This window comes from Coffea eugenioides, chromosome 3 (assembly GCF_003713205.1).
Source record: "Coffea eugenioides isolate CCC68of chromosome 3, Ceug_1.0, whole genome shotgun sequence".
Taxonomy (NCBI): Eukaryota; Viridiplantae; Streptophyta; class Magnoliopsida; order Gentianales; family Rubiaceae; genus Coffea; species Coffea eugenioides.
This window is the reverse complement of record NC_040037.1, coordinates 47,232,648-47,376,826: the sequence shown is the minus strand read 5'-3', so window position 1 is coordinate 47,376,826 and position 144,179 is coordinate 47,232,648.

Genomic DNA, 144,179 nt, shown 5'->3' with positions numbered 1-144,179 from the left:
CACTTCTACCCAGGACTTTGCAATTAATCATATACGTTAACTAAAAGCAAATATTTGTTTTGAAACTATATTTTGAACATCTTTTTGTAGAATCTCTTTTGCAGATTTACAATCTATTCTAATTAAAAATTTCTTGTTATACAAATCATCTTGAAATTTGGATATACACAAAACTATTGATAAAATTTCTTTTTTAATAGTTGAATAATTCTTTTGAGGATCAGACCATGTTCCTGAATGAAATCTAACTAATTCTTCTTTTGAATTATCTATTTTTTGTTTTAATATTCCACCGTATCCTAATTCTGATGCATCAGTTTCGACTATCATGAATGCTTTAGGATGAGGTAGGCATAAACATGGTAATGATTCTATTTTTGCTTTTAAATACTTTATTTTTTGAGTATGTTCTTCTGTCCAAGGTTTTGGGTTTTTCTTTAATCTATTAAACAATATAGAACATTCTTGTCTTAATTTAGGAAAGAAATCTGCTATGTAATTTAAACATCCTAAAAATCTTTGTAATTGATTTTTATCTTTGATCTCATCTGGAAATTTAATAGCAAATTCTAAAGCTCTATTAATTGGTTTTATTGTTCCTTGATATATATTATGTCCTAAAAATCTTACTTTTGTTTGAAATAATTTCATTTTTGGTGCTGAAACAACTAATCCATTTTTCTTGACTATTTTTAAAAATATACTTAAATGTTTAAAATGTTGTTCTATTGATTCTGAAAATATTAATACATCATCTATATAGACTATACTGAATGAACTGTAAGGATTGAAAATATCATTCATTATATTTTGAAATTCTGATGGTGCATTTTTTAATCCAAATGGCATAACTTTCCATTCATAATGTCCAAAAGGTGTTGTAAATGCTGTTTTGTATCTATCTTTTGGGTTTATTATTATTTGCCAATATCCTGATTTCATATCAAACTTTGAGAATATTTTTGCATTAAATAATCTATTAAGCAAATCTTTTTTATTTGGAATAGGATATCTAATCCATTGTAAAACTTTATTTAAAGGTTTATAATTTATTACTAATCTTGGAACTCCTCGTTCTTTTTCAGCTTGATTCATTACATAAAATGCAGCACAGCTCCAAGGTGATTTTGAAGGAGTTATTAATCCTTTATCGAGTAATATTTTTATTTCCTTTTTACAAAATTCTAATAATTCAGAATTCATTTGTATTGGTCTAGCTTTTGTTGGAATATTCTTTTCATCAAAGTCTTTTTCATAGGGTAATTCTATCATATGTTGTTTTCTATCCCAAAAAGCATTAGGAATATCTGCACAAATTTCTTTTTGTAATAATTTTTCTAATTCGGATATTCTTTTTTGTATTTTGATATCATTTAATTGTTCTTCAATTTTTAAATAAGATTTTTCTTCTTTAATATAGCTTATTTGTTGTTGTACTTTGGTAATACTGTTTATTGTTTTATATATCGAAGATGTTTGTAATGTATGTAGTTCTTTTTGCTTTATTGGAGTTAAGAATTTAAAGATAACAATTTTTCCCATTATATTTACTGAAATTCCTTCATTACTTACTAAAAATGGATATATTTGAATTAAAAAGGGTGTTCCTAATATTACATCATGATGTATATTTTTTACAATTATAAAATTATGTCTAATACAATATTAGACAAATGTAATTGGGAATTGTAGTCATTGGCCTTGGAATATAGCCACGAGAGAATCATAGCTACTCCATGGGACTTGTAATATAGCCATGGTATAGATATTGCATGGAAAGGTTTCGGTCTTGGAAATTTAAACCATTGGCCCCACCAAGCTATGCATACATCTAATGTCTAGCAGTGGTGAATTGGGAAGTCCTTTGCATGGCCATCCGATACCAATTCGAAGGCCACATCAAGTTTAGTCCATTTTCTTTAGAATCCCAACGGTATTCAAATCAAATTGAAGGAAAAAAATGTCGAAACTTGTCCGTTTAAATCTTGCTTCGGTCTTCAGCAATAACGAACAAGTTTCGAGGGGGCATTTGTAGACAATGGAATTTCAATTAATTCTTAAAATTACCATTGGTCTATAAATTATTTTTGCGGCTTATTTCTATCCAATCGAGTATTGCTGTATGTCATGTACACTTGATTTGTTGTTAAATAGCCAATTATATTTTGCCACGTGTCAAGTTGGGGTGTTCCAATCAATTGAAATTGCGGGGATGTCTCCACCAACCAAATCATATCTACATGACTTGGAAATTTTTGGATAGCTATCAAAATATTTATTTCTTATTAAAGAGATAATATTTGGAGTCGTTTAGTCCATATATATTTCTTATATACTGCAACAACTTGTCCAACCAAATGGCGCCACGTCAAGTGCCCCTACAAGTTTGGCTAATCAAGGAATTATTTATTAGTATTATCTCTTTATTAATAAATATAAAATGAAAAGATAATATTTAGCTGGCACAGTTTTAATATGACTGCACGTCTTGCAAGGCAAGTAGAGTGGTATACATGTTTTCAACTTCTACCTCATACCACGGCTATAAATAGGGGTCGCTCTACTAAGTCGAGAGACACACACATTCATAGGCATCTCATACATTCAAGTATTGAAACTCCAAGCTTCAAGGGTCTTGATCCTCAAGCTTTCCAAGTCTCCCACATATCAAGACTTGAGTCTTTAAATATTTTTCAAATTCTTCGAATCTTCCATATCAAGATTTGAAGGAATCGGTGGTGGATCCAAGAACAAGCCGCGAAGCCCTTGGATTGGCATTCGAGGAGAAGAATCGAAGGAAACTCTCTACAAATTCGAGAAAATCCCAGAGATTGTACTTACATATTTTCTTAAATTTATACATTGTATATTTGTCGTGTATTTTTCTTGTCATTTTGCAGACTTGAAATATTTATCGCGTACAGTTACGATTAGATATGTGACTTCATTTAGAGTCCCGAGTCCCCCATAATTGCCTAACCAGCAATCTGGTAGACCAAGAAGACATGCAGTTGACTCCACAGCTGAAGATAATTAAAAGCACCCAGCAGAAGTTGAAGCTACAATATCTGAGATCTTTTAAAGTACTAATTATACTCAATACTACGGAATCAAAGAATTAAGCAAACAGCATTTGGAAAGATAGAAGGAAAAAATGTTAAGCTGAATCTCAAAAAGCTTGCACACACACCTGAACTTGAAGCAAATTGCCCGACTATTGTGCTGCATCAATATTGCGCAGTAGATTGCTCACTGAGGTACTCGAGGATTCCATTCCAAAATCCTTTGCAGAAAACTGCTAAGCGGCTAAGACTTAGTGAAATGATCGAGTCAACACTATAAGTCTAGAGACATGGAAACCTTTATGGTAGGAACGTTTTGACCGTGCCTATGGTAGGAAGGCCTCCAGAGAGCGACACGTGTTGGAGTTGGATGGAGTGCAAATGGAGACGTTAAGCTGTGGGAAGAGCGCGTGGAGAGTAAACGTTAATTTGTTGTCCGCGGCTGCAAGTTAAAAAGCACACGTTCGGACATCTGTTTCCCAATGTAGTAGGTTGGGGCAGGACAGGGTAATTGCAGGTCAGAACCACTGGCATTTATGCATTTGCAAATCTACCCGTTACCAAGGGAAAATTGCTGCCAAGGCCTTCGACAAAAAAATGTGCGTAAATAAGGTACCGAAGTTTTAACAAATAATAAATGTAAATCTCACACGTGTGGGGGATAATAAAGTGGAAGAAGGAAAAGCGGAGCAGAGGTATTCGTAGTAGTTCCGCGGCAACGCGAAACTACAAGGGGATTGAAGCCTTCATTATACTAGTATTTTGACCCGTGCATATTTCAAATCAAAATAATATTTTATATATTTATATATTGTGGTACAAAATAATAAATATATATATAGACTAAAAATTTGAAAGAAGCGTATGCTTAATATCTCCAAAAAAAATTTAATGTATAATGATTTACATGATAAAAGAATTGTTAATGCATGTAAGGAGAGAGTTAGGTTGGGTAGTAAGGTGAGAAGAGTTTTCTAAAAAAAAGTCAATTTATTAATATCCGACAAAATATATTATGTTATACCAATATATCAAAGCTTATAATGTAAAAAAATAAATTATAACCAATTTATTTTCTTCCATTTTTAGAAAAAAAATATTTCTCCTATCTTGTGCCCCTAAAATTGTTGGCTGTATTTGTGAGAACCCGAAAATTTTCTTATTTTATCGAATGTTATTAGGTTATTTAAATATTTATTCACCTGTTTTCTCAGAATAATTTATTTCAATCATTTTAAATCCATTCATATGGAACAATGTCTTCCTTATGCTTTGAAAACGTCCCGTTAGCAAATTTAATTTTCGGAGGTTCGTTTAAATGAGGAATAATGAGTACGCGTGTTTCGAAACGATATTCTATCCGAGAGTGCAACTATCTTGGAGAATTAAGAAGGATTAATAGTAGATTAAGAAAAGTTAATTGAGAGATTAGATGTGAGTATGTTAAAATTTAAGTTTACCGTGCGCGCGTCGAAAGTTTTCTGAAAGACGCACTGGTAAAAATTAACTGGTGATTTGAGAAATTAATACTATACTCATGTGAGGACTCATGTTTTATTTCTAAAATAGTTATTTTCATGATTATTTACCCAAGTATTGGTTAGTTATACTAGCGTTACAAGAATTCTTTAGAAATTTCGCTTTATTGCGCACAAATCGGAAGTACGCGTTTTCGCACGCGCGATTATTTGAGGGATATTAGACCCTTATTTTTAGACTATTAAGAGTGAATAATAATAGTATGAATGGAAGTGCACTAAAGGTTTAGTGTACAAGTGAAACAAACCCGAAAGAAAACGAGCACGAAACGCGCGCGTGCGCGCACTATTCCTAGTTGACTTTGGAGCATTGTTGGCCATACATTCTTAAGCTTCCTCAAGAAGCTTTTGCAGCTGTAACAACTCTCTCTTTCTCACTCAAACACCCATGCATCACTTTGGAGCAGAATACCAAAAATTTTCTCCATTTCACCTCACTTTCTTGCACCAAATTACCTCAAATTCACACTACGCCTTGCAAATAACTTGGAGGTCATCTTAGGCTAATATAGACACCAAATTTTTAATGTTATTTTAATTTAATTTTATTTTTATTGATAATTATTATCTATTTTTATTTTATTAATCTCATGATTTTTGTTTTTAGATATCTTTTTAGCATTTTAGATACCAAATTTTTAATTTAGTTTTATTTATTATTATTATTATTTTTATTGATTAAATAATAATTATGATTCACTTTTGCTTATTAGTCTCTTAATCTTTATTTTAAGACATGTTTAGCATTAAAATTTATCGGAAAAAGAAAATTGTCCACAAAATTATGCTTTAATTTTTTTTAGAATCAATTTATGAAAATTTGTTGTTTGTTTACCTAAAATTAAGTGAAAATTAGGAAAATAAAAAAAATGCTGAAGCCACGCGCGCGTGCACTGCATGGCTTCGGATAGTACAGAAGCAAAATTGCAGAGGCTATTTTTGGCCTCCCATTCCATTCATTTTCTTTTTTTCCAACCATATGCCACCTCAGTCCTTGAGATTTATCAAGAAACATCTAGAGCAAAATGGATCTAAGGGCTCCAAAATTTTAGCAAAAAAATCTAACTATCATCCTAACCTTGGGTACGAGGGTTTAGGGGGTAGCGAAGGAAAGAAACAAAAAGAAAAAGAGCAACGCCGCCAGAAAAAAAAGGGACGGCTATAGAGAGAATAGGGGACGAGAAAAAAGGATGATCTTTTGGGGAGAGAAAAAACAGGGAGCCTGGTCTGAGAGCAAAGGGAAAAGGAAAGGAACAGAGCAAAGGAAAAACAACGGAAACTAAAAAGGGAAGCAAGAGAGGTTGAGGGGCTATGGGTTTTGGAAGCTAGAGGCGGATAAGAAAAAAGAAACAGAGAGGGAATTGGGTCGGATGAAAAAGAAAAGAAACGAACAAAAAAAAACAAGAGAAGGTCTTGAGGGCTGAGGGACAAAAGAAAACAGAGGAAAAGAGGGGCGGCGGACAAGGAACCTACGGGCAAGAAAAAACGAGAGAGAGCTAGAGGGAGACGGCCAAGCAAGAAAGGTAAAAACAGAGCAAAAGAAAACTGGGCAGAGGAAGGAAGAACAAAAAGTGGGAAAAATCTGGGGAAATAAGAAAAACTAGCTACGGAGAATCAGAGAGAAAACGAGGAAAAAAGGAAAAAACAGAGGAGAAAGGCAATGGAAAAATCAGAGAAAAATAGAGGAGAAAAGGGCAGCGGACAAAAGGAAAAAGGGGCTAAGGGCGGCTAAGAGGAAAAAAACCAGAAAGCAAAAGAACCAGGAAGAGGATAGCTTCGGTAAAGCGAAGGAGAAGTAAAAAAAAAAAAAAATAGAGCAAGCAAAAAGGGAGCATTTGAAGAAGAATTGTGGGCAAGAAATTGAGGAAGACAGCAGCGGAGATTTCTAACTCACCGAGCCGCCACCACCTCACCGCCAATCCATCACCATCGCCTGCAAATTTCACCAAGCAAACGCTGTAAGCCGTCTGCCCTCTTTGAATTTCAGTTTTCCATTTTAGTATAAACATTGGAAAATCTCAAAGCATGTCTGCCGTGCACTTGTTCAGTGCCAATTTCATGTTGATTGCTCACGATTTTAGATTGTATGCTTTGTATATTGATTGGACTGGAATCTCTTATGTTTTGACAAATTTTTGGGGCTAATTACAGTTTCAATTAAGCAAGAATTGCTGAAATTATCTATGCCCGTTAGTTGTTTGACAAAATGCCCGACTGAAAATTATGCCTGAAGGGTGATTGGCTTGTGTCTTGTATGTGAGGAAAATGGATATTCGGTCAGTTCAATACATGTCTGAGTACGATAGTTGGTTTCCAGGGTAGAAATGAAGGTTTTTTTTTAATTTTGATGTGTTTTCTTTGCTCACTTTTTCTGTCTTTTTCTTTTCCTTTGAGTCCGAATTACATATTGAGATTGGGAGAGAGGAAGCTTGTGCGAGTTCTAGGAATGGCTAGAGTTGAAGTTGAACTTTCTGTTGTTTTCTATTTGCAAAGAAGAACGAAACAGCAACTGATAATTTGCCCGTTTGGAGAAGATGATTGTTTGTGTAGTTTGTAATTTCAGTCCCGTGATTTCCCATTTCTTTGTAATTTGTCCCCAAAGTTTTTAGAACTTCATAATTCGACCCCAAAACCTTTATAATTCATTCAATTAGGTCCCTATTTTTGTTACACTGGAACCCCTTAATCTTCCTCCTTGTTCTGATAAGACCCGGAAATTGGAAAAGTGAACTTGTTTCCCCCTTTTAGATTTTAATCATCTTTTAATATGCATAAGTAGTCTTTTAGCTAGATTAATTCTTGTTTTTAGATCATAATTGTGGTTTAATAATTTTATTTGATTTTGTCATGTTGGGTTTTAGTGAAATAGGTGATTTGGGTTAAGAGGTTATTTTTTGACTTGGGTTTAAGGGAGTGGGTTTAACTTTTTTATTTGGGTTTCTGGCTTGGGCTTAGGAAGATAAAGTCCAACACTTTTGGTTAGGTTTTAGGGTTGAGCTTTGACTAATTTGGTTGGGTTTTAATTGATAAAAAGTGGGTTGACCCACTTCATTCCCTTGGACTTCAGATCGGGCCAAGTGGTCTTGGCCCAAAGGAAAGGTCTGAAAATGGCCCAATGGCTTGATCCATTAAGAAACCAGAAAACAAATTTGCAAATCAGTCACTGTATTTCTAAATAATTATGCTATGGCCCTAAGAACTTTAGATTTCTTTCACTTGGGTCCTTAATTTAATTGCAAATAGGTTCCTAAACTTTATTTTTCTTTAATTTTGACCCCATGTTTTTGTGATAATTATAATTTGATTCCCAAAACTTTGTTAATTTTTACAATTAAGTCCTTGTTTGTTTTAATTTCTTAAATGTAGGTTGTTTAAATGATTTAACTGATTTAATTTATGATTGTTTTGTTAATTAAAGTGATGCCTTGACCTTTTCTTTGTTTTTGGAGGGTAAATAAGTAATTCCATTTTCTTAGGGTACCAATTCAAGGGAGGTATACTCTATCCCTTATTTTGACTTTATTTGATACTATGTGCTTCTATGTGATTTTATGTGTACAATTGTATGATTTTTGAATGTTTTCTTTTATTTTTGTTTATTTATTTATTTAGTCATTTATTTATTTTAATTTTTGCGTATTTATTTTAATTTTTACGTATTTATTTTAATTTAAATTTTGATTATTGGAAAGGCATTTAAATGCCAAGTTGTAATAGTTATGGGGTTGAAGATCTGTATTTAGATAGAATATGTAATAGTTAGGGATTTATTTATTTATTTTATTTCTTTCCCCCCTAGATTGTAGTTAGGGCCCTAAGTATAATAGTTAGGGATTTATTTGCTTTATTTTGCCTTTTGTGATTTGCATGCTTACGTGCTATGTGTTATCGCTTTCTTAGGGTTTTGCATCTAGATATTATGCCTATGTGTTATGTATCATATGTGATTTATGTGTTTATGTGCTTTTATTATGTTTTATATGATTATAATGAATGCATGACGTCACAACACTAGTCCAACGCTAGTTGTGGTCTTTTTTTGCCGTCACCACACTAGTCCATCGTTAGTCGTGGCCCATTTTCTAATTTCACACTAGTCCAACGACCTTTTCTCTCGATTCTCCACTAGTCCAATGCTAGTAGGAACTTATAGATATAGGGTTAGTTCAATGCTAGACCCTTAGGGAGCCTTTCGAGCGTTAGATCATGAGTGTGTGATAAAGTCACTTCATCTCATGCATGTTTTTCACTTTTTAGGGTTTTTATCATGTTTGCATGTTCCCCTTATACATGTACATCCTTTATGCCCTATTTTCTTCTATTTATATCTCCTATTCCGTATTTCTCCTTATATGTATATTTCTTACCTTTTTGCATGAGACATGACATTAGATTTTCATTTCATGTAGGGAAAATTAAAAATTAGGTTAGATCATTTGTTTGATTAAATTAGAAAAAAATTCCTTAAATATGGAATATGAACGAGTTTGGCTTTTTAGTCTTAGCACGCTCGTATTCCCTCTATTAAAGAAAAAATTGAGTTACGAACATTAGTCCCCCGTATCCGACATGATGCATTCCTTTTAGGGTCATGTATATTTGTATTTATATAATTATTTTATTCCTTTTCTTTTTGTATTATTCGTGACCTCTTCGAAAAGTATTTGTTGGGCATCACAATTAATGTGATTGGCACTAATTGAGCTTTGAAGAGAAATTTCGACCATTGATACCCTCCTAACTCTAGGGTTTGCATTCATGTAGATATCATCCAAATGTGATAAATTTTAAGGGTAAAATAAGAAAATCTTTGACTAAATCACGCAACTAGCCTTGACTAGGTTGAGAGGGTGCCTTGGACTTTGTTCTTGCCTTTCCTCTTATCAAATGTGACTTCCGAACACTTTCTCTGATTTTCGTAGACTTAGGAGTCTTTTATGAGGGTTTTTCATAATTTTATTTAAAAATTTATTTTTAGGTAATTTGGTATATCTTAATTCAATATCAAGTGGTGACTTTCATTTTTATTCAAAACTCTTTTAAACTATTATTTTGGGTCAAATTGTCACATTTTCAAGTTCCATTTAGACTCATTTTCTTTATTTTCTAAAAATTTAAAAAACTTATTTTTCACTAAAAAATAATCCAAAATTCATTTTTCTTAACTAAAATTACTTTTCTTTATTTTTCGAAAAATGAGGCGCGACAGTTAGGAGGAGAGCTTCATTCTCAAGGTTTCTTGGAATTAAGAAGGATCGAAAATTTCTGGTCTTAACATCTAAGGAAATATATGATCATCTACTCTTCAAATCTTAGCTTTCGTAGGTTAAATTGCACTTAGAAACTTGTAGTTTCATGTGGGTAATCTTGGATTGTTGTAGATCTTGTGAGTGGGCTTTATGAAATCTCACAATGGACTTGATGAACTGATATGATGATATTGGGTGTTGTTTATGTTGAATTAATGGTTAAACTATTGATTATAAATTGAAAAGTGGAAAAACAACTCAAAGGAAACAAAAGGAAGAAAAGTGTTGGTTCTGTCTCTGCTTTGCCGCATCTGTTGGTGCAAATTTGTGTTTCAATCGACTTGATTTTGATGTAGATATGTTGTATAGGTTGTGTGGAAAGTTTCTACTAAAAATCACTTGATTTGATTGGGCAAAAGTTTGAGATTTCGAAATTTCTTTACAACTGGAAAATATGTGCAGAGTTGTTCTGGCAGCGATTTTCAAATGATTATAACTCTTTTCTCTGATGTCAAAATCGAGTGTTGTTTGTTGCTTTGGAGCATTGTTGGCCACACATTCTTAAGCTTCTTCAAGTAGCTTTTGCAGCTGCAACAAATATTTCTTTCTCACTTAAGCAGCCGTGCATCACTTTGGAGAAGAAGACCAAAAATTTTCTCCATTTCACCTCAGAGAAGAGGATCGAAAATTTCTGGTCTTAACATCTAAGGAGGTATTTGATTATCCACTCTTCAAATTTTAGCTTTCATAGGTTAAATTGCACTTAGAAACTTGTAACTTCATGTGGGTAGCCTTGGATCGTTGTATATCTTGTGAGTGGGCTCTATAAAATTCCACAATGGACTTGAAGAACTGATGTGATGATCTTGGGTGTTGTTTATGTTGAATTAATGGTTAAACTAGTGATTATAAGTTAAAAAGTGGAAAGAAAACTCAAAGAAAATAAAAGGAAGAAAAGTGCCGGTTTTGCCCTTGTTTTGCCGCACCTGTTGGTGCAAATTTTTGTGGTCCAATTGACTTGATTTTGATATAGATATGTTGTATAGGTTGTGTGAAAAGTTTTCATCAAAAATCACTTGATTTAGTTGGCCAAAAGGTGAGATTTCGAAATTTCTTTACAATTGGAAAACGTGTCCAGAGTTGTTCTGGCAGCGATTTTCAAATAACTATGACTCTTTGTTTCGACGTCAAAATCGAGTATTGTTTGTGGAATTAAAAACTAGACACTTTCAGTTTTTCAACGGAATAAAATGCATCCCTTGATTCCACTTGAGTGAACCGTACCAGCCTTTCAAAGTCATCTGTCCTGTTTCTTGGTTGTGTTAGAGAACCTGTTAAGTGCTGCGAATTTTTGCTTGAATTTGGGCTAGTTATGGACAGAATTTCAAAACGATTCCTTCTGAGAAATTGTGGCCTTATGAATGTAGTTTCCAACGCCATTAATAACGCTCAATTCCAAGTTGAATTGAGTGAGTTATGGCTAAATTACAGACCTGCATCATTGCTTGAAAACCCTAAAATTTGGGCTGATCAATGGCTAGTCTTGATTAGGACTTGTTATTTTGAAACTCTTGGTGTTAATCACCTATCAAACACATTTTGGATGTTTCTTAGACATTGTCTTGGTGTTAATCACCTATCAAACACAAATGAACCATGTTTGAGATGTCGTTCAAAGGAAAATTGAAGTATAAGGGAGATTTGCCTTAGAAATTCTTGAAAATTTAGTGACTTTGTTAATTGATTTTCCGTATGAATTTTTGCATAAAATATGACAGAGGAATAGCACTTATATGGTAGTATAATACTGCTAAATTTGATGCCATTTCGAGTCCATTTCGATGCCCAATCAAAGCCTCAAAGTTCATATTTTAAATCTGAAAAATCCTTGTTCAGTGATGAAATTTTAGTAACTTTGAACCGCTATATTGTGGTGCCCAAAACTCTGATTCTAGTTTCGCTTGTTGTGTTTCAAACTTTAATTGTAACTCTAATTGGGTTTTAAATTTGAGATGCTAATTCACATTGTGTGAATTTTGTCGAATTTTTAAAGTTGGCCCAAAATCAACCCCAAAACTGTCTTGATAGCCAAAATAGCTACTTGAAGGCAAAATTCGAATGTCTTCCATTTTGAATCATGAAAAAGTGTCTTCTAAGAACTTGTAATACTTTGGAAGTAGTTTCCAACGGTACCAAGTTTTTTAATTTTGGACTTACAGAGAGTGAGATACGATTTTTCAAAGTTTGCTTGTCAAATCTGAAAATTTCAAACTTAAGGAAATGGAGTTTTTAGAACTCTTCATTTTCTTTCGATATCGCTGGATCGTTTTATGCTTGATCTTAAAGATGAAAATCAGATTTCTCTTGTATTTTTATGACCCCTCTTTGAGTCTTGATTTACGAGTAATTAAGGCCGATTTTTGTGATATTTTCTTAGCGTACAATCTTATTCGATAATTAGGGGTTTTAAAAGATAGTGCGTAATAATTTATTATTAATTGTTCAGGCATTCAAGAGAACCTTCAAGAGGATCCTATGGTGGACGCCTGAACCCTTGAGTGGACATTGCCCACTTGTTTCTTTTGTGATTGGTGAGTGTCAAGTGTGTAGAATACATGATACGTGTTAATTGCTATTGATATCGAATATTTTGAAAATGCTGAGTCGAGTGTGTATTTTATCGCACTCGTTCTCATTTAAGTAAAGTGTACTTGAATTATTTGACATGAAATACTTGAATTGCTTGAAGTGACTTGTTAAGTGAATTAAGTGAAGTGTTTAAGTTATTATTTATCTTATGGCTGCATAAGTCGATTGGAGTGAATCTTCTCGACTCTTAATGAAAATCGTAAAGGACGTCCAACTCTCACTGACCAACCTTGGACTCGAACCAGTTGGAGCTCGGTCGGGCCCCTTGGTGAACCATGAGAAAACGTAAACTTGACCTAGTGAGAGGTCTTGCTTGACATACTCGGGACAGTATTGTCTAAATCAAATGACAGGCGGACCCGGTGTAGGGGTATGTAATGGTGAACGGGGACATGATAAGTGAAGTTCTACGGACTATAATCTACCCGATTGACGGAGTGTCAACTCGTGGAAGTTCATGATCATGCAAGTGAAAAGTAGCTCCTGAGAGCTCTCATATCCTTGAATTGTTTCTGTTTACTTTTCTAGCTTGTATTGTTATTCACTTGAATATTAATGTTTCTCTCGTTAAATGAGATAGTTACTTGAACAACGTGCTTGCATGTGTGTTTCTTGACCTCACGAGCAATTGCTCACCTCCGTAGATTTGTTTTCCTTAATAGGAATGGACATGAAGTAAAATTCGGAGAAACCTTTGGATGTACTTTTGTATTAGGGTTTCAAATGCAATGGACTAGACTTTTGGCTCTTGTATATTTTGAGAATTGATGTATCTTTTGGGAATCTGATGTAAGAGTTGGATAATTGATTTATTTTGAACTCGTGGTTTAAGCCTTGGATATTCGTTTATGGAAGCGACTTTCTTTATTTGGCTTGTAGTAATTGTTAAGTATCGTTAAGCGTGAATCGAATGGTCTTGAGTCCTGGTGAGAGTTGGGCAGGCATCCCGCGGATATCTTTTGGTTCGCCTTAGGGAGAAGTAGGGGCGTCACAACATTTAGATTAGCATTTTTCATAAGCTTTAATATATTTTTTAAAACAAAATTATCTGTAATATGTGTTTTTAGAGTTATCAAAATTATTAAAAATTACCATCATTTTTCTCTTCTCTTATAGCTAGTTAGTCATCAGATACCTCTTGCGACTTTCATATCTTCTATCATGGTATCACACTCTCTACTTTTTTTTTTTTATCTCCGTTATATCCTTACAATCCCCTTTTTCATTCTCTCCCTTCTCCACCCGTTCTTGTAATTCATATTTCTTTTTCAACCTTTTCTGCTACTTTTCAACGTCTTACTATTTTTTTCTCTCGCTCCTCCCTCTATAACTAACCTCTAAATTCATATCCATACGACCCAATATATTTAACTTTACGTATCATAATGAAAATATACAATTAAAAATTAATTATAATGGTTGCAATTAGTAGTATCTAAAAATGGAAATGAGAAACTGATAATATATATAATATCCTCAAGTACTACAATCAATATATATATATAGTTTAACATAGTGTCTTCATATTTACATATGAAGACAGCAATAATAATACATAAACTAATTAATCATACCAAAAGTTATCCTTAGTGTTTGGATTTTGCATTCTTATTCAAATCTATTATCAAATTTGGGCAAGATATATACCAATTAAGTAGTATTTTAGGGTTGAATGTTTTATATCTTTGTCTTAAACTATAATATTACTTTTTTTAAAGTATCATTAATCTTTATCAAAAATGAATATTGGAAGAAAAGTTTCTACGTTAAAAGGCTAGTCGTACTTTGTTTTTTATTTAGTGATTTCATAATTTGGATTTCATGAATGGTATCATTCTTAATTTTTTAAATCCACGACATTATTTCCTTTTTGTTTTCTATTTAATTTTGCCATTTTACTTAGGATTACTAAGTTTAAAGATAAAATATTATCATTTAGTTTTTTTCTTTTACTAAGTTTGGCAATATTTTCTTTTTATTTACCCTCCCACTAATTAACTTTAAACTAAATTCCTATATAAGCGGAGCCACTATTTTTTTAAATTAGAAAGGCATGGGAGCCAGTTCTTATTTAAGAAAATGTTATTTGCACTCAATTTTTTATTATTTGCAATTCCACCATTTGTTTTATCATATAGTCTAATTAATGAAAATTATATGATCAAAATGATTATTGAAGTGTGAATAACAAAAATGGAGTGTAAATAATCTTACTTATTTAAATTAATAAGAAAAGCATGAAAAGATGTTATATTTGTTATCTCTTGTTATGGTCTTATAAAAGTTTTAATTGTTGTAGAATCATAAATAACGCAAGGCAATCGGCGTATTCCCCTCAAGATCTCTGTCTTCATGTGGAGGCTCCTGAACGGCTGGCTCCCTTTTCCGGATAAACTACAGCAATTAGGTCTTCATTTGCCTTCCAAATGCTCCTTTTGCTTAAATTCGGAGAACTTACAACACTGCTACACTGCTCAATAGGTTTGGGGTCATTTTGAGCACACCCTAGGACTTAGGAGTGTGGCGGACTCACTTATGGAGAAATTGCAAGGGTGGTGGATCCATGATTCGGGGGGCTCACCGAGGGCAGTCTTGTCCCATCTCCTACCAATCCTGATTTGTTGGGAACTCTGGAAGGCCAGGAATCAGGTGATTTTCGACAGTGTAATAGTACGGCCGAGCCATATTTGCCGCCAGGTTGTTTGTCTCCTCAACGGTATTAGAGAGGCCTACCCCCTTGCCTTGCCAACTTCGGAGGGCGATGCCTGGAGCCGATTGGGTTTACCCCCATCCATTAGACGGCCACCACCGGAAAAATGGGTTTCCTTGGTTTGGTCCTTGCCCTCATTCCCCTACAGCAAATTGAATGTTGATGGATCGTCCCTTGGAAACCCTGGGCACTCGGGAGGAGGAGGCATAGTTAGAGATCATCATGGCTAAGTACAGGGCGCGTTCTCCGTCTACTATGACTTCTGCACGAATATGGAAGCAGAAACCAGAGCCCTCCTGGAGGGACTTCAATATTGCCTCTCCCTTGGCCTGGTCAAAGTGATTTTGCATATGGACTCAGAACAGCTTCTCAAGGTGATGCTGCCAGGTGCCTCTACACCTTGAAAACTTGATACTCATATTCGTCGGATACACCATCTATTGACCCATGCAGACTTTATACTAGAGCACAGCTACAGGGAGACAAACTCAGTGGCAGATGCACTTGCGAAGCGGGCAGCAACTACACGACAGTCGGAGACCTATGGCGCCACTACCCTTCCAAAGCAAGTTAGAGGGCTTACCAAGTTAGATGCATGCCAGTATCCTTATTTTCGTCGGGTGCTCCGGAGTTAGCCGCCTCATCTCACTCACGCTAGGAAGAGAATCGAGCGAACAGCTCGCCCGCTCTAGTGCACCTCCAGAACACAACGTGTAAACGTATCTCATGTACTTCTTATCCTTTTTTATCAATAAAACCAAGCGATTTTAAAAAAAATGTGAAGAGTAAATGTGAAAGTTGAGGGGAATATATTTTATAAATTAAATTAAATATAAAATGCTAGATAAGTGGAATTGATAGTGGGAAGATACGTGGAGGTTTGTTGCTAAAAATCCCTTCTCAAATTTATATAGATATAGATTTGTATACATAAGCGAAAGTATGTTTTTATACATAAATAGTGATTTTTACTTATAACATAGTAAATTTGATTAATGACAAAAACATGCTAATTTATGTTAAAAATATTCTATTATGCTTAAAATGTATTATACCAATAATACTAAAATGTATTATTAATAATTTAAACTGAGTACCTTAATTAGTAAGTACTGTTAATGTACTTGTATACATACTTAGTGGTATGTGAATAAATAAGTATTTTTGGAATGTTGAGGGAAATAATTTTATTTCTTTTGCAATAAAAAAAAGTAAGCTAAAATCTTTTTTCCCAGAGCACCAAAATAGTCGGTCTAAAAGGGAAAGAAATATCTGAATATCATTGTTTAAAGTACTAATTAAAATAGATGTAAAATGTTCGTTAAAAGAAGGTACCTAGACATATAATAAAGGAAAACCATAAAGAGTAGGTCATTTACGGGAAAAGTTATCATTCATAAAAATAGCAGCTCTTCACGATTTTCTTACCAGTCGTCCAACGTACGAGGAAAGTGGCAGAAAGTGAAATAGTATGTTTTTGATTTATACATAATTAATTACTTTTTTTTTGCATTTAAAAAAAATTAATGAAAATCTTTTAGCAGAAAGCGCATAAGTGAAAAGGAATGGTGTAAAAGGGAAAGGAATAGCAGATACGTACATTACTTGTAGTTCGCGTTCGAAGGAATACAGTGGTGGTTCTGAAATGTACACCGAAAAGTATGTAAACAAAACGGAACCGATTCTTCATTATTTCAGTATGACCGAATTTGTGATTGTGTTTTAACTGTTATCCATTGGTATCCTAAAGTATCATTTTTTCATCAAATATCGCCTCTTTAACACCCATTTTTTCATAAACAAATTTATTTATCGGATAAAATACATAAAAACCCGTTTTCCAATAAAACACTAGCTCTTTATGACTTTCCTTCATTATAAGAATAGAGTACTAATTTTCCCATAAACAAATTTATTTGTCGGATAAAATGAAATTAAACCCGTTTTTTAATAAAAAATCAACTCTTTATGGCTTTCCTCCATGAATTATCCATTTTACCATTTTTTGATAAGCTAATTTATTAGTTGGATAAAATCTAAATAAAATTAGGTTGAATGGCAAATTACCCTTTACGATACAATGGAAAACATGAAAGTAACCTATAGCAAGTTTAAACTCCGTTTCCACTACAAAGATATGCAAGATATTGTTTTTGCAAACTCAAAACACCTAATTTATAAAGTCAAAAGGAACCTTTACAACCGTTATACAAAGCAACTTATTCATTCTAAATTTTTAGCATCCATTTGATTACCTATTGGACGTGTCAACGTCAATAGGATAATATATATTTTCTAGTACACGAGACATAATAAGAATTAAACTTGTATTAATGTAGCCCTAAGAAAATTAGAGAAATAGCGTAACAATTAATACAATAATAAGAATGTCAGATTTGGTATCACAAAATTAGTATAGTCTGGAATTTTATTTTCGTCTGCAGATAGTTCACGAATATAAGATTCAGCCACTAAAAAGAATGACATGCATATGTAATCTAAAAGTAAATATAAAATAAATGTAGTTACATTTTGTTATCGGGTATTCGGGTCCATAGTGTAAGCTGGAGTTCAATAAAGCAATGCCAAAGTTGAAACTTACTTCAGACGCCATCGGTAACAAGTAGGGGTCACAAAATAATTGGTACAAAGGAAAGATCCGGAGCAGAGAGCGACACGAGCAAAACCTTTACAGTAAATGGAGGGAAAATGAAATGAAGCTATGCAAATGGCGGGAAAAGCGATGACACCTGGCAAGGTCCTACACCGTCCTTGCCAAAAACGCGTGGTAGGGGATCGGTTTGTTGAAAAAAAAGCATTGACGTAAGCTGACCAAGGCTGTGTGATCAGGACTGTACAGTCCATTTACACCGTACTGGACTTCATCCCTGAAATCGGAGACACAACAGCGGAATTGTGGTTGCAGAGGTCGTCTGGCAGCCTTAGTAAGCATGTAAGTATTTAAACTTTTTAGAATACTTGCTTGTATACTTTCAATTTTCACCCATGTGCATATGCTTACCATAATCGGTGTATATAGTTTTAGTAAATGCTACTACAATAATCAATGCTGAACACCATAAATGAGGGGAATTTACAGCCACCACTTTTGCCTGTCTTGAGCACAAAAAAGATATGCATTAATCGTGTAGGTAGAACTATTTATCTGCGCCTTCTTACTTGCCTAACTTTTTGTCTGGTGAGAAGCGGACACAGTTTTTGAAAATGGTCAAAAGTTAGCGGCAACTACTTTTTTGTTTGTTGGTAGCACAGGTCCAAGGGTGGGCCACCAATAAATTGTTATTTTTTTATTAGTCCAGATAGGTAGCGAAGAACAACATTTTCAATTATGCATACCCGACGACAAAATTAGGAGATAGTACATGTGTATATATATAGCCACACACACCTATATATATGTATACATTATATATTGGTTCGAAAGCAACACTTAGACCAGCAAAACTGGTTTGAGGCTACATCAGTAAGTTAGCAAGACAACCCATAAACCCACAATTTTGTGGTAGGGTTCTTGTTTTGGGGGTTCCTGTGTAGGGGATGAAATGTTTATGCATCTGGAGACGTTATGTTCATTAGAGCATATTTTTTCAATTGCGGCTTGCATCTCATGGATCTTATCCGGCTATGCAACCGTAAAACACAGGGACGACGAAGATGGGAGTATGGATTCGAAGTGCTGCTGTCCCTTTACTCCAGTTCATCCACAACTCCATTACCGTGCATAGAGGGGGCAAATTGCGTAGGGACTATCGCAGGTGGCGCTAGGGTGTCAACGGATCTTACCTATCGTTGAGGTGTAGTCCAATGGGAGGAATATCTAACTATCGCAATTGTCTGTCCTCACAAGTCGAAGGTAGTGCAAGGTTGGCACTGCAGGTGAGTTAAGTAGGTATATAGCGCCCAGTGTTTGCAGTTTATGCATATGTTTTGCAAGCTACCATGCATCTCCACTTTGTATTTAATAACTGCATAAACCATGGATTCTTGCAGGGATGCAGGTTGATTAGTCCAACGAATTTGATGAATGTGAAGAAAATGATCGATTCGCTGACAACGGACCAAAGACAAGTTGTAGGTGGCTGTGGTTTCATTGGCATTCTTGAACTTATGTCATTTACGCTGGATCCAGAAATGTTATCATGGATTATTAACAGTTTTAACACCGAAAGTGGTTGTGTGAATGTCGACGGCCACTTTGTGCCAGTCAGCACATCAGATGTTGCGGCATGTTTTGGTTTCCCTCAAGGCAGCAGGACGTAATCAATGGTTTACGTAGCACAGAGATTAGTGTAGCGGTTGAAGATGAGCTCCACATCCCAGTTAAAGAAGGATGTATTGTGTACAGCGAAGTGCATCGAAGCCCTCAGAATCTTAAAAATTACGGCACAGAATTTAGGGTTAAATTCTTTACTCTTTTGATGTACAACCTGCTGTGCCCTAGGAAAAGTGACGGTTTCTATAGGGAGTTTGCGTCGTTTGTTGCGCGGGTAGGGGAATTAGCGGAGTACGGCTGGAGCAAATTTGTATTTGATAAGCTCATGTTCGGGATAAGGACAGCACAAGCTTTAGCAGTGCGTGAGGTGTCTGGATGCGCAACACTTCTTGTGGTGAGTTGTACGACTTATGTCGTCGTAATTAACCATATTGCAGCATAATAATTGGCGAGTAACGATTGCAGCTGATACGTGCATGTTTGTAGATAATGTGCTTTTAGCGATTTGGCTTAGGAGATGATCGTTTGCAGTCTAAAGTTGTTGTGGAATTCCATGGATTAGCCACTGGCTAAAATTGATTTGGGCATGACAAGGTTGAAGTCTGTTGGCGGCTTTGGTGGACATACGAATTACCCGATAAGTAGAGGCTATGTTTGTGTGGGTGGGTAAATAGTTTGTGAAGTGCTGGTTTTAAGTTACACAACTCTTTTCTTAATCTACCATGTTGCGAGGGATTGATTCGTTCCCTGGCAGGTAAAACTGACCATGAAGACACAGGCGGAGCGTCAAGAATATTTAGCTCCTATTCAGCCTCCTCTGTCGGTTGACCGTAGGCTCACTCTTCTTGAGAATAGCAACAATGAGTTGAAAGCGCACCTAATAGTTGTAAGGGAAACGATGAGTAGCATGGGGCGGTCGTTAGATTTAGTGAGAGAAGCATTGGTGAGAGGGGATGAAAGGGATTGTGTAGCAGAAGGTGACACTACGATTAGGTGTCGATGCAAATGTGATGTGCACCTCCTCCCATCAAAGGATGCCGACATCAGTCGAGGGTGTGCCAACCGCGTTGCCAATCTGGCAAAATTGAAGGCCACTTTCGTCGTTTGGTGGCGGGTACCAGCTTCAGTATGCAGATGTGCAGGACTCTGGACATAGGCTGAACCCTGTTCATGTGCAGGACTTGAAGCTCGACGACTCAACCCATTTGCCACAGCAGCCACATGGTTTCTCCCTGCAGTTGTGCAAGTACGCATAAGGCATTTTTTGTGCTGTGTTTGCATAAGTTAAGTTATACAGACGCCAGTTATTAAACATATGCATGAACATGTTTTGGGTGTACTTAAGGAGAAAGTTCAAGGTCCTCTTCAACTTCCTGCATACCTAAGCGTTCGTTGCCTAACACATTTGTTTGCAGAGTCAATTGTGCGTCTTATGTTGTGCACATGCAGTTCGACGTTCCACCTAGTCAACCTTCAAGTATATGTAATAAGCATGTGTCACCATCTAGTCTACTTTGAATCATACATGAACAGCATATCCATTAAGTTTACGTAAGGCATGTCCACAGTGTACCAAATGGAATGTTTCTGCCTATTTTCGTTAACTGATATTTTCTTCCGCTGAATAGCACCTGGTATTGTCAACCAATGTGGCTGCCGAAACATTGCATACAGACTACCTAACAGAGACATCGTTTGGCGGACCTGTGTATGCCTGCAGCATGGTATGGCGTACAAATGGCATAGACATTTGTTCTCTCTGTTGGATGGTTCTCGAGTTACAGCAGACTTGGTACTTTCACATATGATTGTCTGTATGGTATAATCATATAAGCATTGTTTCTTGCGTTCGTGGCTTACAGATTTGTGTCCTAATGAACCATCGTTGTGAGCACTGGTTTCTCTGCATTGTAGACTTGACTGAGGAGAAAGTACTTATATACGACAGTTTGCCTGATGAAGAATAAAATACTGGCCGTGAGGCAATTATAAGATTAGTGGTCAGTTTGTCAGTACTCATCCACTTACCCATCTCAAAATAGTATTATTTGACATTAACATGTACCTCTTTACTTATAAGCCATCCGATACGGGCCTACTTTTGTCCTCCACGATAAGTCCAACCTTTGCCCTTTCTCCCGCTCACCCTAACTAATGTAATCTATATATATGTTTAATTATAAGCCAGCAAATAACATCGTAATCATTTGTGCTTGCTTTCTCTCCATGTTACTGCACATAATTCACGAGGCTCTGTTGTTCGGTTTTGGACCACGGTACAAGCACAACATATGGCACTTAACCATTGAAAGGGGATCGTGGTGTCCCCGCCAAATCAACACGTTACGACTCTAACCTTATACTTCATATGGTTTCGCAGTCCAACCTCCCTAACCCATTGCTGCATTTGTTTCAGGTTTGACTGCGGACTATACGTCATGAAGTTCATGGAGCACATTAATGAGTTTCGCCCGGAATTGAATCTTGAGGTTTGACACAACAACTGCGCGTTATACAACGTTCACATCCGTTGCCTTTAAAAACATTAACGCACTATTTATGTGACCGCAGTTGATGTCCAGCTAGGAGCGGTTCAAGATAGCCGATAACATGTTCCTCTCCAAATGCAATGCAACAATGAGGGCGGTGGTACTACAAGGCGTGCTGGGGTTCGATCATCTTCTTCGTGTTGCACTTTCTGAGCCACCAATATGAATGCCAAGATTTTGGTTAACCTCACACTGCATGTAGGGGGAACAATAATTTAATGCAACTTATATGTTATTGGCAGTGGGTGAACAATATTTTGGGATGCAATGTCTTCAAGTGGTTGTTGTGCGAGTGGTATCAGCGCAAAACAAATGAACAAGCAATGTACGTATGTAATCGGCAGGCTTTTTGTGTTGCCTGTAATATTAGTGATTGTAATGTTGCCTAAACTTGAATCTAATTATAATTTAAATTATATTATTAATTATTTGTAAGTTTTTTTGTAATTGTATTATTGTTATCTGACAATAAGTTTTAACTGTTATGCGTTGGTATCCTACATTTATGAAAAGTAAATGGGTGGATTATACATTTAACGTCAATTAAATATATAAAAGTAAATCAGCAATAAAGAGCGGGTGGTTTGTTCATATGTTGGAGGAGTGCCATAAAGAGCTGGTATGTTATGGTAAATTGGGCACTTCATGCAGCAAAGCTGTAAATTGGTAGCATTTGTATAAAGAATAAATGGAAAACGGGTATAATAGTAAAATTGGGCATTTGATCTGCTTTTATCTGATAAATTATTAATCGTACGGTTCCCTGCATAATTATTAACAAAATTTATGGAAAAACAGGTATAACATGTTAAACCCACATATTCGCCATTTACTCTGATTTTATCTGATGAATAATTTATTAATGGGTAAAAGGCATAAAGAGCTGGTGTTCTATTAGAGAAAGGAGTTTTTTTTTAATATATCCGAATGCCTAGAATTTGTTTTTGGCTCGGAAATGGGTAATATTTTGTTGTAATGGAGGAAAGCCGTTAAGACCTAGTGTTTTATTGAAAAACGGGTTTGATTTTTATTTTTATTCGATAAACAAATTTGTTCATTGCCTACCGAATGGTTACTCTTTAGTTGTAATGGCGGAAAGCCGTAAATAGCTGTTGTTCATTGGAAAACCGGTTTGATTTTTAATATATTCTAAAAACAAATATGTTTTTCGCCTCCAAAATGGGTCCTAATTTCCTATAACGGAGAAAAGCCATAAGGAGCTGCTGTTTTATTGGAAAACACCAATTGTTTTAATTTTATGCCATAAGTAAATCTGTTTTTTCCTGAAAAATGGGTACTGTTTTGTTGTAATGGAGGAAAGCAGTAAAGAGTAGGTGCTTTATTGGAAAACACCATTTTTTTCCCTAAAAACAAATTTGTTTTTCACCTCCAAAATGGGTACTATTTTGCTTTAATAGAGGATACGCTTAAAGAACTGGTGTTTCATTGAAAAATATTTTAGATTTTTAAATTTTACCCGATAAATAAATCTGTTTGTTCCTCCAAAATGGGTACACTTTTGTTGTAATGGGGGAAAGCCATAAATTTGCTGGTGTTTTATTGGTAAGCGGGTTTGATTTTTATTGTATCCGCAAAACAAAGTTGTTTTTCGCCTCCAAAATCGTACTATTTTGCTATAATGGAGGAAACCCATAAAGGTTCAGTGTGTTATTGGAAAACACCATTTGTTTTTAATTTTACCCGATAAATAAATGTGCTGTTTCCTCCAAATAGGTACACTTTTGTTGTAATGGAGGAAAGCCATACATTTGATGGTGCTTTATTGGTAATCCGGTTTGAAATTTGTTTATGCAATAAATAAATTTCTTTTTCGGCTCCGAAATGGGTACTTTTTTGCTATAATGGAGGAACCCATAAAGAGCTGATTTTTTTGTTGGAAAACATAATTTTAAAAAATTTTTGCGATAAATAAATTTGTTTTTTCCTCCAAAATACAGAACGCTTTGGTTGTAATGGAGGGAAGGCATAAAGAGCTGGTGCTTTATTGCAAAACGAGTTTGATTTTGATTTTAGGCAAAAAAACAAATATGTTTTTCGCCTCGAAAATGGGTACTCTTTTGTTGTAATAGAGGAAAGCCATGAACAGCTGTGTTCTATTGGAAAACACCATTTTTTTGTAACTTTATCCAATAAGTAAATATGTTTTTTCCTCCAAAATGGGTACAGTGTTGTTATAATGGATGAAAGGCATAAAGAGTCGGTGCTTTATTGCAAAACACCAATACGTTTTTTTTCATAAACATATTTGTTTTTTGCCTCCAAAATGGGTACACTTTTGCTATATTAGACGATATCCATAAAGAGCTAGTATTTTATTGGAAATCACCATTTTCTTAAATTGTATCCGATAAATAAATCTGCTTTTTCGTTCGAAATGGTACACTTTTGTTGTAATGGAGGAAAGGCAGAAAGACCTGGTACTCTATTGCAAAACATGTTTGCTTTTTATGTTATTTGGATTCAAAAATTAGTTTTTCGCCTCCAAAATGGGTACTTTTTTGTTATATTAGAAGACAGCCATAAAGACCCGGTGTTTTATTGAAAAACACCATTTTGTTGTAATTTAATCCGATAAGTAAATATGTTTTTTCCTAAAAAATGGGTACACTTTTGTTGTAATGGCGGGAAGGCATAAAGAGCTGGTGCTTTATTACAAAACATGTTTGCTTTTTATTTTATCCGGATTGAAAAATTTGTTTTACGCCTAGAAAATGGGTACTCTTTTGTTGTAATGGATAAAAGCCATAAAGAGCTGGTGTTTTCCAGATAAAAGCCATAAAGAACTGGTGTTTCATTGGAAAACACCAGCTCATAATTTTATCCGATAGGTAAATATGTTTTTTCCTCGAAAATGGGTACACTTTTGTTGTAATGGAGGAAAGGCATAAAGAGCTGGTGATTTATTGGAAAATGTGTTTGATTTTTATTTTATCCGGATTACAAAATTTGTTTTTCGCCTCGAAAATGGGTACCTTGTCCTGTTGTAATGGAAGGAAGCTATAAAGAGTTGGCGTTTTATTGCAAAACACCATATTATTGAAATTTTATCCAATAAGTAATTATGTTTTTTCCTCCAAAAATGGGTACACTTTTGTTGTAATGGAGAAAAGCCATAAAGAGCTGGTGGTTTATTGGAAAATCCTATTTTTTTGTAATTTTATCGGATACGTAAATATGTTTTTTCCTCCAAAATGGGTACTCTTTTATTGTAATGGAGGAAAGCTATAAACAGCGAAATCACCATTTTTTTTGTAATTGAGGATAAGCGAATATGTTTTTTCCTCCAAAATGTGTACACTTTTGTTGTAATGAAGGAAAGCCATAAAGGACTGCTGCTTTATTGGAAAACCCCATTTTTTTGTAATAGAAGATAAGTAAATATGTTTTTTCTCTCAAAATGGGTACACTTTTGTTGTAATGGAGGAATGTTATAAAAAGCTGGTGCTTTATTGGGAAACCCCATGTTTTTGTAATTTTATCCGATAAGTGAATATGTTTTTTTCTCCAAAATGGGTACTGTTTTGGTCAAATAGAGAATAGCCATAAAGAGTTCGTGTTTTATTGGAGAGCACCATTATTTAAATTTGATCCCATAAATAAATCCATTTTTACCTCTAAAATGGGTACACTGTTGTTGTAATGGACGAAAGACATAAAGAGCTGATGCTTTATTGCAAACCGTGTTTGATTTTTATTTTATCCGTACAACAAAATTTGTTTTTCGCCTCGAAAAAAGGTACTCTTTTGTTGTAATAGAGGAAAGCCAGAAACTTAGTGTTTTATTGGAAAACACCTTTTTTTTGGTAATTCTATCCGATAAGTAAATATGTTTTTTCTCCAAAATGGGTACACTTTTATTGTAATGGAGGAAGCCATAAAAAGCTGGTGTTTTATTGGAAAACGTGTTAGATTTTAATTTTATCTAGATTACAAAGTTTGTTTTTCGCCTTGAAAATAGGTACTCTTTTGTTGTAATACAGGGAAGCCATAAAGAGTTGGCGTTTTATTGCAAAACACCAACTTTTTTTGAAATCTTATCCGATAACTAATTATGTTTTTTCCTCCGAAATGGGTACTCTTTTGTTGTAATGAAGGAAAGCCAGAAAGAGATGGTGTTGTATTGGAAAAAACCATTTTTTTGTAATTTTATCCGATAAGTAAATAGGTTTTTTCGTCTCAAAATGGGTACACTTTTGTTGTAATGGAGGAAAAACCATAAAGAGTTGATGCTTTATTGAAAAACCCCATGTTTTTGTAATTTTATCCGATACGTAAATATATTTTTTCCTCCAAAATGGGTACTTTTTGGTTGTAATGGACGAAAGCTAGAAAGGGATGGTGTTGTATTGGAAAACACCTTTTTTTTGTAATTTTATCCGATAAGTAAATATGTTTTTTCCTCTCAAAATGGGTACACTTTTGTTGTAATGGAGGAAAACCATAAAGAGGTGGTTCTTTATTGGAAAACCCCATGTTTTTGTAATTTTATCCGATACGTAAATCTGTTTTTTTTCTCCAAAATGGGTACTCTTTTGTTGTAATGGACGAAAGTCATAAAGAGCTGGTATTTTATTGGCAAACACCATTTTTTTATAATTTTATCCGATAAGCAAATATGGTTTTTCCTCCAAAATGGGTATACTTTTGTTGTAATGGAGGAAAGTCATAAAGAGCTGGTGCTTTATTGCAAAACACTTTTGTTTTCCAAACCACAAATTTGTTTTTCGCCTCCAAAATGGGAACTGTTTTGCTATAATATAGGATAGCCATAAAGAGCTGGTGTGTTATCGGATAACACCATTCTTTTAAATTTTATCCGATAAATAAATCCATTTTTCACTCCAAAATTTTTAGACTTTTTGGAGTAATAGAGGAAAGGCATAAAGAGGTGGTTCTTTATTGCAAAGCGGTTTGATTTTTATTTTATCCGGATTAAAAAATTTGTTTCTCGCCTCGAAAATGGGTACTCTTTTGTTGCAATGGACGACAGCCATAAAGAGTCGGTGTTTTATCGGAAAACACCATAACCCATAAATTTTACCCGATAAATAAATCTATTTTTTTCTCCAAAATAGGAACACTTGTGTTGTAATGGGGGAAAGCCATAAATTTGTTGGTGCTATATTGAAAAATGGGTTTGATTTTTATTTTTTTCGATAAAAATATATGTGTTTCGCCTCCAAAACAGGTACTATTTTGGTGTAATGGAGGAAACCCATAAAAAGCTGATGTTTTATTGCAATACACAATTTTGATTAATTGTATTTGATAAATAAATCTATTTTTTCCTCCAAAATGGCCACTCTTTTCTTATAATGGAGGAAAGACCCAAAGAGCTGCTGTTTTATTCGAAAATGGGCTTTTTTAGATTTATTTTATCCATCAATAAATCTGTTTTTGACTAAAAAATGGGTACACTTTTGTTATAATGGAGAAAACCATAAAGAACTGGTTTTGTTGATGTGAAAACCAGGGGCAAAATATTTCATTTTCTCGGATTAGTAGATTTTATTTACCGAAAGTGGATACTTTTTTGCTTATGATGAAAGAAAGCCATAAAGACCTGGTTTGTTACGGGAAGGTGATGCAAGCTAGAAAGTGACAACGATTTGTTTTATGAAATTATCCCACAAATAATTTTGAAGTTGAATTTTAATTAGTTTGACAGTTGTATAACCGTCGTTAAATTTATAATATCCCATGCCTAATCTTCAAAATCATCTCCACCCAAGCACACTCCAAACCCCTCCGTCTCTCTCCCTTCCTTCTCCAATGCAAATACCATCTCTTTATGGGTTTCCTGTATCGAATAAAACATACCAGCATTTTATGGTCATGATTTTGTACAAGCAGATCATTAACATTTTTTCGGATATCGTTTGTCTACTAAATATGCCGTGGCAAAGGTTGAAGATGACTTGATACTTTCAATGTTTTCATACTTCAATCCGTCATGATAAGGTGAAAATCAAACGTGTAGAGGAAATGGTGTATGACATGCAGACCAACAAATTCCATATTTTTATCAGGCCTGGTGGGACAAACAAAGTATATTCGGTTGAGTGTAGAATATGGTGCTTTGGACGTGGCAAACAAGAGCTGGCTTCATATGAATTTAGTCATTGTTTTGTTCTAATTCAACCTTACAGTGAATAATAGAAATAAATTGGGTGTTTTATTATAAAAATTTGTGGGTCACATTGAATGGAAACACAAGCCAACTCCAATACCACCATCAGTGCTGCTCTACAACATTTATCAATTACACCGTCACAGTTCTGTCTACAAAGTTAGGAGACTTTAACTGTTCAAAACGAGTATATGTGGGGAGGAATCATAGATTACAGCCTCCAATTTCAAGATTTGTATACTCTGTTCATTAATAAACCGAGCGATTCGCCTTTGCAAAGGAAAGCAGAACTAAGGGCACATCAGGAACTTCCCTTCAAGTTTCACCAGTTCCAACACGAATGTAATAATACTGATTGCTTTCTTCATGCAAGACTACCTTCCAGCCTGAACTCACAAGCACAAACAACAACTTGTTCATCAGAAGTTGAAGCAGCAGTTACCTGTTCCGTTAAACCATTTGCATTATGAGCAGTATGTGCGGCTGCTGTGCAGATCCCTACCATAACATCTGCCAAATTCTGTTGCAGTAATCCGTCAACAGAGGTGTATTTTGTACTGCAAGTTGTCCAAACTTGTCACCAGCAGGGACATTCCCATCTCTGACTCCAATATCTTCACTTCGTCTGCCAGCATGTAATTGTTCCTATCCAATGACATATTAAACCAATGGATTAGCTTAAGCAATAGAGTTCATATAGACTTCCATTTGTCAACAGGTTCTACACGCTCAGTTTGGAGGGATCTATCCAACAGAAGCAGTAGATGTACAGATGGGGTGAGTGGCATTCACGATTGTCGTAGGGAAGAAAAGGTGCTAACAAACAAAAAGAATATGCTGACACGAAAAACTTACAACATTTCAACTTATAAGGCTGGAGTAAAACAATTGTGGCCGAAACACATAAGTAATAAAAGGCACAATCGTAAAAGCTATAGGGGACAATTGAAACATAGACAAACATTTTGGAATAAACTCAAGAGCCACAACATCAGCCTGCAATCTTGGGGTGAGTACGACGGAGTGTTCAAAAAAGCACAATGTATCAAAATGCAGACGCGACCATGTGTTTTACACTGGGTTTTGAGCTTTTTCTGTCTATAACCTCAAACCAATAAATACATAACCGACAACTAACTTGCGATCTAAGAAGGAAATTTCCTTTCTCTTCTGCAGCCTTCCATTTTTTTTGTACCATCTGCATTCGGAAACTTCCATATGTAAACAATATCCAACTTGACCATTTGTATACCATTCATAAATGGACTCAGCCAAAGCAGTTTCTAAACAAGGCAGACCTAAGGGAAGAAAGTAGTACCACAATCTGCCACTATAAGTTCCCGCACCAAGCGTCTGAGTAAAGCACAGCAGTGTTGCTTGTCTCAGCCTTCACAACAAAGCTTCTCTGCTGTCCCATATGTTTGGTGAAGCATCCTCATAATGATAGGTCTACATCCTGCTCTTCCTCTTGCTTTCACATTTTTCTTTTTGGCTTGCTCTGTGCAGAAGACAATTTTTTTTTAAAATATGCAGAGTATGCTGTAGTTTTGGAAACATATTCATTAACATGTACCTACTGTATACCTCAGGAGTATATCTCTTTGAGGCTTCCCGTTTTCGCTTCAATTCCTATGGTGGATTAACCAAGCCAAGCTTGGAAACAACATCACTGTAAGAGTTCCAATCATCACTGCCTTCTGTTATGGGTGATTGGCCAAAAGTGTTTTGTTTGATGAATTCTTGTACATTATCTGCATCGGCCAATTTCTTCAAGTACTGTACAAAAGTTCCTTCAGGATCTGTAAATATATGTTTTCAGGGTAGTTGAACAATCTCAGGTTACTTCAATAATAGAAATTACAAAACCAACAAAAATGCTTCGGACCTAAATAATTGTCTTGTACAGTCGAAGATGTATAACTGGTGGGGAAGATGGCATTGTACGGCTAAACAATTCACAAATGAAAAAAGTTAGAGCATCATCTAAATGGGAATTCAACACTATATCACACAGAGAAAATTGAGTTGGTACGCTTACAGAATTAAGGAATGATTTATACGGAGAATCGTCAACTAATATTGTGTTAGAGGTATTGTATGACTTATAATCTTTCCAAACATTTTTTAGTTCCTTGAACATAATCTTTTTCTCCTGATTTTTCCTAAGTTTGGTTTCTGTGACAATGCAACGAGATTGATCCTGCAAAATACAGTAGTACCCCAATTGCACATTACCACAAATGATCCTAAGCGACTGACTCTGAAAGGCGTAATAAATACAAAAGAAGCCTCACCCAGACAAAGATCAGTTTATGTTCAAAACTTTGTTTCATTTGTGTTGATACACTTTCCAACACTGGTTCAATATTACACCTGGAAAAAAATGACATATGAAGTGTTTTTAAATAAAAAGAAGCCATAACGTATGAATCAGTAAATCTGGAATATACATTGACATATACCTTAGCTTTGATGACCAAACTGCCACCACAAAATATGAGAAACAGGCTTGCAAAAATTCAAAGCAATGTGGTCTGAAGTTAAAGTCACGATTTCTGGTCCTCCTAGATAATGAATTGGCCATAAGCACTCCATTCAAATCCAGAATTAGAAGCTTCTTATTGGAATCCTTATTAGAAGGGCCCTGAGGTATGCTTGAACAGAGTCCTGTACTTTCCGCTGATAAAAAATAATTACACAAAGCATTAGATGACTTGGATGTACTGGCTATGAAATTTAATATGGCCCGGACATGTAAAATCAAACAAGAAAATCTAGAAAGTGCAAGAAAAATGGATGGATAGTGGAAACACTAAATTTGCAAAGCGACGCCCATTCAATGTTAAGGTTTGGAAGACTACAAAATAAATTTCCTGTCTCCTTGGTCAGCAACAGATGCATTGCAACGGAGGCGCATACAGTTTTTTCCCCAGCTTTACACAACTAGTTTTGGTACCAATAATGTCATTTAAAAATGAATTTCAAATGACATTTACCATTAACATTCACCAGTAAATTAGAACACAGAGATATAATGTACCTTGTCCTGCCTCCACTTGCTCTACATCATTGCTACCAACTTCCTGCAAATCTTATTTGCCATCAGCCTCCTTTGCCTGTTTATTTTCTTTCACAAAAGCAGCATAATTGATGGGGTTTGCCAATTTTCCCAATGCAATCTCCCAGGCAATAAAATGTCTAGCAATGACAACATCAAGCTGTACATACACATGTAAGTATTTAGATGCAATATAGTTAGTCTGCTAGACGGAAATCATTCATCTGTGCACTTACTGGTTTCGGTCGACACCCCATTTCCTAACATTGCATGAACTTCAAAGTGAAAACTCCACAACTTGCCGCATCTGTCTGTTTTAGTTTGTGATTTACAAGGAAAAATGTCCAGGGTCCGTCCTTAAAAAATTCCAGCAAAATACATTCCTACAAAAGTAACAAACACCCTGCCATTATAAATCTTACATTATTTCTTATTAACATAAGCTACAAGTTTGCGGGATACGCACCACAGATTGCATTATACCCTGGTAGAATGTGTTTACATTGTCCATAGAATCAACTATGTAGACTTCATTTTTCTTGACATGTGCAATCATGAGAAACCAATGTTTGGAATAAATTATAAGGAAAAAAATCTGCACATATCACACAAATAAGCAAAACAACAATTTGTTAAAAGCTATGCAATATTAGGCTGATCAGCCATGAAAGTAATATTTCCACCGGTGCTGTTCAGTGGGACAAAGCAATGAGAGGGAAAAAATGCGTATACCTTTTCAGGATATTTCATAGTTTGCTGATTGGTTTCATCAACAAAAGCCTTTTTGGTTGTAAGAGATATGCATGGATAATCTAACACGCATTTCAGCTGCAATGAAGTGCATGACAAGCAAGAGTTAGCTATAAATTTTGCAAGCCACAAAAAAGTAAATAAAAAGTATTAGAATGTACCCAAAACAAAGGATTGAAGAAAAAATATTGCTGGTACTCTCTTTGGAGTAAATGAAGGTACTGTGTCATAACCTTAAGACAATGGAACAAACGCACAGTTTCAGTAAAATGGCAATAAAGGAAATTGAAGAAGGAGCCATTCAATGTTGAAAAGAATGCAAAACTTAACTTTGTCATTAAGACATTGCTCATGATGCATCACCTGCTCCAATTCTTCTTTTTCAACATCAAAAATATGTTGCTTATCTAGTACACTGACACAGCTATAGACAATGAAGTTGATGAGCATAAAAATAAGATGAAAGTGACATATTTTAACTGATTAAAGGAACTAGACTTCAACTTACATGTTAGGCATGAATTCTCTAAGATGAAAAGCTATAGCTTCTTTCACATCCTCCTTTGCTACTCCAGATCCTTGTGGATGCCACTGCTCGATAAAAAAATTAGTACATATACAAAGTAGTGAAGGAAACATAAGGAACATCTCTTACATCTTTTAGAAACGACAATGTCTCAAATCTGGTCCCTTTCAGCTCCAAGGCACCAACCTTTTTAAAAATTTCTTTCACCTTATTTTTAACTTACGAATAAAGGAATTAGGTTATGCACTGTGGTTACTTGACATAAATAAACAATAAGATGACAAAAGAGTTTACGTTAACATACATTTCCCCCAACTCTGGTTTGTTGTGAAAGTATAACAACATCATCAAGCTCTTCTTTGTCTTCCCGAACCGGCAGCTTCTCAGCCACAACACACTTTCCCATCTCATCCAATTCGTTAACAACTTAAATTTTCTTATTCTGTGACCCAGTCTCTCCAATGACAGTATCAACGGGTTTAAATTTCTTCCACACCCAACCCTAGTTTTCAGTTCTGACTGTCAGTTTCTTGAAGTACGAAACTCCCATTTTATGACCGTAAAAGTTTTTGTCAATATGTTCACTATAAAAGGGAACGTTAAAGTGCCTAAAGATCCTGGTCAAAATATACCGAATGGGAGATGGGTTTTCTTATTCTCCCTGCTCCTAATCTTCTTAATTTTGTTGAAGATGGTGGCAATCATCAATTTGGCAATGTTCAAGGATTTTTTCTTCAACAAATGCCACAAAATTGTTCTTTCTTCTGCACTAACGGAAGTGATACTTCTAGCTTTGGGAACAATGTCATGAGTGATTATGAGATGTAGAAGCCTTGGCATAACTTTCATATCAGGCGCATAAAACTTTGGTTTTGTACCCGTTTGACACCTATTGTTGTCATTAGTTTGCAGAATTTCTCCAAGAAACTCTGTCTCATTATACCCCGCCGCAACAACCTTATCAACATTCTTGGCACTAATCATTTTATAATCAACAGTATAGCCACCGTCAACCAGACTAAACTCTGCAAATAGAACCTCAGTAGACAGCTTAATATGTACATTCCTAACCTGTGAACGCACTACTGACTTGTCGTTATTTACACTAGAATTCGCATAGAATTCTCTAACCAGGCCATCAAAACACTTATCATTACTGGACAGCAAATTCATCCAATTTTGGGCATCAAAAAATTCCCTAATATCAATGCACTCGGAGGCCAGTGCTTCTACATCAACCGACATGCCTGGACAGACCGGAAGATTCAAACAAGACTCCATAATAGCGCCAATCTCAGCTTCAAATAGGATGTGAATTGTTCAGTAATATCAAGCAGCACAAAACCACAACACGATTGAAAAGGGATTTTGTGACAGCCACCTTCCCCTAAGCGAACCAAAGAGTTCGGCGGACCGCCTGCCCAACTCTCGCCAGGACTCAGTCAGTCACTCCAAGAAAAGAAGATAAAACCCCAAGAACGATCGTAACAACAATTTCAAATTTAAAACGTAAACTTATATACATTCCTATCTCAAAGAAATACAACTCAAAAAATACAAAGGTTCTCAATACTTTATACATCCAGCCCTTGCCAAGCGCTAGGGCGAGAGCCATTACAAACCAAATTGAAAAGAACTAGACTCCGCTAGTCTATACAGCTCTCTCGTCCTTGCTCGCATCCCCTGTTAAGGAAAACAAAACTAACGGGATGAGTTGAAAGCTCAGTGAGGTTCCAAACACATAACAAACAATAAACTCAATGCATTAACCATAGATAACCAATCATTTAGGAAACATTTACAATATAAAGCGATAATAACACATTTATTAAAAGAATACGTGCTCACTAGGAGCCATTCGTTCATTCGTTCTCCTTTCATTTCCTTATTCCTCCAATCATTTGAAAATGCATTTTTGTAAGTAAAACCCCTCGTTCACATTGCACTCGTTCATTCATTTCATTCACCCCTTCCTGGACGTTAGCCAGGCTCCACCAGATTTCAAGGTAATACTCGAGTATACCAAACGTTCACCCAGAGTGACCAAATCGCCCGACCAAATCCGCTTCTGGCTCGAGTCGATCGGTAACGAAGGGCAGGGCCCAGTTCAGCCAAAAGGCTTACATTCATGCACATATAATCATTCATTCATTGAAAATTTCACAATCATTTAGGTCGAGTGCGATAAAGTACACACTCGCCTAGAAAACTCATTTTGGCAATCATTGAGACCGTTTAACACATTATCAAATATTCACAATAAGCCATGTAGTCAAGGAAAATATAACAAATAAGGAACACTTACCTATTTATGCAAAATAACGTCCAAAATATCCCTTCGGATATTACTCTCAGTCACCGATGAAATCTAAGATTAAACGAGAGAGAATATTACAGTTCATCTAGCAAAACAATTAAGTGAAATCGAAGAAACCCGACTAATTACGAGTAAAACGTATAAAGATGACTTTTAAGTGAAAAGAGGGTATTTGGATCTGTGGATGGAAATAACTAGGGTTTCATAAACCAAACGCAAAATTAAACTCTAAAGGGTTATAAAATTTCCAATGGAAAACACTTGGACCAAAGACAATTAGTATACAAATAGATAGGCTAAGGAAATATTCTTTCTGAATCATTTATGTGACTCAAAACCAACTTATAATCAAGTAAACATTATATACAAATGTCGTGATGAAAATCACGTGAGAAAGAGGACAAAATACCTTAATTTCATGTTTAAAACCTCACTTGAAAGTAGTTTCTCGTAGCCGAGAAAACCCTAATTCATACCTCTTTATTTTGGGAAGGAGTAAGTAAACATTTAGAGTTTCAAATTGAAGAGGTATCACGTTTTAAAATGGTAAAACGGTCATGATATTCACAAAGCAGAAATATAGGAGTTCAAATAGAAAGTAGCTTCTTGAATACCCTTCGAGAGCACCAATGTAGTTTTCCATGAAATACGCCCAACTTGACACAAAACACATTTCCAAAACCACTTTAACTCACTCACATTACAAGAAAATAAACGAACGGCATTTACCCTTAACTTCTTTACTTTCTGTCCTACAATCAAACACCAACTCACATTCCAAACAACCACAATTTCACATACACATCATAGGCGATAAAATACACCTTTCGGCATAACAACCACAACTGAAGCTACACTTATCGGATTGAAACGAATCTTATGGTGTTTCAAAGCCAAAACATATACCTATATTTCTTATGAAGACCTCCAAAGCCAACTCATGCATCTTCATGGTCAAAAATAGAAATCTCCACGAAAATAGAAAGCTGTCCGCGGAACAGGGCTCATGGCCAGTCAAGGATATTTCAATCATTTCACATGCTACAGTGCTCTGATTGAGTTGAAACTTTACAGGTAGCTAGCTAACTCAATTACCAACAACTTTCATATTTTGAGGAAAGGCTGATTCGGCCTCCTTCAAGAAAGAACAGAACCGGGCAGAACAGGGTAAGATGAAAATCCTAAAACTGAAATTTAACATAACTCTAACTCAACCCATGAAATCTTCCACAAAACAACATCTATAACAACTATAAGCCACTAATTAGCAATTGATTGAAGTAAAGAGGAAGTTCTTGGTAACATACCTTGGAAACTCAAGGAAAAATGGTAGCTTAAACTTTCCTCCTCCAAAACAACTCCACCAAAACCTTTAAGCTTCCCAGTTGAGCACTTGTATGGTGTAGTTTGTGATTTGGGTGGTTGAAACTCAAGATTTGAGCAAGAATTGAGGCTAGAAAATGAAGAAATTTCCTCTTTTGTTTTGCTCCTCAAATGGGTCGGCCAAGACCAAGAAAAATGGAAGAAAATTGGGTCAAAAATTGGTTTTTAGTAAAGGTGAAAGTTAGGTCAAAATCCACCTTCCAATGGGTTTGTAACACTTGGCACTTTGAATGTTTAATGCTTATCTTCTCACTCCCAATGATTAGTCTATCTAGCTAACCTCTAGTCATCTCCTAGCACCTTGTAACATAATAACACTTAGCACAAAAATCACTTAATCACCAAAATTTTATCGCACTAGCGGGTCCCACGTCTATAACGCACTTCAAATTTAACGTGGACTAACTTGTATCAAGAAAATGACTTGAAAACTATTTTTACTTATAAAAATGTATAGGGAATTAACATAATAAAGGAAGATATAGAAATGTAGGCAAAGAATTAAAATAATGCCTAAAAAAAAAGTGAAAATTTTCGGGTTCTCACAGATTTGCTGTCCGCTGGCCTCCAAAAACCGTCAGAAACTGGTGAAAAACTCGTAAGGGAGGAAAACTTAAACTCCGTATTTGAGAGTCTCTTCAACATTTCAAAGCGGGCCTTTGTATAGTTTAAACAAAGTGAAACAGTCTGTGTAAACCAAACAGTTGCTTCCTAAACTGCAAAATGTAACGGCCTTTCTCGGGTTTGGATGGGATTCAAACCCGATTCACTCTTCTGCTCTCTTCTTTTGTAAATTTTGAGAAATACACCGTTTCGAATGGATGGGAAAAATACGTAGTTTGGAATAAAATGTTATTGGGAAGCCATAAAGAGCAGGCTTTATATTGAAAAATGGGTTAAGTTTATTTTATCCTACAAAGAATTTGGATTTTGGGAAAATTCCTATGTCTTCACAAAAAAATGGGAGCGAGCGATAAAGAGCTGGATTTGTACGGGACAATTGACAGAGAGAGAGAGAGAGAGAGAGAGAGAGAGATATTTTTCCCCCATCCCATAAATAAATTTATTTATGGCAAAATGGGTTTTATTTTCTTGTAATGGACGAATGCAACGAAGAGGTGGTGATTCAAAATGGAACATATATTAATCTTATTTGATCCGATACATAAAATTGTTTATGCGAACTTGGATGTTCGTTGGTGTTGTAACGGGGGAAAGTCATAAACAGCTGGTCTTTAACACTTTTGTTTGGATGGGAAAATTTGTCAAGGGAATAACCTTGATGAGTTAAAACAGTTGTTCCTGCTTTGAGGGTGGAAAACAAGCAAACAACACCAAAAACCATAGCCAATTATCAATCATAAACCGTTTATGAAGCTACCATCAGCAAAAACACAAATGCCCTGCGAATTAAAGATTGCACAAGAGGGACTTTATGTTCCCCCACAAACCAACCCCAACGCTTGAAAGAAATCCGCAACATCGCGTTAATTGAATTCTAGATTCATTTCAGCTATAGTACATCAGACATAAATTCACAATTTTTCCAACCAATATACAAAAGCTAAGTGCATACAATTGAAGTTATTGATAAAGTGAGCAATTAAGCCTGTGTAATTTTCTGAAGTACATAAGACACCTAGCACAATCCTATCATGTACAGATATTAAGACTAGAACCGAGCAATGACAACCCTAATGAGAACATGAAGATTTGGATTCCCTTGAAATTCAAGGAAATTTAATTGATGGTTGATGGTGCAATCGGGTTCAAAAATCATTGAAGATTTGTCATGTTTATTTTTTATTATTTATTTAAGTAAGTTTCCAGCAATACTTGTTAGTTAGTCTTGAGTTATTAAGGGAAATAAAGGCTAAAGTCATGTTGACCATAGTTAAGCCAATTGAGTCAGTTAGTTTCCTATTCTAATTGAATTAGAGTTTTAGGAAAGTAGTTAATTGCTTCCAAATTTATTTAGGAAGTTGTGTCAAGTCAAATTAAGAAGCTTGTATTGTTTCCAATTTAGATTAGGGTTTTGAGTCTTGTAAGGCTATAAATAGCCAACTTTATTTAACTATTCAGGGAGAGATTGGAGATGAATAAAAATTGAGAGTTTTCTCTTTCTTGTTCCTTTGGGAGCGTTCCTTGATACAAAGTGAGTTGTATCTCCTTTGTTCAAGTTTTGGCTTATAAATTCAAGATCACGTTGAATTGTGGCGCCATTCTACCAACACCTTTGGTTCCTAATCCGTTAGTTTGTGGGTTGAGATAATATCAAGATTGTTCGCAATCTCGGGGATTAGAGAGGTCGTAAGGTTTTTCCATCTTTGTATCCATAACCTGATCAAGATAGATCCTTCCGCTGCCTGATCGATTCGGTTCTTCAAGACAGGTTCTTGTTGGGTCGAGTTCGCATCAAACCCAAGAGTAAACGATATCCAAGAGCTAGATGATCAACTAAATAAGTTGATTTAACCCAAAGAAAAATAATTACTTCGTAATATGAAACCACAAAACGACAATACTTGTCACCACTGAAGGTTAAAACCTCAACAAGCACCTAAGCAGCAGTATCAACTATCGTTCACACCACTTGCATTAAGTTCACCTTGACACATAGTACCACTCTGGCCCCATCTGGCCAATTACAGGAAACTAGAGAAGGGCAAAAGGTACACATTGTTTAAAAGTAGAGGATAGTGAAAGACTTGTAGCCTACATCTTTGGAGGCAAGTTCTATAAATGTCCACACTTTGTAAGAAATTGTAAACATTCAGTTATTCTATAATTTTTGTATTTGCCATTGTTGTATTAGTGAGCGTAACAACTAAATTAGCAATATTTTCTTCCACTTCTTTTGGGAGGGTTAACGGTATTTTTGATTGATCTTATCTTGATTTATAAGCCATAAAGAAGTTAAATGTAGCATCCTGTACAGGGTCTTTATTAACTTTACCCTCTAAAACCACCCTCTACCACTCAGTTTTAAAAACAACAAAATGCTACATATTTTTCTGTGTACCATACCCATGATTTTAATCCACTTAGTAATTGGTCCATCAATTACGGAATTAAACTTTCTGAAAAAATGTAAGGGTTGATAACTCTTGTTTGATATCCAACAGTCAATTTAATGTCATGCATACTATGGCCAAAAGGGTCTGTAAAAGTCCCCAAAGAATATCAAATCTACATCCACCATACATGTTAATTTCTGAGTGTGTAAACCCAAATCACCGACACAAAATAATTACCAAAAAATAACTCTAAATCACACAAAAGTAAACAAAAGCAAGTTTTCAACAAAGTTCATAAAAATGTGTCTACAGAATAATGAATAATACCTTAAGATACTTAAGCTTCAGGTTTTGCATAGACGACCCGAACGTGAAGGCTGAAGCACGCGCCACCAGCCACCAGTTAAACGAAAATGAAAACTATCCAAATTAAATCACACCTGAATGAAATTGTAGCAAATTAAAGCTGGTGGCGGAACTTAAGAGAAGAGCGGAAAATCCGGCGGGAGGGGGGGAGGTTTACCAAGGCAACACTGGCGGTGGCGGAGTAGGGGCCAGGATGGGATTCAAAGGTTTTCCGTTTCACTTTTCTGATTTCAATTTTTTTAAAAATTTTTTAACCACAAAACCTTTTTTGTTGGAGGGCTAAAACACGTAGTTAGACGGACATAAATGTTGTTGGGAAGCCATAAAGAGCAGGCTTTGTATTGGAAATTGGGTTTAGTTTTTTTAATCCTGTAAATAAACTATTTTTTGGGGAAATGGGTAAAGCGTAATAAATAATGGAAGATAGGCATTACGACCAGGCTTTTTATGAGACCTTAGATAGGGAAAACGGTTTTTTTTCTCCCAACAAATACATTTATTTATGGGACAATGCGTACTCAGTTCTTATAACGGAGGAAAGGTATAAAGAGTTGGTGTTTTATTGGAAAATGGTTAAATGTATCCAATAAATTAATTTTTAGTTAAGGACAACGGGTATTGTGTTCTTGTAATGGAGGAAAGCCATAAAGAGCTGGTCTTTGTATTGGAAAACGAGTTTAATAAAGAAATTTATCCCATAAAGTAAGTTGGGGCAGAAAGGAAAATGGGTACTCTGTTCTTATAATGGAGGAAAGGCATAAAGAGCTGGTCTTTTATTGGAATACGGGTTTAATTCAATTGTATCCGAAAATCTATATCTATATGTATTGTAGAGTGGATTTTTAGGAGAGACCCTGTCAATGGCTTCCAAACTTTTCATTCTTTTTTCTAAATTTTTGTATTTATTTTAATACATACAAAGTAATGGGTTATAACTAACCCTATCACTAGTCAAATCTAAAATTTAAAACTTTCAAACTATCTACTTCATAAACCGTTTATAGTTTGTTACTTATACTTTAAATCCTTTTTACTCCTCAATTAAAGACAAATGCTCATTCGTATGCTATTTTAATACAATTTTACAATTGATTTTTTTCCCTTTACGATGGCCGGACATCCATGTGCAGTGACCAAAAAATTTTCCCTTTCTTAATGAACGTAAGTTGGCCAATTTATTTATTTATTAAAAATGAATGAGACTGTTTCAGATCCAACAAAAAAAAAAAAAAGAAACAAACCCAGGTTCCTCCATTGTTATGATTTTTTTCACCATTATTCTACGAAATTTGCTGAATTGAGTTCTTTAGGGCAAAGAATGAGATGTGTGACCAGTCCATTTTTTTTTTAAATTTGCATGACCTGCCTATTGTTCGCAAAAAATAAAATTTTTAAAAAGTATACAAAAATTAGGGGAGATAATGTTAGGAACACTTCTAGCGTGGTTTTGCGCCTGTCCAATACCATGAAAGAATATAATAAGCCATTATCAATTATTATACGCAAGGTAGAATTTGGAAGCACACAACATTATCAAGAAACAGCAGAACCAATTAGGACTAGATTTTGACCCCAAAAAAATTAGGACTAGATGCCACTGGCACGTTGACGTAACTTGCAATGCCAATTAGGACTATTTAGGGTTTTTGTTTTGCAAGGAATTAGGACACTGTAAAGCTTATTTAGGCAAACTTTACCTCATTGGTGATTTAAGTGTACTATCAAGTTATTGAGTATACTACAAATCCTATAATTATACTCACATTTTCCCCACATTTTTCCTATATTTCCCACTCTAATTAAAGAGTCCTCCTTTTTAAGAAATGTTTATCTCTTAACTAATCTTATAATCCCTCCTAAAAATCTTATAATCATGCTCACGTTTTCCTTGCATTTTCCTCACTTTCCCACTCCAATTAAGAGTCTTCCAATTTAACAATTTCACTCCAATTAAAAATCCTCCAAAACATAGCATCCTCATTCAACTTTCTTGCGTGCTCACTCCAATTAATAGAACTTTCTTGCATTTTTCCCGAGAACTTATTATCTTCTTTAACTTTTTTATGGTATCCATCTTAACCCTTAACCTAATTTCACTATGAAACATGCCCGCCTACAAGCATTTCAACGAAACCATAGAATTTCAAACTCACAAGATTACAAAGGAGGAAACATGTTCTATAAGCTATGCAAAAATTGTGGACAACTATGTAAAGGTCATTTTTAAAAAACAATGTGTATGCATTGTAATGACGTGGCCGATACTGTTGTTAGGTAATTAATTTCATGTACCTTTAATTTCAACATATAGTATATAACATTTTATTTGTCAAACAGGTATAATGTTAATATACAAATCAGAGATTCCAGTGGTAACATGCATCTTAATCTGCAAGATAGACATGCACGACTCGTATTTGGTTGTAATACTTCTTATCTCAAAGAATTACAAAGGAAGGTAGAATTTCTTGGTATATATATTTATACACTAATTTTGAATTTTGTACGTAATTAATTCTCAAGAAAATGGTGATAGGTTATTCAACTAACGAATCAATTCATGCAAAGTTCGTGCATTTTCATTTGTAGTATGCACTCCACAAAATTTAACAGAATTATTTAAATCACCAATTTTGATTTTCGTACTAAAAATTGATTGGTGTGAAGAGTGTTCGTACATTCGTGCAAGATTATCAAATCGAATGCATAATATTTGTAAGTATTTTATTTTAACAACATTCAATTACATCCATTTTTATTCATATATCATTCATTTTCTAATATAAATTTCTATTATTGTTTCAGGATCTATCTTCCGAAAAGAGGTAGTTCTTGAATGATATACATATTCTATCATATTTTAAATTATTGTTAGATACATATTACATTTTAATTTTATTGGTACAATTTTTTAACCTTTTTCTATTCACTCTTTTATTTTTATTTTTTTCAATAATGTCAGCACCGTGCGTAGCACGGGTATTCATACTAGGTTAATCTGTATATATATGATAATTGGGTACTCTGTTCTTATAATGGAGGAAAGCCAAATAGAGCCGTTGTTTGATGCCAAACCGCCATTTTTTTTGACAATTGAATTTTTTTTTACCGCAAATGGGTACACTTTCTTCTTATATTGGAGGCAGCCCATATAGAGCTTGTGTTTTATCAAAAGCGAGTTTATTTTATTTTTTGAAAAAAAAAATTAGTTTATGGGAAAATGGGTACTGTGTTCTTATGAAGGAGGAAAGCCATGCATAGCTGGTGTTTTACAGTGAAGCGTGAAAGAACTATCTATTGATCCGATAAATACAATTTTTTTTTTTGGGAAAATGGGTGCGCAGTCCTTATATTGGAGGAAAGGCATACAGAACTCGTGTTTTATCATAACACTCTACTGCTATATTATGCATTCAATTCCCGATAAATTTATTTTTTTATGGAAAATGGGAACTCTGTTCTTATAACAGAGGAAAGCCATAAACAGCTGATTTTATGGAAGTATTTTGGGAATTTTTAAGAACTTAAAGATTTATTTCAGATATTTTATAATGAATTTGAACTTCCACTGCCACCCTCCTTCTCCTGTCTCTCCCACTCTCTCTGTCTGCAATGGTCTGTCTCTCTCTGTCTATTTCTTTCCATTCTTTCTTCCTCTTTCACGTTGCTCTCTTCTCCCTGTCCCTTCTCCCTTTTATTTAGTCCATCTCCACATTTCTTCTGCCTGCGACCACCCATCACCCATTGCCACTGCCACTCCCACCCCAATTGCTACCCTCTCCCGCTATCTCTTTCTTTGTCTCTATCTTCCTCTCTCTCTTTCTCTCTCTATCTCTCTCTCTTTGTCTCTCTCTCCTCGTTCTTTCTTCATCTTTCCCTCTCATCTTTTCCCTCCCATTTCTTCCCCCTCCAACAAGCACCCCAGCCACTACGCACCGCCACCGCCACCCTCTCTCTTTCTCTTTCGCGCTATTTCTGTCTTCAATTCTTCCCCTCCTTTCTTCGATTTTATCCCTCTGCGGTCTTCTCCATCTCCTTGCTCCCCTTTCTTCTCCGTCCCACCACCACCCGTCGTCCGATCTCTCGCTGTCTCTGTTTCTCTGTCTCTCTTGCCCTGTCTCTCTCTCTCCATCTCATTTCGTCCTCTTTCCGTCTCCTCTCTTCTTTCTCTCTTTCCTCCCCTTTCTTGTCTTTTTCACCACCACCGTCGCCACCATACACCGGCACAGCCACAACCTTGTCCTTTCTCTTTTTCTCTCCCTCTTGTATCCATACTCCCGTTGACGAAGTAAATATAACATCATGGCCGAACGCTTGGCTTTGGGCAACATCTCTACACTTGTGCAAAGGAAGTCCAATTGCCAAGCTACATTTGAGGGCTTCAGCCACTGTTTTTGTGATGTTTTGTTAATTTGAAATATGAAGTCGATAAGTGGTTAGTCTGGTGTACAATTTCTTCCCATGGACAAATGCATAATAAACCCGATGTCATGGGTTCAGTCCGTATGTGCACAGCTCATTAAACGTCTTGTCGACACATTTTGGGAGATTGGGAAGACCAGGTGCAGAACTCTTCGATGCAACCGATTTTAGCCGTGCCTATGTTAACGTCACTGCATTTAACACATGAGGGGGTGGTTCCACCGGCCCTCCCTCAAAATTCGTACATCTTCATTGTTAGTTCAACTTGGGCGGCACAGGCCCTGTAGACACCAAATTTTTTATTTTTAACTTTATTTGTTTAATTAATTTAATTTTGCTTTATTTGTTTCAATTCTAGGGTTTTTTATTTTTATTTTGTTCTAGTTCATTTTATTATCTATTTATTTTTGTATTCATATTAAATTGCAAAAAAAAAAGGAAAATCATCAATCAAACACAAAAAAAAAAAAACCACAAAAATCAAAAAAAAATGTTAGCATTTTTGTTTTTATCCTTTTATTCCTAGTTTTAATCATTTCATTCGATTTTATTTAAATTGTTATTTTTGTTTATTTTGTTTTATTTCCATTTTATTAATTAACTGAGTTATTGCAAAGAAAAGAAAATTAGAAAAGGAAAGGAAAAAACAAAAATCATGTACAGGAAAAGAAAAAGGAGAGAAAGAGAGCTGGTTCCACTCATTTTATTTCTTGCTCAAATTTCTGGACACCTGACCATCCGACTCATCAAGAAATATCAGTACAAAAAGCCATCTAATAGCTTAATAATCACCGAAAAAGGCAGCAAAACATGCACCATTGATCCTAGGTTCTAGGGATATTCGGTGCCTATAAAAGCAAGAGAAAGAGGTTGGCGGCTGAGGGGAGAGTCTGGACGGCTGAGGAAAGGAAACAGAGAAGGGTTCTTAAGGACGGCTGAGTGATAGGAGGGAAAAAAAATCTGGGGAGGTGATGGCTAGGTTGGAGATAGAGAAAGAGTTGGGGGGGTTTGAAAGAAAGGCTGAGGGAGGTCAGAGAGAAAAGAGTGACGGCGGGGAGATTGGAGAGGAAGGAGCGGCAAAAGAAAAACCTGGGGGCGGCTGATAAGTGCGAGAGAAAACCCACCGGAAGGAAAAAAGAAAAGCCCGCAAGCGGGTTTTGGGCAGATTTAGTAGGCTAGAAGGAGAGGATCGGAGAGATAGAAAACATCAGAGGAAAAAGAAAAAGCTGAGGGTTTTTGGTGGGGGGAGCAGGGTGAAGTAAAAAGGCGGGCGGCTAGGAAAAACTTCAAGGAAGCTGCGGGGAATGAGGAGAGCTTGAGAGGCTGACGGCTGGAAAAACGCTCGGAGAAAGTCTGGAACAAGGAGGTTTTCTGGGCAGAGAAAAAGGACAACCAGATGGGCTGAACTGGAAGAACAGAAACAAGGAAGGAAAAGGGAAACGAACGAAAGCAAAGAAAGGGCTACCATTTTGGGGGAGACCAGAAAGCAAGAGGCAAGGGTTTCGGAGCTGAGGAAGAGAAGGGAAAAGGTAGCTTTTTTTTTCTTTACCTTGCACGTAACATTGAATTGCATCAGAAAATTTGAAATCTTGATTACCATGTTACATCGGCTTTCATCCTTTTGTGTTGTTTTTCATTTGCAAATCTGTTGGAAAAGGACCCGAACTATGGCTGGATGTTATATGAGTTCGAACTGGATTTTGGTAGTAGGAGTTTAGATTCATACGGGATTTCACTTGCCGAATATACGATCTTGTGTGGTCACCGATTCACATGATTTTTCAATCTGTTTCTGGTTACCTTCTTTGTACTATCCTTGTTTCCTCGATTGTATCTGCTAGCGCTAAGCCATCATGTTTGGTTCATGCGATAAAGGGATGAAGATTATGTGAGTTCTGGCTGATAAAAATGATAGGTTCGATTCAAGTTTCATATGAATAAAAACACATGGGGGGGGCCACAAAATTTCATAGCAGAATGTACGTTGCAGCAATGGTCGTTTCAGCTGTTTTGGTTGTTGGGGTTCTTGATTTGCTCAGAGTTGGTGTTTTGTTTGTCGTCTAATTGATGTATCATGTCCGTACCTGCTGCGAGTTCCTCCTTTTATACATTTGCTGCATTTCATTCGCTGACTGCACTTGTGAGCTTGTTGAGAGGAAGTAAATGTTTTTTTTGAGCACAAGCTGAATCTTCTCGCACTTATTTTCGGTTGTCAAAGTTGACAGATTTTTGTTTGAGTTTCTTCACACGCAAACACATTTAGGTAAATAACCAAAGTTTGTTTTGCTGAAGTCCCAACCATTAGGAAGAGTTGCATTAACCCAGATTTTGCAGAAGGTCGCATGACTGAGTTCCTTTCACTCTCCCGTGATTTCCTTTTTCTTTTGTTGGGTTTTAGCTTGCACTTTTCCTCTCATCATACTTGAGATGAGTGGTGTCTTGTGTTTACTTTTGTTGATCAAGACTTGATGACTGTTAGTGCTGTATTTGGCTCGTGAATGTTGCATGCTGCAGTGAACGGAAACCAGAAGGGAGAAAGCTACCAGAGCTTCATGATCCTATCCTGAGTTTCCTCTTGCATGTTTAGATGTTAAGTTACAATGGGCTTAGTCTCAGATTAAGACTTTGATGTTTGGCTGAAAAAGATTTTGCTCAAAATTGTATTTGAGGTTGAAATCCGCGTGCGAAAATGAAAGCCGCGGTTATGTTTTTGGGTTGCAGAAAGCTTTCATCAAATGTATCAATCTTCTTTTGGTTGCAGAAATATTTCGTGGTGTCTGCATGCTTTGCATGAAAAGATTTTCCAGAAATTGCATTCTAAACCCTTAACTTGTGTTTAATGCTGCTATGACCCAATCAATTGAATAATCTCCTCAATTTGGTCCTTGGTAGTTTTAATTTTACAACTTCATTGCTTGTTTGTTTCAATTAATTACTATGCTTTGTTTCAATTGCACTTGAGTCATGACTTTAGGGGCTTTATGATCAAGTGAGCTTTGTTTTGCACATTTCTTTTAATTTTTCTTAATTAAAGTGGTACCTTGACCTTTTTATTGTTTTGAAGTCATTTTTCCTTCATTTGATTACCATCGCGAGGGAGGTATAACTTCTTTTACCTTTTTTGTCTCTCCTCTATGTGATCCAACGTGCTAAATGAGAATTGCATGTCTACTTTGCTTTCCTTGCCTTTCTTTAATTCCTTTAATTTATTTCATTTACTTTTGCTTTTATTAAGTTATTCTTTTATGGGGTATGTGTACACCTCTTGGCTTGTAATAGATAGGGCTTGGAGAGCATTTTTTTCACTTTTCCCCTTCCCCATTTGTTTTAGTTAGCCAATGTAATAGGTTCATTAGTGTGATTTGCATGTTTACGTGCTACGTGTTACTTGTTTTCTTAGGGTCTTGCATCTAGATACCATGCTTATGTGTTATGTGCAATATATGATTTATGTGTTTATTTGCTTTATTAGCCTTTACATGATTTATTTGGTTTGTAATGAATGTGTGACGTCACCGTGGCTAGTCCAACGCTGGTCATGGTCTTTCCCCTCGAGCTCTCGCAAGTCCAATGCTTGTGAGAGAGCGCTAGTAAAGGGCTAGTCCAATGCTAGACCCAATAGGTTGTCCCCTCTCGTTAGTGCATACTTGCATGTTTCACTACATTTCATACATTTTTCTTAGTTTTCTAGCATTTGGCATGCTCCTCCAATCCTTTCCCCTTCATTTTAGATTTTTGCATCCTCATGCTAGTTATAGGGTACATTTGCTTGAGAGTCCCCTTTCGATAAGGGAAACGAGCGAGTGTGGCTACAAAATAGCCTTAGCACGCTAGTTCTTCCTTCTAATCAAAGGGAAAATTAAAGTCGTGAAATTAGGAGTCATTCCCGTACCCGACTTGATGCATACCTCTAGGTTCATGCACTCTCATTCTTATCATATCACTCCCTCACTCTTTTATCCACATTTTCTCACAACTTATATTTTTCTCAATCCACATGCCATGTTTGCACATTTTCTTCTTTTATCGTTTATTTTCTACCTCACAAATTACACCCAATTGCACTTATATGTATCTACTATTATATTTTCATCCACTAGCACACAAACACCTTCATTTTCTTACATTTGCACACATTGCACTTTTCTTACATTTGCACACATTGCACATTTCTTACATTTGCACACATTGCACCTTTCTTACATTTGCACACTTGCACTCATATTTGGGTCTTCGTTTGCATTACCCGTGACCTCTATGAGAGTTTCCTTATTGGCCATCACAACTCATGTAATTGGGACCAAAAAAGCCTCATAAGAGACATTTTAGATTTAGGATTACATTTTTTTTCGCATCTATTAGTCGTATCCAACATGCAACACATATTTTGGGTAGAAGAAATTAGGAAAAGAGGGGCTAAGTCACGCAACTAGCTTTGGCTAGGGTAAGGGAGTGCCTTAGGCTTTGCCTTTGCCTTCTCCCTTATCAAATGTGACCCCCGATCCCTTTCTTTGGTTACGTAGACCTAAAAATTCTTTAAAAAGGGTTTTGTTTACTTTTCTTTCCAAAAAATCACTTTTTGGGTGACTTGGTACACCATAATTCTATACCAAGTGGCGACTCCATTTTTCATTCAAAAACCCTTTTTAAACTATACTTTGTTTGGCCAAATCGTCGCATTTTTCAAGTTCCACGGCCTCTTATTTTCATTTTCACCCACGTTCACATACATATCTCACACACTAACTTTCACACCTTCAAAAAGTGGGGCGCGACAGGCCCCTTTCAAATAAACTTGTACAATCTTGTTCCGCTTACATGCAACCAATAGAGGTGTGAACCAAGATGGCAGTTGCATAGTGACTGAGTTGTCAAAACAAATGAAACTGAAAAATGTTTAGGTCGCACATGAAGGTTACACCTGAACGTTTATCCTGTTAAACATTAATTCGATGAAACCAGACTACAAACCGCATGAATTCTTAGCAATGAATTGCAAATGTAGGATGCATATACTTCGACTTCGAACATTACAGCTGACCCAGCAGAAACAGTAGTACACAAGTATATTTAGGTTCGCAGATCAGTACACAACAACGGACCTATTCCTGTCCACCGCCAACACGTAGTTTACGGTGCACATTCAAATACAAAAGCAACTGCCAATTCAGTATACCCACAAGAACATGCTTCACCAATCAGCAATGTCGGTCGATGATGGTACAAAGGCATCAGCAAGTACAGCTGGTGGTTGATCAACCTACCCAACATGGCCACAAAATATGTAAATTACCCCTTATCGAACACAATTACAGAATGCAAACACATTTGCCCACTGCATGGGCACATATTGAAAAAATATTTTAATGTGGACGAATACCTGATACGAGCAAGGGCGTGGTGAATGCAGGATGTATCCAAAAAACCTATCCACACTGCTCGATCCACCCTAATCTAATCTAATTGAATTATTGTCAGTCAGTTAAAAAATGCCTTGGCATGCGACACAAACAACTCATTGTGCAGTAAACTAACATGCCAATGCACGCTTCTATAGTAATTACCGATTCCATTGGCTTCTCTTGCCGTACGCCATCCGCTCTTGCCACATCCATGTCCTGCAACCACAAATACCTTAACCATATGAGCACATGCACTCGCATACGGGTACATAGGGTTTTAGGCTAATATTTAAAGGACACAATGTCTTGTTTTTCAAATATCTTACTGGTGTCATTTAGTGCCACAAAACTATACAAATTATGCTAACACCAATTTTTGTGATTTTATGTTAATTTCAGCAGTTTACTTAAAACATAATCAGAATAAGCCAAAATCTTGTCATCTATATTACCATTGAAGCAGAAGATGTAAGTATTAGTTAGGGGGCATGAACTTGGGTTTTGTGTACGAAGAACTTATCAGCAAATGTAGCGAGAGATGTATTCAGAACATAGTCGATATGTTGCCCATAAAATCCATTTGAACCTGAATCTGTACAACGGGCTCCATTGGTCGCTGGTGCTCCAGTTTTTCATGCACAGTGATTCGTCCAGTGGGTGTCGTCCCCGTATTGCTTAGTTGTGATTGAGCAGTGTAACTACTGTTTCCATGACGAACATCGTTATCTGTGGCTCTGCGCTTTTATGACGTGTTTGGCCCACTTCCTCTTCCCCTACATTAGTAACAAAACAAATCGGACTAAACTCTACACTCATCCTTTTGTGTTCCATAGCAAGTAACATATGTTATGTATGCCTATTTATGTATGCACAGTTCGAGTGTGTACTGAAATGCATTATACATGAGATGTTCCAGTAATAAGTCACAGATATTGTTGCTTGTCTCGGTTTCCCTCGATGCAGGACTTGTGCTGCAATCAATTCGGGGTCCTTAACCCAATCCCTTCGACCCACTGTTTCATTGGTCCCCTGGACAACTATACAGCCCTCACCTTTGGGCCTCTTCAATTCCAGCTGTTTAGATCAAACTGACTCGTTCTGGAACACTTCCAATGCATTTTTGAATCCGTCCGACGTCTTGCACACATGCCTACATATATCATTTGCTGCCGAAACCAGTGTAAAATATCTGGCCATCTCTGTGAGGTGTGTGCTGCTTGTTTGGGCCGTCTCGTCACTTATTACCCCTTCCTTTACCTGTCGAGTCCACCTCTTCATGATGCAGTTTGGAGGGATCCTTTTCAGTTCCTCGAATAGCATTGCACGAAACATGTGACAACAAGGCAGTCTATGTGTTTCCATTTTCAAGCAGGAGCACTTCATATGCCCGTGGACCTGTTATAGACGACAACATAATACGAGTAATTGTACGAATGCTTCATGAAGTGGATAGCGGTGATTCCATCATTTGTGCCATTAATCCTATAAAATAGCCCCTGCTTCTTCATTTTCTCCTGTACCACAACGAATGTGGACCTTGTAAAGACTTCACTAGCATGTTTTTTCAGTGCCTGTAAATGTGTCGCTCCCACAAGGGTACTGTGCTCTGTCACAGTCCTTTGACGCCTCTCTTCATGTCGCAAATAGGTCACGGCCAAGTCATATGTTTGAAGGTACTCAAAAGCTTCAATTTCGGGGTCAGATGTAATTTTAAAACTTGATGCATTTTCTCACACTGTTGGGTGCTCCGCAGCCCCCCAAAAACGTTACCTCTGAGGAAAGCCATAGCCCGCAGCTCTCTCTTCCGGTACATCTTGTTAACCCATTCGTTATTTTCAAGCCCAAAACGTCTCACAACCTTTGCTCACCTCGTTTCAAAATTTAATGCTATATAATTCATAAATATGCAGGTCTTGAATGCCTGCATGAACTCTTTCTCCCTTACATTTGTGGCCGCATTCATTTCCAAATGGAAGTTACAAAGTCTATGCTTAGCTGTCGGCATTAATTTTTTAATGCACTTTCGCATTGATTTGTCCCCATCTGTCACAACTGCTATCGGTTTCCTCTCATGCATTGCTTCTAAGAATGTACTTATAACCCAATCGTATCACTCATCTCTTTCACGAACAATAAAAGCACACGCAAAGATACATGTGGAGTAGTGATTGTTAACCCCACACAACACAACCAATGAAAATTTGTGTTGGTTCGTATTATACGTGTTATCGAACACTTGCACATCACCAAAACATCTATAGTCGTCTCTACACACTGAATCAGCCCAAAGCAGGCGATTCAGACGGCCATGTCCATCTACAGAATTTTTGAAAAATAAATTCGGATCACCTCGTTGCTTGCCTGACAAGAATGCAATTGCCGAATCGTTGTCCCCATGACCAACTGCTACTTGCCTCTGCTGATTTAGGGCATTGAACATATCAGTTTCATGGAATCCCAAGTTGTGGTATCCTCCAGCCTGTACAACTAGTAGTCTTATAATGTGACTTGTTCTTATGCCTGCTTGTTGCATAACTACTGCCTATTGTAGGTCCGACTTCCCAACCTTTCTATGAGATCTCATGAAACTCACACTTTCAAGGATGCACAAACGATGGCAATGTGCACTAACAAATTCTACAACAACGTACTTCTCTTTCTTCTCATCTAATCGAATCTTCAAACATGCTTGACGGTTCACTCTTGTTACTACCTTTGGTTCCCTTATTCGATCGCCTCTATTCAGGTGCTTTTTAAGTCTTTCGCCTTCCTTATTACAAAGCCATGACATCACTCGGACAATCCCTTTCTTATATTTTTCTCTTGCACCCTTTTCGCACTCCAAAAATGGTTGCTCCTGCGTACATCATATAGAATGATTCTGTCTCTTTAGTACGTTCAAACTCCACGCTACCTACATCTATATCATCAATACCTTCAAATGTAGCGTTTAGATTTCCCCCGTCTTCACCAACATTCTCCCCTACAGCCCCCTGCACGGTTATCCCTTCTGTTCTGAAATACGTTGTTGAATTCCCATTTTTTAATTTGTTACCACTGTCTTCAACTTCGGCATACGCGGCAACATACTATCTGCTCGATGGTTCTCCTTCCACCATTTCCATTCACAATCCGAACGTTATCTACCATTGAAACATACTGTATACCATGTTGCCATTGTCTCTGAGATTTATGCGGGGCTTTCCATGATACTTTTCCCTACGACATTCGAAAACCAATCTTCCCCAGGCATGTAACGCAAACTATCAAAGCGGTTGCCCAGCTGTCTAAGCTCATACCGAACATGATCTCACCAAGTTATAATGCCACGTTTATGCAATAGCCCTTAACTAACACAGTTTTAGATTTGAAGCTTGCAAATCTGAAACGGTACTATTCAATGTTTGGCATTGGAAAAATATATCAGCCCTCGCTACTACTATATCCTTCTGGAAAAGCCGACAAGGTCAAACACAGAACCGAGGCTGTCACGAGGCTGAATCTTTCTGCCATTAGCCACACATTATTATGTCTTAGCTTACACATCATAGTAACAAATCTACTGCTATTTGCATAAAGTACACAAAGTGATAATCATCTCAAAGCACATGATGTGTCAATTATCACAAGAATTTAATAGACAAATCACTTGGCAGTTGAATATGTTCGTTCTACCTTGTTAGACAACTAAGAAACCAATAAATAGAGCCATCATGTGAGGGGGTGCAGCCATGTTTTATTGCTAATTGTGCTATGCGGGCATAATGAACCTTGTTCCTTTCTAAATTGTCTCCACCAAACTTTGGAATTTAACACCACGAATGCAAGATGCAAAATGAGCTTGCTAACCTAAAATAAACAACACAGGTAATCATTCAGTGCCATTATAGGTTACGAACGTTATCTGATCGATACAATGTTATTAAAGATAAATGCCATTACATGATAATCCCCTCAAAATGCCCAAAAAATTCCCTCTCTGACAATCAATATAGGTTAAAGAAAACATAGGTTCATACTTACACCCTTAGTTTTCCATTTGCATGATGAGAAATTAAAGATTTACGAATACGGTTTCTGAATTGGCAATCTCCACTACTGCCTTCCCTCCAAACAACCCGTGACGAAGAGGGGATTGAACCATACGACTGAGTGATGGCAAATAAGCTTACAAACCTAACATAATGAATAAAGTTATTCATTAGACATCATAATAGGTGACGAACAATTTTCTGATGTACACAATGTTATTATAGCTAAATGTGAGGAAATGATAATCCCGTCACAGTGGGGTGAAGATTCCCTGTCTGATAATCAATGTAGGTTACACAAAAGACGGGTTCATCCTTACACTCTTCTTCTTGCATTTTTCATGATGAGATCTGACACAGACCATAAACGAACATAACCGGAATCCCAACATAAATACTTACCAATACGCTTTTTGAATTGATGCTCTCAACTGCTGCTTTCCCTCCAAAGAACCCGCGACGGACAGGGGAATATGACACACTTCCAATAACACGTTCTATGCACAACGCTTACATTCACATTTCCGCAAAATTAATTACAAAGCAAATCTCCAGCACAAACGACAAACAGCCAACGAAGCTTAGTTGCACATTTGAACAACACAATTGCTTATGAACACTGGAGTCTCGCTGTACCTCGGCTGACTTTGTTGGAGATTCACAACAAATGACGGTCAAGTGACACCCAAATTTTTTTTTTCCGGTTCAGCCATGTTTTGGGGTTACACTAACACTTAACAAGTTAAAGAGCCCACAACCCTACACCTTTACTCCGGCATTTGTTTTTCACATCAATTGTGGCGCTTGTTTTTTCGCCTCTCCGTTCTTCGACATTTTTTTTACAACTAAATCACTCATGCGCTGTCATTGTTAACAAATTCTTTCTTCTTTATTTTATTTGAAGTATAAAATACGGTTTCTCAATTGACACTGACACTTATACGAATACAGTTTCTCAATTGACATTCACCGCTGCTGCCTTCCTTCCAAGGAAGCCGTGACGGACGGGGGAATATGACGCACTTCCAATAACACATTTTCTGCACAACGCTTACATTCACATTTCTGCAAAATTAATTACAGAGCAAATCTTCAGCACAAATGAGAAAAAACCAATGAACCTTAGTTGCACAGTTGAAGAAGACAATTGATTATGAGCAATAGAGTGTCACTGTACCTCGGCTGACTTTGTTGCAGATTCACAACAAATGACGATGAAGCGATACACAATTTTCTTGTCCTGGTTCAGTCTTGTTTTGAGGTTAGACTGACACTTAACAAGTTAAACAGCCCACAGCCCTATATCTTTACTTTGGCATTTGTTTTCCAAATCAGTTGAGGCGCTTCTTTTTTCGCCTCTCCTTTCTTCGAAATTTTTTATTCACTAAATCACTCCTGCGGTATCATTCTTACCACATTGTTTCTTCTTTATTTTATTTCAAGTACATATTTACCTGTTTTACTATTATTCACTAAAAAACTTTTACCAGAACTCCCACAATTTTCTAACCTGTTCACAAGTCATATACAGGTTAACCCGTTAAACTTGTCATTATTATTATAAATGTAAACAACTTAGGAACAATTTTATTCTACCCAAACACGGTATAATTACATAAGCTGTAATAGCATGGACCCACAATTAAATCAAATATTTATTTTCATAAATATTTAACTCATATCCCATAAATAAATACACTTATTTTTTAAATATATTTTGTTATATTTAAAAAAGAAGGTGAATAACTTTCATTAAATTTTTTACCCTTTGAATTTTTTTCCTACAAATAATTCGAATTCATTTTCATGTTTGAATAATATATGTTTTTCTATCTCTCAAAAATAATATATTGTTATTTTTTCAAAAATAATTAGGTACAAAAGTAAACAAAGATTTCATACCTCAAATGGGAAAACATCATATTACTCCATACATAATCAATGAATTACATTAACAAATATAACGAAATTTTATGGACATTTTATTCTGAATTATTTACTTTATGTTAAATGCATAAATATTTGCAAATATAATTCAACAGCCGTTACACAAATATTTTTACGAAAGGAAAGCTAGCATGTTTACTTCAACTAACATTAGGTTTTTATTCATTGATACTAAATATTAGTAGTAACATGGTAAATTTTATTGACAATTAACACTTACTGATTTTGCAATACATGTACAGTTTTACGTTCAAAACTGTTCTCAAACTAATATTATGAAGTTTATATTAATTAATGATAAGAGGTTTTATTAGTCATTAAGGCTGCAAGTACCTTATGGGGATAAGTACTCGTACTATACCTATATAATAATCGATTATAGATATTAATTAACTCGAAAATGGGTACTCTGTTCTTATAATGGAGGAAAGCCATAAAGAACTGATTTTTTTTTATTGAAAAACGGGTTTAATTTTATTCTATCTGACAAATAAATTTGTTTATGGGAAAATGGATACTCTATTCTTAAAATAGAGGAAAATCATAAAGAGCTAATGTTTTATTGGAAAACGGGTTTTTATGTATTTTATCCAATAAATAAATTTGTTTATGAAAAAATAGGTGTTAAAGAGGTGGTATTTGATGGAAAAATGATACTTTCGAATACCAATGGATAACAGTTAAAACACAATCATACATTTGATATTTTAAACAATGAAGAATCAGTTCCGTTTCGATTAGGTATTTTTCGGGGTATTTTTCAAAAAGGCCACTGTAGTCCTTCGAACGTGAACTACAAGTACTGTACGTATCTGCTATTCCTTTCCCTTCTAGACCATTCCTTTTGACTTATGTGCTTTCTGATACAAGATTTTGATTAACTTTTTGTAAATGCAAAAAAAAATTATGAAATATGTATAAATCAAAAAATTACTATTTTAATTATTGCCATTTTGCTCATACGTTGGACGACTGGTAAGAAAATCGTGAAGAGCTGCTATTTTTATGAATGATAACTTTTCCCGTAAATGGCTTGCTTTTTATGGCTTTCCTTTATCATATGTCAAGGTACCTTTTTTTAAAGACCATTTTACATCTATTTTAATTAGTACTTTAAACAATGATATTCAGATGTTTCTTTCCCTTTTCGACCGACTATTTTGGTGCTCTGGGAAAAAAGATTTTAGCTTACTTTTTTATTTACTACAAAAGAAAAAAATTATTTCCCTATACATTCCAAAAATACTTATTTATTCACATACCACTACGTATGTATACAAGTATATTAACAGTACTTACTAAGTAAGGTACTCAGTTTAAATTACCAATAATACATTTTAGTATTATTTCAATTAACACTAAAATGTATTATTGGTATAAGTTTTTTAAGCATAATACAATTTTTTTGACATAAATTATCATGTTTTTGTCATTAATCAAATTTACTATGTTATAAGTAAAAATCGCTATTCATGTATAAAAACATACTTTTACTTATGTAGATAAATATAATGAAGGCTTCAATCCCCTTGTAGTTTCGCGTTGTCGCGGAACTACTACGGATACCTCTGCTCCGCTTTTCCTTCTTTCACGTTATTATCCCTCACACGTGTGAGATTTACATTTATTATTTGTTAAAACTTCGATACCTTCTTTACGCACATTTTTTTGTCGAAGGCCTTGGCAGCAATTTTCCCTTGGTAACAGGTAGATTTGCAAATGCATAAATGCTAGTGGTTCCGACCTGCAATTACCCTGCCCTGCCCCAACCTACTACATTAGGAAACGAATGTCCGAACGTGTGCTTTTTAGCTTGCAGCCGCGGACAACAAATTAACGTTTGCTCTCCACGTGCTCTTCTCACAGCTTAACGTCTCCGTTTGCACTCCATCCAACTCCAACACGTGTCGCTCTCTAGAGGCCTTCCTACCATAGGCATGGTCAAAGCGTTCCTACCATAAAGGTTTCCCTAGAGACATTAAGGGTCCAGCATCAACCACTTTGATTAAAAAAAAGAAAAAAGTACTGGTAGGCCGAAATGTGCCACACAGAGTGCAATAGGACATTTTGGATAGTGAATTACTTGTCCTTTTTAATTTATTGATATCATCAATATATATTTTAATTTGTCTCATATATCTTACATCAAAAAAAATGTTATAATATTTTTTAAAAAAATTATTTCAAATAATTTACTATCCAAACACAATATTTTCATTCTTTTGGTGGATATGTCTTAGCTTACATATATGGAAAAACTAAGTGCTTCTACTCCTACATTGAGCCCTGTAGCTACATTTGAGGAGGGGGCTACTATAAAAAATGTCTCTTGCCAATAACGCCTTCCAAAATTTGAGCCTTTGTTCAGATAGAAAACCACTCTCAAGGGCATTGTGGTCTATTTACTCAAAATTACTACTTTGTCTCATAATAAACAACAGGTTCTTAAAACAATTTGTCACTGTTGGGGCCTATTTCTGACTTTTTGCGTTCAATCATTCTCCTCTTCCTTTCTCTCTCTGCTTTTTGTTCCTTTTCTTTCTACTTCAAATGAACAAAAGTACCAGTTCAATTGCTGCAACACTTGGTCAAGAATTTGACGTTTCCCTAAATTACGCCTGTCCTTTTGATTCACACATGTACTCGATCTCATCTTTCACTCATGAAAAATATATTTGCAGATTCCATTGTATCGATTTTCAGCTTTGTTTTTTCTTCACCATTTCTCTAGGTTTTGCTTTTTGTTCCTCTATTTTATCACATGAAAGTGAGAGCACTTAACCTGCTCTTGTACATTTTGCTCTTCCCATGTGTTGTTCATACTTTGAAAGAGTAAATTGTGGAATTTTTTTGGAGATTAGGTTTATTGCTCCTTCACAGAGTCATTTATTTTTTGCCCAAAATTATGGCTTCCCATCCGATTTTTCACTTCCATACTCTTTACCGCATCCCAACCATGGGATTGTTGCACAAAGGGTCAACTTGAAGTATGATTTCTACCCTATTGTGTTCATGATGGTTAATAGCATTGTTAGGGATTTAGGTTTGTCCTTCTGTTATCCTTTTCGTTGGGCGGTTGGGAAATTATCAAAAATGATAGAAAACTCACTAAAAACTCATAAAGTTTGTGTCTGTATACATTAGGAACAAGTACTGCACACAAAAAACTTCACAGTTCTTCCACATCAACTCTTCCTGCTAAGGTAATTATTCCTTTTCTTTGTCTAATTTTTTCCCCTATGAGTATTAAACAGATTGGATAATCTGTATACTTTTTATTTTGGTTGGCAAATTTCTTCAGGGATTTAATTGCACTTTGAAAGAATTGGTGTAAAAGAGCTTCTTATTTAGGGCCCACAGATTTCCATTAAGCAGTTGCTTCAATTTTAGGTCACTCTTTTCTGTTCCTTCACTATATGCTTCAAAGAATTATTGAAGATGCAAAGATTTTTTTGCCTAAAAAACTCATTCCATGTAATGCATTTTTGAATGGTGATCTTATTGAAGATGTCTATATGAAATCTCCACCAAGCTACTCTCATCCACCATATAAGGTTTGTAAACTTCGTCAAGCACTTTTTGGTCTTAAGCAAGCTCCCTGAGCTTAGTTCTCTAAATTCAGCTCTACAATTTGTTAATTTGGGTTCAATCCCAGTCTTTATGACAGCACTATTTCAAAATTCCACTAAGTACGGTATGATTTTTGTCCTTTTATATGTTGATGATATGATTGTTACTAGCGATGATACTAATGGCATCAATGAATTGAAAACTTTTTTTCATCAACATTTTTAACTGAAGGATTTGGGATTCTTGAGTTATTTTTTGGGACTTAAGGTTTCCTCCAACTCAAATGGTTAGTTTTTGATTCGGGCAAAATACGCCTTTGATATTCTTGATCGAGCAAGTCTAACTGATAGGTAAGTTGCTTCTACTCCTATAGAAGCTCATACACACTTTACTCCCCATGATGGATCTCCTCTTTCTGATCCTATTCTTTATCGACAATTAGTTGGAAGTCTTGTCTATCTCATGTAACTAGACTGGACATTGCATTTGTATTCATACTATTAGTTAGCTCATGGTTGCTCTGCGAACCACTCATTTCACTTCTGTTGTGTGTATCCTATGACATATTAATGGCACTCCATTCCATGGTCTTTATTTTCTTTCATCTACTAAACTTGAGTTGCAGGCCTATTTTGGAGTACTGAGGCTGAATATCATGCACTTACTAATACTACTTAGGAGCTTATTTAGCTTCGTTGGTTACTTGAGGATATGGGAATTTCACATTCATCTGCTATTGTACTGTATTATGACAATCAGAGTGCTATTCATATTGCTTATAATGATATATTTCATGAGTGCACCAAACATATTGAGAATGATTGTCACTTTGTCTATCAACATGTTGTTGCACCTGAGTTTTTGTCAAATTTTCTTCTGGAAAATCTTTGACAGACTGTCCCACATGTTATTCAGGCGTGCGTTTGCTATTGGAAATCTTCATTCCAAGAAATGAGATTTCTTGTTTTGCCAAAATCATTTTCTTTTCAAAAATCATAATACCACATTGCTTAACAATAGAATGGAAATCATTAAGCAATTTGAAGTGGTCTTCTCAAGTATTACCAACTATCAGAGTGGCCAGCATCCTCCAAGGTATTTCCAATCAACAACAGCCATCTCCTTAGCCTTCAATGATCAAGGGACTTTTATGAAGCGATTTTGGATTCTCTTCTAGCCATGCATCATTGCCTCGTTTAAAGGAAATAATAAGAAACTTAAGCTGCCATGAGAAATTGGGAACACTCAAACTTTATAGATAAAATTGAGATACAACACTCGATGCTCCTTCAATCTGATGAAGTTCATCTCTTTATAACACAAAGTTTGACCCTTCAAAGGAGTCAAAAGACACTTAATCTTTTTGAAAGGTCACATGACCTTTGGGATAATAAAACAAACATAATAACTTGACTCTTCATTAAAGTAAATTCCAAACAAACATAATGGCAAACATCTTTAAACATAATGGCAGACAGCTTTTCTGATGGGTCCCGTGTTTAAACATACCAATCTTCATCTGGAGTATCAGAGGGTGTGGTGTCTGGATCCGTTATGTTTCAATTCAATCCAATCTTCATGTGCTCTTGTATTTTTTCTTCTATTTTCAATGCTTTTCCATTCAGGTCGGGACTTGTATGAAGATAAGGATGGTCCAGCTTTTGTTTCTTGTTGGGATGATCCCGTTTCATATGGGTCCTGAGAATATTGCATAATAGAAGAATTCATTTTATCAGTCCATTTTTTCTTGGCCTTTTGGATTTGAGTCCAGTAAGGATGACTGTTCTGAAACTTCCATGAGCCATAAGGTCCTGGCCAAATTTCAGGAGGAATGCATCTGTTTTCCTGGAGTATATATCTTTGAGTTTCCCCATACTCAATTTCTTGATCTAAAATGGTATAAGGATTTTCCTTATAATAATTGCACCAGGAAGGGCTTGGATCTGGTTATTAATCAAATGACGGGGACGGTAAAAATGAAAGACAATGTGATTGGGATTGAATGAGAATAATTCTGACCAGAAGGTTAATGGTTTAAACCATTGAAGAAAGATTTTAAGATTTTGGGTCAGAGGTCTATTGAAGAAAGGGTTTTGGAATTCCATTAAAATATGATATTGATGGCATAAGCACCAAAAATACCATAACAGTTCTTTTGGAAATTCAGTTGAATTGGCTATGAAGATTTGACAAAATGGGTATTCAGGATTAGTACCAAAGGAGCTTAAAATTGAACTACCAAATGAACTAAAAAGTTCAAGTTCATGGATATCAGGGGGTTCATTTTGAACAGGTGTGAACATTAAACAAGTAGGGGTTTCAGAGCTTGGATTTAGAGAAGAGATTTTAACTGGTTCTTTTCTTGAGAAGAAGTCAGCAATAATATTTTTCTTTCCTTTAATATGTTTAACATCAAAGGAATATTGAGAAAACCATACTGACCATCGAAATAACTGAGGATGAGGGATGGTTTTTTGTTTGAAGTGCAGCATTTTAGGAAATGATCCCATATCCATTTCAACCAAGAATTTACGAGAAATGAGAAAGACCAAGAATTTTTTAATTCCATTTCTTACTACAAGAATCTCCTTGAAAGTGGAGTGGTAATGTTGTTATGAAACTTTGAACTTTCCACTTGCAAATCCACAACAATGTCTGATTCCCTGTTCATCTTCTTCGAGTAGTACAGCTCCCCAATATTTGTCACTAGCATCAGTTTGGAGTATCTTTTTGTCATCTGCTAGAATATGTAAAGTAAGAAGGCTCAAAAGAGCTTCCTTGAGCATTTTGATTGCTTGGGTTTGAGAAGATCCCCAAGAAGAGGGAATCTTTTTTAGCATTTTAGTCAAGGGACTAATTTGCTTTGAGATGTTGGGAATGAATTCAAGGACATAGTTGACGACACCAAGAAATTGTTGCACATGAGTTTTTGTCAAATTTTCTTTTGGGAAATGTTTGACAGACGGTCCCACATGTTGTTCAGGCGTGCATTTGCCATTGGAAATCTTCATTCCAAGAAATGAGATTTCTTGTTTTACCAAAATCATTTTCTTTTAAGAAATCATAATACCATATTGCTTAACAATAGAATGGAAATCATTAAGCAATTTGAAGTGGTCCTCCTAAGTATTACTGAAAAGAAGAATATCATCAATATAGATCAAGGCTGAATGTAAGATAGGCTGGAAGATTTTGATCATGGCTTTTTGAAACAAAGAGAGTGCTGTTTTAAGACCAAAAGGCATGACCTTCCACTGAAAATGATAGTTTGGAATACAAAATCCAGTTTTATGCCTATTATCAGGATGAATTCCCAATTGCCAGAATCCATATTTCAAATCAAATTTGGAAAATCATTTTGCTTTGGATTCATTTCTGAATGACTAACTTTTGTGGGATTAATATCCTCATTCTTTTTGAATGGAAGTCGGATGTAAAAATCAGAATTTTCCCACAGAGGATGATCATACTTTTGTAAAAACTCTTGATGATTGGAAGCACAAGACTCTCGAATAATTTTACTTTGAAAATCTTTGAGTTGGTCTTCCATCAAAAGGATTTCTTTTTCTTGAATCAGATACAGCTTTGGGACATCAATATAAGGTTTAAAAATTTTTTTGGATTTTATCCCGTGGCTTGTAGCAAGATATTTATCATTTCGACAAACATCAAATCCAAGTAAAAGATCCTTACAAACAAAACTTGCTCCCAGAAATTGTGAAGTTATACAGCAATCTGGAAGTAGTTTGAGAGTAATGACAATTTTTGTGATGAAATCAGTATAGAAAAGATTCCCATCTGCTCCTCTAAATTCATGAGTATATGGAGTCCAATACTCATCTGGTAAAACATCCTTTTTCATAATAGAGAGAGCAGCACCAGTATCAAAATTTGCAATGAGAGGAATAGGTTGGGAATACTTATCCAAAAGGATATGAACAAATGCTTGTGGATAAGTCTTTTTCATACTATAGTCAGGCTTTGTTGATGCATAGTAAGAATTTCATTTGGAACATGTAAAGCCAAAAGAGTAGAATCAGTTGCTTCCTCTTGTTCAGAAAATTCAGATTCTAAGTCAAAAATAGGAAAATAAAGTTCATCCTAAATTTCAGAAATAAAATGTACTCCCTTTTGATTTTGAGGACAGTTTTTTGCAAAATGTCCTGCCTTTCCATAAATAAAACATTTATTCCCCTTTTTTCCTCTGAATTGTTTGCCTTTCCTTTTGAAATGTCTCCATTTCTTTCTGAAAGGTCTTCTCAGGAAATTTTTATAGGTTTTGGTGAAGCTTTTGAACCTTTTAACCTTTCTTCTTCTTTTAAAAGGTGAACAAGCTTGGCATTTTCCTTTTGTCACATGCTCAGGCTTCTTACAGGCTTGATCTAAGCAAGCATCTCCTTTGAGATACTCACGAATAACCTTTTTTTGTTGCAATGGTCATCAAGGGATAATAGAACTGCTTGCTTAATTTGTCCTGTAGACAGATTCAAAATAGATCCATATTTATTATGGATATACATTTCTGCACCATCTGCCAATGACTTAGGAAGTGAACTGATGAAAGCTTATTTGAGATTTATATCTGCACCAAGAGCAAAGAATAATTTAGTCATCTTCTTAAAATGTTTATTTAGATCTTTTCAATCATAAGATAAACATTTCATTTGAAAAAATTCTTTTCTCTGTGTTTCTCTGCTTTCTTTGACATCACCAATAAACATTAAATGAAAGATGTTTATATTTTCAGCAAAATTTTGGCGGGTCAAGAAATACAACTTGTCATGTTCCCCTAGACTGGTTCACCAATCTTTGAGAATTCCTGCAAAATGGGCAATGAACACAGATAAGATCTCAAAATGAGATTCTTTTGTTAAATTCTAGACAATCATCCAAGCATGAAACTCTTGGAATTTTGATTCCTATTGTTCAAAAGGAATATTATCAATTGTAAAAATTTGTACTCCCTTTATTTTAGGAAAATTTGTTCTTTGTGGTCTGGATGCTCCTGAAGTTTCTCCTTCTTCACTTGTTTCATCTGGATGTACCACTTCAGCTTCAGTTGCGATATTTATAACAGGGATTTTTCCATCAGTAGATTTTTGGTCTAAAGAAGAATCATCTTCAAAAGAATCTTCTTTGTCGGATGTTTCTTCCGATGTTAAACTATCATCTGATGAATTTTCTTTGGTTGATTCAGAGGAATCAGACATCTGAGAATATGTTGAAATATATGGAACTGAATCTGTATGTAAATCTTTAAGCATTGATGACAGAGGATTATCATAGATCTTCGTATCATCATTTGCCTTCCTTTCCTATTCAAGAGATAAAGTAGGATTAGTATGTACAAAATACATTAATGAAGTATCAGGTTCCTGTACAACTTCTTTTGCTTTTCTTTTTCTCTTTTTTTCTCTCTTCTTCAACTCTTTTTTGTTTTGCTTCAGCCTTCCTTTTTTCTTTTTCTTCTTCCTTTTGCTTTTGTTTGTTTTTACAACATTCTAGCAAAACCTGTTCAATGTCAAAAGGTTTAGGAGTTTGTGGTTGTGGCTGATCAGGGAAAAATACTGAAGGATTAGGAGTAGTTACTCTACCAAAATAAAAAGGTGTTGGCTAGTTTCTAAGTGTAGTGGCTCCAAAACCTGGACTTACCTTTGGAGTTGGTTCCATTAGTCCAATGTCAAATTTAGGAACTTCTCCAGTGGTTCTTAAAGTAGCAATTTGGTTCTGAATAAATTGAGTTTCTTTTTCTTTATTCAAAACAAAATTAGCTAGAGAAGACGAGTTAGAAGGTAATTCATACTTGAGTCCTTCAAGTCTTCTTTCAAGAACTTCAATCATATGTGATACCTGTGAGTTCTGAGTTTTGACAATTGTATCCATATGATCTACCTTTCCTCTTACTTCTGTGACATTCTGATGGATAGAAGTGAGAGTTGCATTCTGAACCAAGGAGTTTTCTGTGTGCCAATTAAGAACATCTACAGTAGGATCTGTTCCTATAGTTTCTCCTATTGGAAGAACAACAGGGGCGGCATTTTGGATTTTTGGGGTATGCTTAGAACCATTTTTGACAAATGATTCTAATTTAGGGAAATCTTCTTCTCTAAACATAAAACAATTATCCACTTGTTTTAGAGAAGAATCAGGCTTTTGATATAAACATTTGGATGTCTGGTTTGGTTTGGGTTTCCATTCCTACTGAACTTTATGGGTTTGTTTCTTCGCCGCTTTTTCCAAGATATCAAGACATTTTTGATAGTATGGATGAAGAGGTTGAGTTTGATCATTTTTTGGTTTCTGGTAAACCCACGAGGAAGGAATTTGGTAACCATCAAAAGAGCTTCTAGCTGACATGAAATTGTCAGTATCGGGATCTCAAGGTTTAGGGTCTGGTTTACAAGGTCGAGGTTCAAGAGGTTCAGGGTCCACAGGATTAGGTTTTCTTCTTCTGGATGGTTGTGGATCTGGTGTTCCATATGTATGCTCCTACCAACAATCATCGCACTTTGTACATACATCAAAATAGATGTGGCCTGAAATTGGATCCTGAAAATGATAAACTGCTTCTCCCTCTCGGGTAAAATGGGAAATAATATCCTGGAGAAAACTTTTATCACAGTTATCATCATATCGACCCCATAATTTTCCTTCCTAACTTGGTAGTTCCATTGAGACTTGTGCAAGCATAATAGAAAGATTAGTCTTCGAAGATTTCAAATGGGAATGATCAAAAGAAATACATGTTCTTCCTTCTTTTGTATGAGTGATCCTTGAAAGAGAAGATTCAAGGGGCTCATTAGCTTGAGTATGAAGGGATTCATAATCAGTTATCCAACTATCTGGTAATAATTGGACAAGATTTGATTTTGAGATTTGTCGGGGGACATGGGTGCAACATGCAGAGTTCTTCTCATCAACTTAGATGAGAAGAGCATTTTCACCACGACGGATTGCCAAATCTAAAGCGTGATTTTGGACACAATAAACCATCTGGTAATGGAGAGTTGCTGCAATTGCATCTGAAACTTGATCTGCACCGACAATTTGTACCTGTAGCTTTAAAGCATCTAAAAGATGGGGATCTGCTAAAAACATATTAAAATTAGGAAAAAGGGTCACAAAAACAGTTCCAGCATTAAGAGTTGTTTCCACAGTTGCTATACAAGCATGCTGGTATTTGGTGAATCTGGTATCAAGTAGGGCTACTCGAGCTACCATGGGAAGTCCTTTCTTGCCATGAAAAGATAGGGATATTCTGATTGCTCCATAATGTATATGGGTGTACCCTTGTTCTTTCCATTGAGATCGGAAATCATTTGGGATGTGGAGAGTTATAAACTGCTTCTTTTTTGTGGCAAGAATTGGATGTTGATCCACCTTTGAAGCTTGGATGTGTTCTTTCACTCCTTTAGGATGATGCTTAATCAAAGATTTGATTATTCGCATAGGAGAGAAAGATTGCTTCCCAAAAACAGTATAAGGGTTAATCACAGGCTGAGAGGTAGGATTAACCACCTCTGGTTCAATGGAAACTTCATACAAATAATCTAATTTATCACTATTAGTTTTATTTAAAACAAGACTATTAGAAGAACTAGGAACTTTAGTAGTAAGAGACATAGTAAAACAGATATGCACACTAATTTTTTGGGCTTTTCTTTGAGAGTTTATTAAGAGTAATTCTAGAAATTCGAACGTACAAAAGATTACCAACTATCAGAGTGGCCAGCATCCTCTAAGGTATTCCCGATCAACAACAGCCATCTCCTCGGCCTTCAACGATCAAGGGACTTTTATGAAGTGATTTTGGATTCTCTTCTAGCCATGTATCATTGTCTCGTTTAAAGGAAATAATAAGAAACTTAAGCTGCCATGAGAAATTGGGAACACTCGAACTTTATAGATAAAACTGAGATACAACACTCGATGCTTCTTCAATCTGATGAAGTTCATCTCTTTATAACACAAAGTTTGACCCTTCAAAGGAGTCAAAAGACACTTAATCTTTTTGAAAGGTCACATGACCTTTGGGATAATAAAACAAACATAGTAACTTGACTCTTGATTAAAGTGAATTCCAAACAAACATAATGGCAAACATCTTTAAACATAATGGCAGACAGCTTTTCTGATGGGTCCCGTGATTTAAACATACCAATCTTCATCTGGAGTATCAGAGGGAGTGGTGTCTGGATCCGTTATGTTTCAATTCAATCCAATCTTTATGTGCTCTTTTATTTTTTCTTCTATTTTCAATGCTTTTCCATTCAGGTCGGGACTTGTATGAAGATAAGGATGGTCCAGCTTTTGTTTCTTGTTGGGATGATCCCGTTTCGTATGGGTCCTGAGAATATTGCATAACAGAAGAATTCATTTTATCAGTTCATTTTTTCTTGGCCTTTTGGATTTGAGTCCAGTAAGGATGACTGTTCTAAAACTTCCATGAGCCATAAGGTCCTGGCCAAATTTCAGGAGGAATGCATCTATTTTCCTGGAATATATATCTCTGAGCTTCTCCATACTCAATTTCTTGATCTAAAATGGTATAAGGATTTTTCTTATAAATAACTGCACTAGGAAGGGCTTGGATCTGGTTATTAATCAAATGACAGGGACGGTATAAATGGAAGATAATATGATTGGGATTGGATGAGAATAATTCTGACCAGAAGTTTAATGGTTTAAACCATTGAAGAAAGATTTTAAGATTTTGGGTCAGAGGACTATTGAAGAAAGGGTTTTGGAATTCCATTAAAATATGATATTGATGGCATAAGCACCAAAAATACCATAACAGTTCTTTTGGAAATTCAGTTGGATTGGCTATGAAGATTTGACAAAATGGGTATTCAGAATTAGTACCAAAGGGACTTAAAATTGAACCACCAAATGAACTAAAAAGTTCAAGTTCATAATGGTTTCTGATTCTGACAATATTTTCTTTTTCCCATGGGTATGGAATTTCATGGATATCAGGGGGTTCATTTTGAACAGGTGTAAACATTAAACAAGTAGGGGTTTCAGAGCTTGGATTTAGAGAAGAGATTTGAATTGGTTCTTTTCTTGAGAAGAAGTCAGCAACAATATTTTTCTTTCCTTTAATATGTTTAACATCAAAGGAATATCGAGAAAACCATGCTGACCATCGAAGTAACTGAGGATGAGGGATGGTTTTTTGTTTGAAGTGCAGCATTTTAGGAAATGATCCCATATCCATTTCAACCAAGAATTTATGAGAAATGAGAAAGACAGAGAATTTTTTAATTCCATTTCTTACTGCAAGAATCTCCTTGAAAGTGGAGAGGTAATGTTGTTCTGAAACTTTGAACTTTCCACTTGCAAATCCACAACAATGTTGGTTCCCTGTTCATCTTCTTTGAGTAGTACAGCTCCCCAATATTTGTCACTAGCATCGGTTTGGAGTATCTTTTTGCCATCTGCTGGAATATGTAAAGTAGGAAGGCTTAAAAGAGCTTCCTTGAGCTTTTTGATTGCTTGGGTCTGAGAAGATCCCCAAGGAGGGGGAATCTTTTTTAGCATTTTAGTCAAGGGGCTAATTTGCTTTGAGATGTTGGGAATGAATTCCCGGACATAGTTGACGACACCAAGAAGTTGTTGCACCTAAGTTTTTGTCAAATTTTCTTCTGGGAAATCTTTGACAAACGGTCCCACATGTTGTTCAGGCGTGCATTTGCCATTAGAAATCTTCATTCCAAGAAATGAGATTTCTTGTTTTGCCAAAATCATTTTCTTTTCAGAAATCATAATACAATATTAATTAACAATAGAATGGAAATCATTAAGCAAATTTGAAGTGGTTTTCCCAAGTATTACTGAAAAGAAGAATATCATCAATATAGATCAAGGCTAAATGTAAGATAGGCTAGAAGATTTTGATCATGGCTTTTTGAAACAAAGAGTGTGCCGTTTTAAGACCAAAAGGCATGACCTTCCACTGAAAATGATGGTTTGGAATACAAAAACCAGTTTTATGCCTATCATCAGGATGAATTCCCAACTGCTAGAATCAAAATTTCAAATCAAATTTGGAAAACCATTTTGCTTTAGATATCTAGGCAAAAAGTGTAAATCTATTGGGAATTGGAAATTTATCATCAAGAAGGAAAAGATTTAGAGACTAGTAGTTAATTACCAATCTCATCTTACCTCTTTGTTCAGATCTCTTGTTGACATAGAATGCTTGGCATGCCCATTGAGAATCAGACACCTCAATGAGACCAAATTTCAGAAGCTCTGTGCATTCTTGTTCTGCAAGCTTAGTATCATCAGGATTCATTCCTGAATGACTAGCTTTTGTGGGATTGATATCCTCATTCTGTTTGAAAGGAAGTCGGATGTAAAAATCAGAATTTTTCCACAGAGGATGATCACACTTTTGTAAAAACTCATGATGATTGGAAGCACAAGACTCTCGAATAATTTTACTTTGAAAATCTTTGAGTTGGTCTTCCATCAAAGGGATTTTTTTTTCTTGAATCAGATACAGCTTTGGGACATCAATATAAGGTTTAAAAAAAATTTTGGATTTTATCCCGCGGCCTGTAACAAGATATTTATCGTTTCGATAAACATCAAATCCAAGTAAAAGATCCTTACAAACAAAACTTGCTCCCAAAGTTTGTGAAGTTATACAGCAATCTGGATGTAGTTTGAGAGTAATGGCAATTTTTGTGATGAAATCAGTATAGAAAAGATTCCCATCTGCTCCTCTAAATTCATGAGTATATGGAGTCCAATACTCATCTGGTAAAACATCCTTTTTCATAATAGAGAGAGCAGCTCCAGTATCAAAAATTGCAATGAGAGAAATAGCTTGGGAATACTTATCCAAAAGGATATGAACAAGTTCTTGTGGATAAGTCTTTTTCTTACTATGGTCGGGCTTTGTTGATGCCATAGTAAGAATTTCATCTGGAACCTGCAAAGCCAAAAGAGTAGAATCAGTTGCTTCCTCTTGTTCAGAAAATTCAGATTCTAAGTCAGAAATAGGAAAATAAAGTTCATCCTGAATTTCAGAAATAAAATCTACTCCCTTTTGATTTTGAGGACAGTTTTTTGCAAAATGTCCTGGCTTTCCATAAATAAAAATTTATTCCCCTTTTTTCCTCTGAATTGTTTGCCTTTCCTTTTGAAACGTCTCCATTTCTTTTTGAAAGGTCTTCTCAGGAAATTCTTATAGGTTTTGGTGAAGCTTTTGAACCTTTTAAGCTTTCTTCTTCTTTTAAAAAGTGAACAAGCTTGGCATTTTCCTTTTGTCACAAGCTCAGGTTTCTTACAGGCTTGATCTAAGCAAACATCTCCTTTGAGATACTCACAAATAACCTTTCTTTTGTTGCAATGGTCATCAAGGGCCAATAGTACTGCTTGCTTAATTTGTCTTGTAGACAGATTCAAAACAGATCCATATTTATTATGGATATACATTTCTGCACCATCTGCCAATAACTTAGGAAGTGAACTGATGAAAGCTTATTTGAGATTTATATCTGCACCAAGAGCAAAGAATAATTTAGTCATCTTCTTAAAATGTTTATTTAGATCTTTTCGATCATAAGATAAACATTTCATTTGAAAATAATTCTTTTCTCTTTCTTTCTCTGTTTTCTTTGACATCACCAATAAACATCAATTGAAGGATGTTTATATTTTCAGTAAAATCTTGGCGGGTCAAGAAATACAACTTGTCCTGTTCTCCTAGACTGGTCCACCAATCTTTGAGAATTCCTGCAAAATGGGCAGTGAACACAGATAAGATCTCAAAATGAGATTCTTCTGTTAAATTCTAGACAATCATCCAAGCATGAAACTCTTGGAATTTTGATTCCCATTGGTCAGAAGGAATATTATCAATTGTAAAAATTTGTACTCCCTTTGTTTTAGGAAAATCTGTTCTTTGTGGTCTGGATGCTCCTGATGTGACGGCCCCATCTCCTCCTAGGGCATACCCTAGAAATTAGTGGCCCACTTGCTTGACTCTCGCCAGGACTCACTCACTTACATTAACTTCAGAGATAACATGACCATTGAACAACTAAACATTCACTCTTAAGTATAACTCCAATCCGCTTGAAACATAAATTTGTCTAATAAAAGAAACAAAACACATGTTCTAAACATCCATTCTTAATATCACACCAAACTCAAAACAAAAGATTCAATCATCTCAAAATACAAAAGAAACCATGACTACAATATATACACACAGTAACGGATCTTCCCAAAATAACACTCTAATTCAATCCAACACTCTTCAATCTCCAACTCCTGTAAGGAAAACAAAGCTAAAAGGTTGAGTTAAAGCTCAGTGAGGTTTCACACAAGCAACAATTAATTAAACACTTAAACAAGTAGCAAAATTAAACAATTAAGGAAACACTTCACTGAATGGATTAGAAAACACTTAACTGAACAATCACTTTTAAAAGGATACGGTGCTCACATTAGAGCCACTTCAATGCACTACACACTCCATCGAACTCCTCCTTATAACCTCCAAAACAATAAACACTTCCTTCACTTAGATGGCCATATCAATATCAGTAATCTGCCACTCCGTGTTAATACTTGAGCATACCAATACACTTACCCAAAGCTACCGTCCTATCTGACCAAGCCCGTTTTGCTGGCTCGAATAGTCCGTTGAACAAAGGGCTTTAGGGCCCAGTTCAGCCGGTGTGGTAAAGTACACACACGGCTTACAATCATGCACACTTACAATAACACTTGATCAATTCTCAGCCTTCAACCTCAAACTAAGTCGAGTGCAATAAAGTACACTCCCGACTTAGAAGGCGAGGGACAATTGAAAACACTTCATAATAAAGCACTGGCATAATCACTTAACTAACACAGACAATTTAAGCACACAAATGTGAAAACACTTACCGTTAAAGGTCGATTAAGCTTCGCTTTCTGGGTTAAATCCTTGATCACTCTCAATTCCTGAGGTAAAATACAACTACAATCATTCATGTATACTTAATGTGAATTCTAATAAGTTTATTTAGAGCTTTAGGATTCTCTAAACATAGTTCAACTAATCTAAGCAGTCTAGTCCTCTTAAAACTCCTATTTGATTCACACTATTAAGATTAGGGATTTTATGTGCAGCCCCAAAAATTAGTTCTAAAGTGTAAGGAAAGAAGTTTTAAGCGTTAAAATCTCACCAATTTAAGGTTTAAATCACTAGAAACCAATTTCCTTAGCTTATTAAACAAGATGTGAAATTCCAGCAATTCATTCTTACATTTCTCTTCGAGATTTATCAATTTTATCAACTCAAACAGGGGAGATACACATGTACTCCAAATTTAAGGTCTTGTGAGGTGTTTAAACTAAGGTTAAACTATTTTCAACCCAAATTTAAAGATTAAGGCTAGTGAATTTTTCATTTCTTTCCTTTTTAAGCTAAACCGGATTCTAGTTTGTATATACTTCCAATTTGTTCCACTACACTAGCCCCTCAAGTTTTAAGTTCTTTAAAACGTTCATGAGGACAAGGTCAAGATGTTATAAGCTGTTTTATGCATATAATTACAACAAGTTATCTTAGAATTTCCGAAAACATCATGGAAGACTCAACTCTTCACTGTTTCGGCCAGCAAGCAAAATTTCCAGCAATATCACTTCAAAATTTTCAACAAGGTTTCCATCTTTGGCTTGCTTAATCACCAATCACACAACATACATTCTATCCAACATGAAATAAAACAAATAACATGTAATTCCAGCATGTTATTCCACCAAGAAGTCACAATAATTCTGTCATCAGCTAACTATATCATTCGGCAATATAGCAGTTTAATATACGGTAATTCCTCCATAATTTCCTCAGTTTAAACTCTAACTCAGCATGCAAAACATGATTCTCAAGCTACAGAGTAGCCTTAACCAGTCCACATAAAGTTTACAGTTAAAACTTCAAAAGAAATGCTAAACAGAGGTCTAACTCTCTCTCTCGGCCAAGCTGTGACTGTTTCGGGCAGCAATCAACTTTTAAACAAGAAACTTCTCCATTAACTTCTTTATTACATATTCAAATCCAACATGCATGCTAAGACTAAAATATTATGTGTGAGGACTCGAAAATTTTCTGAATTTCTAGGCCTTATTTTCTTTCTTTGTACCCGTTTTCTACATTTTTGTTATTATGTTAACTTTAGAGATGTTTTTATAAGTTAATACAGTTTTTAACTTATTTTTTCTAGTATAAGTTAGTTCATGAGATATTTGAAGTGTATATTGGACGTGGGACCCGCTAGTGCATTAAGTAAGAGAAATTTCGGCCAATTAGGTTAAGTATTATATATTGGGAGTAATTTACAAGGTGTTGAGAGATAATTAGAGGTCACCTAGATGGATTAGTATTAGAGAGACAAAGGGATAGTTATAAACCAAAAAGGTGACAAGTGTCACTTTGTGATTAAAGGTTGGACTTTGACTAATTTCTTTCACCTTTACTAAACATGAATTTTGACCAATTTCATCTTCATTTTTCTTTCTCTTGGCCGAACAACATAGAGAGAAAAGAGAGAAAATCCCTTAACTTTTGCCTTCTATTCTCTTGCTTAATCTCTTGATCCAACCATTTAAACTTCAAATTACTCCATAAAAACCCCTAACTAAGTAGTATTGAGGTAGTTAGTGGAGTTGTTTTGGAAGAAAGAGACCTAAGCTACTACCTTTTGGAAGGTATCAAGGTATGGTGTGTAAAGATTCATTGTTTGTTTCCAATAATGGCTAATTCATGATTTGTGGTGGTTAGTTATGTGATTTTATGGAAGATTTTATGGATTAGAGTGAAGTTAGCTAAATTTCTGATTTTTGTGAGAATTTTTCTGTTTTCCTATGATGGATATGGTTGGCTTGAATTTATGGCTCTAAATGGTGTTAAATAGACCTCTTGTGCGTTAATTGCGGTTATTTGCGAAAATTTCAGTTTTGTGCGGAAATTTCAGCTTTAGGGTTCCAATTTTCCCTGTTCTGTCTGGTTTTATTTGAGCATGTTAGAGGCGGAATCAGGTTTAGGTTAAAACATGAAAGTTGTAGAAAATAATGTTAACTAGCTGTCTGAAAAATTTCAGCTCAATCGGAGTAGCGTATTTTGTGAAATGACAAAATTGGCCCTGCTGCCCTGGTTCTGTTAAAAATGATAATCAGCCTCTGTAATTGGTTAGTTTGACCAGGAATATTACCGAATTGGTTGTCTATATCTTCTTAAGAATTATAGCCTTGTATCTTAGCTTTCAAATGGCTTTGGAATTACCTGAATCGGAGTTGTGTGTGCTGAGATATGATTGAATGAATCAGGACTGCTAGTTGAATATCATAGTGAGCTTCAAACTGGAAAATCTAGGGATGTTTTGGTAACTTTGACCTAGTTAGGGTGAGAATTGGACTAAATAGTCTTCATCAAATTTATAGCCTTCTGTCTTAGCTTTGAAACGGTATAACTTGCACTTCAATCCAATAAGCGTAGTTTTGGTTATGTCCGATACGCTAAGTAGCGGCGAATCTGCCTTTTTGGTTTCTTAGCTTAAAGCTCATTTCCGGTCATTTTCCTAGCTAAATCTTGTACTTGAATGACTTTGAGCCTATTGAACGGCTGTTGTGATGAATTTATATTGTGTATAACTTTGGGATTGATTGAAGAAAATAATGAAGCCATAAGTGGCTGGAAAATAGGTAAATACAAAGGGCGTGCTGCCCAAATTTACACTCGAGAATTAGGTAACGATTTGAGAGCGAATACCATATGAACCATCTAGAATATTTGCATTTTCTTTTATCGAGATATATAAGTTCGAATCTAGCCGAAACTTGTACACTTGAAAAAATGAAATTTACGACTAATAGAAATACGTTTTCTTCATTTCTTCGACTCAAGTGGATATTTCAAAGTTTTACGAGCGAGCATAAGTTTTTCAAATATTTTACTCATGTCCTTTGGTTTAAATGTACTCTTTTCACTTCCAAAATCATATGTCCAAAATACTAGTAGTATTTTAATTGTATTCGATTCACCTAACTTTTGCTAGAGGAACTGTAATATTTTCTCTTGATTAACCTTAGGGTTCATCGGTGATTGAAAGTGTTACCCGAAAAGATATTCTGGACGTTATTTCGCCTTAATAGGTGAGTGTACCACTCCCCTGAATTGTTGTTTAATTGGTTCATCTGTACTTGAAATGTGTGACATGGATAACTACTCGTTCTCTTGCCTGTACTGAATGAACTGGAATCTCTTACCTGTACTTGTTATGAATTTGAACTTGTTACTTGCACTTGTTATGAGATCGTTTGGAGGTGTGTCCAATGATCTTCCTGTTAAACTTGAGCTCAACCTCATGGGGAGTTAATTAAATCGAGCCAGCAAGGGCTTGGTCGAGGTAATTGACAATCCATGGGTGCCTGTTCTTGGGGAATCTTTGGGTATTGAGACTCTTGATTCTGATGTACTCGAGTATTACCATTCCTGTTACTGTTCGGCGTTCGGGCCCGGTAAGAGGCATGTTTGGTGAACGGGATTTTGGCGTAAGAGGGGTCTACATACATGAGTGTGTTATTAAACGTTGACGGAGAGTCAACGAGGCTGGATCAAGTATTGCAACGAGGATTTGGCTCCTGAGGGCCACCTGTATCCTTTAAATTGTGGTGTTCGTTTATTTCTCTTACTTGATGTGTATATGTGCCTTAAAAGTGTTTTCTCATGATTCCTACTGTTATACTTTTGGTACCTCATTGAGCTTCTAGCTCACCCCGTTTCGTTATCCTTGTTTTCCTTACAGGGAACCAATTTTGGAACTGTGATTTTGAAGCCTGAGATGAGCTAGTTTAGATGTTTTGTATAGCTCCTCCATAGTTAGAAAACCCTAAGTGTTGGTTTAGATCCAACCTCTCTTTTGAAGTGTAAATTTGAAACCCTACTTGTGTAACCATGGTTGGTAACGTGTGTAGGATCTTATCCTGTAAATGTCTAATTTCAATGTTTATATGATTTGTCGGTGTTTGGCTAGATTTCGGACAGGTTTGGATTTCAAACGACAAAAGAAAAAAAATTTGGCGGGAAAGGACAGGGGGGAATCCGGCCAGAACTTGGCCGGATTGTTGGCCGGATTGCCTTGGAAATTTTTGAAATCCGGCAGATGCCCTCTGCCTCCAATCCGGTCTGGAATCCGGCCAGATTCCGGCCGGATTGTGACTTGGCCGACACTATTCATGTGCAGCTCTGATTTTTGTTTCTCTGTTTCGCGACTTTTGATTCGTTTGAGCGTGCTGTTATTTTCCAGAACGTTTGAGATTGTGTTTAACTGCCTTGTTAGTCCTGGCGAGAGTTGGGCAGGCAGTCCGCTGACCCCTTTGGTTCGCCTTAAGGGAAGGTGGGGCTGTCACATTATGCAAGGTATTAAGCTTCAACATAGGAATTTGGAACCCAAAATCTGTCAAGAAATCTGGAAAATTTCCTTACCTCTTCTCTCGGCTAGATAGACAGAAACTACCAGCCAATTCTTGCAAAGTTTTCACTCAAGCTATCAACTCTACTCTAGTTGCTCAGGTAAGTCAAGGAAATAACATGTAGTTTGAGCTTCTAGCAGAAAATTACTCCATACTTTCGGTTAATAAGCTGCATCTTCAGTTTCTTTCTCTAGGGTGAATCTGGAAAAATTCCAGTAGGTTTCTTCCTACGGTCTCAACCCAAATTTCCAACTTTTCCCCAAGTTTCTTCAACTAAATCTCTTATAGTACCTGAGATAACCATATTGCATGCATTTCTTACATTAGTTTCCATTTTACAATGATAACAGGCTGTAACTCAAGTGATTTACTCTCGGTTCCTACAACTTCAGTCGAGCAGTAGTTTTTATCCTAAACCAGAACATTTCCTCAATCAAAACTTATTTTCGTTGCTAAAACTTAACATGCAGCTTATATATTCATTTATACCAGATAAGTAAGCAAGAGATTATTGAAGTTTCTTACCTTTTTTCCTCCAAAAGCTCGATAATTACAGATTGCTCTCCTCTCTCGGCTCTGGTTCCTCCAACTCTTCCACCCGCTATCCTTTTTCCCTCACTGATGTAGCTGATACTTGAAGTTGCAGACTGGTTTCTCCTCTTATCACTTACTTAGCTCTGGGCTTTGGTGTTTGAGAGGAAGAAATGGTTTGATGCCCCGTTTTCTCTCTCGGTTATGTTTTGTAGAGATTGAATGAAAGAAAAGAAAGACAAAACTACCTAGTTTCCTTTGCTTTCGGTCACCGCCCAATGTTTTGTTTGTTTCCTCAGCCACCACTTAGTTTAATTGGGAGATAGTTTCTCCTAGTTTTATCTCGGATGCCGAGTGGACCTAGCAAATGCTGGCAGCTAATTCTCTGTGACAGCTAACATAGCAGCTGTTAGTCACCGCCTCATGCTTTAGAAATTAATTTCCCTAAGTCCCATTCGGTTGTCCAGAAACTATTCGTTTAGTTTTTAAGGTTGAATTGGTCCTTTGAATTTAACTTATTTGCTTACTAAGGGCTGTAGATTCATTATTTCATGCTTTGTCTCCTAACTTTATTTGTTCTAATTTGTATATTCCTATAAGAAAATTTACACCATTCTAGGATATTTCTAAATTCTCAATTTTTATAAAAATTCAATTAGGCATTTAATTTAACCACTTATTCGTTATATGTAATATTTCTAATATCAAAGTAAATAAAATAAAATAAATACAAAGCATACACATAATTTTCTTGAGTTCTCACATCCTTCCCCCCTTAAGAAAATTTCGTCCTCGAAATTCGTATCAGTAATCATAAAAAGTTCCGGGTATTCGTTTCGCATTTTATTCTCCAATTCCTATGTTGTTTTTTTTTCCATTCCATGTTGCTCCCGTAGGACTTTGACTAAAGGAATTTATTTATTCTTCAATTCCTATCTTTGAAATAACATGCCCCAGAAACGATATTTTCTCCATTCGAAATTCACACTTAGTAATTTGTTTTCCTTCCAATCTTAATCTCATAGTTCCTATACACGACTTTGGTTATCAAATTTTGATCACTAGTGTGGATTTTATTTTCTAATTCATAAGGGAATTTATTAGACTTCGTACCATTTTTATTTATAAATCAACAATTACAAATGAATACATTGCACCAGGGTCGATCAAAATCTTAGCTAAGCAATTGAAAACAGGGATCGTACCTTCTACCACTTCAGTTGTCTTTGGCACTTGCTGCTGATCTAAAGCATATACTCTAGCTGGCACTCTCTGTCGATTTCCTCCATCCTTCGTCTGTCGAGGTGCAGGTGGTAGGGTGTTAGTATTTCGTGGTAACTTAGTTGGGCAACTACCAATTAGATGCTCTGAACTCCCGCAAAATAAGCATTTTCGTCCCTTCACCCAACAATTTTCCTCAGAATGATTCCCTTTTCCACAGTATCCACATGCTATTTGGGAGCCTGGCACTTGCCTTCCTCTGGGAGGCCTTTCTTGTTGTTCTCTTTCGGCTCGAGTTTCATTGACCGAAGTCCTAGTTGATTGATTCTGGGCTCCGAGTGAAAATCTCACTCCACCATTTCCTCTTCCTGTTTTGGGCTGCATGACATTTCCTCGAGATTGTCCAGAAGTAAGGCTGGGGGAATTTCTTTTCCTAGTTTGGAAAGCCTGAAGTTGGGATTTAGCATTCTCAATTCTCTGGGCTTTGTCAAGAGCCCCAATAAAGGTATCTAGGGTGACTGGCGCTAAGGATTCCTGAATCTCCAAATTTAATCCTTGAACAAAATGCCTCACCCTCTTTTGTTCAGTGGGTACTAATTCGGGAAAAAATTTAGACAATTTTGTGAACTGGGTTTCGTATTCAGCAACATTGGAGGTCCCTTGCCGAAGTCTAATGAATTCATCCTCCCTTTTCTCTCGAACCAAAGGAGGGATGCATTTTTCTTTAAACTCGTAGGCAAAGTTAGTCCAAGTCCATGGAATTTGCTCTCTTTCCCATTTATTTTTAACCATGTTCCACCATAAGCGTGCCAGCCCTTCAAATTGGAATACAGAAAAGGTAACTTGTTTATCCTCAAGGTATTTTAATGCCTCAAATATGTTAACCATAGCTTCTAACCAATTCTCTGCTATCTCAGGGTTTGGTCCACCAGTAAATTTAGGTGGAGCAAACTTCTGGAACCTTTCTAAGGCCTTATCTTCCCCCACTTCTAAATCCCTATGTTGATGTGTAGGTCCGACTCCAGAACCGGATTGATTAACTACTCCTTCTAATAAATCGGTCATCCTATTCAGGGCCATAGCCACTTGATCATCTCTATTGACTTCTTGTTCTTGGCTCTGATCCGTCGCAAATTCGCGGTCTCCATCTGGGTTTTCAGATTGTCTAACCCTACGAGGTCGCCCACGTCGTCGTCCCTCGCTCTCCATTCTACACCTAAGTATGCTATGTATTTAGAAATCATAAATAAATTGGGTATATTCGTATACATACATATATATTTAGTAGTATTTAATAGTAGAAATTAAAATACATTTAGCACATAGATTCACACTTAGGTTATAGGCCAACCATTATAAAACGACAGTTAAAGTCAAGTACAATACAAGTAATTCAAATATACATAAAAGTAAACAGTTCAACAGTACAGTGCATTTTGCATATCAAACATGGGTAGCTCAACCCTTAGTTTTTAAGTCAACCTAGAACTCCATTAGGCTAATTTGAGATAGTCTAGTTGATCCCTAATCTACATTAGCACTCAGGTGAAGCATTCTTTTACTTCCTGCAGTCGCTGCCTCTCCACCTCTAGCTCTCAAAAGTTAACCTTGGTCTGTTCGATTCTACTTCCCCAAGTTTAATCATGATCCCTATTCACATCATAATGCGATATACCAAATCCTGGCAAACTTGCAAATACACCAATCAATGAAAAATATTTAGTACTCGGATACAAGACTCCAAAAACAGGATAATTCACAACTCAAGCCGGTCGGTCCCAAGAGTAAATCACCTATATTTCAGATTTCTACCCGACGTACATATCTAATTTTTCCTCAACAATGGTAGTTCATTTCATACTTAACAGGCCATTTCCCACAATCCGAGAACCCTCTTCTGGCATGAGCTCATTAAGAACAACTCCAATCAGCTTGAAACATAAATTTGTCCAATAAAAGAAACAAAACACATGTTCTAAACATCCATTCTTAATATCACACCAAACTCAAAACAAAATATTCAACCATCTCAAAATACAAAAGAAACCATGACTACAATATATACACACAGTAACGGATCTTCCCAAAATAACACTCTAATTCAATCCAATCACTCTTCAATCTCCAACTCCTGTAAGGAAAACAAAGCTAAAAGGTTGAGTTAAAGCTCAGTGAGGTTTCACACAAGCAACAATTAATTAAACACTTAAACAAGTAGCAAAATTAAACAATTAAGGAAACACTTCACTGAATGGATTAGAAAACACTTCACTAAACAATCACTTTTAAAAGGATACGGTGCTCACATTAGAGCCACTTCAATGCACTACACACTCCACCGTACTCCTCCTTATAACCTCCAAAACAATAAACACTTCCCTCACTTAGATGGCCATATCAATATCAGTAATCTGCCACTCCGTGGTAATATTCGAGCATACCAATACACTTACCCAAAGCTACCATCATATCCGACCAAGCCCTTTTTACTGGCTCGAATAGTCCGTTGAACAAAGGGTTTTGGGGCCCAGTTCAGCCGGTGTGGTAAAGTACACACACGGCTTATAATCATGCACACTTACAATAACACTTGATCAATTCTCAACCTTCAACCTCAAACTAAGTCGAGTGCAATAAAGTACACTCCCGACTTAGAAGGCGAGGGACAATTGAAAACACTTCATAATAAAGCACTGGCATAATCACTTAACTAACACAGACAATTTAAGCACACAAATGTGAAAACACTCACCGTTAAAGGTCGATTAAGCTTCGCTTTCTGGGTTAAATCCTTGATCACCTTCAATTCCTGAGGTAAAATACAACTACAATCATTCATGTATACTTAATGTGAATTCTAATAAGTTTATTTAGAGTTTTAGGATTCTCTAAACATAGTTCAACTAATCTAAGTAGACTAGTCCTCTTAAAACTCCTATTTGATTCACACTTTTAAGATTAGGGATTTTATGTGCAGCCCCAAACATTAGTTCTAAAGTGTAAGGAAAGAAGTTTTAAGCGTTAAAATCTCACCAATTTAAGGTTTAAATCACTAGAAACCAATTTCCTTAGCTTATTAAACAAGATGTGAAATTCCAGCAATTCATTCTTACATTTCTCTTCGAGATTTATCAATTTTATCAACTCAAATAGGGGAGATACACATGTACTCCAAATTTAAGGTCTTGTGAGGTGTTTAAACTAAGGTGATAACAGGCTGTAACTCAAGTGATTTACTCTTGGTTCCTACAACTTCAGTCGAGCAGTAGTTTTTATCCTAAACGTGAACATTTCCTCAATCAAAACTTATTTTCGTTGCTAAAACTTAACATGCAGCTTATATATTCATTTATACCAGATAAGTAAGCAAGAGATTATTGAAGTTTCTTACCTTTTTTCCTCCTAAAGCTCGATAATTACAGATTGCTCTCCTCTCTCGGCTCTGGTTCCTCCAACTCTTGCACCCGCTATCCTTTTTCCCTCACTGATGTAGCTGATACTTGAAGTTGCAGATTGGTTTCTCCTCTTATCACTTACTTAGCTCTGGGCTTTGGTGTTTGAGAGGAAGAAATGGTTTGATGCCCCGTTTTCTCTCTCGGTTGTGTTTTGTAGAGATTGAATGAAAGAAAAGAAAGACAAAACTACCGAGTTTCCTTTGCTTTCGGTCACCGCCCAATGTTTTGTTTGTTTCCTCAGCCACCACTTAGTTTAATTGGGAGATAGTTTCTCCTAGTTTTATCTCGGATGCCGCGTGGACCTAGCAAATGCTGGCAGCTAATTCTCTTTGACAGCTAACATAGCAGCTGTTAGTCACCGCCCCATGCTTTAGAAATTAATTTCCCTAAGTCCCATTCGGTTGTCCAGAAGCTATTCGTTTAGTTTTTCAGGTTGAATTGGTCCTTTGAATTTAACTTATTTGCTTACTAAGGGCTGTAGATTCATTATTTCATGCTTTGTCTCCTAACTTTATTTGTTCTAATTTGTATATTCCTATAAGAGAATTTACACCATTCTAGGATATTTCTAAATTCTCAATTTTTATAAAAATTCAATTAGGCATTTAATTTAACCACTTATTCGTTATATGTAATATTTCTAATATCAAAGTAAATAAAATAAAATAAATGCAAAACATACACATAATTTTCTTGAGTTCTCACACCTGAAGTTTCTCCTTCTTCACTTGTTTCATCTGGATGTACCACTTCAGCTTCAGTTGCCATATTTATAACAGGAATTTTTTCATCAGTAGATTTTTGGTCTAAAGAAGAATCATTTTCAAAAGAATCTTCTTTGCCGGATGTTTCTTCCGACAAGATTCCCATTATATTCATTAACAATATTCATACCAGAAAAATATTATAAACTTGTAAGGTGAGGGCTTATTTCCTTTAAACGTTGGCTTTGATACCAACTATCAGAGTGGCCAGCATCCTCCGTTTGCCATTATGTTTGTTTGGACTTTACTTTAATGAAGAGTCAAGTTACTATGTTTGTTTTATTATCCCAAAGGTCATGTGACCTTTCAAAAAGATTAAGTGTCTTTTGACTCCTTTGAAGGGTCAAACTTTGTATTATAAATAGATGAACTTCATCAAATTTAGGAACTTCTCCAATGGTTCTTAAAGTAGCAATTTGGTTCTGAATAAATTGAGTTTCTTTTTCTTTATTCAAAACAAAATTAGCTAGAGAAGACGAGTTAGAAGGTAATTCATACTTGAGTCCTTCATGTCTTCTTTCAAGAACTTCATTCATATGTGATACCTGCGAGTTTTGAGTTTTGACAGTTGTATCGATATGATCTATCTTTCCTCTTACTTCTGTGACATTCTGATGGATAGAAGTGAAAGCTACATTTTAAACCAAGGAGTTTTCTGTGTGCCAATTACGAACTTCTACTATAGGAGCTATTCCTATAGTTTCTCCTGTTGGAAGAACAACAGGGGCGGCATTTTGGATTTTTGGGGTATGCTTAGAACCATTTTTGACAAATGATTCTAATTTAGGAAAATCTTCTTCTCTAAACATAAAACAAGTGAAGCTTTCCACTTGCAAATCCACAACAATTTCTAGTTCCCTGTTCATCTTCTTCGAGTAGTACAGCTTCCTGCAATCAATGTTCCCAGTCAATCAAACTTGTGAGGACCCGAAATTTTCTCATTTTCTAGGTTTTAATTTTAATGTGCTGCACGCCATTTCTATAATTCCTTTATTAGGAAATTTTCTAGATAATTTTTATGAGTGAATATAGTTTTAAAATCATTTTTCTAGTATAAGTTAGTTCATGAGATTTTAGGAGTGTATGTTGGACGTGGGATCCGCTAGTGCGGTAAGTACGCTAAAATTCGGCCAATTAGGTTAAGTTTTGTATACCAGGATTAATTTACTAGGTGCTGAGAGATAATTAGATGTTGCTTAGTTGGATGAATGATGGAGAGACAAAAGGATAGTTTTGAATTAAAAAGGTGCCATGTGTCACTTTTCCATTTGAGTTTAGACTTTGACCACTATTCATTAACTTTACTAATATCAAAAATTGATCAAATCATCTCCATTTTCAAGCTTCTTTGGCCGGCTCTCTCTAGAAAGGAAAGAAAAGAAACCTTCAAGTCTTTTGCTCTCAATCTTGCTCAAGCTTGCAATCCAACCGGTTAAACTTGAAATTTCTCCATAAAAATCCTTAGTTTAGTAGTAGTAAGGTTGTTGGTGAAGTGGTTTGGAAGAAAGTGGTGTTAAGTTGGGTCTTTTCTTGGGTTTGCAAGGTAAGTGACCAAGGAACCTTTCCTTTGATCTTAATAATGTTTAATTAGTGGCTTGTGTGAGTTAAAGAGATGGTTTTAGGAGATATTTCATGACTTTTGGTAGAGATTGGTGAATTTTTATATTTATTCAGGATTTTTCTGTTTTTATATGTTTAATATGGGTTGGCCATGGATGATGGCTTGGAATGGTCTAGAATGAAGCTTTGGTGCGTAAATTGTAGCTATTTGCGGAAAATTTCTGCTTTGTACGGAAAATTTCAGATTTAGGATTTATAATTGGGGCTTTTCTAGGGTTGATGTAGAACTTTTGAATTGGCTTTGTTAAAGGGGTAATGTAACCCTAATCAAGTGTATTAAGTGGCATAGGACTTGTACATGTAATTGTGGTAGATTTGGATGAAAGTAAATGATTATTTATAGGATGGAAATCTGAAATTTTAAGAGGTAATGCTGTCCAAATTGTAAGTCTAAGTGATTCCTTGGAATTAGGTTATTTTGAATGACTTTGGGGGTTATTTAAACCTTTAGCACCCAAGTGCCACTTATTTGCACTTTTACGCGTTAATTGGTCTTGCATTAATAATATGTAGATTCGGTTTGTGACTCGTGTTCGAGTCTTATTGTGTTCACTTGAATGTTTTAGGGCGTACCGGTGACGCAAGGCGTATGTCGGGCAAAAATTTGTGAAAACTCTCTTGTTAATTGGTGAGTGTACTACTCACGTGGTTGTTACTCCTTGGCTTTGATATACTTGAAATCTATGACTTGAATGTTTGTGTATACTATTGAGATTATTTGAGACGAGGGTGTACTTTATCACTCTTGCACTCTATGTCTTACATGACTGCTTACTGTATCAATTGAATGTCACTTGAATGTACTTAAACTGATGTCGTTTGGACGTGTATCCAATGACCTTTACTGTTAACACTAAGCTCAACCCCATTGGGGGTCAATTGAATCGAGCCAGCAAGGGCTTGGTTGAGAAAATTGACAAGCCATGGGGACTGTTATTATGGAATCATTGGGTATGAGACTCTTGATTTCGGTATACTCGAGTATTACCAATTGAACTGATTGGAGTTCGGGCCCGGTAGGGGTATGTGAGGTGGAAGGAATCGAAGAAAGTGGGATCTACGGTATTGGTTACACATTAAACGTTGACGGAGGGTCAACGGGGTGAGATCAAGAACGACAAGCGAGGAAAAGGGCTCTTGAAAGCCGACCGTATCCTTTTAATTATCTTTATTGAAATGTGGTGCTCAATGGCTCACTGTCTGAATATATTTGGATTGAATAGCTGTGTGCTTATATGAACTTCGTTACTTGGGTGATGGTACCTCATTGGGCGAAAGCTCACTCTATTATCTTTGTTTTTCTTACAGGGATATGAGTAACTTTTGGGAAACGGTGATTTTGAAGCCGAATTGAGCTAGTTATATTCTTTTGTATAGCTCCTTGATGGTTGGGAAAAAAAACCTTAAGTGTATTCTGAATTAACATTTCCTTTTGAGATGTAAATTTGCAACCATGTGTGTATAAACATGTTCGGTGATGCTTATGTGTTATATTGGGTTTATAAATGTCAATTTCGAAGGTCCATATGCTTTATTGGTGAATGATTGAGTTTCGGACAGGTTCGGAATCCGAATGGCAAAAGAAAAAAATTTGGCGGGAAACTGCACAGCGGAATCCAGCCAAAAATCCGGCCAGTTTTTGGCCGGATACACGGCCGGATTAGCAGGGGATTTCGAAAAAAATTTTGATTGCTCTCTGCCTCCAATCCGGCCAGGAGTCCGGCCGGGTATTCGGCCAGATTGTGATCCGGCCGGATTATGACGTGGCCGGCACTGTTCATGTGCGGCTCCGTTTTCTGATTTTCGTTTTGTAATTATTTTGATCCGTTTGAGCGCGCTATTATATTCCAGAACGTTTTAGATTGTATTTAACTGACTCGTTAGTCCTGACGAGAGTTGGGCAAGCAGTCCGCTAACCCCTTTGGTTCGCCTTAAGGGGCGGTGGAGCTGTCACGGGTAGTATCAGAACCTAGGTTAGAAGTGACCTAGGCAAGTTTAAATTTGGTTCCTTAGGACCTGTGAGAAAAGTGTTAAGGTATTGTTAAGTGCAGTTATGATTACGTTAACTAAGATATAAAACACTTTTTGCTATTCTTGTAGGCCATGGCTGGAGCAGGTGGAGAAGGCGGGGGTAAACCGCCTCTGCGACGCCCTCGTCTTCTCGATTATCAAGAGAGGCCGGGAGGTCCGATCCGGCTTTAGTATACAGCCAGTCGGGCTCGACGATGTAACCGATGCCGGAACCACTCGTGCGTTGACCATGTGGTCGTGGCAGTGTTAGGAGAATGGAGGAGGCTTAGAAGAGCTACCGCCAAGGACCACATAGAGATGCTTAGGTTGAAGGGCACCATGAGGATGCAAGCAGACCGGATAGGGGAGCTCCGAGAGGATATAGCTATGGAGCAAGAACGAACTAACGCTCTTAGGGAGCAGCTGCAAGGGGTTAACCATCGTCTTACTAATGTCGTCCGAAAAGTTAGAGACCGTTCCGGCGGCATTATTAATGAGTGTGAGACGCTAATCCAAGGTGAGATTGGCGCTAACGCGCTAGTGGGGGCTTCGAGGGACGATACATCTAGTGATGGGAGTACCCCTAGTTCTAGCCAGGGGGGAGAGTCGGTGGCCTCCGTAGGGAATTAAGCTAGAGCTCTTTTGAATCACTTTTGACTCCATGAGAACTGTAGATCAGGGAAAGAACCCTTAACTAGCCGTTTTGTACGTTTGGACTAGCTTTGTATATAACTTTTGATGACACCGTTACCTCATGGAATTTCTTTATTGTATTTGACTGACTGTTAATGTGTGACTTGTATGACACTGTGGTGGGAAATATATATATGTTTGATTGTAAATATTTTCTGGCACTTTACTTACGTTCACTGTTATCTTTAATGTTATATTTATGTTTTACCCTAGATCAACTAAACTTCATGGAAGGAACACGTAGTGGTCGAGGCCGTTGACGCGGGGCTAGGCAACCCATGTTTGAAAGGGCCACAGGGGAGATCTCGTCTGGACCAAACCCTGAACCTAGGGTTGATCTCACTGTCCAAATAGTTGTTGCCATGCAGCAAATGACTGATTTGTTAACCCATGTGGTGCAACAAGGTCAAAACCCTAACCCCAACCCTGGGAATCCCGGTAACCACGTGGAAAGCGAGGACAGGGCCCTCGAGAGATTTCAGAAGTTTGCGCCACCAACGTTTATTGGGGGGCCCGATCCGGATGTGGCCGAAAGGTGGCTAGAAAAGATGGTAGATATTTTTGTTGCCTTACATTATTCAGAAGAGATGCAGGTAACTTTTACTGTCTTCCAATTGGAAAGGGCGACCCGTTCCTGGTGGAACGTAATAAGACAGAAGTGGGACCGAGAGCAAACGCCCAAGACCTGGGTGAACTTCATGAGGGAGTTCAATGCCAAATTCTTTCCTCCCTTCGTTCAGGAACGGAAGGAAGACGAATTTATTCGGTTTCGCCAAGGGACCCAGACGGTGGCCGAGTACGAGAGTCAATTCACTCGGCTGTCCAAATTTGCACCCGAACTCATTATGACCAAGCAACGAAGAATAAGACGCTTTGTCCAAGGCCAGAACGTGGAAATCCAGAAGGACCTCGCGGTGGCCCAAATTAATGCTTTTAGTGAGGCCGTGGAGAAGGCACAACGAGTGGAAAGCGTCAGGCTTCAAGTGAGGAACTTTCAAGCTAAAAAATGAGAATTATCTGGTAGTAGCTTAGGACAGGGATATAAGAATACCCCTCCCAAGTTTGGACGAGGAGCCAGAGGTGGAAGGCAGTCAAGGGTATCGAGAGGGGCTCAGGCAAGAGGTAGCCAAGCTGGGCGAGGCCAAGGAGGAAATTTCCAAGAGGGCTCAACCTCGGCATCTCGCAGTCCTTGTGGGGGCATTGTGGGAAGGCAAACCATACGGAGGACAACTGTTGACGGAAGGAAGGAAAGTGCCTGCGCTGTGGGAGTGCAGACCACCAGCTCGCCACTTGCCCGGTCTAAAAGGAGATGGAAAGGGGAGCCAAAAACCGCTGAAGACCAATTCTGGATCAGTTAAAGGGGAAGGGACTCAACCCAAGGTGTCGGCTTGAGTGTATTCACTAGAGCCACAGCAGGTCCCTGACTCTTCCGAGGTCGTAGAAGGTACGATCCCTATATTTCACCGATTCACGAAAGTTTTAGTAGATCCCGGTGTCACCCATTCATTTGTTAATCCCAATTTCATGTGTGGTATTGATATAAAACCTGCTAGTTTACCTTATGACCTAGAAGTCAGTACCCCCATCGGGGACCATCGTTTAATCACTAGCATTTTTGTCAAGAAGCCAATTGACTTTTACTGACTCAACAAATCTAATCCCCAGAGCATACTCCAAAAGTCGGCAACCGTTTAATCACTAGCATGGTTTATAAGAATTGTGAAGTTTGGGTAGGAGAGAGGAAATTATTGGGGGATTTGATAAGTTTGTCCATTAAGGGGTATGATGTGATTTTGGGCATGTATTGGTTAGTCAGGTATAATGCTCAGCTGGATTGTAAGAGAAAAGTGGTGGAATTTCATATTCTTGAGGAGGCAACCTTGAGGTTAGATATAAGGGGTAGGTTAGCCTCATCTGCTTTGATCTCGGGTATTTGGGCTAGGAAATTTTTAAGTAAATGGGCGCAAGGGTTCTTAGCTTTTCTAATCAATACCCCCACCGATAGACTGAAGGTTGAGGATGTGCATGTAGTGAGGGAGTATCCGAATGTATTTCCGGATGTGTTAGTAACCCTACCTCCAGAGAGAGAGATAGAGTTCAAAATTGATCTTTTACCAGGGATGTCACCTGTCTCTAAAACCCCATACCGAATGGCACCTGCTGAACTTAAGGAGTTAAAATTGCAGTTACAGGACCTTCTGGAACGAGGGTTCATTCGAGAAAGTGGGTCTCCTTGGGGAGCTCCTGTGTTGTTTGTGAAGAAAAGGAATGGAAGTTTTCGGATATGTATAGATTATCGGGGACTGAATAATGTAACGGTTAAAAATAAGTATCCACTGCCCCATATTGATGAATTGTTCGACCAGTTGCAAGGAGCAGTGGTCTTCTCAAAACTAGATCTTCGCGGGGGATATTATCAATTGTTGATTAAGAAGGAGGATATCCCAAAAATTGCTTTTAATTCGAGATATGGGCACTACGAATTTGCGGTCATGCCCTTTGGACTGACCAAAGCCCTTGCCGCCTTCATGGATTTAATGCATAGGGTTTTTAAACCCTATTTGGATAGATTTATCGTCGTCTTTATTGACGACATCCCGGTTTACTCCAAGACACATGAGGAGCATGAGCAACACCTAAGAGTCATTTTGCAAACCCTAAGAGAGTATCAGTTGTACACCAAGTTCAGTAAGTGTGAATTTTGGCTGGAGAAAATTTCTTTCTTAGGGCACGTAATTTCCCAAGAGGGCATCTCGGTTGATCTGGCAAAAGTGGAGGCCATGATTGATTGGAAGAGGCCAGAAAATCCCATGGAGATTCGTAGTTTTCTAGGGTTGGTTGGGTATTATAAGTGCTTTATTAAAGACTTTTCCAAACTGGCCGTCCCTTTAACTGATATGACGAAGAAACATGGTCGATTTATATGGGATGCCAAGTGTGAAGCGAGTTTTCGAGAGTTAAAGAAAAGATTAACCATGGCTCCGGTTCTAGCTTTGCCTAGCAGAGTAGACAGTTTTACTGTTTATACCGACGCATCGCGAGAAGGTCTGGAGTGTGTGTTAATGCAAAATCGGAATGTAATATCTTTTGCCTCTAAAAAGTTGAAACCCCACGAGCAGAACTACCCAACCCACGATCTGGAGTTAGCTGCAGTTGTTTTCGCTCTGAAAAAGTGGAGACATTATTTATACGGAGTAACTTTCGAGGTTTACTCAGACCACAAGAGCCTTAGATATCTTTTCTCGCAAAAAGAGTTAAATATGAGGTTGCGACATTGGATGGAGTTCCTGGAGGACTACGACTGCACCATTAACTATCATCCGGGAAAAGCGAACGTGATAGCCGATGCCCTAAATCGAAAGGCTCAGGTAGCGGGCTTAATGATTAAGGAGTGGGGTCTGTTAGAATCGGTTTGTGAGTGAAAACCTAGTTTTGAAAGTCATAAGGTGATTTTTGGTAATATTAAGGTAACATCCACTCTATTGGAACGAATTAAGAAAGCGCAACAGGAGGATTCGATGGTGAGGAAGTGGGGAGAGAAGGTAGAAAAAAGGGAATCGACCGACTTCAACTTTAGTCCCGATGGTGTTTTGAAATATCGAAACCGCGTGGTGGTGCCTAAAGATGACACGTTAAAGACGAAGATCTTAGAGGAGGCTCATCGATCCAAATATACGATCCATCCGGGTAGTAGCAAGATGTATCAGGACCTAAAAGGAGCCTATTGGTGAGATAATATGAAGAAAGAAATCGCTCTATATGTGCAGAAATGTATCATTTGCCAACAAGTTAAGGCGGAGCATCAAAGACCATCTGGCTCGTTACAGCCTCTTGAGATACCCGAATGGAAGTGGGAAAACATCACAATGGATTTCGTCTCAGGTTTGCCGCGAACGCAACGGGGACATGATGCCGTTTGGGTGATCGTTGATCGGTTAACCAAATCGGCCCATTTCTTGCCGGTAAACATGAAGTATTCTATGGACAAATTGGTTCAATTGTATATGGATGAGGTTCTAAGACTGCACGGAGTACCAGTGAGTATAGTTTAGGACCAAGACCCTCATTTTGTGTCTAGGTTTTGGCAGAGATTTCAGGAGATTTTGGGGACCAAACTCAACCTAAGTACCACTTATCATCCCCAGACGGATGGACAGTCGGAGTGAACAATTCAGACCCTCGAGGATATGTTAAGAACCTGTATTCTGGATTTTGGGGGTAATTGGGGTCAACATATGACTTTAGTAGAGTTTGTATGCAATAACAGCTACCATTCGTCGATTCAAATGGCTCCATACGAAGCACTTTACGGGCGAAAGTGCCGGTCACCGATCTATTGGGATGAAGTCGGCAAGAAGAAAGTTCTAGATCCAACGGCTATTTCATGGATGGAGGAGGCACGAGAAAAAGTCAAGTTGATACGACAAAGACTTCAGACAGCTCAAAGCTGACAAAAGAGCTACGCGGACAATCGAAGGAAAGATCTAGAGTTCGAAGTTGGGGACCGTGTTTTCCTCAAGGTCACACTGTTACGAAGCGTCACGGCAGGTAGAGGGAAGAAACTTCAACCGAGATTTGTCGGACCTTACAAAATCCTCCAAAGAGTTGGAAAGGTAGCGTATCGGCTCGAACTACCATCAAGTCTGTCCAGGATTCACGACGTCTTCCACGTCTCGATGCTTAAGAAGTATTATCCCGACCCGTCTCACATCTTGCAACCAGAGGAAATTGAGATAGATGAGACACTTGCCTATGAGGAGAAACCTGTACAGTTGCTAGACCGAAAGGTTAAGGAACTGAGAAACAAACAAATTCCGTTGGTGAAGGTCTTGTAGAGGAATCATGGGATAGAAGAGGCTTCCTGGGAAGTGGAAGAAGAAATGTAAAAGAAATACCCTGACCTGTTTGTGAATCAAGGTGAGAAATTTCGAGAGCGAAATTCTTTTAAGGGGGAGAGAGTGTGAGGACCCGAAATTTTCTCATTTTCTAGGTTTTAATTTTAATGTACTGCACGCCATTTCTGTAATTCCTTCATTAGGAAATTTTCTAGATAATTTTTATGAGTGAATATAGTTTTAAAATCATTTTTCTAGTATAAATTAGTTCATGAGATTTTAGGAGTGTATGTTGGACGTGGGACCCGCTAGTGCGACCAATTAGGTTAAATTTTGTATACCAGGATTAATTTACTAGGTGTTTAGAGATAATTAGATGTTGCTTAGTTGGATGAATGATGGAGAGACAAAAGGATAGCTTTGAATTAAAAAGGTGCCATGTGTCACTTTTCCATTTGAGTTTAGACTTTGACCACTATTCATTAACTTTACTAATATCAAAAATTGATCAAATCATCTCCATTTTCAAGCTTCTTTGGCCGGCTCTCTCTAGAAAGGAAAGAAAATAAACCTTCAAGTCTTTTGCTCTCAATCTTGCTCAAGCTTGCAATCTAACCAGTTAAACTTGAAATTTCTCCATAAAAACCCTTAGTTTAGTAGTAGTAAGGTTGTTGGTGAAGTGGTTTGGAAGAAAGTGGTGTTAAGTTGGGTCTTTTCTTGGGTTTGCAAGGTAAGTGACCAAGGAACCTTTCCTTTGATCTTAATAATGTTTAATTAGTGGCTTGTGTGAGTTAAAGAGATGGTTTTAGGAGATATTTTATGACTTTTGGTAGAGATTGGTGAATTTTTATATTTATTCAGGATTTTTCTGTTTTTATATGTTTAATATGGGTTGGCAATGGATGATGGCTTGGAATAGTCTAGAATGAATCTTTGGTGCGTAAATTGTAGCTATTTGCGGAAAATTTCCGCTTTGTACGGAAAATTTCAGATTTAGGGTTTATAATTGGGGCTTTTCTAGGGTTAATGTAGAACTTTTGAATTGGCTTTGTTAAAGGGGTAATGTAACCCTAATCAAGTGTATTAAGTGGCATAGGACTTGTACGTGTAATTGTGGTAGATTTGGATGAAAGTAAATGATTATTTATAGGATGGAAATCTGAAATTTTAAGAGGTAATGCTGTCCAAATTGTAAGTCTAAGTGATTCCTTGGAATTAGGTTATTTTGAATGACTTTGGGGGTTATTTAAACCTTTAGCACCCAAGTGCCCCTTATTTGCACTTTTACGCGTTAATCGGTCTTGCATTAATAATATGTAGATTCGGTTTGTGACTCGTATTCGAGTCTTATTGTGTTCACTTGAATGTTTTAGGGCGTACCGGTGATGCAGGGCGTACGTCGGGCGGAAATTTGTGAAAACTCTCTTGTTAATTGGTGAGTGTACTACTCACGTGCTTGTTACTCCTTGGCTTTGATATACTTGAAATTTGTGACTTGAATGTTTGTGTATGCTATTGAGATTATTTGAGACGAGAGTGTACTTTATCACTCTTGCACTCTATGTCTTATATGACTGCTTACTGTATCACTTGAATGTACTTAAACTGATGTCGTTTGGATGTGTATCCAATGACCTTTACTGTTAACACTGAGCTCAACCCCATTGGGGGTCAATTGAATCGAGCCTGCAAGGGCTTGGTCGAGAAAATTGACAAGCCATGGGGACTGTTATTATGGAATCATTAGGTATGAGACTCTTGATTTCGGTATACTCGAGTATTATCAATTGAACTGATTGGAGTTCGGGCCCGGTAGGGGTATGTGAGGTGGAAGGAATCGAAGAAAGTGGGGTCTACGGTATTGGTTACATATTAAACGTTTGTCGCGCCTCACTTTTGAATGGTGATGAGTGTGGTGTGTGTGAGATGTGAGTGGTGTAATGGAATGTGAACGTGTGTAAATGAAAAGTAAAAGGCCATGGGACTTGATAATGCGACGGTTTGGCCATATAAAGTTCAAAAAGGGTTTTTTGTATCAAAAATGGAGTCGCCACTTGGTATAGGGTTAGGGTGTACCAAGTCACCCAAAAAATGGTTTTTTGTTTTTGAATAAAAAAAGTAAATAAACCCTTTTAAAGAACTTTTGGGTCTACGTAACCAAAAAGAGGGATCGGGGGTCACATTTGACGAAGGGGAAGGCAAGGATAAAAATCCAAGGCACCCCTTCGACCTAGCCAAGGCTAGTTGCGTGACTTAAACCAATTTTTCCTAATTTTTCTACCCAAGGTATGTATCGCGTGTTGGATATGTCTATATGAATGCAAAAACCTAGACCTAGGGGGACATGGGGGAAATTTCTCTTCAAAGGTTGAGCGGTGCCAATCACATTAATTGTGAAGCCCAATAATGATCCTTTGGAGAGGTCACACGTAATCCTAAATGACGTAAAATGAGTGGAATGCATGCCATGTGAAAGTGTGAGTTTGTGTGAAGTGAGAAAAATGATAAAAGTAATAAGATATAAGTGGAGGTGTGCAAATGTCTTTGCAAGGTAAAGTAAGTAAAGAATAATAAGGTGAAAAATGCCATAAGGTGTATGTGTGAAGAGAGAATGTAGAAAGTAGTGTGAAAGTAGTGTGAAGTGAGAATGTGGAAAAAGGGTTAGAATATAAAGTAAGTGTATGTGATAGTGAATGAATAGAATGCATGAATCCTATAGGAATGCATCAAGACGGGAACGGGGAGTCCTAACTTTGTGACTTAATCTTCCCTTTGATTAGAAGGCAAAACTAGCGTGCTAAGGCTATCGAGTAGCCACACTCGCTCGTTTCCCTTATCGAAAGGGGACTCTCAAGCAAATGAGCCCTATAACTAGTATGAGATGCAAAACCTAAAAATGAGGGGAAAAAGGGGTTCGAGGAGCATGCCAATGATAAAACTAAGAAAAATGCATGACATGTAGTGAACATGCAAATATGCACTAACAAAAGGGGATGGCCTATTGGGTCTAGCGTTGGACTAGCCCTTTCTATGAATTCCTAATGAAATAATGAGCCACAACTAGCATTGGACTAGTGTGGTGACGTACATTCATCCATCACATTCATTCATGGCTATGGAAAGCGATTAGACATGCCAAACACCCATAAACACATAGCACATAACAATTAGCATGCTCGACTAGATGCAAGAACCTAATAAAGCAAATTAACACATAGCAACTAAGCATGCAAGACACATAAAGCAATTGAAGCCCTAACTATTACATTTGCTAGCTAGGCACATGTCTTCAACAGGTCTTCATCGAATGCTCATCCAAGCCCTATCTATTACAAGCCAAGAGGTGTACACATACCCCATAATGAAATACTTAAATAAAAGGCAAAAGTAAATGAAATAAATGAAAGGAATTAAAGAAAGGCAAGGAAAGCAACGTAGACATGCAATTCACACTTAGCACGTTGGATCACATAGGAGAAATGAAAATCAAGGAGATAGAGGTTACCTCCCTTGCAATTGGGCCCCAATGAAGTGAAATCACTCATTTATCCTCCAAAATAAAAGAAATGGTCAAGGTACCAATTTATTTGGGAAAATTAAAGAAAATAGGCAAACACAAGCTCACTTGGTCATAAAGCCCCTAAAGTCATGAATTAAATGCAACTGAAACAAAGCATGGTAATTAATTAAAACAAACAAGCAATGAAGTTGTAGAATTAAAATTGTCAAGGACCAAATTGAGGAAATTATTCAATTGGTTGGGTCATAGTGAAACAAAGGGGACTTGGGGGGTCAGAGTGCAAATTTTCTGGAAATTATTCATGCAAATGCATGCAAACCAACGTGAAAGAGCATTCTGCAAATATTTTCTTAGGCTTTGAAGCCTTCACAACTTTGCATGACAGATTTTCTAAGAAAACAAAACAAAACTCTCAAACCAAAATCCAACTTCAAGTTCCTACCAAACTCATCATACATGCAAGAGCCAAAACGAAGATGATTTCTATGCAAATCTGGTACAACAAACTGAAAACCATTCCAGCAACAAAAAGACTTTCAGCAACAACGAATGAAGCTTGCTGCAACTTTCTTACCAATTCAGATTTTTATCACAGCTTTGATTAGATGTTTCCAAACCAACATCATCAATTCAAACTAAGCAACCAACTTCACTCGAATAAACAGAAAACTTAGCAAGACAGCATGCAATTTTGGACAGTCCAAACAACTTCCTGCAAGGCGTATGAAACATTTCTGCAGCAAAAGAGAAGGCTTTCGGTAGCCAGCTGAAGCTTTGGGAGCTTCAGCAATTGCATGCGGCCGAAACAAAAGGTTTTAACAGGAGGAAGACTTGACTTCCAAGCTGTTATAGAACCCAGAAAACCACGGACATGAGAAACAAAATGCAGCTACGTAAGAAACAGAATTTTCTGCAACTACAAAAACCTGTTGCCTTTTCTCAAACTTGCAGCAAATTCCAGCAACAACTACATCCATTTCATCATACAAACAAGTTCATCAAACCAGAAATTATTGACCCAAATCAAAACATGAAATTTTGTTTGCAGGATTAAGATGGCAAATCTGAGTTGATGACCGCCCAAGATAAAGAAAAACAACAAGACAGCATGCCGCAAGAATTTCTGCAAAGCTAGGAAGCTTTCGGCAACCCATAATGAATCAGGATTTTTAACCAAGCATCAAAGGCTTTAGATTAAACAACAGCTAGCCAAACCGCAAGCCCAAACAAGGAAACAAAAAACTCAAGAAAGCTATCACGCAAATCTGGAAAATCAGAAGCTTTGCTGCAATTTTCAGCCGCGACTTGTGTCCAGAATTTCTAGTTTATCATGCAAACAGATCCAACAAGGAACCAGAATTCTACCTATCCATCATCAACTAAACACGCAACTTTGTAGCAGGATCGAAAACAGAAAAATGAAACTAACCAACAAAACATGAAAGTAAACAGCAAAAACAACGATAGGAAGAGAGAAACAAAGTGCCGCCAGTTTTTCTGCAATTTTACCCAGCCGCGGCTTTCCATTTCATCAAGCAAACCAGATTCGGGTAACCAAACAACAAGCTGCTTAGCTTTAAAGCTCCAAATAAACAAACAACAATGAAAGAACTGATTGCAACAGAGAAATTCTGAACAATACATTCACATAAAAATGGTTTAGTAGCCCGAAAGATCAAATTTTTATCAAGATTGCTGCTAAGAGGTTTTGATCAACGGAAAAAATCTAGCCTTTCCCATAAAATCCTTGACAACGGAAGCAAGAAAAGCAATCCTGACTTCAGGTAAAAATCTAAAACATAGCTTTGATGGATAGCTTGGAAATATACCTTGAAAGACGGATAGAAGCTAGTGTAGTCTGTGAAAGAACAAAGACAGCCGATGAAGAAAGTTCCGGCAATCCCTCCTCCTCTCTGCTTTGGTTGCTGCTCCTTTTCTCTTTCAGCCGTATCCTCTCCCTTTTCTGTTTGGGTTTTGCTTTCCCTTCCGTTCTTCCTCCTCCTTGCTGCGCCGCCCCCCAGACGAAGCTCCCCTGCCTCACGAAACTCTCCCCTTTTCCAGCCGCCTCTCTCTAGTTCTCCCTCGTTTCTTTCGTCTCAGCCTCCAACCGTCAAAGCTCTCTCTTTTTTCTTTCTTTTGTTGCCTTCTCAACCTCCCCGATGATCCCTCACTCTTGCTCTTGTTCGCTCTCGGCTCCCTCTCCTTCACTCCCGTAGCTAGTTTTTCCTCTTTTTTTTCACTTTCTATCGCTCCTCAGGCCTAGCCGTGAGTCCCTTCTCTCTTGCAGCTGCCGTCAAAAATGCCAAACCCCATTCACCAAACCCTTCATCCTACGGCCCCTCTTGGCTGCGGCTCTCCCTTTTCATTTTAATCCCTACACCTTGCATAGAAGCTTCCTCCATTAGCCAGGTGTCTGGCCACCTGGAAAACCAGCCCTCTTCCTCTAAAAATTGCAGCCAAAGGGCTGCCCGAGCCCTTTCTTGCAAGCTGCGCAAATACGCAGCTTGCATGTCACGATGCCCCTTTTTTTTTTTTTTTTCAAAATAACTTAACAAAAATAAGTAAGATGCTAAAAGATTGATTTTAAAAGACATAAAACATATTTTTTTTGGAACACTTTTCTTTTTCCTTTGAGAAATTCTAGCTAAAATGGCTAAAATGACTAAAACTAAAAGTAAATAAACTAAATGTGACAATTAAAAATAGAACAAATAAAAACGAATAGTAAATAAATAAATAAATAATAAAACACCAAAAATTTGGTGTCTACAGTTTGCCCCTCTTTGTCTGAGTTTTGAAAAAACTTGAGACAAAGAAGTAGACACCAAATACTTACCTGTGTTATTTGGCTGTGAACGACTCGAACGATGGGGCTGACCCCTAACACGAAATTTAAAACGGGGCTGACCCGAACAACAATTTAAAACGGGACTGGCCCGAACAGGAATTTAAGACGGGACTGACCCGAACAAGAATTTTAAAAAATGGGACTTTAAATGGGATAGACTCACGGGATAGACCGGGACTCACGGGATTGTAATGGGATAGACCCGGACTGAAATGTAAATGGGATAGACCCACGGGATAGACCCGGACAGAAATGTAAATGGGATAGACCCACGGGATAGACCCTGACAAAATAAATGGGATAGACCCACGGGATAGACCCGGACTGAAAAGTAAATGGGATAGACCCACGGGATAGACCCGAACTGAAATTTTAATCATGGGACGCACGCTAGTGGGATTGACCCAACAGCTAGCGGCGGTACAAAATAAAATGCCCACTGGCGGGACTCACCTCACACTCCAGTGGCTGTGAATGAAATGCACACAGGCGGGACTAACCTCTGCTCCAGTGGCTGTGAAAATGAAATGTTCTGACAAATGGACAGTGGGATTAAACCCGAGCCTGCCAAGGTTGGCGGGATGAAACCCGGTCCCAATTTGATAAAAATGGTCAGCGGGATCATACCCGGTCCTGCCGAGATTGGCGGGATGAAACCCGGTCCCAATTTGATAAAAATGGTCAGCGGGATCATACCCGGTCCTGCCGAGATTGGCGGGATGAAACCCGGTCCCAATTTGATAAAAAAGCGGGATTATACCGGTCCTCGAGATGGCGGGATGGGTCCAATTATAGCGGTCAGCGGGTCCGGTCTGCGAGATTTGGCGGGATGAAACCCGGTCCCAATTTGATAAAAATGGTCAGCGGGATCATACCCGGTCCTGCCGAGATTGGCGGGATGAAACCCGGTCCCAATTTGATAAAAATGGTCAGCGGGATCATACCCGGTCCTGCCGAGATTGGCGGGATGAAACCCGGTCCCAATTTGATAAAAAGCGGTCAGCGGAAATGGTCAGCGGGATTATACCCGGTCCTGCCGAGATTGGCGGGATGAAACCCGGTCCCAATTTGATAAAAACGAAGCTGGCGGCACTAAATCCAGGCCCAACTTGATGTTTGAAATGTTGGCGGCACAAAATCCAAACCCCACGTGGTTTGGTGAATGGTCAGTGGGATAAGACCCAATCCTGCCATCCAATTGATCAAGAAATTGGATTTGATCTTGTCAAGATACAAGAAATTAAATTTGATTTTCCAAGAAACAAAAATTTGAACTTGACTTTGAATTTTCCTGATTTTTCGAGAGAATCTTTTCAAAATTTGCCCCAGTGTAGGGCCCTTTTTCCCTCTTTCTTCTCTTTCTTCGGCATCGAACTTCCACATCACCGAATGCTCCTTCGTCGATTTCAACTATGAATACCTGCACAGGGGGCTTACATGCACTCAAATTTTCATGAAAAAGGCAGCGTGATTGATTTGAAAGTCTTGCTTGAGTCTTTGACGAAATCCTCAAATGGACTATAAAAAATTTTGCCCCAGTGTGGGCTTATTTTGTGAAATCTTGGAAATAAAAATTTTGCCCCAGTATGGGCCCATTTGATTGCAAGAAATTGGTTTGGATGTCTCTCCATTTATTTGAACCAAGAGAAATCACACTTTCCAAAACTTAGAAAGTAATCATATATACAACGTGAAGAAAATTGAACGTTGAGTTTTGAACTCATGGCGAAATTTCATGATGAATCTCTCAGAATAACACCAAATTTTCATCCTCACTTTTAGCATCGGTGCCCAGAGTGGCGGGTCACCACTTCTTGTTGGCTCATCTTTCAGGGCTAATCGAATGGGGTGTTATTTCTGATTTGGAAATGGCTAAAGGAAATGGAAGGTCAAGACTTGGCTTATTTTGTGCCCCAATTGTATGTACTCTATTCAATATCACATCTTAGTGAAAGCAAAGAGTTTGTCACCCTTATTTCTTAAGAAAACTTAGTCAACGTATAAGCTTCATGGGCTTGCAAAATTTCGGGTAGAAATGATAGCTAAACATGTAAAAACTGGTTATACCCTTATGATCACGAATGATTGATGGACTTCTTATGAGCATATCCTCACTTTGGGTCGTCATGAAGGAATAAGTCAACGATGGACTTTATTAGCTTGTAATTTGGCTTGAAAACGATAGTTAAAAGATAAGTCTTTCAAGGACATTGCACCGAAGATCGCATTTTTCCCAAAATTGCCCCTATTTTGAACCCAAAGATCTCAGAATTTGTTGGTATTCTTCTCATTATTCAACAGGGACTTCAACATCGAATTTTCTGCATTTTCTTGCATTTACTTTTCTTGCTTTGCTTTTTGCCTTTTCTTTTTCTGGTGGATTTTCACATGATGAGTAGCGTCAACCCCATACTCAGGCAATTCAGAAATACAGCTAAAATTTTCAGCATCAGAAATTTTCTTGACAAGGCCATTGCAAAGAACAGAAGTCAGGACTTTCGGCTTTGTAATGGGGTTAGGTGGGGTGTTTAGAAAAGTTAAGACTTGAAGACAGATTTCAAGAGTGGTTTAAGTAATCTGAGATCGCATTGTTGTGCCAACCCTATTTTAGGGTTAAGTCAAAATTTGCCAGAGCTTGTGCTCAATTGAGGCTTTTTCTCTTTCATTTTCTTTCGATTTTTCGGCCTTCTGCCATTTTTGAACTTTCACAAAATTTGCCCCAGTTTATTTTTGAACTGAGGTTCTCTTTTCTTCCTTTGCCTTTTGATTTTGTGGCTTTTCACTTTTTCACTTCTTGAAATTTTCCTCTTCAACTCAAACTTGCCCCAGTGTGGGGTTTGCGACTCTCAGGGGTTGCCAAACGAAGTATTTTATTCTGAAGGCTCAAAAAGGATAACGAGGGGTAGAATGTTTGATTGGAAAAGAAGAGGGCCTGACTTTTATTCTGCCCTTACAATGACTCTGAAAGGAAACTTTCATTAATGCGAAATTTTTGGCATGTATTTGAATTAACTGATTGAGGAGGACCCTTGTTCATCCATATGTGTGAAACATAGGCGATCCACGCGGACAAAACTCTTCCTTTTCTTTTTTTTCAAAATTGGAACCCAAGTGGAATCAAATTTCCCCAACTTGCGGTTCTCTTTCCCCCTTTCTTTTCCCTTTTTTTCAAAATTCCCCAATCTCCTTCCCCAATGTGGGGTGCGATCATATGTGCACTCGAAAAAGAACCACCAATTTTGCTCAAATAGGGATGCAAGGGATGATCAGTGTTTAGGTTGTAGAAACGACGGCCAAAGCGTCATTCTTACACCTCATGACAACCAAAGTAACGAAATGGTCATTAAGAATCCATTCCCCTTTTGATATTTGAAAATTTTCCAATGAAGGGTAGTGATCATTAGGGCTCTTATTTGAAACGAAATTATTCTTTTAAAGGCTCAAATGGGAGAGCAAATGACAAAATCTGTATAGGTAGAGAAACGAATGCTCAAAGTATCATTCTAAATTTTCAAAATAAACAAGAATGATGCACATTTTTGCTTTCACTTAGATGTGAATGAATCGGATTAGACACCTCGAACATTTTCAAGCAAAAGTTGCCCCAATTTATCAATCAATGTGACTGACTTTATTTTGGGATTAAGTGCAGGAGAAAAGGTATCTCATGGGCCTTCTGAATGACCTCTTTCAATTTTTGAGCACTCTTATTGTGTAGCTCGGATCACCAATCTAGTGTATACATTTGTGAGTTTTCAGGCCAAAGGTTGAAAAATCTCAATTTGAGCTTATTTCTTAAAATTCACCATGAAATCTCTTAATGAGCTCAATAAAGAATGAAATGTACATGAATATACACAAAACAATAATTGTCCAAAAATTTTATTGCTGAAAAAGTTTGAAACAAAATTTCTCGTTCAATTATGATACAAATGAGAATAGAAAGCTTCTAAAGAGCTCCACATATATATCCCTTTTGTCTCCTTCTCTTTTGACACAAAAATATATTAACAAGTCAAATATACAGAATCTTCCTTGAAAGCAATTATGAAATCTCTTAGAAGCTCTTAACCTAGAGCTTTCAGATGGATTTTTATGTTCCCATTGTTGGATCTGCCCAAGAATCAAATAATACTTTCCAAACTTCATCGGATCAAAAATTGTTATCCAATATAGGGAAATATTTTCATCTTATTGAAACATTTTTTTTTTTATGAATGCAGGGGAGGGGGGAAACAAAAGAAAAATACCCGGAGTCAGTAAGCAAGAATAAAAAAATCGGTATGCATGTCCTATGGGGGAGCCCTTTTATGCCAAGGGTAGGCCTAGCATGAAAATGCAATCCTCCAGAGCAGGCACTATACAATACCTGATGGATCCAATCAGCTTATGGAGTGAAAAATAATTTTGAAAAAATTTGGCCCATTGGAATGAGAAGAGACGTTTGTCAAAATGAGGACCTCGTCCGAAGGGATTGATCACTTTTGATCGATACAAGAACTTACAAAAACGCACGGGTTTGATCTTGACGAACTTCCTATCGAAGAGATTGGAATTCGTTTTGACAACTTTTCTCAGTGAAGCACGGGTCAAAACTCCAACTGATCAAATGGCTGGATGCAATGGATGTTTTTCCTCAAAATCGATTAGGTTTTCCATTTTGAATTTCGACATTGAAACCCTAATTGGTCAAATGAAATTGACAATTTTATTAAAAATCGACTGGATTACCCTAAAAAGGGAAACAGGTCAAATGAATTGAATGAAATTTAATTTATCCAAAATTAATCAGATCACCCTAAAAAGGGTAAATTGATCAAATAGATTGAACGAAACTTGATTTTTCCAAAATCGGCTCGGTTGCCCTAAAAATGGGTAAATTGGCCAAATGAATGAAATTGAATTAGTGATTTATTCAAAAATCGGCCGAATGACCCTAAAAAGGGTAAATTGGTCAAATGAATTGATGATTTATTCAAAAATCGACCATGTGACCCTAAAAGGGTAAATTGGTCAAATGAATTGATGATTTATTGAATGAATTGGCAAAATGGATCGGTTGAATTGTCCGGCCATTGGTTATTTCAAAATTATTGAGATGCATTAGTCTATGAGCCTCCTAAAATCAAATTTTGGGCCTCAGTTTATTTATCTTCTCAATAGCGAAGAATTGTTTGTGAATTTCTTCAAATTAATGTCCTTTTTGCAAGGAATTTTTACCAATTTGCTAAAATGGCCAAAAAGTGATTGTTAGGCGCTCATATTCCAAAGATCGCCCCATGAAAATGATTGGATCATACCTTACCTTGTGCACTACCCCTTTGGATGGTACAAAATGTAAACGTGCAAGTCTCCTTGGATTAAGTATCCGAGACACAAGGTGGCTTATTCCTAGCGCGGGATCCCCTAAATGGCATTCCCTCTACGGCTCATGCATGATGCCAGTTTATTAAAGCGAATAGATATGCAATACACAAATGAAACGTGACCTAAAGGAACCCCTTATATGCCAGGGTAAGCCTAAAATGATATGACATTATTAATTTATGAACAAAATATACCAAAATTTCTTAAACGTGCAATAACCTATCTACAAGGGTAGGTTCTAAAAGAAGGCCATGCCAGACCTCTTATTTGCTAGGGTTTGTGAATGCAATGGGGATACAAAACCAAGAAAAGTTAGTTCTGCCAGATAAATACACATAACACATTGTAGCAACGAAATCAATACAAAGAAATAAAGCAATAAAGGGAGAAAGAGGTTGGACCCCTCCCCTCGTGAATAGTGTCCCTAATAGGGCAAGGCAGACTCTACCCTAGGCAAGCTATCATGGATGCATGAGGTATTGGCTCACTAATGCATCTAGACTCGATAGGTTTTTAGGTCCCCGAGCCTTCAGACTTGGAAACCAAGGGTCATCAATCCCAAGGCTCTTTGTCGGTGGCTCGAGCGATTCCCCAGACATTGCTACGCACACATCGTGTCACGGCTACATGTCATGAGTGAATCTATCAAAAATCCTCAACCTTCCACTAAAAGCTAAAGGTTATGAACCCAAAGCTCAAAATGGAAGATTGAGTGACTCCTCAGATCATGCTACGCACACATCGTGTCGCGATCACAAGTCCAAGTGAGTCGCCTAAAATCCTAATAGGGTGGAGTGGCGTGACAAGCCACTAAAAGAAAAATAAAGGAGGGATAAATAATTAAAGCGTATGCACGTATGCTAGTGCTCGTTTGGAGGGGAGGGATCGAGAACCAAAGCGCGAGGCTCTAGGGTAATGTCTCCCCACCCCAAATGCAATGCAAAGCGCGGAGTAAAACAAGTACAACATACATCCAAACAACCAATCATACATACGTGAGTGAGGGAATAGTTTGGTACGCGCGCGAGGCAAAAAGTCCTAAAAGGGAAATGCAACCCTAATATCCACATGCTATACATAAAAGGGGTAGAAAAAGGAAAAGAATGGCTAAATCAAAAGCTTGGACCCACTTAGGATGTCCCCAGTGGAGTCGCCAACTGTCGCGCCCCACTTTTTGAATGAATGTGTTGTGGTGTGTGTGGTGTGGTGTGAACGTGTGCAAAATGAAAATAAAGGCCATGGGACTTGATAAAGCGACGGTTTGGCCATATAAAGTTCAAAAAGGGTTTTTTTGAAAAATGGAGTCGCCACTTGGTATAGAGTTAGGGTGTACCAAGTCACTCAAAAATGATTTTTGTTTTTGAATGAAAAAAGTAAATAAACCCTTTTAGAGAACTTTTGGGTCTACGTAACCAAAAGAGGGATCGGGGGTCACATTTGACGAAGGGGAAGGCAAGGATAAAAAAATCCAAGGCACCCCTTCGACCTAGCCAAGGCTAGTTGCGTGACTTAAACCATTTTCTCCTAATTTTTCTACCCAAGGTATGTATCGCATGTTGGATATGACTACGTGAATGCAAAAACCTAGACCTAGGGGACATGGGGGAAATTTCTCTTCAAAGGTTGAGTGGTGCCAATCACATTAATTGTGAAGCCCAGTAATGATCCTTTGGAGAGGTCACACATAAATCTAAATGACGTACAAATGAGTGGAATGCATGCCATGTGAAAATGTGAGTTTGTGTGAAATGAGAAAAATGATAAAAATAATAGGATGTAAGTGGAGGTGTGCAAATGAAGATAAAAAGTGTTCGTGTGCAAGTGAAGGGATATAAAGGTGCACGTGTGCAAATAAAAGTGTAAAGTGTGAGTAGTTAAGTGAAAACGTCCAAAAGTAGTGTGAAGTGAGAATGTAGGAAAAGGGTTAGAATATAAAGTAAGTGTATGTGATAGTGAATGAATAGAATGCATGAATCCTATAGGAATGCATCAAGACGGGAACGGGGAGTCCTAACTTTGTGACTTAATCTTCCCTTTGATTAGAAGGCAAAACTAGCGTGCTAAGGCTATCGAGTAGCCATACTCGCTCGTTTCCCTTATCGAAAGGGGACTCTCAAGCAAATGAGCCCTATAACTAGTATGAGATGCAAAACCTAAAAATGAGGGGAAAAAGGGGTTCGAGGAGCATGCCAATGATAAAACTAAGAAAAATGCATGACATGTAGTGAACATGCAAATATGCACTAACAAAAGGGGATGGCCTATTGGGTCTAGCGTTGGACTAGCCCTTTCTATGAATTCCTAATGAAATAATGAGCCACAACTAGCATTGGACTAGTGTGGTGACGTACATTCATCCATCACATTCATTCATGGCTATGGAAAGCGATTAGACATGTCAAACACCCATAAACACATAGCACATAACAATTAGCATGCTCGACTAGATGCAAGAACCTAATAAAGCAAATTAACACATAGCAACTAAGCATGCAAGACACATAAAGCAATTAAAGCCCTAACTATTACATTTGCTAGCTAGGCACATGTCTTCAACAGGTCTTCATCGAATGCTCCTCCAAGCCCTATCTATTACAAGCCAAGAGGTGTACACATACCCCATAATGAAATACTTAAATAAAAAGCAAAAGTAAATGAAATAAATGAAAGGAATTAAAGAAAGGCAAGGAAAGCAACGTAGACATGCAATTCACACTTAGCACGTTGGATCACATAGGAGAAATGAAAATCAAGGAGATAGAGGTTACCTCCCTTGCAATTGGGCCCCAATGAAGTGAAATCACTTATTTATCCTCCAAAATAAAAGAAATGGTCAAGGTACCAATTTATTTGGGAAAATTAAAGGAAATAGGCAATCACAAGCTCACTAATCGTAAAGTCCCTAAAGTCATGATTTAAGCGCAATTGAAACAAAGCATGGTAGTCAATTGAAGCAAACAAACAATGAAGTTGCACAAATTAAAATTACCAAGGACCAAATTGATGAAATTATTTATTTGATTGGGTCCTAGTGGAACAAGGAGAGACTTAGGGGGTCAAAGTGTAATATTTCAGAAAGCTTTCATGCATGCATACGTAAAAAGGCTTCAAAATCTGCAACTAAAAGAATGAAATCTGCTGATTTTTGCTTCTAAGTTTGCGGCAATTTTCCAGCTACAATTCTATCCAGCTCATCATGCAAAACAGATTTATCCAACACCAAAATTCTGCCTATCCATCATCCACTAATCATGCAACTTCATGACATGACTGAATCAAGAAAGAGAGTTGATCATCAAGGATAAAAGAAACATACAGCAAAACAGCAATAGAAAAAGGAAAAGAAATGCCGCAGGCTTTCTGCCACAAAACATTCGGCAGCTGATGCAATTTTTCTGAAATTTATCGATGCAACTTTTCCATCCAAACACAGCTAAAACCTTAAACAAACGTTTCCACTTTGATCTTAACAACAATGATCACCAAACTCAACATCCAAACAAGCCAAAGACATGGGAGGAAATCATACAAACATTGGAAATACTTCATGCAAGACCACGGATGAACTGGTTGCAATCAAACAAACTTGCTGCACTCTCTGTTTACAAATGCCTATTTCTTAATCCCAACTTGGATTATATATTTTCAAAAACCAAACCTGCAATTTTAGGCTAAGCAAAACATATAATCACCACCATCAAAACAAACAGAAGACTTAGGAAAAGATCATGCCAAAATTCTGGAAAATGTACAAGAAAAGTTCAGCAATTCGGTTGTTCATTTTTCCAGCAAAGTATTGGAACATGCTTCAAGTATTTCAGACCCCAGAAAATGCAAACCCAACACCTCTTTCCAACATAAGATCAACCAGCAAATTGGATGGCCGAAGTTTGGTGAGCAGTTGTAGAAAAACAACGGCAAAAAGGATGCAAAAGTTCTCGTTCTGCTGCAGATTTACAACTCATCAAAATGCGACCAAGATAGTTTAAAGCTCTACCAGAACTTCAAACAAATTCACAAGATAAGAAACTAAAGTCCAACCATAATCTTGCACATGAAAACTTCGGCATTCACAGAAAACAAAGAGCTTCGGTCCACTCAATCACAGAAAACATGTATATACCAAAAGGCATGAACAATTAGCATAAAAATTGAAACAACAATTTCACAGAAGGCACACTTGGGGGGAAGCTGAAATACAAACGGAAGAGTTACCTCACAATGGCCATCTCGCGGTGGCGGAGTTGCAGGCGCCAATGGTTTCAATGATTGCTGGCTCCGCTTGCTCCAACAAGATTGCCAAGTATCAACTTGGCTTCACTGCTTTGGAGTTGAAGCTTCTGCCTGGGCTTGATGGAGTCAGCGACAGTAGTACGAGAGCAGCAACAGTAACGGCAGCGCCACCAACTTCTTCCTGCCCGAAGCTTCTCTCTTTTAGTTTTTCATTTTTGTCCAGATTTCCCAGGTCCTCAACTCAGCCCCGCCGTTTCTCTTCCTCAGCTCTTTCCTTGCCTAGTCGAAACCTTTCTCTCGGTCCAGCCTCCTCTTCTTCTCACCCTAGCTACCACTCGCTTCTCAGCCTCCCTTTTCCGTAGCTTTCTGCGTTTTTCTCTTAAGCTTTTTTTAAGATTTTGCAGCCGCCACTCTCACCCCCTCCTGGTTTTCCTTTTGCCGTTCCTTCTCTCAGCCCGTAGCCACCTTTTGCTCAGCCCTTTTTCTTTCTCCTCCTCTTGCTCCCGGCTCCCCCTTTCAGAAAAACCCCCGCTGTCCAAAATCTCTCCAACCTCCTCTTAGCTTTCTGTTTTTTCCAGCCCCAAATCTTTTCCCTTTGCTGTTTCCCTCTTTTTGGTTTTTCATTCCTTTCTTGCCGTTGTTATTTTCTTATGCTAGACAGCCGCCGACCTCTCTCCCTTAGCTTACTTCCAAAATCCCCTCAACTCTCTCTCGGTTCTCCCTCTTTTCCTGATGCCCGTAACTGCTGGAACTCTCCCTCTCTCGTTCTGGTTTTTCTTTCCTACCGCCGCTCACTGCTGGAACTCTCCCTCTCTCCTTGCGGCTACTCTCAAATGCAAAACCCCTTCTCCAAACCCTTCATCCTACGGCCCCCCTTTGCTGCTTCTCTTTCTTTTCATTTTAATCCCTACACCTTGCATAGAAGCTTCCTCCATTAGCCAGGTGTCTGGCCACCTGGAAAACCAGCCCTCTTCCTCTAAAAATTGCAGCCAAAGGGCTGCCCGAGCCCTTTCTTGCAAGCTGCGCAAATACGCAGCTTGAATGACACGATGCCCCTTTTTTTTTTTTTTTTCAAAATAACTTAACAAAAATAAGTAAGATGCTAAAATATTGATTTTAAAAGACATAAAACATATTTTTTTGGAACACTTTTCTTTTTCCTTTGAGAAATTCTAGCTAAAATGGCTAAAATGACTAAAACTAAAAGTAAATAAACTAAATGTGACAATTAAAAATAGAACAAATAAAAACGAATAGTAAATAAATAAATAAATAATAAAACACCAAAAATTTGGTGTCTACACACGTCACCATCCGACCGGGACCCAATCGAATACAAGCAACTTCATATAATCCTTGAAATGGATATATACAAACCAAACATAACACATGAACATGAGTACACGCTTTTATAAACCACATTCGTACTTTTACAAATCAAAAGGGAACATTTGAATCCAAGTACAATTAGGGTTTCCAACCATTGAGGAGCTATACAAAATATCTAAACTAGCTCAACTCATGCTTCAAAATCACAGTTCCAAAGTGGTTCCCTGTAAGAAAAATAAGGATAACGGAATGGGGTGAGCTAGAAGCTCAATGAGGTACCAAAAGTATAACAGTGCAAATCATGAAAAAATACTTTTAGGGCACATATACACATCAAGTAGGATAAATGAACGAACACCACAATTTAAAGGATACAGGTGGCTCTCAGGAGCCAAATCCCCGTTGCAATACTTGATCCAGCCTCGTTGACCCTCCGTCAACGTTTACTGAAACACTCATGTCCGTAGATCCCTCTTACGCCAAAATCCCGTTCACCAAACATACCTCTTACCGGGCCCGAACACCAAACTGGAACAGGAATGGTAATACTCGAGTATACCGGAATCAAGAGTCTCAATACTCAAAGATTCCATAAGAATAGGTATCCATGGATTGTCAATTTCCTCGACCAAGCCCTTGCATGGCTCGATTTAATTAACTTCCCATGAGGTTGAGCTCAGGTTTAACAGGAAAGTCGCTGGACTCACTTCCAAACGACATCATAACAAGCGCAAGTAACAAGTTCAAGTTCATAACAGGTACAACTAATAGATTTCAGTTTATACAACACAGGCAAGAGAACGAGTGTGATAAAGTATACCCTCGTCTCATTCAAACTAACAGAGTGCACAGTTATCCATGTCATAAATTTCAAGTATAGAGAAACCAATTAAACAACAATCCAGGGGAGTGGTACACTCACCAGTTCCAACAAGGATAATTTCAAAAGTTTCCTTCCCAAGTGTGGCTTTACTCGCCGGCACCTCCTAGAACAAGCAAGGGCAAACACTTAAGACTTGACTCTAAGACCTAATAAATGAAATTCGCAAGTAAGACTCGGTTACGAGTCATATGCCTATTCAAATGAACCAGTAATGCAGAGCAAAGAGGCAACTTTGGAGTGAAAAGGTAACAATTGGTCTTAAAGGCATGAACAACCTCAAAGCCCTACCTACAATGATTGACCAACTCCAAATTTGAAGTAGAAAATGAAAGTAAGAGCAATACTAGGAAAACAGGATTTTCTAGTTTTGCGCAACCCTATATGAACAATCATATCTCAAGTTTTTTAAGTCCAAAATTGATAAATACCATTGGAAAATACATTCAAAGAGCTACAACGTTCCAGAAAACACCATGGTAAGATTCAGAACGCAAGTCAGTCAAATTCAAGCCTCAAGTTGCTGCTTATCCAGTGAAAGACAGAACAGGTACAAATTTTCAGTCAAATTTGAAAAATCACCATAAATTGTATAGACAGAAATAGGGTCTGAAATTTACCCGATTTATAGCCCTGTGAATCTAATTTAAAACGCAACAAACGGAACTCAATTCTGATTTTCCTACATCAAGATATAGTAGATTCCCCAAGACTGCTCAAGGGTCCTGCGAAAATTTCAGCAGCACTTCCCCTAGATTTCCGTACTTTTCCATGCTACCATCAACCACCAAATTTCATAACAAACAATCACCATTGCACATGCCAATCATAGTCTATGAAACACCCTTAAGATACAACCAATTGGTAGCTCCAAAACTATCCCTAATCATGGTCAAATTGAAACCCTAAAGCTGAAATTCTCCGTACAAAGCGGAAATTTTCCGCAAGTAACTACAATTAACACACCAAAGTACCATTTAGACCATATCAAGCCATCATCCATGGCCAACCAACATTAATCCTATAAAATCAGAAAAATCATGAATAAAAATAAAAAGTCATCAATCTCTACCAAAAGTCATGAAATCTTTCACAAAATCACTTCGTTAACTGTCACAAGTCACTAATTTAACATCATCAAGAACAAAGAAAGAATTCCGTAGCTACTCACCTTGCAACCTCAAGAAAAGAAGCAACTTAGCACCTCCTCTTTCCAAACCACTCCACCAACTACCTTAATCCTACCTTACAAATGATTTTTATGGAGAAAGTTGGAGTTTTATCGGTTAGATTTGAAGATTGAGCAAGCTTGGGATGAAGAAAGTTGAAGGCTTCTCCTCTCTTTTCTCTCTAGGAGTTTCGGCCAAGAAGCTTGAAAAATGAAGATGATTTTGGTCAATTTTTGGTATTTAGTAAAGATGATGAATAGTAAGTCAAATCCATCCTCTAATGGTTACATGACACTTGTCCATTCCTATGCTTGATCTCATCCTTTTGTCTCTCCTAACACCAATCCATTTAGGTAACCCCTAATTATCTCTTAACACCTAGTAAATTAATCCCTGTATACAAAACTTACCCTAATCGGCCGAATTTTACCGCACTGACCCCACTAGCGGGTCCCACGTCCAGTATACACTCTTAATTTCTCATGAACTAACTTATACTACAAAAATGATTTTAAAACTATATTTATGCATAAAAATTATGTAGAAAAATTTCTTAATAAAACAAATATAGAAAAGACGTGCAAGTAAATAAGATAAAGCCTAGAAAATAAGAAATTTTTCGGGTTCTCACATAAGTAAGTCATAGTTCCATGTAATTGGGTCTAAAAAGGTTGAAATAAAATATTCGGAGTAAACAGACAATTAAATATTTAAATAAACTAGCAATAGGAATTTAAAATAAGTAAATTTTCGAGTCCTCACACCCTCTCCCCCTTAAGAAAATTTCATGCTCGAAATTTACCTTGATCTGCGAACAGGTCTGGATACTTTCCTCGAATTGCTTCTTCAACTTCACAGGTTGCTTCCTCTATTCCATGATTCCTTCAAAGAACTTTCACCAATGGAATCCGCTTGTTTCTCAATTCTTTCACCTTACGATCCAAAAGCTTTACTGGTTTCTCCTCGTAGGTCAGTGTCTCATCAATTTCAATACTTTCCGGTTGCAAAGTATGAGAAGGGTCTGGGTGATATTTCCTAAGTATGGACACGTGGAAAACGTTGTGAATCCGAGACAAACTTGGTTGCAATTCCAACTTATAGGCCACATTTCCTACACGTTGGATAATCTTGTACGGCTCTACGAATTTCGGTTGTAACTTCTTTCCTTTTCCAGACATTAAACTTGCTTTCAGAGGTGTAATCTTAAGAAATACTTGATCTCCAACCGCAAATTCTAAATCCTTCCTTCGGTTATCTGCATAACTCTTCTGACGACCTTGTGCGGTCTGAATCCTTTGCCGTACCAATTTCACCTTTTCATTAGCCTCCTCAATCCAAGGCACGGTAGTCGGGTCTTGTTGATCTTGATCCCTATCTTTTGATGTTTACAAAACAAATGGATGTTACTAATGTCTCTTAAAAGATCTATTCAGTTATGAAGCAAATTAGTTCCAAAGATCAAGTACAATTGAAAGATGACAAAGTATGCTGAAACTGTCGGACGCTCAAGAAGTCAGGATCGGACGTCCGATAATCATTGCACAACTTCGGACGCATGCTTCGGACGTCCGATAGGATCCTTCGAAGTCGATGAAACTATCGGACGCTGAATATGTCTCTACCGGACGTCCGATAGAAACAAGATAATTTCTCAAATCTGTTTGTTTGCTGTCGGACGCACAAAGAGCTTGCACCGGACGTCCGAAAGAATTGAAGAAAATCTCTGAAACTCACTGCCTGCTGTCGGACGCATAAAACAGGGCTATCGGACGTCCGACACTACCAACGGCTAGTTGACTGTTCAGCTACTTTCTATCCGTTGGAAGCATTAATGAGGCACTTTCTTGGTCCTATATAAATAATTGTTGGTCAGACACTTCAAACAACTTTGGCACACTGAAGATACAAAAGATCTAGAGAGATTTTAGTGAGAAAATACTCTTCAAAGAAGATTTGTAGTCTTAGTGGTGTGAGGTTCATTGTAAGCTTTTCATTTGTGAGTGAATCTTTCATGAGTGTAGCTCTGTGAGGGTTGTCCTGAGGGATAGTAAAACGTCCTGGCTTGACCGAGTGGAGTTTGGGGCAAGGAGGAGGTGAACCTTCCTTTGTACACAAGAGTGATTGTAATTCATCAACTTGAAGTAGCTTGTTTGAATTTATCTACAAGCTCAAGAGGAGCTGGGTAGTTAATTGGTTTGCAATCCTTTCCTTTTACTTATTGTTACATTTATGATCTTTAAATTGTTTATCTCTTCTACTCACAAGCACTTGTTCTTTCTTATCAACTGCTCCATTGTGTTGTTGCCTAGAAAAGGGTTGTTTTCGGGCCTTACAATTGGTATCAGAGCTTGGTCTCCTAGAGATTAAGCTCAATCGGCTTTGGAGTAAAGATGACAACCAATAATGCTATATTTTTTGAAGGACATTCTGTTATTAGACCACCTGTGTTTAATGGATCAAATTATATGAGTTGGAAAGAAAGAATGATTATCTTTTTGCAATCTATTGATATCGAATTGTGGTTTATTATTAGTGAAGGTCCATATGATGCCTCTCTTATAGATGAAAATACTCATGCATCTAGACCGAAAACAAGAAGTGAACTGACTGCTGTGGATAGAGCTCATCTTACCTTAAATGCAAAAGCCATGAATGTGTTATATTGTGCATTAGACTCAAATGAATCTATTCGAGTCAAGGGTTGCAAGTCAGCTAAAGAAATTTGGGACAAACTGAAAGAAATTCATGAAGGTAGTGAGAATGTTAGAGAACAAAAGAAGTCCATTCTAGTTACAAAGTATGAATCTTTCAAGATGGAACCTCATGAAAATGTTGATCAAATGTATTGTAGATTCAATGATCTCATTAAAGATTTAGAGGTGCTGGAAAAAGAATATTCTCTTGGTGAGAAAAATAGAAAAATCCTGAATGCCTTGTCCAATGATTGGAAAAATAAAGTGACTGCTATTGAGGAGGCTAGAGATTTGAATACTATGCCTATTGAATCTCTTATTAATTCTCTTACCTCTTATGAGCTGAAACTTAAGACTAAGGTGCAAGAGGAAGAGGATGCAAAAGTGCGAAAGAATATTGCTCTAAAAGCCTCACAAGATGAAGATGATTCTGCCTCCCTCGATGAAGAAGATGTGGAAGGTGATGACAATGATATCGCTCTCATCACAAGAAGTTTCAAACAAATACTCAACAAGAGGAGATTCAGAAAAGGTGGACCTAGCAATTCATTCCCAAATCAGTTCAACAACTCGAGAAACAAAGGGAAGCTAGAGTTCAACAAAAAACAAACTGATCAGTGCTTTGAATGCGGCCAACCTGGACACTATGCAAGTGACTGTCCAGTGATGAAGAAGAAAGAAGGAAGAAAACCAAGAATAAACAAATTTCAATTCACATGGAATGAATACAATTCCGATGGTGAAATTGAAGAGGAAGATCAATCTGCTCAATTGGCTTTCATGGCCATTGGAGATGATGAGGTAACATCTTCTAACTCTCAATCTGATTGTGATGATGAAACTGAAGATGATCTTGAACATTTCATTATAAAATTGCATGATAGTTTGAAAGAATCTTATGCTAGAAACAAGGAGTTAAAACAGAAAATTAGTTTTTTTACTTCGAGATAATGCAAATCTTTTTCAACAAAACAAAAAGTTGATTGCTGAAAATGATTACTTCAAAAAGAGTGAGACTGCTTTACATTTTGAGCTTGATAGAAAAGCAAAGCTTTGTGATTTGTTCAAAAAGGAACAAGGTGATTTGAAAAGAAGAATGGATGGTCTAAATGAGTTGCTTAAACACAAGAAACAAGTCTGTTTTCAAAAGAATAGATTGAATTCTAATTCAAATGAGTTTGCTATCCATAGGAGAAGACAAGTAAGATTTATTAAACCTGTTCATGTAAATAACTCTTTGGTTATGTGTAATTTTTGTTGTCAAAAAGGTCACATGAATAGTGATTGTTATGTGAGAAAGAATATGAGAAGAGGCATGAAATGCATGTGGATAGTTAGACATGATGCTAATTTTAACAAGTATGAGGTTTTGTCTAATCATTGCAGTGATTCTTGTTCATAACATTTTTTCTTTTGATACTTTGATCTGAGTTTTCGCTGATATCTTTGAATACTACTGAATCTATATGATGTCAAAAAGAGTGATAAAAGAATAATGCTGATCTCATGATGATTTGTTGTGATTGCTGTCATTTCTCTATTTTTTCTTGAAATATTGAATTCTCTGTTATTGTTGCTGGATTACAGTAGTTGATTTTTACTCTTATGATGACAAAAAGGGGGAGAAATGGATGCAATGTGTAAGGGGGAGTTATTCTGAGATGGATGCAATGATTGAGGGGGAGCTTATACTTATTTTTGTTTCTTTCCATCCATTGTTTTGTCATCATCAAAAAGGGGGAGATTGTTGATCTTGATCCCTATCTTTTGATGTTTACAAAACAAATGGATGTTACTAATGTCTCTTAAAAGATCTATTCAGTTATGAAGCAAATTAGTTCCAAAGATCAAGTACAATTGAAAGATGACAAAGTATGCTGAAACTGTCGGACGCTCAAGAAGTCAGGATCGGACGTCCGATAATCATTGCACAACTTCGGACGCATGCTTCGGACGTCCGATAGGATCCTTCGAAGTCGACGAAACTATCGGACGCTGAATATGTCTCTACCGGACGTCCGATAGAAACAAGATAATTTCTCAAATCTGTTTGTTTGCTGTCGGACGCACAAAGAGCTTGCACCGGACGTCCGAAAGAATTGAAGAAAATCTCTGAAACTCACTGCCTGCTGTCGGACGCATAAAACAGGGCTATCGGACGTCCGACACTACCAACGGCTAGTTGACTGTTCAGCTACTTTCTATCCGTTGGAAGCATTAATGAGGCACTTTCTTGGTCCTATATAAATAGTGGTTGGTCAGACACTTCAAACAACTTTGGCACACTGAAGATACAAAAGATCTAGAGAGATTTTAGTGAGAAAATACTCTTCAAAGAAGATTTGTAGTCTTAGTGGTGTGAGGTTCATTGTAAGCTTTTCATTTGTGAGTGAATCTTTCATGAGTGTAGCTCTGTGAGGGTTGTCCTGAGGGATAGTAAAACGTCCTGGCTTGACCGAGTGGAGTTTGGGGCAAGGAGGAGGTGAACCTTCCTTTGTACACAAGAGTGATTGTAATTCATCAACTTGAAGTAGCTTGTTTGAATTTATCTACAAGCTCAAGAGGAGTTGGGTAGTTAATTGGTTTGCAATCCTTTCCTTTTTATTTACTTATTGTTATATTGCGATCTTTTAATTTCTTATTGATTGGCTTTTCGATTGGTTGTCTTCGATCCTAACAGGTCTAATATTTTGCGTTCACCTACTTCATCCCAACAAATCGGAGATCTACACTTCCGACCATAAAGTGCTTCATACAGGGCCATTTGAATAGAAGAGTGAAAGCTATTATTATAGGCAAATTCCACCAATGTCAAAAATTTACTCCAACTCTCTCCAAAATCCAAAACGCAAGTTCTTAACATGTCCTCAAGGGTTTGAATCGTCCTTTCAGATTGTCCATCGGTCTGGGGATGGTATGTAGTACTGAAGTTCAATCTAGTCCCTAATACTTCTTGCATCTTTTGCCAAAATCTTGAAACAAATCTTGGGTCTCTATCGGACACAATACTTACAGGTATCCCATGTAACCTGATAATCTCATCCACATACAACTTAGCCAATTTCGCCAATGGGTACTTCATATTAATCGGTAGAAAATGAGCCGATTTGGTCAATCTATCTACTATTACCCAAATGGCATCATGACCTCTTTGTGTTCTCGGTAACCCTGATACAAAATTCATGGTGATGTTTTCCCATTTCCACTCGGGTATTTCCAAAGATTATAGAAGTCCTGATGGTTTCTGATGTTCAGCTTTAACCTGCTGACAAACTAAACAGGTCTGGACAAATCGGGCAATCTCCTTCTTCATGCTCTCCCACCAATACAGACTCTTCAAGTCTTGGTACATTTTATTCCCTCTAGGGTGTACCGTGAATTTCGATCGGTGTGCCTATTCTAAAATTTCCTTCTTAAGCCCTTCATTCTTTGACACTACTATCCGATTCCGAAATATCAATATACCATTCGTCCCCAAGTTAAAATCCGACTTTTCTCCCTTTTTGACTTTCTCCACTCACCTTTGCACTTCAGGGTCCTTTTCTTGAGTCTCTTTAATATGTCCCAACAAAGTGAAATTCATTACAATATTCCCAAGAATTACTTTTCTCGATTCAAGTCTAGGATTCCAATAACTAACTTCTTCTAACAAGTGTAATTTCTTAATCATCAATCCGGCCACTTGCACTTGATGACTTAAAGCATCGGCCACTACATTGGCTTTTCCTAGATGGTACTTTATCGTGCAATCATAATCTTCCAAAAATTCCATCCACGTACGTTGCCTCAAATTCAGCTCCTTTAGAAAAAACAAATACTTAAGGCTTTTGTGGTCAGTAAAAATCTCAAATGTTACTCTGTACAGGTAATGCCTCCATTTCTTTAAAGCGAACACCACAGCCGCTAACTCCAAATCATGAGTTGGGTAGTTTCTTTCATGCGGTTTCAATTTCCTAGAGGCATATGCTATCACTTTATCATTTGGCATTAATACACATCCCAAGCCTTCCTTGGAAGCATCTGTGTAGACCACAAAACTATCTTTTCCATTCGGTAGAGCTAACACAGGCGCTCTTGTTAAACGTCTCTTTAACTCTTGAAAACTCTCTTCACACTTAGGACTCCGTATAAACTTTCCACTTTTCTTGGTCAACTCAATCATGGGTCCAGCAATTCTAAAAAAATCCTTAATGAATCTCCGGTAATACCCTACTAACCCTATAAAATTTTGAACCTCTGTAGTTTCTGTCGTTTCCACTTTGAAACAGTTTCAACTTTGGCTGGATCCACTTTTATCCCATCCTTAGAAATTATGTGACCCAAGAATGTCACTTCTTTCAACCAAAACTCACAGTTGCTAAATTTAGCATACAATTGGTGTTCCCTCAGGGTTTGCAAAACAATTCTCAGGTGTTTCTCGTGATCATTCACATTCTTGGAGTATACCAAAATATCATCAATAAAAACGACCACAAATTGGTCCAGATAAGGCTTAAAGACCCTGTGCATCAAATCCATAAATGCCGCAGGTGCATTGGTCAATCCAAATGGAATTACTGCAAATTCAAAGTGTCCATACCTCGAGTTAAAAGCAGTCTTGGGTATATCTTTCTCCAAAATCCTCAATTGATAATAACCCTGTCTCAAATCTAACTTTGAGAATACCACTGCCCCTTGCAATTGGTCAAATAATTCATCAATGTGGGGCAACGGGTACTTATTCTTAATGGTGACATCATTCAAGTCTCGGTAATCTATGCATAACCTTAAACTCCCATATTTTTTCTTAACAAATAAGACCGGGGCTCCCCACGGTGAGTCACTCTCTTTTATAAAACCCGTTCCAACAAGTCCTGCAATTGTAATTTCAATTCTTTCAACTCAGCTGGAGCCATCCGATATGGCGTCTTAGAGATAGGGGCTACTCCCGGAATCACATCAATCTTACAAGCTATTTCCCTTTCCGGGGGTAAAGATTCTAACTCTTCAGGAAAGACATCTGGGTACTCTTTTACTACAGGCATGTCCTCCAATCTCACTTTATCACTAGGAGTGTTGATTAGAAAAGTTAAATATCCCTGAGCTCCCTTACTTAACATTTTTCTAACTCGGATTCTTGAGATAAGTGCAGACGAAACTAATCTACCTCTTACATCCAGTTTCAGGGTTGCCTCTCCCGAAATGCACAATTCCACTATTTTCGTCTTACAGTTCAATTGGGCATTGTAACGGGCTAACTAGTCCATTCCTAGGATTACATCATACCCCTTAATCGCTAAGCCTATCAGATCGGCCATTAATTTCCGTTCTCCAATCCAGATCTCACAATCCCTGTATACCAAGTTAGCGATTAGATTTTGATCCCTAGTAGGTGTCCTAACCTCCAAGTCATAAGGTAATTTAATTGGCTTCAAGTCTATTCCGCCCATGAAATTAGGGTTTACAAAGGAATGTGTCGCACCCGGATCAATTAAAACCCTAGCTAAGAGGTGAAAAATAGGAATCGTACCTTCAACCACCTCTGTCGCATTGGGTATTTGTTGATGGTCCATTGCATAAACCCTAGTAGGTACCTTTGGTCAATTTCCTCCAGCACTGGTATGTTTAGAGGTTGACTTTTCGGGTCTTTGGGTGCTACCTCCCATCTTCAGCTTATTTGGACAAGTCGCGAGTTGGTGCTCGGTATTACCACAAGCCAAACACTTCCCAGACTTTCTCCAACAATCGTTATCAGAGTGGTTGGGTTTACCACAGTACCCACAAGTAACTTGAGGGGTCACTGCCGAACCACTAGAAGGCACTCTCCTCGCTCGAATTGGTCCACTATGACCTCCTCTGGATAAAGCTCCCATTGAAACTCCAGCAGTCCTTATTCCTCCCATTCCTAGGCTGTGCATTCTTACTAGTCTGTCCATAAGTACGACTAGAAAAGTTCCTCTTCCAATTATGAAGTCCCTTACTTGCGTTCTCGCACTCTCAACCCTTTGTGCTTTCTCAAGAGTCTCAGTAAATGTAGAGATTTGGGTTGCGGCCAACCCCTCCTGGATTTCCACATTAAGCCCCTATACAAACCGTCTTATCCTTCTTCGTTCATTGATCACCAATTCAGGAGCGTACTTAGAAAGCTTAGTAAACTTCCCTTCATACTCAGTTACACTAAGAGTTCCTTGTTTCAACTTAATGAATTCATCTTCCCTCTTCTCTTGGATTAAGGGCGGAAGAAACTTTTCATTAAACTCCCTCGTGAAATTCTCCCAAGTCCAAGGGGTCTGGGTTCTCTCCCACTTTCCCCTTATCATGTCTCACCAAGCACGAGCCACTCCCTCAAATTGGAAAGCAGCAAAGTTCACTCGTCTATCTTCGGCGTAGTCTAAGGCGGCGAATATGTTAGTCATCCTCTCTAACCAATTCTCCACTACCTCAGGGTCAGGTTCACCAGTGAATTTAGGCGGGTTAAATTTCAGGAACCTCTCCAAGGCTCTATCCTCCCCTCTATCCTGTCCCCCAGTTTGATTAAGTGGTCCAGGACCCTGCCTTTCAACTAAACGTTCAAGGATATCAGTCATCCTATTAATGGCAGTAGCCACTTGATTTCCCTCTACATTTTCTTGTCCATGGGTTGGTCCAATTGCCGATCCCTGTCATCCCCATGAGGTTGGGCCTGTCTAGTCCCTCGCCCACGGCCTCAATCACTCCTTCGTCCTTTCATTATCCTAGGTATGCCTAGTGCAAGAAGTAAATCAATTATGCGGGGGAAATACTTAAACAAGGATCAATCATGGAAAACATTGGAACTAACAATAATTTACATTCATTATCATGTCAAGATCTATACAATTAGCAAGTTATGGGGGAAATCACAAAAATATAGCACGTAATTGCCACAAGAGTACTTTTAGTCACGTAAGACTAAAGTAAAATCAAGTGCCTCAAAAGTAGGCCACACAGTCATACAAAATATAATGGGCTCAGCACTAGCATCACTCCAGCTAATGCTAACTATACCAGTCAAAAGGGCCAATCAGTCTAGACCTAGTCCACAGTAAGACTATCAGGGGAAATCTCCTCCTCCGGATCCTCCTCCTGAACCGGGCTCTAGGCAATATCCATCACCCCATCTATCATCATAGTGGCATCGGCCAGGATCCCGGAAGCCCGATCATGAACCTCCTCTCCTACTCTAGCAAGTCAGGCCCTAGCCCTCTGAAGCTCCTCTGTGAGAACCCGGAAATTTCTTATTTTCAAGCCATTATTTTATTTAATTGCACGCCTTTTCTATATTTTCTTTGTTAGAAAAATTTTCTAGATAATTTTTATGAGTAAATTTGGTTTCAAAATCATTTTTCTAGTATAAGTTAGTTCATGAGATTTTAGGAGTGTATACCGGGCGTAGGCCTCGCTAGTGCGAAAAGTTCGGTAAAATTCGGCCAATTAAGTTAAGTTTTTTATACAGGGTTTAATTTAGCAGGTGTTAAGAGATGATTAGAGATTACCAAATGGATTAAGGTTGGAGAGACAAAAGGATAGAGTTGCATTAATGAGAGTGACAAGTGTCACTTTGTGATTTGGTTGGACTTTGACCCTTGGCCCAACTTTACCAATAAATCAAAAGTTGACCAAAATTCATCATCTTGCAAGCTTCTTGTGGCCGAACCTCTCCAAGGAAAAAGAAAGGAAAACTCTTCAATTTCTTCCTTCTATTTCTTGCTCAATCTCACAAATCAACCGTTAGAATATTGATTTATTCCATAAAAACCTCTCTCTTAGTGGGATTAAGGTGAGTGGTGGAGTGGTTTGGAAGATTAAGGTGTTAAGTTGTCTCCTTTCTTTGGTTGTTAAGGTGAGTAGCTAAGGGACCTCTCTTTCTTTTCAATAATGCTTAATTAGTGACTTATGTGAGATGAAGTGATGATATTAGGTGTTGTTTCATGATTTTTGGTAGAAATTGGTGAAGTTTTATATTTATTCATGATTTTTCTGTTTTCATATGATTAATATTGTGTGGCCATGGATGATGGTTGGGAATGGTTTAGAATGAAGCCTTAGGGTGTAAATTGTGGCTATTTGCGGAAAATTTCCGCTTTGAAAGGAAATTAGGGTTGCAATTGAACCCATTCTGTCCGGTACTGTTTCCCCTAGTTAGAGGCCGAATTAGCCTTGGATTAAAACATAAAAGTTGTAGGGAATAATATTTGATAGATGCCTACAAAATTTTAGGCCAATCAGAGCAACGTAGCCTATGAAAAAACTGAAATACCCCTACTGCCCTGTTTCTGTCCGAACCTGGTAATCAGCTTTGGTAATTGGTTAAGTTGATTGGGAATACTACTGATTTGGTTGTTGATGTCTTCTTAAGAAATATATCCTGGTATCTTATCTTTCGGATGGCTTTGGAGTCACTTGAATTGGACTTTGTTAGCCTGACTTATGGTTGTTTAACCAGAATGCGCTTTGCTAACCTGTTTATGCGGTTCTGGTTTGGTACATTGCAAGTTTGACTTAGTTACACTACAAACTGGACTGAGTGGCCTTCTTCAACATTGTATCCCTTCCTGTTAGCTTCGAAACAGTGTATATTTCACCTCCATCCGATAATCGTAGTTCTGGTTGTGTCCAATACGCTAAACGATGTCAAAACTATTTTTGGGTTTTAGGGCTTAACTTTCATTTCCGGATTTTCCCTAGCTTACTTTAGTACTTATACGTTCTAATGGAGCCTATTGAATGGCTATTGAAATGAGATTATTTTGTGTGTGATTTTGGGATTGATTGAGGAAAACAATGAAGCCATAAATGGCTGGAAAATAGGTAAATACAGAGGGTATGCTGCCCAAAATCTTAGAGCTACGCAATTCTTTCAAGTTGAATTGATCTTGGTAAAAATGATAGGTTTTGGGAGTTGTTTGTAACCCTAGGACCAACTGTTATCCTTTTGCTCAAAAGTCATATTTTATTCTTTCGTACTAGTAGCTAACCTGGAAAGGCGTACGACATGTAGTCGAATTGTATTTATGCATTCCATTTATTGGATTTGTGACTGTGGGAACCATAATTGTTTACTTTGGTTATGCTAGGGTTTCTTGGTGATTAGAGCCCTACCTTGGTTGAAACTTTTGACGTATCCTTGCTTAACTGGTGAGTGTACCACTCCCCTGAATTATCGCTAAACTGGTTTTCTGTATTTACAAATTGCTATTTGAATGTCTTTCCTGACTGTTTATCCTGTATGAGACGAGGGTGTATTTTATCACACTCGTTCTCTTGCCTGTACTGAACGAACTGGAATCTATTACTTGTACTTGTTATGTACTTGAACTTGTTACTTGCACTTGTTATGCTGTCGTTTGGAAGAGTATCTAACGACCTTCCTGTTAAACCTGAGCTCAACCCCATGGGGAGTTAATTAAATCGAGCCAACGAGGGCTTGGTCGAGATAATTGACAATCCCTGGGTGCCTGTTACTGGGGGAATCTTTGGGTATTGAGACTCTTGATTCCGGTATACTCGAGTATTACCATTCCTGTTCCTGTTTGGCGTTCGGGCCCGGTAAGGGGTATGTTTGGTGAATGGAGTTTTGGAGTTAAAGTGGTGTTCTACTGGACTGGTTCTTTTATTTGAATGTTGACGGAGGGTCAACGAGGCTGGATCAAGTATAGCAACTGGGATTTGACTCCTGAGAGCCACTTGTATCATTTACATTGTGATGTTCATTCTTTTCTCGTATTTGATGTGAATATATGCCTCCAAAGTGTTTTCTCATGAATTCTACTGTTTATATTGTTGGTACCTCATTGAGCTTTTAGCTCACCCCGTTCCGTTATCCTTGTTTTCCTTACAGGGAACTATCTTTTGGAACTTCAATGTTTTGAGGAATGAGTTGAGCTAGTTAGAAATTCTTTTGCTCTTTTGGTATAGCTCCTCGACAATTTGGAAACCCTAAATGTATCTTAATACAATGTTCCTTTTTGGATCTGTAAACTTACTAATATGTATATTTTGAAGTGTTTCCTCATGTTTATGTAACATATGTTTTCGGGAATGTACCTACTCTCTTGGTGAACAAAGTTTCCTTGTACTTGGTTGGATCCTGCATGGCGGCGGCCCTTCCATTTCGTTTTGATACTTGCATTTTTATTCCAGTTTTGATGGAGGTATGACGGAGTCCCGGCGAGAGCTGGGCAGGCGGTCCGCCGAACCCTTCGGTTCGCCTTAGGGTGAGGTGGGGCTGTCACATCCTCACGAGTGACCTTAGCAGTAGCCACCTCGCCAGCTAGTAGCTCCTCAAGCTCAGCGATCCTCCTACCCTGAGCACTAACCATCTGCCTCATCTCATCCACCTCCTCCTGTAAATCTCGGTTGAGGTTCACCAACTGACGACGCTCGTCGTCCAAAGCTAACACAAGATGGTTCGGGTAGGCAAAAGTCAACCTACACGAACATCGAGGGTATCTAGTGGAGGGTGAATAATGTACTCGAGCTCCTCCACCCAGAGCTCGGTAGTAAATAGACCTAGGAGGCTCTACATGACCATTAGTATGGCCATTCCCATTAGCCACGGGGGTCCCATCTCCATTATCTATCCCTGCAAAACAATCACACTTTTCGGGTTAGAAACTTAGTTACTAGTTCGCTCAGATATCACTTAAGGTATGACTAACTTAGTCACTAACTTACATAAGTATCACTTAAAGTATGAATTAGTCATCATATCTCAAATCTTAAGGGTAAGGTTTCTAGTATATCTCCCAAATAGATCTCTAACCTAGCGCTCTTATACCAACTGTGACGCCCCCACTTCTCCCTAAGGCGAACCAAAGGGTATCCGCAGGACGCCTGCTCAGCTCTCGTCAGGACTCGGTACAACTCCCGTTCAAGCTTATTACAATACTAGCTATCACGACAAGACAAAGTAAGAAAGATAAGTCGCTTCCATAAATAACATTAAAACTTACACCACTAGTTCCAAAAATACATCAATCATCCAATTCTTACATTGGTTCCCAAAAGATACATAAATTCCCAAAATATACAACAGTCACAATGTCTAGTCAATTATATTTGGAACCTTGACACAAAAGTACAACAGAAAGGTTTCTTCGAGTCTCACTCCATGTCCATTCCTGTTAAGGAAAACAAATCTATGGGGTGAGCAATCATTCGTGAGGCCAAGAAACACATATGCAAACACGTTGTCCAAATAACAATCCCAATTCACAAGAAAAATGATAATAATCGAGTAACTAACAATTCAAGTGAAATATAAATAGAAACAATTCAAGAATATGGTAGCTCTCAGGAGCTAAGTTCCATTTGCTTTGCCAGATCTCCATCGTATACCTTCCCGTGGACTCTCCTTTAGCCGGGTCGGTATTTCCAATTCGTAGACTCCATTTTACTTCACATGTCCTTGCACCTTACAACCCCCCACCGGACCCGAACGACGATAAAGGCGCTACTGTACGAGTAGGCCAAGCAAGATCTCTCCAATAGATCAAGCTTATCATGTTATTCTTATGGCTCACCGAGGTTCCCGACCAATCCCATGTCGGCTCGAGTCCCAAGGTTGGCTTATGAGTTTGGGTATCCCCCATGTAACATTTATGAGTCGAGGAGATTCACTCCACGACGTATGCAGCCATAGCATACTATTTCATGTCATTCAAACATTCATTACATTCAATCATTCATTTCATTTCAAGCAAGTCATTCATGAGTTATTCATTTCAAATGAGAACGAGTGCGGTAAAGTACACACTCGACTCCATTTTCAAAATTTCCAATCGAAAATAACAATTGAACATGTATCACGTTCCCATAATTTCCAATCGAAAATAGCAATTGAACATGTATCACGTCCACCGTGGGATTCTCTCAAAAGTCCTCTTGAGTGCCTGAGCGAATAATAATAACTATTACACATTATCGCTTAAGACCCCTAATTATCGAAGAAGATTGTACTAGTGTACAATCTAAGAAGATATCACGAAAATGAGCCTTAATTACTCGTAAATCAAGGCTCAAAAGTGGGGTTTTAAAACACAAGAGAAATATGATTTTTATCTTTGAAATCGAGTGAAAAACGGTCAAGTGGTATCGAAGGAAAAATGGAGAGTTCTAAAAACTTAAATTTCTTTCAGTTTGAAAATTTCAGATTCGACACGCAATTTTGAAAAATCGTAACTCACACTCGGTAAGTCCAAAATTGGAAAAATTTGTACCGTTGGAAACTACTTCCAAAGTACTAAAAGTTCCTAGAAGGGAATTTTTCATGATTCCAAATGGAAGACATTCAAATTTTGGGTCCAAGATGCTGTCATATTTTCGGCAAAATTCACACAATGCGAACTAGCCTCTGAAATTTGGAACTCAATTAGAGTTACAATCAAAGTTTAAAACAAAACAAGCTGAACAACAATCGGAGCTTCGAGCACCAAGATATAGTGGCTCAAAATTACTGAAATTTCCTCACCAAACAAGGGTTTTTCAGATTTAAAATGGGAACTTTAAGACTTTGGTTGAGCATCGAAATGGACCTGGAAGGACATCAAATTTGGTAGCACTACCCTACCATATGAGGGCTATTCCTCTGTCAATTTTCATGTAAAAATTTGCACGGAAAGTTGGGTAACAAAGTCTCTAAAGTTCCACGATTTCCTAAGGCAAATCTGCCTTGCACTTTCGTTTTTCTTTTCTCAATCATTTGGCCAATGAAATCTTTTCAAACATGGTCCATTTATGAAGACAATGTCTAAGAGACATCAAAAAATGTGTTTGATAGGTGATTAACACCAACAGTTTCGAAATAACAACTCCCAATCAAGATTAGCCATTGACCAGCCCAAATTTAGGGTTTTCAAGCAACGAGGCAGGTTTGAAATTCAGCCATAACTCACTCAATTCAACTTGGAATAGAGCATGGTTGTCAACGTTGAAAACTACATTCATAAAGCTACAATTTCACAGAAGGAATCGTTTTAAAATTCTATCCACAACTAGCTCATATTCAAGCATCAATTTGCAGCTCATAACATGCACTCCAGTAACTCCGTGAAACAGGACAGGCATCTTCAAACGATTAGTACGGTTCACTCAAGTGGAATCAGGGGATGCATTTTATACCGATGGAAAACTGGAAATGTCTAGTTTCTAATGCCAAAAACATCACTAAATTTTGACGTCGAAGGAAAAAGTTATGGTCGATACAAAATCACTGCCAGAGAGACTCTGGTCACGTTTTCCAGTTTTGGTGAAATTTCGAAATCTCAACTTTTACCCAACCAAATCAAGTAATTTTTTGAGGAAACTTTCTACAAAACCTATATTACACATTTACATCAAAATCAAGTCAATTGGACCACAAAAATTGCACTGAAGGGGCACGGCAATATAGGGGCAGAACCATCCCTTTTTCTCATTTCACTCCCTTTGAGTTTTCTTCCACAATACAACTTATATCCACTAGATTAAGCACTAATCCAACATAAATAACACCCAATATCATCAAACCAGCTCATCAAGTCCATTGTGGGATTTCATAGAGCCCACTCACAAGATTTCCAACAATATAGAGCTACCCACATGCATCTATAAGCTTACAAGTGCAATATAACTTATATAAGCCAAGATTCAAGAGGTTGATCATTTGTTACCTTCTTAGATGACTAAATCAGAAGTTTTCGGTCCTTTGAAGCTCAAGAAAACCCTACAAATGAAGCTCCTTTCCTAGCTTGAGTTGATCTCCAAGTTGTTTGCAAGGTGTAGTAAAATTTTGGAGTGATTTGGACAAGAAATGAAGCAAGAAAATGAAGAGCTTTTGGTCTTGTTTCTTCCTTGGGGTGGCCAGCCAGCAAGAACAAAGAGAGAGTGTGTGTTTGGCTGATGATGAAGCTTCCTTGAGAAGCTTAAGTGTGTGGCAAAAAATGCTCCAAAAGTCAACTAGGAACAGTGCGCGTTCGCGCGCGTTTCGTGCTCGTTTCCTCTCGGGTTTGTTTCACTTGTGCACTAAACCTCTAATTCACTTCCATCTATACTATTATTATTCAATCTAAATAGTCTAAAAATAAAGGTCTAAAGTCCCTCGATTAATCGCGCGCGCGAAAACGCGTATTTCCGATTTGTGCGCGATAGAGCGAAATTTCTAAGGAATTCTTGTAACGATAGTATGACTAACTAATACTTGAGTATTTAAACATAAAAATAAATATTTTGAGACTAATGTATGAGTCTTCACTCTCCAAGCTCACTGTATCCTCAAATCGTTTATTGTCTCCAAACGCGTATTCACTATTCTCACTTAACGAGTTTTCAAAATTAAATTTTGAAACGAGTCATTTTAAAAATATAAGTAAGTCATAGTTCCATGTAATTGGGTCTAAAAAGGTTGAAATAAAATATTCGGAGTAAACGGACAATTAAATATTTAAATAAGCTAGTAATAGGAATTTAAAATAAGTAAATTTTCGAGTCCTCACAGATTGTATTTGAATTGTTTGGATGAGGAAGGGTGTACTTTATCGCACTTGCCCTAATATGACTTATTACTATTCACTGGTTACTATTGACTTGATATACATGTTTACGTTTCGAATACTGCCTGGAATTCCAAAAATCCTGTGGTTAGTTAAACGAGTCGAGCCAGCAAGGGTTTGGTCGATTAGATAACGAACCCTGGGCCTACTATTTTGTCGAGTGGAGTGTTATCTCTTCAACTAATTGGTATGCTCGAGTATTACCACCACTGTTATATTGGAGTTCGGGCACGGTAGGGGGTTTGAATGATGGATGGAGATTGGAGCCAAGTGGTGTACTACTGGACTGGTTACTCTACTTGAAAGTTGACGGATGGTCAACTACTATTTGGTGAAGCTATGGCGGAGTTAACTCGCAAGAACAATTGTATCATTTTTCTTGGAAATGTTGGATATCTAATAATTTGCTATTTGAAGTGTTATTGCTCATTTTTATGAACTCTTATGCTCGCTACTTTGATATTTCAAGTTTTATACGGTGGTCAACGTGCTACTTGATTTTTGCATGATGTTCGGAACCTCACTGAGATTTGGCTCACCCTATTAGTTTTGTTTTCTTTACAGGGGATACGAGCATGGTTGTGAGGCTAGTACAGGCTAGAGTCGTCTAGTTTTTGACTTTTTGTGATTGTACTCGCGCTAATACTCGATTAGGATTGGAAGTCATCTAGAACTTAAATCTTTTGTTATATTTGGGAATGTATGAGCGACTGAGACAGACTTGAGCATAAATGTACATTCTAAGTTTGGAACTGTTGTTTCATTTCCTTTTGAAGTTATAACTTGTTTTCTTGAAGTCGAGAGTGAGTGAGTCCTGGCGAGAACTGGGTAGGCGGTCTGCTAAACCCTGGGGTACGCCCTAAGAAGAGGTGGGTCGTCACATTAACTCCAAAATTTTGTTGGTACATGCTCACTACATTGCTGGAATTTTCCAAGCTCTTGGTCAATTGCATAAAGCTGGAATTTTCAGCTTTTATGATAAATTCTGAGTGAATTTTTGCTAAGATTTCATGTTTTATAACATGACAACTGTTTATATAGAATCTAGTATGGTTGAAATAACAGTTGCACGTTCATTGATTTTGTTGAAAATTTTCCAGATTGATATGATTGTATGAAAGCTGGAATTTTCAACTTTCATCTTGAGTCATTGATGAAATCCTTGCTAGGACCCATGTTATATACCTTGCTAGATGTTTCTATGTTGTTTCATGTGTTATATTTTGAAGTAAGTAAAGGAATTGGAGATTAAAATGAGAACTTAGGGCTGTTTTGTAGGAAAGTTTCTAGCTTATAACAGATTGGAAGAAAGACATAAGTATTTTGTTTTGTGAACTAAAATTTGTGCAAATGTTGGTCAAGAATACCCTATAATCTTCCATTTTGCCCTGTAGTTTACGCTTACCTTGACTAGAGGAAGAAATATTGAGTTTTGATGAAAGAAACTTGAGTTAGTCAGCTACTTGAATCTGTTTTGGACCAAATTGGAATGGTTGAGGATTTCAAACTATTTTCTAAACTTTTTCTGGAAATTTTGACCAAACTGTGTGCTTAAAACAACCTATGAAGTATGATGGTAAAATATATGTTGAATTTAAGAAGATTTATGCGAAGGAAATAATGAACTTTAGATGGAAAACATGAACACACTATGCTACAAATTTTGTTTAGCATAGCCCTTGATTTCACCAATCAATATACTCAAGCATCACTTTTGGAATTTAACAAGTAGTCTAATAAGTTACAAATATTTCAGGAGCCGAGGGTGAACCAAAAGAGGCTCTGAGTGTCGAAGAGTAATTTCAAACTACGTGGTGAGTGCTCTACATTTGTTTGTAATGATTGAATACCTGATGAATGATAAATTTTAAGTGCCTAGTTGACTGATACTTGTTGGATTATCGACATTTGAATTGTTTAGAGTGAAAATTTGCCAATACTATTTTACTAAAAGGCAAGTGTTTACTTTATCGCATTCGACTTAACTGCTCTTGGGAGCTATTACTTGTTTAACTATTACTATTAACTGTGCATGACCATTTTGGACTCAAACCCCATTGATAGTCTGCCTATTCGAGCCAGCAATGGGCTCGGTTGAGTAGGTCGATAGTCCTTGGGTACCGTTTACTGGTATACTCGAGTATGACCTACTGAGGTGATCACCGAGCACTGGAAGAAAGGAGAATGTTGGTTACTATTTAACTGGGGAAATGACATTGAATAACTGAACGGAGCTAAGTGCTACGTCTGGAAATGGATGAGAGCCATCTCTAGAGTCCGTATCAGTACCGTAACCTTCGATATTGATTATTGACATTGAATAACTGAACGGAGCTAAGTGCTATTTCTGGAAACGGATAGGAGCCACCTCTAGAGTCCGTATCAGTATCGTAACCTTTGATATTCATTGTGGACATTGAATAACTGAATGGAGCTAAGTGCTACGTCTGAAAACGAGTGGGAGCCATCTCTAGAGTCCGTATCAGTACCGTAACCTTTGCTATTTTTTTTAAAAGTTATTTTATTTATTCAAATACGTCCCAAACGGATACACAAAGTACCAAGACTACCGAATTAGCCAACCTCCTAGGCTAGCCTACTTTCCTCCGCCTGAACGAAGGCATGCCTAACCTATCTATGCGAATTTCCCCACGCGCCTATCTTGGAATTTTGTTGAAGTGAGCATAAATGCTGACATTCTGGTTACGGTCGGAGGCGCCCACATTTGCCAGACTATCTGCCACCTTGTTTGCTTCTCTGTAGCAATGAGTAAACCGCGCCGCATTTGCAACCATGCCCCAGATCTGGTGTACCTCCCTTCGCATCTCCCATGGGCACTGGAGCCGTCGCTGAAGAATCCCAACTAGAACTAGAGAATCAACTTGAATGCTGACATTGGTGAACCCCTTTTGGAACACAAGAGGAGCCCCGTTGCCAGGGCCAATGCCTCTACCCGCAAACTCGAAATTTCCCCAAAGTAAGCCGAGAACGCCAATAAAGGAAACCCAGATGAGTCCTGAAGTATTCCCCCACCACCACTCACTCCTGGATTGCCCTTGGAGCAACCATCCGTATTTAATGTTAGCACTCCAGCCTCCTTCGCCTTCCACCACACCAGCTGGACCCTATAACGCGTTGGCTGTTGAGTTGTCCACTCATATAACTGAAGAAACGTTTCCACCCCAAGCCTCTGGTTACTCTGAACCTCAACCACCCCTGTCACGTCTAACAAAATGGCATGACAAATCCTCGCCATGCGCATCTGACTCCCTTCATAGTATGAGTTATTCCGAGCCTTCCAGATATGCTAGTATATAACACTGGGAAGAACTGAGAAAAGGAACCGTCTTAATGCAGGCCGGGTGAGGACATCCACCAAACCGTAATCCATGCCCATAGTGATGAGCCAAGTTGTGCTACCCCACAAATCCTACCAAAATAATTCCAGACCCCCTGCGCAACCTGACCCTCCGCGAACACATGTTCCAGTGTCTCAATCGCTCCCTCCTGGCAACACAAGCACTTTGAGGCCAATTGGACTCCCACCCTCCGGAAAGCATCAGTTAACGGCAATTTCCCCAAAAGCAATCGCATCATGAAGAACGAAATTTTCAACGACATTTGAGAATGCCAAACCTGAGTATAGCACGATGTAATTTCAAGCTTGACGGACCTCCTGAAAGGCCGATGCCAAAGTGAACCGTCCCGAAGCCGTCTGTCTCCATATCATCTCGTCGCGGCACCCTCCATCCGGGACCGGGTGTTGTAGTAGTTGAGGGATGAGCTCTTGCAGTATATGTTGACTAAGCAAAGTACCGTTCCACTTCCCATTAGTGATAAAGTCCTTGAAGATGAGGGTCGGGTGCACCATAGCTTTCAGACATAGAGCTCCGCTGCCCAGCAAGTTGTCATACCAAAAATTACAGGACCCCGCGTTCACCAACCATAGCATGGAGAGCTCCACCTGTCAGCTTATGTTTAACATTTTTCTCCACGTCATCGAGTCAAACTGTCTCAATTCCACCTGGCACGGATGAAGACCCCTGCAATATTTGGCTCGTATAAACTCTGCCCAAAGTGATGTTCTAGTCCGAAAATTCCATTACAATTTACAAGAGAAGGCCGAGCACACATCCTGAAGCTTCCTGAAACCCACTCCCTCTCCTCAACCGGGAGGCATAACTGAGACCATTTGATCCAGTGAAATTTCATCCCTTTCCCTGATGAACCCCATAGAAAATTCATACAAGCCTGCTCTATTCGTTTGAAGATCGAGACGAGACATACAACAGCTGATAGTAAATGGACCGCAATGGAGGAGAGCACATGCTTTATCAAGACTATTTTCCCTCCCGGGGAGATCAACCTTAACTTCCAAGACATAATTCGAGCCAGCACCGCTTGACACACCTCACCAAAATATGAAGACTTGCATCTACCCAGATACAAAAGGAAGCCAAGATATCGAATGGGGAACTCCTGTCTAGTCAATTGCATAAGCCGCTCGATCACTCTTCGCTGAGCTGGGGGTAGAGCCGAATGGACCAAATAGCCACTCTTTTGAGCAATTACCAGTTGGCCTGAGGAATACTGGTATGCCTCGAGCACCTGCACAATTCGCTTTAAAGCAGCAGTTGACCCATTAGTAAAAATCAGCACGTCATCAACAAATGCTAGATGCGTGACGATAGGACAGCCCGCTGGGACTCTAAACCCTACATAACTCTGCTGCGTTGCTAGATAGTTCAGCCCTCGCGACAGCATCTCTGAGCCAATAATAAAGAGCATTGGGGATAAAGGATCTCTTTGGCGTAACCCCCTGCCAGATTTGAAGTAACCGTGTGAAGCTCCATTAATGATAATTGAAAACCACACGTTAGAGATAAGCCTTCAGACCATGTCAATAAACCGCTCTCCAAAACCAAATGCGCGACACATGGTAATAATATGTCTCCAAGACATCTGACCAGATGCCTTAGTCATATCCAGCTTTAAAGCAATATTTCCCCCTCTTGCCTTCTTGCCTATATTCGAGATTAACTCTTGGGCTAGCAAATAATTATCCGTTATGTTTCTGCCTTTGACAAACCCCATCTGCTGGGGAGAGATAATTCACGGCATCATAGAGCCCAGATGCCCCACCAAAATTCTGGATAATAATTTATTAAAGAAAGTGAAAAGGCTAATCGGTCTGAATTTAGAGAAATCCTGGGGATTCGAAACTTTAGGTATCAAGACAATTAAGGTGGAAGTAATGAACCTCGGCAGTTCACTTCCGTAGAAAAAACTCTCCACCACTCTGTGCATGTCGTGAGCAATGATATCCCAAGCAAAGGTGAAGAACTTCCCTGTAAACCCGTCCAGACCCGCCGCACTCTCCCCATCCATGGTGAATACCAGACGCCACATTTCCTCCATGTCAGGCACTTTCGCCAACAAAGCGTTCTCCTCCCCTGTGACCATTGGCGTAATTAAATGCACCAACTCCCCCGGACTGGAATCCGAAAACAATCTAAAGAATAATCAATTGCCTCCTTTGCTATGTCATCATCCTTGTCCACCCATGCCCCATTTGAATTTTTCACCCTGTGTATCGCCCTTTGTACTCTCCTCTGCTTGACCACTGCATGAAACTACCATGTATTCTAATCCGCACTATGAAACCACTTGACCCTTGCTTTTTGCCTCCAGAATTGTTTTTCAATTGCCAATGCCCTCTACTAAGCTCTGCTTGTGCCTTGTGAAGTTCCTCGCGACCCTCCTCGGATTCATGACTTTCCACACCCTCCTCTGCCCTTACAAGCCCAGCCTCAGCTTCCGTAACAGCATTACCAACATTTCCAAAATGCTGCTTATTCCAGTGCTGAATTGCCCTACGGGTAGCCAACAACTTTGAGCACAAAATTCGTAATGGTGATCCTTGCATTTTCATGTTCCAAGCCGTCCTCATGACGTCTAATAACTCCGGCTTGGATGTCCATACGTTCAAGAATCAGAATGGTCGCGGCCCATTATCCAACCTCGACACAAACGAAATTTTCAGCGGGGCTTGATCAGACGGGTGTCTCGCTAAATGAACTACTGAAATTGCTGAGGCCAACTCTAAACACTCCCTATTAATGAGAAACCGGTCTAGACTCTTCCAAATTCTAACCCTTCCCCTCCAATTGTTGCACCATGTAAAGTTGGACCCTGAAAAACCTGCATTGAATACCTCGACTTCCTCCATGAAAGCCAAAAACTCAATACACTCCGACACAGAGAATGGTCTCCCCCCTCGTTTCTCATACGCATCCACAATAACATTAAAATCACCCCCAATACACCAAGGCAAGGAACAAGGTTTGTCAACTAAAAACTTTTCCTATAAATCCCGACGTCCCTCCACCGAACACATAGCATGAACAAATGAGAAAATCATTGGCCCCGGCAACCACGGGTGTTTAATAGATAGGAAAATATGCTGATTAGAGGTACCAACTACCGAGCAAACAAAAGGGCAATTATAAAAAAACTCAAAGATCCTCCGAGACGTTAACAATTGCAAAATCAAATGATATTCTTATGCGGATATACTCGACTCGAGACACATTTAATTTTGGCTCAGAAATTGTGACAAACTGAACACCATGTGAGCGAATAATATTTTTCAATCTTCTCAAATTGGGCACTTTTGACACCCCTCCAATATTCCTCAATAGCATATTAATCATCATGCAATACCTGTAATGAGTTATTGATAGCAGTTGAGGACCGAAGCTGTCTGTTTGATTGCAATTGAGCACGAAGCCCCCTTCCTCTTTGCCTTCCTAACCTTCTTGCCACTATCGTCGAGGGAGTCAATGTTTAACTCCATACTTGTAGTATTCAGAGTCGGCTCTCGTACGACCACCAGCCTTGGTGACAAGTTCCCTGCCACCCGAGGCAGCTCAAATTCTCTCCCTTCATCACTCGTCTCGCTATCCTCCACGGTCGGCACCGCTGCTCTCGCACCCAAACAACCTTTGGTCAGCTCTACGCTACCCAGCTCCAGGTGTAGCTCGCTTGGTTGTTGCGGGTCATCAACCACTGGAGGAAATATCCCACGCAAAGGTCTGTGATGCCCCTCCACTGGCTGCGGACATAGCGCCTGTGTAGCAGTCCCAGACGTCGCTTCTTGCGTTAACGAACTAGAATTACGTTCAGGTTCAGCCTCACGTGCGTAGCTAGCCAGACCCACTGGGGCTCCATGACCGTAGGCTCGACTACCCTGTCCCCCCACTGGTCTCCTTGTCCAGGCAGCCACTCCCAACCCCTACCAAGCTGCGGTATCTGCTTGATAGTTACAGGCGCAGCCACCACCGTTGGAGTCGGCCTGTCCTCCACATCATCCTGCGCAGCCTTGGTTGCCTTCTCCGCTGGCGCTGGGTTCATGGGCAGAGGTGGACCCAGCACCTGCGCTGCCTCAATCTGCCCACCTGATGGTCCAGATTGATTAGCCTCGTTCCTTCCCATTTTTCCTTGTTGCACCGCCTTTGTTTGCAGGCGAGTCTTACCTTGCTTCGCACCCTCAGGTCTTGTTTCTCGGAGATCTGGCCAAAGGACATGACACTCCTCCACCCCATGTCCCTGCCGAAAGCAATGCGCACAATATAGCGGAAGGTTTTTTGGTATGAAACTCTGCCAAACCCATCTTGGTCACTATTCCCAATCCATAATAGTGATAGCCGAGGCTTGAGCAGGTCGACCTCCACGCAGACTCGCGTACAACTTGGGCGGGTCTTCTCCGATGTTGCCGTATCACAAACAACGGCGTACCCTGCGTTGAGACAATCTGAAACAACACTTCCTTGTTGAAATAGTGAACCGACAGCTTTGCAAGCTAGAACCAAACGAGTGCGACCGACGGCACCTTGTCCACATGGAAAGTTGTCGACCACTTGAAGACCCTTATAGGGAATCCATGGACATACCAGATGCTTCTGGACCAAAGCCTATGAAAATCTACTTCGTTGGACAGATTAATGAACACATGCCTCGAGTGAAGCAAACCCACAAAAGCTGCTTCTCTTAAATCTAAGGAGAGAAAAAACTTGCGCACTTCCTCCATTTTTGGTCTGCCCCTGGAGAATTTTCCCACCAGGGCATACTTGTACGGAGTGGATAGCCTATGCAGAGCTTCTTGTGAAAACATAAGAGTCGGCTCCCCCTTATGGGTTGAGGATGACGCTTTGATGGAGAGAACCGGCTGAGAAGAGGGCAGCGAAGGATTTGCGTTGGAAAGCTTGGTAAGCCGAGGGACACCCCCCAGCAGAAGGCTGGAGGGCAGCCATGGCCGTGGAAGGGAGGGAGAGCCGCTACTAGGGTTTCGTTCTTGGAGCTTGAACGCCGCTGCTAGAGAGCGCCGCTAATTATTTCTTTTCACCGTAACCTTTGATATTGATTGTGGACATTGAATAACTAAACGAAACTAAGTGCTACGTCTAAAAATGGATAGGAGCCACCTCTAGAGTTCGTATCAGTACCGTATCCTTTCATATTAAATGTGTTACTTGTTTTAGAATATTAATTGTTGTAACATGTTTTATTGTTGGGTTGTAAACTTTGTGATTCTATTGAATTGCTGGTTGTACTTGGAACCTCACTGGGCATTACATCAACCTCTTTAGTTGCTTTCCTTATAGGAGTGGAGGACGGAGTGAGAAGAGGCCAGTCGTATAAGTTGGTGACTTGAGAGTGAATTTTGTATTTAACGTTAAAGCTTTGCAAACTTTCTTTTGAGGGATGTACATATTATATAGTTTAAGACTGTTTTTGTTTTTGTTTTTTATGGAGTCCGTACTTGAGAGTGAATGGTTTATTACTAGTTTGGTCTATATAAATGTTATCTCTTAAATTAATGTGAGTGAGTCTTGGCATGAACCAGGCAGGCGACCTACTAAAACCTAGGGTACGCCCTAGGGGGGGTGGGGTCGTTACATGTTTGTTGTGCTCTTACTTTGTTTTACTATTCTTCCTTGATCAAAGAGAAAAATGAAAATGAGAATCTTACAAAAGCCACGTGTCATACCTCCTAAAGTCATTTCAATTGCTAACTTGCTGTAACTCTATGTGAGCTTTTGTTAGCTTGGAGTATCAAGATTTATTTTCTCATTTGTATAATTTTCTTTATGAGTAGAAGAGACAAGTTATGAAACTAGTGCGACGAAATATACAATTGCATCAAAGGTGAAGGTAGAGAAAAATGTCGATCATAGATGTAAACACAATCACAAATTGATATTAGGATGGAGGAGCTTTGGTGAAAAGTTAAATGGAATGACAACAAAAATGAAAAAGAGAAACCGAAAAAATGTAAAACTAGAAAAATAGTAATACAAATAAAACAAAATATTAGATAAAAACCACTTTTGGCCTTTTTTAAAGACAATTTGAATTTGAAAAGAGTGACATTGGAGAAGTTGAAAGAGTAGAGTCCTTCTTTAATATAATTACATTTCTCTTTTCTTTAACTCTTAAAAGTACTATGTTGATCCATTGCATCATAATAGTAGAGGCAAAGCTAGCATTAGGATAAATACTAACATTATCAAAGCTCACGATTTTACGGATTAGCATTTCATTTTCATGCTTGTGTATATTAAAAAATGTTTTGGAAAATATAATGTGTGAATCAAATTTGTGTTAAGCCACCTAGTCTCTCTTTGAAGGATTTTTAGTCGGATACGTGATAGTACAAGAGAGCTTAGAGAAGAGATCACATATCGTATTTTTATGATAGTTATAGAAGCGCTCAAATCTTTAGTTTAATGGGATTTGAATCACCATGAATTTGATTAGGGTAAAATCCAGTGAAACCGATGGCTTACGCAAAGGTCAAAGTATCCCACATGGTTCAAAAATATTCGAAAAAACCATTGTAATCTTAGCTAATATGATAATTGGATTTTTAAACTAATAGAAAAATAGTAAATGTGTATGCCACCCAAATCTTCGTATGTTTTATTTCTCATTCTGTTCCATTTTCTTTTTTCATTTTCTATAAAAATATTTTTCTTTTTTGTTTATTAGACATGTAGTGTGACTATGTGAGATTTTCTAAAGTTATTTTTTTTATCTAGACAATTAGACCATCACTTGACCATTGACCATTATAGTTAGAACTCATGTTAGCATAGGCCAGTGGCACTGTTGTACTTCTACCGACTACCACCTTCCAGCAATGGAATTTCATGATATATACACCATGGACTTGTGTAGATCGCAACTCATCTCTCCTATTCGACAAAAAGTGACTATATAGTAGCACATCAACCATGAAAAAGGTGACATGTGTAACTTTTAGTTTCTCTCATAATCTAAACAAAGAATTATGTATGTTGAACTAAATTTATCATTTCTTCCTAGGTTGATGAACATGAATCGAGGTCACTCTAAGATATACAGAAAGAAGAGCCAAATTTTTTTATGAGATTGCATCCATGTTGAAGTGAGCCGAATTAGACTTTGATTTGTAGACACCATTTCTGCTCTCTTCTCCAACACAAACTACATTTTCTCCTTTTTATGACAATGCTCTTCAAAACATTCCAATTTTCCAGCTTCTGCGTGAGTATTTGTAGTTTAACTGCATATTGGCAAAGTGGACATGCTATGACAGTCAACAAACACAGAATTTATGGTTGTAAAGAAACCAAACAAATTAGAATTACATGTGATAATAGAATAGTTTTGCTTTTTTATCTATATTTTGTGCACTTTGGAGGAGTTGACGAGATTTTGAGCATCTACTTGAAATAGTAGTTCAATTTGTGGATAACTCATTAATTTCTATGAGATAATATTGAAACCTTAATGTGTTTGGTTAGGAGATTATTTGAAATAATTTTTTAGAAAAGCAATATAGCACTTTTTTGCTTTGTCTATATGAGAAAATTTTATTTGTGTGCTTGGATATATTTTATACTTGGTTAAAACTACTCTTCGTCAAAGTGCAGAATTTGCAGAACTTCATTTGACAGATGTGATGACCCCACCTCCCCCTAGAACGTACCCCAGGATTTGGCAGACCAGCCGCCTAATTCTCACCAAGTCTCAGCACAAGTCCCAATACAAATCAAGAACCTTGATAACAAAAGCACTATCAACTTTGAAACTTAGATATATACATTCGTGGTCATCAAATTCCCATATAGACCTATAATATAACAAGAGATTCAAGCTCAAATCAAACAGCTAAAACTAAAAAAACACTAGAATAAAAGACAAGGAGCCTAAATCAAAACTCTAGCCTTCTCCAACTCACTCGCCCACAATCTCGCCCCCTGTAAGAAAAACAAACTAATAGAATGAGCTAATGCCCAGTGAGGTACCAAGACAACATGCAAACGAAGTAGCAAGTTGGCAGTTACATATATCACAATCTCAAAGTGAAGCAAGTAAATGTTCATATGATAAGTCATTAACATTTCAAGAAACAAATCAGATAAGTAATTAACACTTTCACACATAAGGATACAGTTTGCTTTTGCGAGCTAGTTCAGCAACAGCTTGAGCAGGATCCGTTGACACTCCGTCAACCCTAGGAATATAGTAACAAGTCCAGTAGAGCACTGCTTATCTCCAATCTCCATCCACCGATCAACCCCTACCGGGCCCGAAATCCAAGAACACTGGGCGGTAATATTTGAGTATACCGATTCCAAAGGACGCATCCAATGAATTAAACGATAAACACTACCCATGGTTCACCAATCTCCTTGACCAAGTCCTTGCTGGCTCAATTCGACTAACTAGCCGATGAAGTTTGGGATCCCAAGCAGTTACTTTCAAATCATATACATGAACATCAATTCACTTGCAAACAGTGCACAATACTTTAATCCAGTTAGGGAAGTGTGATAAAGTACATACTTGCCCAACTAAAACAAGTCAAGAGCATAGCAGTGACATTCACTCAATCACGATCTCATGTCAAGTATTGCTTATTCACATCAAAAGGTCATTTCAATCAAGTAGCAAGTTCTATCATACAATTGGTACACTCACCAACTAATTAAGGTCTATCAGTCAAGCTCAGGTGCTGCTTCCTGGCCAGTCTCCAAATGTGTGATTAGATATCATATAACAAGAAACCATTAAATTTCCAACATAGCGGTTCAAAATCACGCCTTTTACTTGTGAAAATCAATGGAAAAACCACATATGGTAGCTCAATGCTTCAAGCATAGTATGGAGCAAAACTATAGCTCTGTTTGGATTAACTATTTTTGGGGGTATTTTCCAAAAACTTTACTGTAGTTGTGTATATGAAAACTTTTACTGTAGATGTTTCTTGGATTGTTTTTAGAGGTATTTTTAAAAAATATTTTTGAGTATTTTTATAATTTACAATTTTTTGGGATATTGTTTTTAAAATTTTACACGACCCACCGCCACCCCCTTCCTTTTACTCCCCCACTCTCCTTTCTCTTGCTCTCTTCCTCCCTACTATTTCCTTCCCCTCCTCTTCCTCCTCCTCCTCGCTCTTTCCTCTCCCTTCTCCCTTCTCTCCCTTCCTCTCCTTCCCTCCAACCCAAACCCCTCTCCTACTCGCGGGTGGTGGTTGCGACTTTAGCCACCACTCTTACCACGACCGTCTTGGTCGCGGCTTCTGGTCGCAATCAAATTTGATCGTGACAAGGAAGGTTTCGGTCAGAGGGGAAGGAAATTAGGGGGCGAGGAAAGGGAAAGAAGAAAGGTGGAAGAAGGAGAGAGAGGAAGAGGACAAGAGGAGAAGGAAGAGGAGAGAGGGAGGAAAGATAGGCGGGGAGAGAGAGAGAGAGAGGAGAGGAGAGAGGGTCGTGAGTGTGGGGGTGGTGGCGGTAAGGTGGTAGCTGTGGTAGTGGAGAGTGATGGGTAGTGGTGTATTTTATATATATATATTTGGAGTTATTTTTTTTATATATTGTATGGATATGGTGTTTTTGGAGTTATTTTTGTTTGTGTATTACTGTAGCTTTTGTATACGAAAAATTTATTTTTCAAAAATTGAGAAATCCAAACAGAGCCTATGTTAAGTATAGACAAGAATTTTGAAGAAAAGTAACAAGAGTCTTGAGGCTCAAAACTGAAATTTCTAACTATAAAATGTTTTGGAATAAACATCATTTGCCTCCTCTTAAATCATTTTATTTTGGCTCAAAACCATCAAATATATGAAAATCAAGGTGTTCTCGTGTAATTCGAGCAAAGTAGGTCCAAATCTTCCTACACTTACCCTCAACTCTCATTCTCTCTCATTTAACCAACAAGAGAAAAATTCCAGCAACTTGACCCCCAAATTCCTCAAGTTAACCTTCCAAATTTCAACCCTATTTTTGGCAAAAACCACTAACAATCAAGATAACATATCATAAGGTGTACAATATATGTTCTAGGCAAGGAAATCTAGCAAAATTTCACATATATCAAGCTCTAAACTAAACTACATATATCTTGTATCAAAGCTGAAAATTTCAATAAAACTTAACAAAACCATGAAATGTTCCATAATCATGTTTCTTTTTGCTTCTTTTACTTCGTATATCAAATAAACTTCAAGATAAGAGAAGAAAGAGGTGGTTCCTAGCACTTTTACCTCAAAACCCTAGGATAGAATGCAAACTTAAAGCTTTCCTTCTCCAAGACTTCACCAAAAGCTTCTTTCCGCACTTGCCTCTATGATCTATGGAGTCGATTTGAGTTTCTTGTTGAGTTTCTCACTAATCAAACAAGAATCAAGCTTAGAACTTGAGTTTTTCTTTCTCTCCTTTTCTCTCTCTCTCTCTCTCTCTCTCGACCTCAAGGAAGAAAAAAAAATGAAAGCTTTTTGGTGAGAAAAGGAAAGATAAATAATAACTAGTCTTGGTCAATGGGTGCTTAGATCGTCGACACTTGGAGCAACATGGATTCATGTCTATCTCTTTGTCTCTTTTTTGCCTCTAATCACTAAGATATCTTATGCTCCTCCAATTAACTCTTAACCTCTTGTCACATACTCCCTTTTGCACAAAACTCCTTCGTGTCCACCAAATTTATTGCACACACCTCAGTCATTGGTCGTACTCGCGTAATACACTACAAAACTCAACATGCACTAAATTAAATAAGGTAAAAGGATTAATATCGACTCAATCATTAAAGCAACCAAAAAATTAGGGCAAGTAAATTACAATAAAAGAAAATAGAATTTAACTTAATAAAAATAAAAATAAAAATAAAAGAAAATAAATAAATAAATAAATGAAAACTTTCGGGTCCTCACAACAGAAATGTTAAATACTACTTTTCACTTTAATTCAATATGGAACCACAACCGACATAATTGCATACTGTTAGTTTGCAACACTAACTATCAAGTCTTGAATTCTTTATGTATGAACAAACTAAAATCTTACAAATTTCAAATACTGTTAATATTGCAGCAGAAGGATAATAACAACTATGGTGACATAACAATAAAAAATTATATTAAGTTGTTAGTCTATTTGTTGTTTCACAATGAAAACAAGAGGTTTCTATTCATTTCTAGCCTTGAATTTTCCTTTCCATATTCCTCTTGTAAACTAAAACCAATGTTTTGTCAACAAATAAAACTTCAATCTAACCCAAATGCAACAAACCAATTCCTTGTATTTTTTTTCTCTTTCTAGTGTTTCTTAATTGCATTATATAGGCAGGCTTTGGGAGTTCTTCATTTATTATTTTCTTGCTTTAGAATTGAGAGTTGGTTGGATAGAAAATTTATCAAGGTTTCTACAAATTCTAGTTCAATTCTAAACATGTGGTTATCTTACTATTTCTTGTTATCAATGTTCCAAACTGAAAAATTTCTTTGAAATCCTACTTACCGCCAAGCAATGGCCTAACTATTTGTCCACCACTAATCTAAATTTTCCCTTATATCCTTACCCTTGTTCAAAGTAAATATTGAAATGTATCATTACTTGGAATTGCAATTCAATGTAAAGGAATCATAATGTATTATTATTTGTCATTCACTGTAAAGTAATATCCTCAAATAATCAATTCGGAACACAACTATAACTAGTAAGATTGTAACTCGTTGCATAGTTTGTTAAAAATACTTTCACATGACTTTTGGATAGAAAGATTTTTTTGATCCTCCATCCTGTTTGCCATCAAATTTAACATTTGAAGTAGAAGAATATATCAAATTAATACTTTTTAGAAAAATCATAATGGGACTTAAATTCACAAATAAAGAAGAAGAACATGAAAACATCATATAAAAATAATTTTTTAAAATCCCTACTAGTACAACTTAGATCAGTAACAAGTAAGAACAACCCAAAAAATTCTGATTTCCTGCTCAAAGAAAATATTACTTTATCTTCCACTTTGAAACTCTAAACTCCTAATGTTCTCTTCCATATCACATCTTATATAGATCTTCCAAGGGAATTTCACTTTTTGGCTATAAAATAAATTCTAGAATTTAGTTGGGATTCAATAGATGAACTTCAATCACCTTGTAAATATGCTGAAGTGAGGAGGCATTACAGTTTTGTGGTTGAGGAGAGTTTGAATGGCCTCTGATCTATGCTTTGTTTGCACTTTCATAGCATCTTTTTGAGAGAATCACTTGTAAAGGGTGAATCCCAAATTTTGCTTGCATTAGGAAGTATCTGAGTTTACTAACAAATTACCACTAAAAAAAGCAATTATATATATATGTTCTCTATATTGCCCAAAAAAAGCACACATTTTTTAGAATGATAATGATGCCATCTACTAAGAAGTATGTAGCATCTATGTTACAAATCATATTAAAAGGGATAGAAAAGAAGTATAGATAAAAGCAATAGAAGAGTTAGATTTATAGATGGGTAAGACATACCATGAAAGACAATGCTTTAATATATTGAAGTGAAGCATGAAATCAAATTGAGGAGCTAATGCATTGGCTGATAGGAATGGAATTTTTCTAACTAGCTTTTCATTTTTAGATCTGTCTTCTAGGAACTATTTTAATTGATGCTTGTAGGGTAAAAACTATTATAAATACGGACTTATCCAAAGTATCAAGTTTTTGTCATCTTTGATAACATAGAT